The sequence below is a fragment of the Pseudochaenichthys georgianus genome, chromosome 12, assembly GCF_902827115.2.
Source record: "Pseudochaenichthys georgianus chromosome 12, fPseGeo1.2, whole genome shotgun sequence".
NCBI lineage: Eukaryota > Metazoa > Chordata > Actinopteri > Perciformes > Channichthyidae > Pseudochaenichthys > Pseudochaenichthys georgianus.
In genome coordinates, this window is record NC_047514.1 from 7241368 (window position 1) to 7385546 (window position 144179).

At 40.7% G+C, this 144179-nt stretch overlaps 1 protein-coding gene across 2 annotated transcripts; it reads left to right on the plus strand.

The window, feature by feature from the left end:
- Positions 1-840: 840 nt before the first annotated feature.
- On the plus strand, positions 841-114730 carry LOC117456644 (leucine-rich repeat transmembrane neuronal protein 4). 2 transcript variants are annotated; one of them, XM_034096580.2, is made up of 3 exons: positions 841-1503; positions 9859-11420; positions 108876-114730. In XM_034096580.2, the coding sequence occupies exons 1-3, from the start codon at positions 1500-1502 to the stop codon at positions 109197-109199; spliced, it is 1890 nt and encodes a 629-aa protein (XP_033952471.1). In that variant the 5' UTR covers positions 841-1499; the 3' UTR covers positions 109200-114730. The 2 variants fall into 2 exon arrangements, with proteins under 2 accessions (XP_033952471.1, XP_071061067.1); XM_071204966.1 differs by lacking the exon at positions 108876-114730 and adding an exon at positions 74408-74632.
- Positions 114731-144179: the final 29449 nt, after the last annotated feature.

Genomic DNA, 144179 nt, shown 5'->3' on the forward strand with positions numbered 1-144179 from the left:
TATAAAACATAGCCTGAAACTGCGTTTTACCACCTAAAAAAAAAAACCTTAGGATTGTGCACACATTTTAAAATGTAACACTCAAACTGGCCCTGTCACAAATAGATGAACACCCACACACACAACTAAACACTTGACCACAATTATATAACCTTTTTTTTTAATCTAGGTCTAACATCTAACCTTTAACTGAGTCTTAAAATAAATCGAATTGTCTTAAAATCTGAAGATCTCACACTCAAAATGGCACTCAAAAATATAAAAACACACACGCAGACGCGCGCGCGCACACACACACACACACACACACACACACACACACACACACACACACACACACACACACACACACACACACACACACACACACACACACACACACACACACACACACACACACACACACACACACACACACACACACACACACACACACTACAGGAAATAAAAGGTTATATTGAGTAAATGATAATGTATTCATTATCATCACCAAATTCAAATGTTCATTAACAAAAACGGTGATTAAAATGTCTTCACAAAACATTTTGTATGTGTCCTAGCAAAAGATTGAATTGGTTACGAACTCAAATCTTGCTTTTAGTAATTGTTTTCATTTCCAATGATGAGAGGATCCATTTCCGTGTCAACCCAATTTATTATTATATCTTTTTTATAAACCATGCTATACCCAAACATTCAACTCACGAAGCACCCTTGGACAAGTTCACGGGTCGCACTCTCACCAGAAGAGGGCATTCGGATTCTGCCTGACAAAGTTGCCTTGACATGCAGACGTGATTTACAACAGCGTCATGCTGCATCTGAAACCGGGCAGCAGCGAAAACGAAAGCAGGATTTGGAAAGAAAGCTTGATATTTGGATGATTCTTAATAATTTCGCGAGGCTTGTTGACAGCGTTCCGCAGAGACTTGGATAACCGAACGCCACTTTCCTCTGTGCGCCATCCGCGGATCACACTGAGCATTCTTATGAGAAAAAAGACACCGGGAGAGGAATCTAGGGGCTGCATTTGGAGAATTACGTCCCTTTTTTGTGCATCGTGCCACTGTACTTGTCAAGTTGTGTGATCGGATTCTTCTAAGACTGGCATGAATTCCCTGGATTTGGCTTGGTTATTGTCTGCGCTTACTGCGGTACTCTTTTTGGCTGTAACTTGAAAAAAAAAAAGCTTCCCTCGCTTCGAAGACATGGATAAGGAGTTCTGAAACGGGATTGTTAACCCTTTTAATCTGGAGTTGGAGGTAAATAACATTGGACCAGCTTCGACTGCACGGTTATACATGCAGCACTAAACCGGATAGCACATCCAGGTCCGGGAGAGTAAAGGACAGGTGCGCTTTGGAGTCGGCGGCTGCGCGGAGAGACCGGGCTAGTGGATTAGGACGGTACCTGTCTGTGGAGAGCGCGTCATGCGGACTCGGGTGTCGCGCAGTAGAAGCCATTAAAACCTGTAGGCTGGAGCTGACAGATAAGCGGATATGGGTAAGTTATATTTGTCTTTTTTATCAAGTAGCGTGATTCCAAATTATTCTCCAGTTGTCCTCCTTTCTAACAAAAAAACCCAAGATGCATCGTATCTCTGGAGCAGAATGGGTTGTTCTCATCAGAATTTGTCGTCTTTTCAAAATGTATTCTTGTAATATCATAAGGTGTTTTTCATTGAAGTGCTTCGGGGGGCTTGGGAGATGTGGGTGAAGCTTGTGCTTGTATAGCGTGTCAGTCGCAGAGCTGCAATCTGTTTTTCCTCCATTTCCTGGCCATCGAGCCTAAGGATACTTATTTTTTGAATTTTTTGCACCTCTGTGCGCTTACAAATCTGCTTCTAAAATCACCAGTAAAAGCAAAAAAACCCGTTTTCCAAATGAGGTCCATCCCTTGTTGTCAGAGTGTCTTGCTCATTGGCATGGACTGAAATGCTAATCACAGTAAATGTTGGAAGCCAGTCAACTTTATAAAGCGTGGCCCTGCATAATCATTGATTTGTGCTTCATCTGGGCATGTTTCCATTGTCCAGTATCAGCCTCAGTTCTAACGCCTTTTCCAAACAACTCTTGTGGGGCTGATTTAAGGCACCGAGTCATACATGGTTCTGGTTCTCATTCAAGAAAGCGTTCGTATTCTGCACCTGCTTTTTAAAAAAGGGACTCTCCTAATTGAAAACTGTCAATATATCAGTACACTGTGTGTGTGTGTGTGTGTGTGTGTGTGTGTGTGTGTGTGTGTGTGTGTGTGTGTGTGTGTGTGTGTGTGTGTGTGTGTGTGTGTGTGTGTGTGTGTGTGTGTAGACAATGCCCCACTCCTTCAGTAATGCATCATGGCTTTTCTCTCATGCACGTGTTTTCCCCATCTTATTCTCAGTTATATATAAGGATAATTAACCATTTAGCCTCGGTCTGCTTCCCTTATGCACGTTGTCACACTCGTAACCACCCTCCTCAACCCTTCTCTAACTCTGTCCCTTCCTTGGTAATGACTGGCTATCCGTTTCCCCCCCAATTTGACAATTATTTGGGCTCCATCTTCTGCATGCTCCTGGTCTAATTGTATTGTCCGGGGTAGCCTAATCTCCCCAGTCATTCTTAACCGGTATACAGATGGCCAAGTTCACTGGTGGTGCTGTGCCATTAATTGCGAGGCTGCATGATGCATCGACCCACGGTGGGTTACTGCACCGCATCAATATAAGCTACAACAGCACAGAAAGTCATACAGTACATGCCCGTAGGAGCCCAGACGCAATTTATGTGCACTGCAAAGCAACCTATGGTTAATCATAGGAGTCTAGTTTATGGGCCTGTTTCCAAATTGAATATCGGAGCGTGTGAGGAAAAGCCCTGCATACTGGAGTTGCAGCGAGTTTGACACACACACACACACACACACACACACACACACACACACACACACACACACACACACACACACACACACACACACACACACACACACACACACACACACACACACACACACACACACACACACACACACACACACACACACACACACACACACACACACACACACACACACACACACACACACACACACTTGCCTGAAAAACTGCAGCTTTTGTCAACCACATAGCATCATGCTGCTGCCCACACTTATTCAGTGAGTATGTGGCCCTGTAGTCTCAGTTATCCAGCTGACTGTGATGCTCTTCATTAACAGCATGCGACGCACTTATGTTTCATGGGCCATATCATTAGAGATCTGCTTTGCAGGAAGAGAACAGTAGGGCAGGGAGTGTAATAAGGCAGCCAGAGCTTCAAGATCAATTCAAACTGCTAAATTACATTTCACACTCTACCTCAGCAATATGAAATAAAATAGATGCAATGCTACTGGCTTCTCTGAGAGTTCACAGCGGGCACCAGATGACCTTTTGCTGGCCCCAATGCATCCAGCAAGGGGATCAGAAAGCCCCACTGAGGGCAATATCAGGGTATTTGTTATTTACATTTGGTTATTTTTACAGAAAAAATCAATAGCTTGAAGCACTTGGGATCCAGCATTCAATATGTACAATACACATGTTAATACTGCTCAAGTTGGTTTAAGCTGGAATGATTGAGCTACAAATAGGGTACACCATACCATGATTCAACAGTAACACTTGATATTGTTTCTAATATGATAAAACATTGAGCAAAATAAGCCAATTTATAGGTCTATAAATAGTCGTTTGTTGTACATCGGAGTACAAATAGGATTGAATGGTCTTAATTGACATAAGACCTTTCTTTGATGCTTGATACTCCTTAGTTCACATCCTCAAGTTATCAAGGAACAATTTCTAGCGGATGTGAGATGTGAGACTCCATTGCTAAGGAAGGGTTAAGGCTGATTGGTCATGCGTGTGTGCAGAGTATTCATGACAATCCTCCCTGCCGTTTCTATTCTGTAGTCTTCCTAATCAGTTCTGCAAATACAACACGAGCACACCCGGACACAATGTTTTCCAAACACGGTTGAAAGAGGTCTCACTTGGCAGGCCTCGCTATCATCTCAAAGATAATTGGAGACTAATAGGGTAGCTTAGGCTGGTCTGGGGACCTCCTTCCCTATGTTTCCGGCTGCTGTCCAGCCTCTATGTGCAGTCAAGGCTGAGGCTGGGAGCAGTTTTGTCAATGACAGGCAGCATATAGCAATGAGCCACTTGTGTGCACCCCAAAGTGCACCAGTTAGCGAGTCCATTTGCCAAGTTATTAAGCTACATTTGGTTTTATTTTAGGTCAGCAGTAAAGTGCACTCACTCCCTCTATGTGTTAGGGTTGAGAGGCAGAAACAGCTATCTTCCCTTTCTGAGGACAGCAGGTCTGTCTGCTACATAACAAAGCATTACCTGCATGCCTTTAGACAAACTTCAGCTTAGACTTATCCATTCATTTTGGATTTGGACAGGTAACTGTGTTGGGTGACAAGGAAACATGAGTACGTGCGGGACTATATCATATGGAACACTAAACAGAAAGCAAGAAAAATGCTATACTAAAAGTTGTAGCGCAAGAAAGGCGGTTGGAGGGCGAAAATGGAAATCAACGAGGACAGTGAGGAGGTGGTTTTGAACACATGCATAAAGAATAGACTATATAATAATGGCAATGGTGGCAGGGTCCAAGAACATGTATAACTAGCAGATTTCATAAAGGAATTGCACATGTAGATTCAGCATGAGAAGGGTAATGGTGAAAGATGCATCAGGTAAGAGGTAATAGAGAACCCAAACCAGTGAGTGACAACTCAGAGGGTGACTTGTGCTCCTTTGTGAATAAGATTAGAGGAATAGTAAGGGAAGGAGATGGCTTACAGAGTCATTAGCGCACGGAGCGCTCATTACAACCCATACAGTGTCAAGAAGGGGGAGAGAGGTGCCTTGTGAGGCAGGCTCAATCTGAAAGAGATGGCGGCGTCACTTCTAATAAAGCCTATTATGCACGTGGGAAATAAAATCAATAGGGGCTGTTTCTACAGCCTCCCGGGGTGCGAGTCAAACGCAACATTTAAAAAGCATGCATTTGTGTTTAACAGCCCACACGTTCTGTTCCCAGTCTATTACAATTTGCTTTGAATGTACACGGAACATTACACATGGGCGTTGTTCTATATCGGTATTCTCTTCCCACTTCTATTTGTTTTCTTATCGTAACACTTTGATGAACAGTGTTGTTGGCAATTTAGTAACTTTCGGAAACTTGTGAGAAACATGACGAATTGGCTGCTCTAAAAAATACAGCACCTTGTGATCTTTCTAGTTGAAACATTTAGCAAAAGTGGAGACAAGTGATTGATCTGAATAGCCAGCACAAATGATCTGTAATGTTCCACGGTTCCCATCCATCTGTAAGTATTGATGAAAGATTCATCGGAAAACAAACATTACGCGTGTCTCTCGCTCTCTCTTACAGTCACAGTCTTAGACACGCACGCACGCACGCACGCACGCACGCACGCACGCACGCACACGCACACACACACACACACACACACACACACACACACACACACACACACACACACACACACACACACACACACACACACACACACACACACACACACACACACACACACACACACACACACACACACACACACACACACACACACACACACACACACACACCCATATGGGATCAGCAGATGCTTGGCGAAAAGGGAAATGGCTATGTTGGTTAGCATATGCTCTATTATGCCTCTCAGCCACTCTTTGTCAGGAAATTATTTCTGACTAATCCTGCAAAGATTACAGAAAAAACTACCAAATTAAAGTATGCTCATTGCCTCAACTGTCATTGAAGCACACATTTCCCATGTTTTGCTCTTCCTGAATGTACCACATGTACCACATGTACATATAACGCATTACTTTTAGGTGAATTAATCACCGCTAATTAAAAGATTTACTACTTCCACCTATCATCTTAATCTTATCTCACTGTCATAATGGTCCATACTCGATGATACTGCCTTTGGAAACATACATAAGTAGTGACCCCCCCCTCCCCCCCTCAAAGGGGAAATCAATGTATCTTAATGACACATCATTAGAGGCTCTGTAAAGGGGAACGATTTTAATGGAAACAACGCTGTGTCACCTCAGAACAAGGAGCGATATCACAGGAAGCTGCTGACCACAGTTCTTCGCTTCTCAAGCAGTATTTGGAACAGATCATCCACTATCAACTACTAGCACATAGCCGTGTATTCATACTCCGGACAAATGTTGGCAGTCAGGTTGCTATTTCTTTGGCAGAGATGAGTTATGTAATTCCATAGGGTCCATGCTGATTGTATTATTTGAACCCGCGGAAAGAAGGATCGATGATTCATGCTGAACTCGTACAGCTTCGGTTTAGTTATACATGAAATGGCTGGAGTCTGCATTAAAATTCCTCCAGGATTGTATACACAAACAGCGGCTCTTGAATGTTAATTTTCTCTGTACAGGCTGCCATAAAGATGTGCTTGAGCAAAATTATAAATTGCTTTGATTCAACGCTGGTTGTCAGTTTGTATTCATTGTAACCTTACAGCGTAAATGACATCAATCGAAACAGCTAAAACCATGTCGTTTGTGGTATTTGTCCATACAATGTAGACTATGCTTTAGGCTTGAGTAAAACATATTTTTATTAAAATAGAAATTTGAATTATCTCATTAAATGACCAAATAAAGTTGACAATATATCGAAATACATTTTTTGTATTACCAGCTGGTAATATCTCACTTGTAATACCCTTGAATCTTATTTGTATACTTATTTTTCATTCCCAACATTGCAGTGATTTGTTCACGTCATGTTGCATTATTTATAATATTTTCATCTTATTTGATGTTAGATGTTACATTTACCAAGCTGTCCTCTGGATTCTAGTTTTCAAAAGCATGACATACATGCTGCCTGTTCTAGAAATATTGAAATATATTATAATCCTGCTTCATTTTACCTCTTGATCTATATACGAAGTAGTTCCCATGGGTTTTGGGCCGTGGGGGGTTGTGAGTCATCATTCACAGATACAAGATGTTTTCACAAGTTCTGACATCTTTACGTCAATCAGGATATTTCCTGAAGTGTGAGGGATTGAGCTGATGACTCACAAAAACAATAGGTTTACATTTACCCAGAACATCTGCATGCAATTTCTTTCATTAAAGAGGTCAACTTAAGAGAAGTAAACTCATCTAACGTAAAACTAAACATCAACATAATTGAACTGAATGGACTAAACTGACTTTAAACAAAGTCACCAAACAACTGAACCGACATAATAACATGTTTACTGATGGAACATACCAAACAAGAAAACAACAACAAAAAACACTGCCAACTAAATTACAAATAAATACAAATACAACAAGCACTCTTAGTTTGAATTAATGCATGAAAACTTTATTACAGACTCAGGGTCCAGATAAAAGAGTTGTTTATGGTGCTTTTGTTTTGTTTGATGACCCATTTATACTGATTAAGTCCTATGAAATAAACTAGAATGTCCCCAATTGGTACATCCTGAATGGCCACTTCCTGTATTTAAGAGCTCCTAGAGGGCACATGTTTTGCCAAAGCCTGCCAATATGTCCCTTCTGCAGCAGCAACACAAAGCAGCACCATCTGCACTGGTAACTCAAATAAATAGGAATTAGAAGAACATGAGGTTAACTTACAAACTAATATTTAACTATAGAGAAGTAAATACACAAGTTGTGCAATGATCTAGCATGTAGCAGCACATATTTCTGATTGACTTGACTTCCGATGTTTGGTGACATTTATTTCAAGTTTTTTTAATTGATTTTGGCAAAGGGGTTAGTACCATTTAAAAGTAGATCCACATACATTAATCAATACAGTGAGTCCAAGCTTTTTGTTTCTGCTGCAGAAGGGGTGTAACGCTATCCGTATTCGTCACGGTTCGGCAATCGGCACATGCAGTCACACGACGAATACGCCTTTTTTATGAAGGCAAAAAGTCTGTCACTCAGGGCAGTATCCATTACAGTATATATAATCCAGGGTGCGGTTTTGCGCCTAAAAGCTGTTTGCCTGCCGCCCTTAAACAACAAATGAAGAACAAGATGAAAACACAACAAAACGAACAAAATACAAGAAGAAGAGAAGTTAGTATGGTGAGTTCAGATAACACACAAGAGCTAGAACCCACCTGCTTCTTTTAAATCAGCTGTGTGGGAACATTTCGGGTTCCCTGTGGACTACAATAACGATGGAGTGCGAGTGGTGGATTGGGAGATGGTGTGTCGGCGTTGTTCGACAGTGGTGCGGTATGCTAATGGTAACACACGCCAAACATGCTAAATCATATCAGAAGGCATCACCCAGATTTGCCAATCAACGGAGCCCGGCGAAAGACAGCAGCTGTTCAACAGCTGATCCCCGCTGTTTTTTAAGAAGCCAATAGACATGAAAGCCGAGAGCCCAAAATAAATAACGGAAGCTATTGTCATATTTCAACGGCTATGCGCCCTTGAAACACTTTCTTATTATTTATTTTGTAATATTTTCAAGACATTCTTTTTAGTTTCACAGCTTGATGACAACTTTTTGTTTGACATCAGCCATTATAGATAATATGGCCAGGGTTCGAGTTATAAACTGAGCTCTATGGGGGTCTTTAAAACTAACGCTTGCGCACACGCACACACACAGCAGCAGCCCTCTACTTGCTACAAACTTAAATATGAAAAGGTTCAACTACGCACACACACCTTCTCGGCTCGCGCGTTGCACGCTCACAGGCATAGATTGCCTAATAATGTATTGCGCACCTTGGCGGTCATTCAAGAGATGCGTAGTTTTTTTAGAAAACATGTTTTTCTTTTACCCTATTTACCTCGTTAACATAAAGAATACTCATTACATTGACACATGCATTATTTGTGATTAAAATAATGGTTGTTGGTAATGTATTAGCGACCCCCACAGATGTAGGATGTCACTGCGTCCGTGGGAGCTCAGACCCTCCTTAAGGGAGCTCAGCTCCCATTGGCTCCCACATAACTTGACCCCTGAATATGGCCATCTGAGTGTGTGGTACTGTTTGTGGTTTGTTTTTAACTGTGTAATACAGTTGATTATTCAATAATTATTATAATTTGTATACTGAAACTTGCACTACTGTTACAAAATAAATAACAACAAACCTGGATTTATGCATTTGGGGCTTTTTTAGCTTTTTCTTGTTGTACCGAACCCGTACCGAACCGTGATCCCCAAACCGAGGTACATACAGTACCGAACCGTGAATTATGTGAACCGTAACCGTTAGACCCCTAAGCAGCAATATTGTTTCTTGATAATAAAACATCCCATCTAATTGAAGAAGAAAATACAATGTCTGACTTTAAGCTATTGTTTATATATTGATCTTGTGTTTTCTATAACATTGTGATTTTTAACATAATGGAGGTCGAGGCTCCAAATAAGGCCAGCTGGTTTTTTGTCTCTTCCTGCACTGCTTATCATTTGTTATTTGTTATGTTTCTGTATTTTAAAATTGTGCAAACCGATAAATTACAAAAACAAAATGTTTACCTCAGGATACTTATTCAGAAGTTAGCAGCAAAAACTGACAAGATTGCTGAGCCTTGTCTTTTTATTGGGCAACAAGTCATGTCTGAGTGGGTTTAAATATATCCTGATTTTATTTCAGGTATTGGACACATTTTTTTTCAAATACTGAACAATGGAAAACTACTCGGTGTGTGGCAAGCATTTGTCTACCAGTGGGAAACTATAAAGGTTTTTGTTGTTGTTCAAATCACATGTGCTGAACTTGTTTCTCCTCTCCCCCTTTCTCTCATTTCTACAGGCTCTGCTCTGCGGCTTCGCTGGCTAGTGGTCCAACTCCTGATGCAGGTGTGGCTGGCGGCAAATCCATCTTTGAGCGAGCGCCAATGCCCCAAGAGCTGTCGCTGTGATGGGAAAATTGTCTACTGTGAGTCAAGCGCCTTTCGAGATGTCCCCAAGAACCTCTCTGGAGGCTGTGAAGGCCTGTCTTTACGGTACAACAGCCTCGTCAGTCTTCGAGCAGGCCAGTTTGTAGGCCTCAACCACCTCATCTGGCTCTACTTGGACCACAATTACATTGCCACTGTGGATGTAATGGCCTTTCAGGGGGTCCGCAGGCTCAAGGAGCTGATCCTGAGTTCCAACAAGATCACGTCCCTCCACAACACCACATTCCACCCTGTCCCTAATTTGCGAAATCTGGACCTGTCGTATAACAAACTGCAAGCCTTGCAGCCTGGGCAGTTCCAGGGCCTACGGAAGCTTCTCAGCCTACACATACGGTCAAATTCCCTTAAAACCGTCCCAATGCGTCTTTTCCAAGATTGCAGAAATCTTGAGTTTCTGGATCTGGGATACAACCGCCTGCGCAGTATCACCCGGAATGCATTTTCAGGCCTAGTGAAGCTCACTGAGCTGCATCTGGAGCATAATCAGTTCTCAAAGATCAATTTCTCACACTTCCCTCGCCTCTACAATCTGCGGGCGCTTTACCTGCAGTGGAATCGCATTCGCTCAATGAGCCAGGGCCTGACCTGGACTTGGGCCTCCATCCAGAAACTGGATCTGTCTGGAAATGATTTGATGGAAGTTGATGCTGTGGTTTACCAATGCCTACCCAACCTCCAGACCCTCAATCTGGACTCCAACAAGCTGACCAACATCTCCCAGGAGGTGGCTGATGCCTGGATCTCTCTGACAACGATTAGCCTAGCTGGGAATGTATGGGACTGTAGCCCTGCGATCTGTCCTCTGGTGTCATGGCTGAGGAATTTCAAAGGTGCAAAGGAGACCACGATGATCTGCGCCTCCCCCAAGAAAGCCCAGGGTGAGAAAGTGATGGACGCTGTCGAAGCTTTTGGTGTTTGTCAATCGAACCAACCGGCAACGCTCACTGTGAGTATTCCTCCATCCCCGTCCAGCATCCCTGTGCAGATTGAACGCCGCCCAGCTATTCTGGCTGTTCCCACTAGTCCTGGAAAGATAGGAGAGGGGTCTATCAGAGGCCCCACATTGTCAGCTGTTAACCCCCCTGTGGCACCTCCGCCAGAACAAGACATGGAACCTGTGTCCTTCCATAAGATTGTGGCTGGAAGCGTCGCCCTTTTTCTATCGGTTGCCATGATCCTGTTGGTTATCTACGTGTCTTGGAAGCGCTATCCTAGTAGCGTCAAGCAGCTGCAGGAGCATTCCGCAGCAGCCCGCAAACGTCGCAAGAAAGCCAGAGAGACGGAGCGTACCCTGAGCTCTCCACTGCAGGAGTACTATGTGGACTACAAGCCCACCAATTCTGAGGCCATGGACGTGCTCGTGAACGGGACCGGACCCTGCACCTACACCATCTCAGGCTCCCGAGAATGCGAGGTATGACGCACACCACCGCCACTCCTCCTAAAGCAAACTATGTGCACAGCTCGGCGACCCGAGGTAATTATTTACTCTCTGCTTTGATAGATGATAAATCCGCCACTTGATTACTTAGCCTCACGCAGCAGGTTTGGTGAACACTGTGTACCCACAGATTATCTAGGCGAGTGATTTTAGCATTACTTTGTGTATAGCGGAACGTCTCTCGCTTTCAGACGGGTGTTTGTATATTCGCTTAAACCTTAATCTCTGTTGAGCTGCAAATGTTTGTTTTGCTGCAAAATTGTAAAGACATACAGATAAATGAGACAGATTACGGTTTCTATTTTGCATAATCTTGAGCCTAAACTATGCTGTTTGTGATAAGACCTTTGTGCCTTTTTTGCTTGGGTATAACAGGCTCTGTGTGTTTGCTCTACTGCTGTGCAGTGTTTGGGTCGTACTGTGAAGGGGAAAAAGCTGAATTGTGGGAAGATAATTTTTTGGACACTTGATGTGAATACTAAAAGAGACTTGTCACTGTATAGAGTTTCCCCTGAGCTGATGACTTTGCACATTTCTTGACATAGCAATGACTCAAAATAGTCGGGGAAACACTCATACCCCCCCCAACTGTGCATCCTTTCTGATGTTATTTTCCTTTTCACACTGACTTGCTCACCAGCGTAATTGATCGGTCACACACAAACTGAAATGCATACTTTCACCGGTCATCCACAATGCATTTCACATAGGAATAGAAAAAAGCACATTTTGTGATATAAGAACATCTTCACACACTCTGAAAGAAGAAGTGTTGGATAGTCCTGAAAGGAGTGGGAATCCTTTGAAATGTTTTGTACACTGACAAGTGCATTTCTTCAAAACAGTATTTACAGACTACAGCAATGTGGGAATACGACTTTTTGCTTTCAGCTACACTCTTGTGTACCTGATAGGGGTGTTATCATGTTATGTATACAGCCAAACCTGGAGCACAGCTTAATATTAAGCAAACAATGTGCGCATAATATATAAGGCTAGACATGATCGGCTATGCTAATATAGTATATTCCACACAAGAACATCACAAATACATTGACTTTTAAATGTTGTAAAAATAAGCTTTTCAGAGATATTATTTGTTTAGGGCTGGTTTGTATTTTTCATAAGCTTGATGTTGTTGAGGCCACCCCCTCTAATTCAAATCATAAGCTATTTATTAGCAAGCATGTAAGAGAAAGCTGCTTACAGAACTATATAGGAAAAATACTTGATGTGGAAATAAATATTACCTTAATAAAGAACATATAATACTGTTAGTTCACAATATCAAACATTACAAAAATAAATATCGATTGAGTTGTTATAGCATTTTACAGATGGATGTGTATTATTGGAAATTAATTGTAAAAAATATGTTTGACAACACAATTTAAGGTGGCTTTAAAAACATAATATCATAATGTTACCATGGTGAAGCAGTGCTTAAAGTTATATCATATTTGAGAAACAATGGAAGGCTATTGCACTTTGGATCAGGAGGAATTGGCAGCCACTGGGAGGAGGGGATTCTGTCAAATTAGGTGACTGCAAATATATTTAAAAGATGCATTGGTTGACTTTCAGTATGTCGCATTACAAGGGATAACATGGCTGATATACTTTGCCGATGCCACTTGGTTCAGGACTATGTTCACTCTCATATTGCATTGCATATGATCTTTGAAAGGTTCCCCCTCCCCTTTACTTCCACTCTAAAATATCAGACACAGAATACCTCCCAGCCTCCCCATTAGTGCGAGCCAGAAGCAGACCTGCCGTTTACCATGGAAATTCCTGCATCTATCATTAGCCTTTTATCTTGACTTGATTGAACTTGGCAATTTAGCTGACTCTTTTATCTGCGAGCCAACTAAAGTGGGAATTAACCCATACTAATAGGGGCAAGGACCAAACAAGAATTACGTGAAACACCTAGGAAAGAAACATATTTTTAATTCACATGACAGCATTTGAAGGAATTTTCAACAAAGAAGCAGGAGCCGGAGGAAAAGCACATTTTGTTCTTCATTATTTCACTGCAAAACGGGAATATATCAAGTAATTATAGGTTGGTGATGAAAGTGTATTGAAGTGAAACACTCTGAAAAAAAGTAAATAAATAAATAGAGTATATTGCAAGCACTGTAGGGCTCCCAACAGAAAGTTTACAATTACACAGCTCTGATTCTTATCAACATGTATTTCATCATGCAGTCTTCAGTTAAAATACTCTGTTGCTCCACCTCCTTATATAAGCTATACCTGAGGGAGGGAAGCTGGCACATACTGCACAGGCAATGTAAATCAGGCTATAGCTGAATGAATTTGTAGTCTTCACAAGGTGAGATGTATTCATAACAGGCCTTAATTATCAATAAAAGAACATGTGAACAAATCTAATCAAAGCATTCATTATTACTGTGAAAAAAAGAAGGTAAATAATCAATTGGATAGGGAACAGTACGATGTTTTAAAGTATCCTTGATGAATGTAACATAATAGTCATAATTATTAAGTTAAATGTATTTATTTGTTTAGCTTTTTAACTTAACAACATGTCTAAGATAGATCTTCTTCCGGACAGAATCAAGTTAACATTCGTATGCATTAGTGGCTGTACATTGGCACCTTGGTTAGCTTCCATACAATAAATGTGTTCTAGAAATGAACTTAACGCCACTATAGGGGATATGTATTGTCATTGTTATGGCATGTTTGCCTATGATCTCTTACAGTGCAACCTGTATATTCATATCATGACACCCTGTTCCCTCACTGAACTCTCCTCCATTTTGTTTCTCGAGGTATCCTTGACAATGCTTCCCCTCCAGCTCCAGCCTTATCCCGTTCTCTGTCTCATCTTAAAACATTATAGAGCCGAGACAGGGACCATCAGTCAGCGAGTCAGAAAAGTCCGGAGTTCATCTGAGGATGTGCTCCGATCATGTTTCTACATTTTGTTGCTCTCGCGTGTACATAAATCACTCTTTTGCAGAACGCCGCGGCACCTGCTACGCTCTCTCCCAGGCCTCGAGGCCATTGCGGCTCAGGTCTGTTCATCTCCTCCGAGTGGGAATTGCTTATTCCTCCTCTGTCACTCATACCACTTTCTGTCATTTGGGATTCTGTACCATCGCTATAACTCAGCACAGACCTCTTCACATGAGTGTCCTTTATCAGCCACGAGGACCACCTGACATAGATGTGAGAGTTTGGCAGCCTTTTACAGGAATTGCCTAGAGCATTTCACAATACAAGTATATTTTTACCTACGTCATTTCAACCGTCCCACAGAGAGGATTATTTCTATGATTTCTATCTTCCTTTGATATTTCCCATTCTAGCTGTGCAATTTATATCGGCAGTGACCTGATCTTGAGTGTCCCTTGTTCATGTATCAGAGCATCACCCTCCGTCCTTTCACCAATGTATTTCCTAACCTATAATGCAACCTGGCAGCAACACACATTCACACAATTCTGTGTCTATTTTTTCTTCTTAAAATTCACACAATTCTGTGTCTATTTTTTCTTTCCCTTTGTACAATTTATATCTGTCCTGTAACCTTATCACAGTCTTTTGGCCTCTACCCTTTGTCCATCCAGATCCACTCATTCTGTATCCTGCCCTTTGGCTATCTGAAAGTGGCTTAAATCTTCTACTTTGATAATGATTTTGATCATAAGCCCAACCATCTATCTAGTAGTTCAACCCATTAATCACTTCCACATCTTATCCAACTTGTCCTTAGAAGTCCTAGAACTCAATTCTACCAGGAATGACCTTTTGACTCTTGCTGACCTTTTTCTAATCAACACTTTCTTTAATGCCACACTGCATATAGCTGTACTTGATTTAATGGTTTATTTTTTTTACAAATCGCTGACCGCTGATGAGTGAAACCTAGAAAAATATGGCAGCCTTTTTTCTCATGAATGTGCTGACCTTTAACCGGTTTTCTGTAAAGGTCTTCGCACCATGCTGAGGTTGCTCTCATTTCTGCCACTATAGTAACACAGCATCGAGGGAAATTATTCAATTCTCTGCACCTCCCTGCTGATTTTAATACGATAATCCTTAAAAGCTGATGAGGGGACCTTCCAACCCTGTATTTCACACTACCAGTTATTTATTTGTTTGCCTCATTCTGGTATTTTCTACTGAACGTTATTAGCAGAGACACTATTCACAAGCACACGTATTTGCTTAGTTGATATCAGGAAACAAACGGGTCATTTGTATTTGTTTTTTTGTGAAGGCATTCTTCATTTCTGGCATGGACCTCTGCTTTCAGCCTCTCTCGCTGTTTTACACACACTGTGAACTCTCTCATTTTTGTTTCAGCAGGTTGTCAAATATTTATTATAGGAAGAAGCTTTGTGTGGGGTTTGTTGTATTCCTTTTATTGCAGGCTTTGCTTCAGATAAAACGCTACTTCTGTCTCAGTCAGAGGCTGTGATGTAAGAGGCTGAAATGAGAAAAAGTACACACATTTTTGTTCAAAGTTTAGGTGTCAAAATACGTTGGAGCTAATTGCTCGGTTGTCTCTGTTCAGAATTAGCATGTTCTCCAAGTGTGAGGGAGCGTCCCTCTCTCCCTCTTTCCGCAGTCCAAGGTCACGGTGTCAGATTGTTAATTGCTTGGGGGAAAAAAACACAACATAAACACTGGGATGCTAGCCAAGGGCAAGTTAGCTCTCTTTAATTCAGAGGGGAGGCTGAACTTCTCGATGCTAGTATCTTCACTCGACAATTAGCCATGTGGGAGACTTCAAACATCCACTGCGTGGCAAGAGAACATCTCTCTCATCCGCTAATCCTGTCTGTTTCACACTCTGGTTCCACGCTGCTGCTTTGTTGCACCCCGTTTGATCCATGCTTAATGAGGGTGTTAGATCACCAATACAGCATTTACATTACCTGGAAAAGAGGCAATACTTTCCTTTTCCTTTTCTCCCAGCTTTAACAATGCAACCCAAGTGCATCATTAATGCTAAGCTTCCTGATTCACGGCCCCTGTTATCTGTGCTGCCCGTTTGTGATACTCATCTTAAAATCTGTTTCCATTTGTATGCGACATACTAGCTTTGTACCTTCCTTTTTTTTTATTATGTTCTTCCCTTGGTGGTTTGTTTGCTTTACAAGCCATTTTTCAAAGCTGAATTGTTTCATCAAAGGCCTTTTGCCACTTGAACTGCTCCTTCTATAGTAAGTTTGTCTTCTCTTGAGCCCGTACATGGATGGGAAAATTAGAATTACATATTGTCACTGCATGTGAGAGGACAGAAATCACCCAAACAAATCCTGCTTTTATGAATTGGGTATCATAAAAAAGCTGTTATTACTGAAACGGAACAAATGCTGAAAGGGTAATATCACATTATAGCCCCATGTTGCTTGCCCCACAATGATCACTGTTTGGCTGTCCCAAAATCACATTAAAAGAACATTGTTTTTCTGTATGCTTATTCTTTAACTTCTGTCCAATGTTAGTTTGATACACTTTTAAATTAAGACGTACAAATGACACAAACTTGGCCATTTTCATTTTGTTTAAAGTGATTTCGTTGTTAGGGTAGATTAGCAGCTCAATCAAATAAAGTGCAAACAGGTGTGCATCGTTATGTCCTCTGAGCAGGGAGGGGTGGGGCTGGGTCAACATGTAGGTTTATAGGTAAGATAGTTGTGCAGTATTTGATTTCCTATAGTATTTGGTGTTATCATCGATATGGGTGCCTATTTATCAAACTGTGTGATTGAGGTGCTTGCTTGGTTTAGCGCCCCCCTATACTTACCTAGCAGTTGGTTTGTTCCAGTTAGGTGAGGATAGAATGCCATATACTGAATTTAAGAGCAGCATTATTTAGTTTGGTTTTCTTTTTATTTAGCTTTTTGACAATTCCCAGGTTTCTGTCTTGCACTTTTTTCCTTAACCTATTTTTAAGATAATCCCACACATTTTTTTGCGCTTCTTCTCCCTCTTCGTCCTGGTTCTTTGACCGCCTTTCTAAAGTTGTCCCCTGCCAAACTACCTCAGACGGCCCTCTTTACATGAGGTGGCAGCACTAAATGCAGCATGTAATATAACACTCAGTCCTGTTAGAGAAACTCTGAAACGAGCACATAGCAAACCTCTCCATCCTTAAACACGGGAAACAACCTGTCAGTGCAGTGTGACCTTTTCAATCTTTTCTATCATGACTCATCCCTTTTAATGATCTCTCCACTTTTATGTTTTCTGTATCTTAGAAGAAGATACAGTTTCATTACAATGTTTTTTCTGGACAGCAGTGGCTTCCTCCGTGGTGTCCTCCCATGAACTCCATTCTTGTTCAGTGTTTTACGTATCGTAGATTCGTCAACAGAGATGTTAGCATGTGCCAGAGATTTCTTTAAGTCTCTAGCTGACACTCTAGGATTCTTCTTCACCTCATTGAGCATTCTGCGCTGTGCTCTTGCAGTCATCTTTACAGGACGGCCACTCCTAGGGAGAGTAGCAACAGTGCTGAACTTTCTCCATTCAGACAACTTGTCTTACCGTGGACTGATGAATATCAAGGCTTTCAGAGATACTTTTGTAACCCTTTCCAGCTTTATGCAAGTCAACAATTCTTAATCGTAGGTCTTCTGAGAGCTCTTCTGTGCGAGGCATGGTTCACATCTGGCAATGCTTCTTAAGAATAGCAAATTCAAAACTGGTGTGTATTTTTTATAGGGCAGGGCAGCTTCAACCAACACCTCCAATCTCGTCTCATTGATTGGACTCCAGGTTGGCTGACTCCTGACTCCAATTAGCTCTTGAAGAAGTCTTTAGCCTAGGGGCTCACATACTTTTTCCACCCTGCACTGTGAATGTTTACATGGCGTGTTCAATAAAAACATGAAAACATATAATTGTTTGTGTGGTATTAGTTTAAGCAGACTGTGTGTGTCTATTGTTGTGACTTAGATGAAGATCAGAACACATTTTATGATCAACTTATGCAGAAATCCAGGTCATTCCAAAGGGTTCACTTTTTCTTGCAACTGTAGCTGTTATAATATGCTGGGAACAAAATTGGATTAAATAATTAGGTAAGACAAAAAATGACCTGAGCTGGTAGAGTATCCAATTTGAGTCAGATAATTGTATTTTCCAAGACAATTTTTTTAGTGTTTTAAATTGGTTTTGTTGGTGTTATAATACTTGTGGATCCAGCCTCATGAAACAACCCTTTTTAATCATTAACTGATACTTTTCGAGTGAGGTTGGTCAGGACTTATCACCTTGCACATGAGTCACAACTCTAAATTAGTCATGTATGCGCACAGCTAAATACCTGCCGCAGTGCATTATTACAGGACTAAAGGGGTGGCAAAGGAAACAAAAGTATGCAGCACATTTTATTAAACTGCAAGAGCTTGTTACATGTGAAGACAAAATATAGACATACAAATTAGAATAAAGGAAGAATAGAAAATATAAATGTTAGAATAAAAGGCAGATACTGAATTACTGAAGCATACTCCCCAATGAACAGAAAGTAATGAAAGTAGAGGACGTTTTTTTACAAATCTTGAATAAAACATTTCAGCTGAAGTTTCACTCTTACAATCTTCCATTTAATGAATTGACAATGCTTCAAGCTTAATTAGCCTGTCATCCTTGCACTAGTGTCGGAAGAAAACATATTTAAGCTTTCAAAGTCAATTGTGTTATTCCATGTAATAGGTTACATGGGGCCCGGTGTCATGAACCCCCTCAGAATTAAAGATCTTTCCAGGAACCACACTCTCAATGCAGCACTTCCAGGAAGAGTTGTTATCCGGTTCTTTAGCTCGTCCTAATTAACCACACTGTAATTAAGAGGAACACTCTTTAAAAGGAAAGGGTAGAGGCCTTGTCTGCGCAGTTCTCTGTGGGTGGACAGAGTATTAAAGACCACAGATCTGCGTCTCCAAGGGACTAGTTTTATCCGGACAACTTCTTTCTTTGAATAGTTCTCAGCTGAAGAACAAAGTACATCCTATTTCCACTGAAATTCATGTCTCTCACAATAGTGCTTTCATATATATCTACTGGTCACTGAGAGAAAAAGGAAACGTAGACATGAATAGTTGAAGTCAAATGCGACTTCTCTTTTAGAAAACGGAGTACATTAGTGTTTCTTTTGACCGACCATGCACATTAAAGGTCACCTATTATGCAAAATCCACTTGTTCATGTCTCTTCTATATCAACATGTGTCCCCTCTGTGTAAAGAGACTCTGAAAGTTTCAGGAACAAAGATTCTCTCTCTTTTTGTCCTGATCCATTTATATAAAAACTAGGGCCGGGACTTTAACGCGTTAATTAAGATGAATTAATTACACAAAAATTAACGGGTTAAAAAAATTAACGCATTTTAATCGCACTTATTTTTGCACAGCGGAACGTTTCTCACTGGATGAGTTTCAGGCGTACCGATTATACTGGAGCACCAACTAACGTTCATGACTTCAGCATGGGACTTCAAACAACAACAAACCACGGTGAACAATAGTCAAACATGAACGAACAAGCTGATGAGACCGCTTTGGTCGGCCCTGTGGATGGGAAATTTTGTTTTAAAAAACGGACGGATGGAAGCGTCGACAAGAGCACGGTTGTGTGCAAATTATGCAAAAAAGGATTTGCATATCACCGCAGCACATCAAGCCTAAAGTATCACCTAAATGCAAAGCATGTAGCAGCTAGCGTGGACGTTAGCCCGACTCCGAGTGCAAGGGTTAACCCTAACCCTAACCACACCCTGACCCAACCCACACTTAACCAGATGACTGGTTTCAGGGCCAGGATAAGTAAGTCCACGTCTGAGAAAATAACCAACTCCCTGGCTCACTGGATTGCACTCGACTGTAGACCACTTGGAGTCAAATCCATGTGAAAATTGCTTCTCACTGTTCTCAGGTCAAATATGTATATTTGATTAAAAATGCGATTAATTTCGATTAATTAATTACAAAGCCTCTAATTAATTAGATTAATTTTTTTTAATCGAGTCCCGGCTCTAATAAAAACCTGTCTGAAAATGAGCTGATCAGATTTTGGCCACTTTATGATGTCATAACGATTTGTTTGTCTTGTGTAACCATTAGCCAATCACCAACCAAGGTAACCCTTGGTTACCTTGGTTGGTGATTGGCTAATGCCCCCCCCCCCCCCCCCCTTATCACCTGAATCTCCTCATAGAGCACCATTGTGTTCTTTTTAACCAAATATCTCCCAGAGGGGCGTGGGGAGTGGCTCCCTATTTTCATCTAAAGTAACAGACAGAGAATCAGTACTTTTGAAACAGGGCTGAAACAGAAGGGATTATGGGTAATGCTGCAATGATCTGTTTGGTGTTTGGAGCCAAACACTTCAGAGACATGTTCTGTATATATCTGAGACCTATACTCTATTGATGAAAAACAGTATAATAGGGGACCTTTAAAGCTCAGAGATGACCTTGAACAATGGAAGGAGCCATTGGCATAATTGCAAAAATTCTAATAAAAAATGAATGACATTCTTTTTTAATTGCACAAAACACAATCCTTGTCATTACTCTAGGTAACTGTATTGGGTCAAAGACAAGGCCACGCATTCCCGAGAGCTGAGAAGATGTATGTGATTTATTGCTACTGACTCGAGACATCTAGTTTGGCAGATTCAACAGAATGGAAAGATAGACAGGCTCGGGGGTCGAAGTGGAGTTAGACAGGTAGGCAAGCGGACCTGGCAGAGAAGCACGATCAACAGGATGGAGAAGTGGACAGGCGGACCAGTTAGAAAGCCAGAGAAGTCGGGCAGTCATCCACACTCGACAGCTAGATTGACAGGCGTCCGTCCACAAAGACACCCAGGCCTTTGTCCACAGACAGCTGTCCACCCTCTGATCAGCGATCGCTCAAAGCTTTTTTTTGAAGTAAGATGATAAAGTCCGATGCAAGGACCAGCAGATTGGCATGTTTTGCTCGGATCAAAACTGCTATGCAACCGGGTGTATGTGTGTTCTCAGAATGAAGGGGCACTTAGGATCAACATTGTGTCAAACTTGTTTGATTAATTATGGAACTTGGGTTGATCATGTACAGTACAGTTTGGAAAAAAATGATAAAAGTACAGTAAAACCAGTAGCAATAGATACATTTTTAAATCTGTTTCTTGATTTTAGTGATGAAACAATACTTTTGTTAATTGAGAATAGTTGATAGATAGACATGTAATCAAAAACTATTAATACAAAGTTTGATGAATTTATCTCCTTCAAGTTCCTAAACTACTAAAATCATGGTACATGCATTATTTAAATTTAAAAGGCATGCACAGTAGGCAGCGAAGGCCACTTCTGACATTTCCACAAGTCTCCTCAGTCCATCAAGAATCATTCTACGAGAGCAAAAGCAATCAGACATCACATTTCCGATGCTGCCTTGATGTTCTGCCAGTCTTCTATCCTGTATGGATGAACAACTCAGATGAAGGGGTGTGGGTGATTGAGATATATTGATGTTGAAAATCAAATGAAATGTACTATTGCCTTTTCAAGTTTGATCTTTCTCCAGCGTGTAGGTGTCGAAGCAGGCTGGCTCTGCATGTGCTTCATCCACTCAAGCCTGCATACGAATTAGCCTTCATCTCCCGAGGCCATTATCTGAGCTTTTTCGTTATGTTGAGTCTCCGTTTCCTTTTTTAGGCCATTTTTTCTTTCTCTGCTGTGTCAACTGCTGTGTCAAGCACATATTATTTTTAGTTAATTACCTGTCTCTGTCAACCTCCAGCATCCCACTCTGTGGCATCGCTGCATAAGCCTGGCTTCAGGTTGTCTTCCACTGAAGGAAAATGTACACCTCGCATGATTGATGACTATTCTCCTGCAGCTTCAGTATTCCAGTCTTGTAGGAGAAAGATGCAAAACACATGATATAAACACTTGTTCTCAGAATAGGTCCCTACTAATTGTCTTCAATTTCTTTAGCATTTTGTGTTTTTTTTAAAGATTGTTTTGGGCCATCTGCGAAGAGACAAATAGGCCGCTAGCCCAATAGAGTGATGTAGGAATGAGTTAGCATTTAAGCTCTTCAGTGCTGCCTCCTCTCAAAGTCAACATTTGTTTTTGGTTAGATTCCTAAACTTTACGGTTTATACAAGCTTACAAGGTCAATGACATAAAATACTTATTCTCTAATGTATGTAAGTGGTTGGATCAGACTGCTAAACGTCATCAAGTCAATCATTAGCCACCCTTTAGCTTAGTGGTGCGACATTAAGTAACGCTACTGTGTTGTCGTCTGATTATAGCACCACATTAGCTAATTATGTCTTGCTTTCAGCATTATAAAAGACTTGGTGATTATCCTGCTGTATCATAAACTTTGTCTGCAATATTCCAAAATCCAATAGGAAAATCCCAATGCTTTTAGTTGAGGGAGCCCTTGGTTGTTACACACAAATATATCATGTCATACAAACTTTGTCATCCCAAGACAAAAGAGTAAAACAAAAGGCTGACTGTACAATTATGGTTTCTCATGGGAAATAATTGTCATATATTTGGTGGCCATAAGTCTCCCTAAAATAAAACGGCCCCTCATATCGATTGATTTAGCAAGGTAATAAAATCTCTGTATTGACAGAACTGACAATGAATATGTTTGGGATTGATTGTGCAATGAAGCTAGTGAGGCTACTTAATGACCAGGTCCCCTCTCTGTAATCATCTACTGTCTCATGGAATGTGAAAAAAACATCAAGGATATTGATCATACCATCATAAAATTAGGTAGAGTGCAAAACCCACCTGAGCCTTGTGCCTGTTGTAAATCAGAACGTGCTACTTACCAACATCCTTGGTCAGATAATAGCATTCATTCTGAATGATAATTGCAAATTTCTTGGCAAGGTTGGCATTTTAATTATGTTTCAAATGACACAGAGATTGAAACCAGCCCTCCATTAGCAGGTGGTGTAATATTTGTGTTGCCACTTAGGTATGGCCCCCCCAAAAATGTCAACAATACATCGTACAACAGAGCGGAGGCAGCTTTGTTCTACTTATTAAATAAAACAAGTGATTGTTACTTAAGTTTTAACCATTCAAAACTGGAGCTTGAAGTTCATAAGTATAGAGATTGTCTTGACAACACCGACATTGGAATCAGAAATGGACTAAAAAGTAACTTGTCTGTTGGCAACTGTTATCAATACATCAAATCATAAATACTTGTGAGTGTTTATATTTTATTAAAAGTTGGTATGAGCACATTAGAAATAAGTGAAACTAACCATACTTGGTTCTGTAGCTCGCTCCTCATGTCTGCTTCAAACTCCCTGCTTGAGGCTACATTAGCTGCTATTAGCATAATACCACTGCCTGGGTGCATTATGGGTAATATAGGCAGCCATTGTTGACAAGGAGGAAAATGGTTGGAATAAGAAGTTGGTTTGGCTGAATCGATTCTGATGCATTTTTTACATTTTTGTGTGCTAGTTGTGTGCTGTACATACAAAACAAATAAAACGCTCATATTCCAAGATAGTTATTGAACTCCATGCTGCCCTGCTGATACACACTGACTGACTCATACAGTAACATTGTGCTCTAAAAAGGCAGTTACTTGTTGGTATTTGGATGTAGGAAACCCTAAACCGACTGTTCTAATTCAACCTGTCTCTCCTCAATGTAACTCAGTGGGTGAACCAATAAAAAAAAAAACGTGTCCAGTGTCTCGTATGTCATTCATTCATCTTATCTCATAGGCAGCCTTTTCTTACGCTGCTATTTTGCCACTGAAGCAGTCTGTCTTTGGATGTATAGGGTCACTAACATCAGCGTTCAAACATTCATCAGGGATGTGATTTACTGGGTGCTTTCACCAAGTGGGAGGATATTCTCTTTGTATAATTTGGACATTGTAAATGGGACATAATCCACATTGCATCACAATCAATGCAAACAGAACATTTGATTCTCTTCCTCCAATCTCCTCCAACTATATTATGATTGATTATATCGTGAACTTCTTCACATAGGATTTGACAATGCACCTTCTGTACTATGATATAACAGAGTCCTCTTGAGTGTAAACAAAGAGTCAAACGTTGTACAGTGTGCTTTCTTCAGAGCGGACAGGCATTACAGTAAGAGTTCACCATTGCTAATGAAATTCTGCGCATAAACCACAAATTAAACCGTTTGTTCCCACTCTTTTTAATCAAGGTGTTGGAGGATATTTTTCTCCTTTAATTGTCTCATAATAAGGGCCATTGCAGGGATGTAATCAACATCGGGGCTAACCAGATTTGGGTTAATAAATTGATGTTTGATTGACATTGAAGAACGAGGGGGAAAACGGTAAAGGCAGAAAAACATCTACTCCCTTATCCTTGAGGATCGTGACACTTTTTCTTGTGTAGAAGTTGCGGGAAAGAAAGGATAAAAAAAGAAAGAAACATCGGAGCAGAAAAAAGGACAGAGAAGAGAGGATTGGGAATGTGGACCTGGAGTGATGTGGGATTTGAGGAGAGAGAGAAATGGATAGTTGGGGAGGGGCTGAGCACACGCAGTCACTCTATATGACCTGAGAGGCACAGCGGGTTTGATTTAGTGCCAATCAGAGTTATTAATGTCTGTGCAGTGCATCATAATTTATTAGGATTATCATAAACTTGTGCTGGGAGAAGGAGAGGGAGCACTTGTGCCTTCCTCTCAGAATGAATTACTCGCCGCAAGCTGGAGTGTCAATCAGGCCAGAAATGGCGACACCAGCTTTTTTCCCCCCACTTTGTTTTTCTCACCAACCTTTCCATGCAGCCCATCAAAGCCAGGACCCAACATACATATTCATAACGTCATATTCCGTTCTCAATTGGGCCAAATATGTTAGGTGAAGGAGAGGTAAAGGCAGGTTTGAATCTCATTCTGAATGGAAAGGGGATTTAGTCCCAACCCCAGATCACATCAAACGCAAGGTAGGGGACTTCTTTAGAGGGAATTATTTAGTTTGTGGTCATTAGATGAACCAAAAAGTATTGAGGCACTTCAAATGTTCCTCCTCTATCAAAAATATTTGTAAAGATTTGAATACAAATTGAAACATCTCACAAGTACAGACAAGGGTTGGGTGATTTGTAAAAATTCTTCAATTGGCCATTATCAACCCAGTAACTCTCAATTGCTGATATATTCATCCAATTCTAATTTCTTTTTTTACATGATTATCTCAATCTTTGAAAAAAAAAATAACACCATCAGAACCGTTTTGGTTAGTCGTCCTGATCAACTAATCCCTAATTTGCCCAACCATACAGACCAAAATCAACGTTTGTTCCTTTTGGAAGATGACTCTTAATACACACCATTTCGAGTAGAACTTACTGGTTACTGGTAATTTAATTGATATCACTTGTACAACTTCACCCCTCCTTCATATCATGGCAATATTATATTCGTGAGGTTTCTACTCACTCTTGTGGCAGCTGAGCTCCCGGCTTAATTTGAACACCGGGTAAAGGGGACACTTGTCTCTCTGTTTTTGTTTGGACTGAAATGAAGACGCTGATCTCACATCATCTGCTAAGCTGTTTCGTTCCATTTTGAGCACGCCAAAGAAGGAAAGAACCGCTTAAAGCATGGCCTTGAATATGGTGATGAGGTTATTGTATCAGTGCCAAGCTGAGAACACTTCACTTGTTTTCGCCTCTTCGGCATGATGGACTGTTGTCAAATTAATTAACTTATGGTCACACATGTGTGAGTGGGAAGACAAACAAAGGTGATGATGTAACATGGGGAGGCAGTGTGTTTCTTTTTTCTCAAAAGTGTAAAACAGTGAGTATTCATTAATTTAGAGTTGCACCACATGCAAAAGCCCAAAAGACTAATAATTGCCTTGCTGTCGTTTTCTTGTACTTGTATGGACTTCAGTGGAATCATTCAAGATACATTATTTGAACTAAACGTGACACCACACTGTTTAATAGTTCAGTCACCCATTTCTAGAAAAGACTTATTATTAATTATTTATTGGAAAGAAGGCTCAACCATTGTCAGAACTAAGCAAAATCTAGCGGTGTGCCTTTGCAACCTGAGTAAGTAGCATCTGCATCACAAAGTAAAGGCTGTATATATACATATTTCATAAATTAAAGCATCAATAACAAAACGTGACTTGCAGTACATTTCATGGCACACAGAAGCAATCACAAGGTTATGTCTGTCCTGTTGTTTACTGTAACTTGCAGTGAGGCTTTAAACCCAACGGTGGCCTGCAGTGATAGTGAAAACAGACTTTCTGTTGAACAATAGATGGGGAGGCATCTGGGGATGGGGATTGGGTTTGGGGCCTGTACTGGCATGGATCACAGTGGGAGTATGAGCGGCAGGCAGAGTGGAAGCCTAATTAATCCAGCCTTCCTTAATTAGTCTCCCCCCCCCCCCATGACGCACTTCCCATCTTCCAACTCTCATTTTCCCTCCTCCTGAAATGCCCTGTCGTCTCCCCCCCCCATCTATATATCTCTGTCTTTTTCTTCCTTTCTATCCTGTTCCGTTTGGTTTTCCGTCTATCCAGGCATGACCGATCGGTGACAATATGTTCCGAGGTGATAAACGAGCTCATGATGCTGCAGCTCAGGCAAAGCTATGGTTGTCGGTGCCGTTGCTTGTGCTGCCACCAAAGGACGAGACAAAAGCCCAGCTGTAGGGAGCAGAGGCTGCCTGCCTGCACCACATTGTCTTCACAGGTATTTGCTGTGTCTCACAATGCAGGTGGTCACCGGCATTGCGTGCAGTAATCTGCAAACCCTGGCACACGAAAACACACGGATGCATCCCTCTATATCCCTCTATAGGAACAACAGGCCACGGCAGTAGCTGTAACCGGGGCCAAGGCTGCTATTCTCAAAGATGCTGACTTTAATGACTCTGCATGGCGCCTTGGCCAAGCCCACTCACTCTGTGCCCGGAATAATGAGGCAGTTATTCCACCAGTGGCCATGACCATCCAAAATGATGGCACTGTGAATACTGATCAGGACTAACTGTTGACATTCTCCAGCACCATGCTGACTTTATAATGAGCTGCATGATTAACTCATCAGGTTTGCTTGTGTTTCTTCCGGGAAAGGTATATCCTCCACTTCAAACGTAGAGATTAGTATTGTAGAGAAGCAACATTCCCGTCATTTATAGATAACAGACTAGACATTTCTTCAAATATGTGCCCATAATCATTTATTTCCCATTATGTTCCCATTATCAATTCTATAAGCTGCATTAATCAAATACATATACATATTAGCATTAGCAAGACCATCAAGGATTCCAACTCTGCATCCGTACTCCTCTTTTAGTTTGCAGTTTTGGCTAAACATCAAATGGATTGTTTTGCTTCCATGTGCTCTCATCAACCCTGTTTCGAAAAAAACAAGTTCTGAATACCCCATTGTACAATACGTATGCAGAACAAAAGGCAAGACTTACAGAATTAGCAACTATATGTTTAAAAAAGTAGAACATGCAGTGAATAGATAGCTTGGAATTCTTTTTTCTGCTGAATGTGTTAATGGGAAACTGCTTGCTCGCACAATTGCCAGAAAACATACTTGCAGGGTAAAACACGACTAATAATATATTCCCTAATATATGACATAGCTAATTTACTTGTTTCTCCCTGGTTCCAGTGTTAATGCTAAGCTAAGCTAATTAATTTTCAGTTCAAGCATGTGTGGTATTAATCTTCTCGTCTTACTCCTAGGGTACTTTTTAACCACATGAATACACGTACCACTGGCTTTCCACTCATTTTTCTTACCTGGATTACTTTTCATTGAAACAATCATGAGACTTATCATCGAAAGATGCATCAAAATGTTAATGAAGTACATTTCGATGGGGTTTGATAGTGCACATGCATTTTAAAAGTCAGTTCCTTTAATGCATCAGAGGAAAATCTGATGGAATAGAAAGTGAAAATTACCTAAAACAGACCTCAATACTGTCAATGGACCATAATATGATAACAATCTTAAAATAATCAGTTTCTCTTTTTTCCCTGTAAAGATGGCATATTTTTGTATCGAGGTCATCTAGCATCCCTACTGCTTTTCCAGAGCACTTGCCAGTTTTTTCTTTCATTCCATCTCTGTCTGTTTCATTGTCACCTTCTTATGTATATTTTTTTTCCTTTCACTTCTGCCCTTGTATTTCCATGGGAGTAGGACACAGTCTGAAATAGAGATCAGAAGAGGGTTGAGGTGAAGTTGTCTTTTACGCTACAGGAGCTACAAATTCCTTTTCCTCAATACTCCCCTGTAATAATGTTTCAAATGTCAAACCTTGGTCGTGATTGCCTTCCCCATATTAGATGTGGCATTTTGCCGTGAACTCTGTTGGAGGTGAGATAAAAATCCTTTCAGATTACTTCCTGGTGTTTCTTTAGGTTTCAGGATGGAATCTCAAAGGTTTACGATTGAGACTTGAACATTTACAGCAGTATACCATAGCTTTGTGTAACTTAAAGCACATCAGCTCATGGAAACCCACGGATAGAGGAATGAAGAAGCATGGCTAAAACAGAAGCTAGAGTTGTTAGCTTTCTGTAGATCATGTGTAACAGCTTTGTGAGTTTTTCTCCAACTCCTTTCCTCCGCCTGTAATCCCAGGTTACTCCATGGCTGTGTGTGTCTGAGATCTTGGAGCTTTCAAGGTTCTGCACCCTAACTGGTGTATAAAGTGACTCACCACCACACTGCAGTCTGCACACTAAACAATCACATTCCCTGAGCACTGAGAATAAATCTGCTCCAGTTTACAGTTTTCCACATTTCTTGTATATTTGATGCCATGATTCACCGGCTTTGCATTTCCTCTCTGAGAACTTGTTTTGGTGCAAAGACAATTTTTTTTGCCCTGTTAAGTGTGGCCCATTTTCTTTTTAGTGTGGGTTTTGGTCTTTATTTTCTATAGCTGTCTCTTTCCCAGGGCCTCTTCAGCACATTTGCATGGCCTACTTTCTGTATGGGGTTTGGATTAATACCCACAAGTAGACACTTGAGCAGTAAACACTTCCCCTGCCATGACTAGCAGTGGGCTTCCCTGAATGAACTGATCTACTTAAGGCTTGATCTGTATAATGCCTGTTTTACCATCCGGGTGCATACTCCCCATCAGCGTGAACACACAACACCTCTGCAAGGTCAAAATAAATCCACTCTTCTTAAGGAGAGACATTTCATACAATAATTATATTAACACAGCAGAGATATATACTCTGTACCCTATAATTATTGCGCGATGATTCCTTTGATTACGAGAGTAATCTAATACAGTCATATATAATAATAATTTTAAACACATTTTTACTTTTATACGTCAAGTACAATTTGCTGATAAGACAAAGACATTCTAGTAATTTGACATCGGAACTTTCACTTTATTAAAAGCTCTGAATACTTCTTCCACCGCAAAATACTCTACAGGGGAAAGGAAAACCTCTCGGAGGCACCTGCTGTTGATTAAGGTTATTGATCCTTTGCAACAGATTTTCAGAGGACAACACACACAAATGTTGTCGTAGAGTTTTTCCGTGTGCCTCGGAAACAGTCGCTCCCACAGAGTGTGGTGCGTTTACATCCACTTGTCACAGTCTCTTTCAATTTGAGTTTCAGATATGCAACAGCTGAATCTAGTCAAGAACCGACAGCTGTGTCTTCTTTACTTAAGAGGGAATCTGTTTGCCTGCTGCAAATCCGTGAATTGCATTGGCCTGTGCTCATTATGAAATTGACTAACACTCATATGAAAAAAGCAGCAACAAATTGTAAATAAACTGAAGACAAAACAACAGAAATATTAGTCAGCTAATAAATCAGCCCTAATGAAATGATTAGCAATTTCTCACTTTGATTTCTCCCATTGCAAGTAACTTTACCTGTTTTAAAGTTTACAGTATGTACACATTGTAGGCATTGTAGACACTCATTTGCAGTGTTGGAAGAAGTAATCAGATCTTTTACTATTATGATTTTTGCAGTTTTCCCTTTCCTGTAGTGTATTCTATAGATTTGAGTACGTGTAAATGGTCTGCAAAGATCTAAAATCCGAACTTCCTTATTACCTATTGGCTAGCGCTTCAACATATTGTACTTGAAAGGCTAAGGGGCGGAACATCTCTAAATAATTGAACAATAACAACATAATTGGCCAATCAACCAATCAGAGCAGACTGGGCTCTGGTTTCAGACAGAGGGTGAAGAGAGGTGCTGCAGCACAGGCAGTATGAGAAAAATAAAGAGCTTTTTGAACATTGAACATGTCACAGTAGAGGCACAAAATACAACAATGAAAACTGATGAAAATTAGCATAATAGGTGCCCTTTAACACCGTTTAGTACAACTACTATGGTTTTAAAATACTCCATTAAAAGTAAAAGTCCTTATTTCAAAATGTTACTTAAGTAAAAGTATAATCAAAATGCACTTGAGGTACAACAAGTAAAAGTACTTGCAGATTAGATATTTGTACAGTTTTATATTTTTATGCTGATTATATCATCCTTTTTTTTTTACATCCAAGAGCATTTTAATCAATGTGGACCAACACATTTCTTACGACGAGTAGACAGTATTTAGTAACTTGTAGTGTTGGAATATATGTCGTTGAGTAAAAAGTAAAAATACTTAGGTACAATACTTGAATAAATGAACTTAGTTACTTTCCACCACTGCTCATTTGTTTATTTAATACATACTGTGTATCTATGAAAAACAAACAAATCAATGATAGGCTTCACTTGTCAACCTCAATGCTTGTATACCTCCAGGGTATTTCAGTATTTTTCCCGGGGAAGAAAATAGATCCATATTGAAGTGTCAAAGGCAAAACTTCATAGCAAATGATCAGCGGCATGACATATTTGCATGCATCTCTTCAGTATTTGGGAGGAAAAATAAACCAAATCTCAGAAAGCTAATCCCCCACTGCATTTGCAATGCTTTCTGGGACACCAGAACCCCAGGAGGAAGCCGCCTGTGTTGCACTATAAACAACTTCTCTGAGTTTGTGTTGGGGGATTCTTTGAGTGAACAGGAGACAGGCATGGAGGTTTGCCATTTCCCTAAGATTGGAGCAGCAAGTAAAAGATGGGGGGAAATGGATGAGAGATAGAGAAGGGAGGGAAGGGGGGCGATGGAGAGCAGGGTTCATATATAATGGCTGACTGGTAGAGAATGAGAATTGGCTGTTTTTCATTTCACCTGTCGTTGTAAAAAAGGAAGCACCTGTCACAATGAGGGTAATGTCACCGGGAGGGACGACGTTTCCATGACAACAGGGGAATTTCCTCGCCACTGTCTTTCTTGTGTTGCACATGGGATAAGGTCTTTAAGCAGGGGCGTGATTCCTCTACACGGAACACAAATGAACGCTTGTTCCCTCCGTGCTGTGACACCAGCGTTGCATCTGCCTCCTCTCCTCATTGTCACATGGACTCGTCGCATCTCTTTTCCTCCTCTTAATTCTACTCGTATCAAGCTGCGCCTTTTGATCATCACTCCGCTTGTTCTACATCAAACACCGGCAGTGAGCGTACATTTACAGTCTGTAGTGCTGGGGCACCGCTCATGTGTCACATCTGTGTTTAACATCTCGGCAAAATAATGACTTTGTCGTTTACGGATTCTTACGATTTGCAAGGAAAAGAAGGAACTGGAGATTGCCGATTTGTCCGACTGAATGAGGTTAAGATCCCATGTTGCTGTCTATAAAGATAACAACAACCCATTGGGTTTAGGGACGTCTCCCGTGCAATCCATGAAATCCCCAGGATGAAATGTATCAGCGCTGTGATCCGGGATAAGGCGGTGCTGCATACTGATACACAGCAGTGAGCCACTTCATCCGAATGGGTTATTAAGTGAAGCAGAAAAAAAACATCTTAAACCTCAGCTCAGTTATCATTATAGTGTGTAAAAAGGTAAAAAGGTAGTGCTGCTCTAAAGAGAATAATCAATCAGAAATAGTTATATAACACCTTCCAAGGAATTTCTGATTTTTTGAAAAGGTTACTGTACAAAACATGGCTTTTAGACATTTTCAACAAACTAATCAGGTGCATACAAAAATACTAGGGCCGGGACTTTAACGCGTTAATTAAGATTAATTAATTACACAAAAATGAACGCGTTAAAAAAATTAATGCATTTTAATCGCACTTATTTTTGCACAGCGGAACGTTTCTCACTGGATGAGTTTCAGGCGTACCGATTATACTGGAGCACCAACTAACGTTCATGACTTCAGCATGGGACTTCAAACAACAACAAACCACGGTGAACAATAGTCAAACATGAACGAACAAGCTGATGAGACCGCTTTAGTCGGCCCCGTGGATGGGACATTTTGTTTTAAAAAACGGACGGATGGAAGCGTCGATAAGAGCACGGTTGTGTGCAAATTATGCAAAAAAGAATTTGCATATCACCGCAGCACATCAAGCCTAAAGTATCACCTAAATGCAAAGCATGTAGCAGCTAGCGTGGACGTTAGCCCGACTCTGAGTGCAAGGAACCACACCCTGACCCAACCCACACTCAACCAGATGACTGGTTTCAGGGCCAGGATAAGTAAGTCGACGTCTGAGAAATAACCAACTCCCTGGCTCACTGGATTGCGGGCTCGACATTAGGGACTGCCCGATGGCCCGGGGCCATCTAGTATTGAGCTCGGGCAATGAAGCCTCACCTGCTGGTTGCCCGATCGGGCAATCTATTATGCCAGTATCATGCAGCTCGCGGATCCAGTAATGAGTGACCCGACAGTAAAACTAAACATATCTATAACTAGTTTAGGTAGTTTGAGAGGTAATTAAAATAGCTACGTGTGATATTCTAACCTGCAGTGTGTGTTTTGTTCCGCTCACTGCTGCATGTGATGCAGAGCTGCGTGTCGAGTATCGACTCGTCAGCAGCAGCTGATCTCTCTCTCCCGTTAGATTAGACTTCACTCGCGTTTATGTCCATATCGATCAGATCCAGCTAGTTCTAGCTAATGATATGACTACCTGCTTATTAAAAGACAACTACACAATAAGTGTCGCTATGCAACTGGATGAGGCCACAAAGTATAGCGCAGCATTATGCATTTGTTTACATGCCCACCGGGAACCCCGAGGCATTACCAACAGATCAACGCACAATCAACCCATAGGCTACAGGACATCTCTTTCTCCACATTAAGTCTTAGACATTAGAGTTGACTATTCTTGTCTGTCACATAAGTGGCGCAACTGAAGCGGTATTGCTCTAAAGGGAAATTATTTTGACCGAAGATATTTAGATTTGCCGGCTAACGGGAACTCTGACGTGTGCTTCGCGGATGCGCTCGGCTCCTCTCGACTGCTGCTCGGGTCTGCTCGGTCAGCTTCCGGATGAGGAGGCATTCGTTCGACCAACTTACAGTAGTTAACATTACAAACATTTTTAACAGGGGCCATAATAGTGTAAATAATGTTTGTTTTGGCAGTTATAACTGAATGTAATGTTTTCTACTTTTTTCCATCTGGGAAGGCATTTGCCTTCATCAGATGGAAAGTGTTTTGACCAACAACTTAAGTATTTCTTATAGCTATGCAGGGCATGCAAGCGAGCAAACACAAACAAGAACAAACAAACAAGTGAAATGAAGAATAAAATTGAAATTGTACAATATAATATTGTGGTGGTTCATCTTATAATTCAGTCTAGAGAATGCACCAGACAGCATCTAAGACCTGCAAAAATCAAAATGTTCTAGGGGGACAGAGGCCCCCCAAACCCTTCGTGCCATTTCGTCCGCGTGCATTTTTCAGGGCAATCTCTATTGGGCTCAGGGCCATCTGTAAATTAGCTTAGATGGCCCACAGGGCCATCTCCCAAAATCCTTAATGTCATGCACTTGGACTGTAGACCACTTTGAGTAAAATCCATGTGAAAATTGCTTCTCACTGTTCTCAGGTCAAATATGTATATTTGATTAAAAATGCGATTCATTTCGATTAATTAATTACAAAGCCTCTAATTAATTCGATTATTTTTTTTAATCGAGTCCCGGCTCTAAAAAATACATAAATGAATAAAACAGCAGAAAAGAGATTATGATATAAAATGAATAATACAACTATGTAAATGCATCAAAGGGACATGGTTTTATTATAAATCATATCCCTTTATTATAGGTAAACTCTTTCTTGCATACTTATTTTCATTGTATTTTGGCTATACAAACCAATACTCAGCTGCTAGTGATGGTGCCACTGATTCAGATGCGATCTCCCATAAGGTTTTGCGAGGTTTGTATTGTTGAGGCCTTGATGGCTTGCGCACATTCAGACCTGTTGTTGAAATAAGAAATGAGTTCCGGCCAAATCAGAGGGACACTTTTCCATTGTCAAGCAGTTGGACTATGATGGGGCCAATCTGTACCATGCAGAGAGGGACAGTCCCCTGTAGGCTCATGATTTGAATGCACTACGTGTAATGTATGTTCCACCATCTCATTCTGGGTGCTGCATGTGGGCTTTTTGTTCTTAGAGCACACATTATGGCATTGAGTCACTCTCCAAGGACCAAGAGTACTTGCACTGTTTGCAAGATGTATTTACTTTGGGAAACGGTTATAATCAAGGTCCATTTCACCTTCAATGACGCAGATTATTACGTCTTATATCACTATATTTCATCTTGGTTTCAAAATCCTTTCTCGGATATATTTATTTTCAATAGTAAATAGCATTTCTATTTGTCAGTGAGACACTCGAATAAAGTGAAATTGAATGGTATAAATCTAGTGATTAATGGCATCTACCTACGTCTCAAGGTGCAAGACGGAACAAACAGAGAAGTGCAGCTGCTATTCTACATATTGATTCCCATCCGAGCCACACATTAATAATCATCTGTGATCCGAATCTTGACCACAGAGCTTCATTAACATTCTGACAAAGCAACATTTAATAATTATGCAAATCCAAGGCTATTTCTAAGTGTCCCTAAAATCCCACAAATGTGATTTATTCATATCCAGGGAAAGAGTTCTGCTGGGGAAATTGTATTTTCATTTAAAGACTGGCTTTCTTTGCCAAGATATTCTAGATCCTTGAGTTTTTCTAAAGTCTAGGCGGAAATAAGGCCAGTACAATATTTGATTGTTGTAGCTTTTTTTTTTCTTTTGCCACTTTGTTGATCAATTTATCTTTCAATCAATACACGCATGGATTTCTATTAGAACGAATGTTACTTCATTGGTTACCTGCAATTGGAATTAATTTTGTTACATGCAGTGATTTTGAACTAAAACTATGTAAATATTGCCTGCGAGGATGCCTTGAGATATGAGGCAAATCAAATTAAAACGTATTTTTGTTTACACTTAGCAATCCATACATCCCGCATTTTCTTATGTAAGGGTAAGCATTGCTGTTAAATGCTATGATACTAACATGTGTTAAGTAGTTTACTAAAATAACTAGTAACATTTGAGAAAAATATTGATGGGATTGGATCAAACTTTATTTTTAAAGGACTTTTCATACACAAAAGGTAACATGGAGTGCTACACAAACCACCAAACAATAAAATAAAGAAACAACCCCCCCTTTCCCATGTAATACATAGAACACAGGATAAATCATAAAAAACACATTCATTAATTCCAACAGGAGTAAATAAATGATCAAAATAATAAATATTTTTTAAGCAGCTGTTATGCTTTTATCACCTACACATAAACAATGTTGATTACAAGCTGAAATAGGTTGAGCAACAGATGCAAATGGACTAACATTGCCCGAACACTTCCATTAGGAGAAACGCGCTGAACTCTAACAAATGAAAAAACATCTTCACCGACTTGACAACACATACGAAACAAGCTCATTGTTTACTTAAAGCGTTTCACTAATGAAAAACTGATTGGGCCACAAAACAAACAGTAAGGGAAAAAACACATAATTTCCCTAACTGCTGCAGTATATTGGGGCAGCTGGTAACCTTTAACTGTGTAAATATGTACTGTACAATTTGAAGATGTACCATTTTTAATAATCGGCACAACCAAATAAATTGAGAAACGCATGAGCCCTGTTAAGATATCGCCTCCTCGTCTTCACTTAGACCAGCCATGTTCGATTCCATCAGTCTGGAGGTCGGGTTGTCAGATGGAAGAGGTCAGAGTTGAAACAAAGTTCTTAATGACTCCCTGCAGAGACAACATTAAGGATGTGCTCTCTCACTCCTACGTGATGCAAATACATTGGAAGTGTGCATTGATTTTCCCATCATGTTAGGACTATTCAGCAGCACCAAATCCCTTTTCCAGTCTCTCCCAATTAGCTTTCGGCCCGGGGAGCACTGTCGATCCCCATCTGCCCATCTGCCTGTCAGTGGCCTCATTCCACTGAAGGAGAGAGATAGGGAAACGGGAAAACAGGGGAAGGAAATGAGCGAAAGAGCAAGCAAGCAATGGATAATTCCGTGTTTGGCGGCTACGGGCGAGAAGCCTTGGCGGATCCGTCCAAAGCCAAAGCCAGTAGGGGTGGCTTGGAAACGGAAGGACTCCCTGAGAGAGATACTGTTGTTTGGATGATAGAGTGAGGAACGTTGCCCACTCACGCTCTCCTCAGCCATTTATCAATGAAAACACAGGACTTATTCACCATACAGCCTCTGCCAAGGCGGGATGTCGATTTAAAATGTTTCTCTGAGTTTTATATGTCTCCGTTTCTGCCTATCGTCTCATCTCCCCTTGGGATGGAGCTATCACAGCGCTGCCCCGAAGGTTAGGGAAACTGCTCCAGATAATGGCCTGTCTAAGAGGACTTCAGCTGAGTCTTTCTCTATCCCAAAAGGCCTTGGCGCTTGAAGTTGGCAGAGCCAGATGGACTCTCGCTATGATTGCTGCCTCATCATACTCCTCTGGCGTCTTCTGCTCCTCCCCCCTTGAAACACAAGATAGTTCTCTCCTGAACCGGCTTGAGTGACAGAATATATCCTCCATTCACCCTGAATGCAATGTAGCTTCGTATCTTCCACTGCCAAAAATGTGGCCATATGCCAGAATTGTCAATTTAGGGAGCTGGAATGAGAAATCCGCGTAAATGAGTAAAAAAATAGTCCTGTCTGTCGAATTTAATTTGACATCCAGTTCTCTCACCGCAGGGGTCTTTTGCTTTGCCCACCTCCCACAGCTGAATAACGCCTAATTGTATTTGGGTGGGAAAGCTGTTATATTCCATTGGCAGTGAGTGGTTTCAACTTTTGGAATAGGCTCCTTACTCATGACGGAGACTTGGACCACAAACGTAAACACAAACCTCCGTGCCGTTTTGTCAGCTTTAAGGTCGTCTATCTCTCCTCTCATTGGTGTTCCGCTCTAGCGTTTGTCCTGATGTGTGTAAATACTGATTCCACAGAGTAGCAGCTGGATATTATGCTTTGTGGAGCATCTCGGAGCTGCCCACTAGTGGGAAGAAAGAGAATAATCACACCACCTATTGGTAAGCACATCAACCAGTGCGCAGAAGGCAATACAACACCTGACTTAATGAAATAAGAAATGCATGTACACGCGTTGATGTTGAATCATGATTGGACACTGTCCACACAACACGCATTGAAAAACACTCATATAAATGCGTGCTCACACTGCGGGGCATGTAGACAGACATTGTGGAAATGTAGCTGTCCGCCCCTGCCCACAAGTAGATAAAGTTGCCATTGGCACCCGTGCTGCAGGCGGATACATTTCCCCCCACATCCCTTTATGGGTTGTGCTTTTTATTTTCCTGCTGGGGTTTTATCTGGGGGCAGCAGTAGCTGAATCTGCATATCCTGGCCCTGGCACAGCCGGGACTTCGCCCACAGTGCATTAGTCCTCACATGAGGAATGACTTTTTTGATGAAACGGCCTACCGTTCTCCGGCCTGATGGAACACCACTATGGGTTTACACCACAGTGATCTAATCTACAGCTGGGCCCAGACGCCGGCTGATATACTAGTGAGAGAGCAGAGAGACAGAGAGAGATTGAAGGGGCTGAAAGGAAGAGCTGTGGCGTTAGAGCGGGGGATTGAACCAGAATGAACAGGATATACTCTGTGAGCAGAAACAGCGTGAAAGGATCCTCCATTAGAGAGTCCATATTTGCCGTGCGTGCGGGTTTGTGTGTGTATGTGTGTATCTCACCCATCATGCCAGCAGATAAACAACGCCTTGCATGACTGCAGGCGCACTGGTGGGCCAGTATGGTGTGTTTGAGGGGGTAGAATGAGAGGGTAGAATGAGAGAACAAACATCAATAACACCAGCACCGGCAGCAGCAGCGGTAGACTTAGACTTGTCGAGGAAACCCACAGCGGCGACCCTAAAGGAGCAGAGGCTGCATTAAGGAACGTGGGTATGACTCATTGGTGGACTATAATCACCACAGATGGCCATTAGCAAGGTGTGAGGTGAACAACGTAGGCCGCGGGCCCCCCGGCGCCACTGAGGTATACACCGCTCAGTTATGACAGGCTCAAACTTGATGTGTATCTAATGAGCCCCCTGGTAAATTGTGCTTGTTTGTGGAGCGTCTAGCCCTTTTCACCCGCTGGAAAAAAAAAGGAACAAGACGATGGCTGGAGGCAGATTCCACATTGCTAAGATCATTTACTAACCTAACGAAGCCCGGACTACATTTTTAAACGTATCCTCTGGATTCCAACCGATTACAAATAGGGTTCTAAAACGGTAGTTCTCATTTAAAATGTGTGTTTGGAACAGGGTATGAGTGGGATAAGCACTTCTACATGGTACAAAGTAATCATTCACTCAGATTTCTATTTGCCTCACATGTTTTGGGGCGTTGTTGAAACAATTTGAATATATCTTTTAGTGTTTTTGTTGGCATGTCATGATACCAATGACATACAATTTCACATACTTTCCCAAGTCTTTTATATCTGCCTATAAACCCATACGAATGTATCTATTTCAAACATTGAGTCGTTTTTTTTATCAAGCATTTGCTGGATGTTTTTGCATATTTTAAATGCCTCCCTTATCAAACGTACTTGCAATCAGTCCTCCTCCCCTCATATCATCCACTGTGTCAGGATAGTCTCAATTTGCCACTCCTGCTCACTCACATTCTCTGTGGAGCTCTTATACCCCAGTTGCATTGTGTGTAACTGTATGGGAGTTGTTAAGCTCTTCTCCTGGGGAGTGGGTCCTCAAATGCTATCTAGGAGTCTGGGGAGAGTTTACCACTCGTCCCACGTCCCTCCCTTCTCCTCCTCTCGCTCTGTCTTCAATATTTCTTTCTAAGCTCATTTAGATTTCCTGCCACGTTCCTTCGAGGCTAAGCCGAACAAACCCCTGCATATTTTCCTCAAAATTGCTAATGGAAGTAGTGCTGGGAACTGGGGTTTGATTTTAAAAAAGGGAAGAGGGAGGAAAGTAAAATAGATTTACAGTTACTGTAGAGTAAAAGTAGAAAGTGGCATACTGATATGTGGTTATTTATGTACAAAGTACGTTAAGGTGGCTTTGTGTTTCCAGTACCTGCAATTTTCTCGCCCATGTAGACTAGAAACAACATACATGTGAGTCTAACCCTAACCTTAACCCTACACCTTGGTTATGTTGCCTCAATCCAGTTGTGCAGTGATAATGTCATTTTTGTATTGGATTTTCCCATTTTGAATCTGGTTTTATATTTACGTTTCGGCAACACTCTACAAGAGCAATTACCAAACAAATTGGTATGCAGCCTCATGGTGTCCACCAACACTCTGCCTGCCATATCCTGGCAGTCATCTATTATTAATAGGGAACATTCTACTAAGTCTCGGACAGCAATAACTTTTTAAGAAAGGGCGAAGCTACAAGTCGATAAGCAAGAGCATGGACACCATACATGTCATGTATTTTTACTGCCCTATTCCTTTTTTTCCAGATTTTTACATTTTAGTTTGACACATTGTTAGGTTTCTCTTTTTGATTTTGTTTTGTTTGTCTACCCTCCCTCCCAAATGTAATGCGTCTTTGGGTTCAAGAAAAGCACTATATAAATAACATTTATTATTATTATTATTATTATTACCTTCTACTCACATTATTATACAACATTGTATTTGTTAATATTGTTTTTGAAAAGCAAAAACCCCAAGCTATTTACAGATTGTGCGTGAGCTTCAGAATATTTAAGTTCGCCAAATTGAGCACTAATGGTAACAAACATAGCACGCTAAAATCCTTACACCGCAGGGGACTAAATATAAAGAGCACAGCAGCAGGAAATAAGCATAATCAACATAATGTTTAGATTTCTGTGCAATGTATTTACAAAGACCATGCTTAAATTGAATGTAGTAAACATATATTATATACTCGTTTCAACAACAAGGTTTGAGAAGATTTCGGTATGCTTACTCAATCACAACACGAGGAGGAAACTTAGTGTGTTAATAATACGGGAAGGTGGCAAAGTGATGATTATTATGTACTGTCTACGTACTCTAGAGCAAATTACCTTACCAAACAGTATTGCTGCTTGTTAGAGCTATTCGGTTACCAACAAAAGAGGATGGTGTTAAACATGGCAGCCCTGAGGGAGAATGTGTTTTTCACACAGGTCCTGTTGGAAAAGAACAAGCGTGTCCATTCTAATGTATTGTGCCTAATCCTATTCATCTTATGCTAAAATTGCATCTATAAGCACTGGTATTTTTCACAGTACTTGAACGAGTGTTTCATAACTTTTTTTCCATTACGGCCCGTCCACACTACAGCTTAAAAAAAAGCTTGGAGATCGGCGTGTCAAAAGCTCGACCAACAATCTGAATCTGAATCAACATGAATCTCCCGCCCCTGACACACAAGCAGCGGTTTGATTGGCTAGAACTTATACCGGCATATGATTTGATTCGCTGACGCTTCCACCGAAAGCTGCAGAAGCTTCAAAAGTTGAACATTGCTCAACTTTTGCAGCCTGAAATGCCAGGAATGCAGTTCAGCGAAAAGTGACGTCACCCCATTCAAAGTGAAGGGGCAGACGCGTTGGAAACCGTTTTTGAAGCTGTCGAAGCTGTAATGTGGACGGGCCATTAGTGTCTTACATGACTAAACTGAAGGTTGCTCCTTATACATGATCAAACACTTTTCATCCGTCGCATCCTTTTCTCCTAAAGTTCGAAACTTCTTCAAAGAAAAGCTTCGCCAAGCAAGACTGTATCCAACTCTTCTTCACACTTTGAATTATTCCCATCCTATCCATTCTGTTAGTCAGAACAACAGTCTGATCCCTGAGACACTGCTAATAGTTTCTGGGCGTCCTTTGTTGGTCTTTTATTGGTGCATCAGCTGGTGATGGAGCAGCTTTGCTTGACCTCAGCAGGTATCTGTCTCTCAACTCCTCCTCTCAGAAGGAGCTGGACACCAGGCGGGACAAAACTGCAGATAGCCAGGGCTTGAAGAAAATTGATCGCATAAAACAACACAGGCTGACTGTAAATGAGCATGGGAGCAGTCAGCGGGGAGTAATGTGGGCACAGAATGACGGTCGACTGGGTAAGGCGAGGAGCCAACAAGCCTGAGACCAGACGCTCCGATTCAACATATCCAATCGTTCACACTGCCTTGAGCCGCAGTAGGGGTGATTATGGGATTTTCTTTGCTCCTCATTGACTCTTGTTGACTGACAGCCATCTACATTGATTGACACTGAGGGAACTAGCAGCCTGCTGAGAGGGGGGGGGGGGGCTGGCTAATGGACTGTCTTCCAGCTAAATGATGGCTGGCTTGGAAACCTGCAAAAATGTTTCTTTGGAATTGATGAAACCTGCTGGAATGCCTCGCTTCTCACCTCGTCTTTTTCATAACTGTGGATGTGATCGCTGCAAGTCACCACCACCCTATGTGTGTGTGTGTGTGTGTGTGTGTGTGTGTGTGTGTGTGTGTGTGTGTGTGTGTGTGGTGTGTGTGGGTGTGGTGCTGTGTGTGTGTGTGTGTGTGTGTGTGTGTGTGTGTGTGTGTGTGTGTGTGTGTGTGTGGTGTTCTTTGCCATTATACCATACTGTCTCCATGCTCCAATGGCAGACATTTGAATTAGATGGAGCTGAAGGGGTCTACTAAATAAAGCATTTTCAGAGGTTGAATCATTGAACAAATAGACATGTATACCTGCAGCAAAACAGCAGCTGATGGTCTTTTTGAACACAGCAGATCATTCATGATTACATATGTGTTCCAGGTTATTTGCTCCAGCCTACAACATTGACTACAACGGGACTAGGAGACTCTTTTGTTTACAAGATGATGATGTTGATTAGTAAATAATGGATAATGCACATAGAGCGTATGCATGCAATGGAAGTCAAACCTCTCGGAACCCAGCAATAACATGACATAGTTTTTGCAAAGTCTGCTATAGTTTGCAACATTAGTGGTTTCAGATGGAAAATCTATTGCGTTGGATTTATTGAACATGATACAGATTGGATCACCATTTTAACCATCAACTATAAAAGAACGCAATACAAAACTTAATGAAAAACGTGTTTTCATACTGTATGTTCTTTTGTTTGCTGCTCTCCTCTCCATGTTTGTTAAATAGATAGAAGTTGTATGCAAATGAAAGAAGAAATGTGTTTTCTGATCGGACTTTAGGACTGCCTCCTTTCTGTTCTTTGTGCAGAACTCTAAATCAAACTTTCGTTGACAGCGAAGCAACGACACCCTTCCGATCCATTTCAAATATCCTCTGCAGTAATGCTGATAAACAATATCTGATCCAAAGCTAATATCCATTTTAATTTGCAGTAGATACACAATGTCTGCACTGAGGTCATCCTATTGATTTAATGTAAGCCGCCTCAATGGGAACAATTGCATTAATTGAACCCATACAGAGAGGGGCAGCATTTGAAATTGATTCTGCAAAAAGACACAGTCACTGGAATCTTTCTGTACTCCCCAACTATGGAATCTTTAAGACCCATTAATATGTTTGATTTAATTTCGGCTGCGGGAGATTTATCGTTAAGGTGAAGGCTTGATGATCCATAAAAACGTCCTAGTCAACTCTTATGCAAGCAACTCGTCATTGTAACTACCGGGTTTGGAGGCACGGGGATCTTTGCTAATGCACTCAGAATGCTTTTCCGTGAACATTTACGGCTTGGAATTTGGATGGGCCATCCAATTTTCTGCTTCACTACATGTCAGTAGATTGGTGTAACTTGCATGTATCGAAGGCCATGCCTTGGTGGTAACAAATGGAGACTTCAGAGTCAGGAAAGAGAATAGAAAACTGGTAGGTAGCTGAGTTAGGGTTTGGTTTAGGGAATAGATAGATGGATAGATGGATTGATAAAGGCCATTTCTAACAGTTTGAAAGAATCATGTATGTGTGTGTGGTGTTGCTCCACAGCTCCAGCTCAGGCCTCGACAAGCTGTCCACATCTCACTGTAATTTAGAGACCTTACCCCAGAGAGCTGGTCTGAGTTATAACATTTCTCTCTGCCCACTCTTCCTCCTTTCCTGCTCACTCCCTCCACCCATCTTCCTACTCCTCCATCTTCTTTTTCCAATGTGATTCAGCTTTACTCCTTGTCACAACATGTATTAAAGAGCAAGTTTGGGTTATTGCAACTTGGATCTCTTTCATAGTTATTGCGGTGGATTATACGGACTCTTTTGGCATTTAAAGGGGCCCAATTATGCTCATTTTCTGGTTTAATAATTATATTTAGTGTCTCACACTAAAGAAAAAGGGAAAACCCAAAAAATTATAATAGGGCACTTTTTACTCAGATATTTGTTAAAGGAAGTCAAACTTGGTGAGAAATCCAAGTGGTCCAAAGAAGGTGCATGGACATGGTAATCATATAACAGCCAGAACAAAACTTTTTGATAAATTGTTCATATTTAATTCTGTCACTGCACCAGCCCATTTTATTCAACATTCAGGTCATTTGAATGCTATTTTCCATCAGCATGTATTCGTCCCCTTTTTGGGGCACCTCCTTAAGCCAACAGCTTCTGCCCCACTATCATATTTGAAATGTTTACAAGTCACCCCTGACCTCTATTTTTGCTTTAGTTTTTTTGGAAACTAAGCTATTTTTGGCCGTGACAAAAGCTGGTTGGGTGCCATGCTCTAACACAAATCTCACGAGAAAAACAGCATTATTTCCCTGCTTGTTAAACTTATAAAGTCTCTGCTTCATTTTGGCAGCTTAATACATGTATTTCTTAAGCATGCAATTGTGAATAGAATTTTGCATAATCTTGCCATTATATTACACAGATGGTATCTAATTTTGACAAGCTGATTGGAATGGAAAGTTATTTCCGTTGTGAGGAATACTTCAGAGGTTAGTTATTGTATAAGCTTTTTCCCATTTTCTTCACAACTAAATCCATCCTCAGTGGTCTGAACCTTCTTTATAAAAGCATATGTATCCAATCAGCCCTAGTCCTTGATCAGGTGTCCCACAAGACTGGTTCGAAGTTGGTTTTCTTTTACACATGACTGAGGAACAATTTCGGCAAATGAAAATGGACATCCCCTTGGACGCTCCAAAAGCAGTTTATAAAAACTCTCATTTCGTCACAGCAAATTACGATGTCATTTTGTTCCCACTTTGAAAACAGATGCTTTTCGATGGGTTTAGAATGAATTCAAACAAATGCTTAAGTGTTCAAAGTGGGAAAGATAAGAAGTCAGCGTGCCTCATCACTCATGCAATTTCCATCTGACGATGAGAAATTAAAACCGACAATTTAAGATGCTAATTTAACGGCTTAGCACATGATTTCCTTTTCACGGTAAAGCTTTCGCTCCTGCCGTAAAGCTGTTGGCTGGCTTCGCGTTTCCTTACAAGCCAAGGTACGGAGATAAACAGTCCTCTTCCCCCCACCGAGGGAAAACGACAACCTTCATCATGTTTAGTTTTAGTTTTCACTTAATCCGCGCTTTAATACCGAAGTAAACAAATAAAAGCACATCTAAGTAAATGAACTGTTGGAGTTGTTCTGTAATAGCTCGTAAATCTTTCAGAGTTTGTAATATGCTCCTCTCTCCTCTGGGCTCCGCGAGTGAGAGCGCCGTGCATGAAGACTCCCACTCTACATGTGCTCCACTGAGAGATTTGCGGGGGGGGGGCGAAAGATTGGATTGTTTGTTTGGGGAAATTGCGCTAATCCCTATGAGGAGCAACTCACACAATGAACATTTTATACGGGTAGCCGGGTAGGCTATACGGTACAGACATATCACGTGACAGCATTTGCATCTTGGAAAATGCAAAGTCATACTAGGACGAGTTGAGTGCCGAGATAATCTCACATCCACAGCAGATCGTGTTTGTGAAAAGCATTTTAAATTAGGCATTAGATACCTCATAACACAATATGACCACGTGGTTCCTTGTATCTAGGCAACAAGAAAAACCACATAACAGGTTCCCTTCCTTCCTTTCTTTCTATTTATCTCCTGCGCTCCAGGGAACCTAGCGTCTTACTTTTAAAAGTCACATTTAGAATATTTGTGTCCTTGAATTTACGCCACACTTTCCCCTTTTTAAGCGCAACAAAAACGTTGTGCCGGTGGTGTTCCCGGTGCGTCAGCCGCTGAACGGTTACTGTGTTTTATGGCTCTCCTTGAGGAGTGATGAAATGTTTACCAGTGGGTGAGGAGAAAACACGGCAGAGAGGAGGGGGGGGGGGTGATGCGTGGGAGGACTGGCCACCGGAGGGATGTGGAGGGCGGGGGAGGATGAGATATCGGTGGAGTTATATGTCATCTGGGCTCAACCCCCACTTAGATCAATCAAACATGGGAGAAGTTCTCTTTGTGTGTGTGGCATTTACATGTGCGTTTCTACAGCAACACGCATCCTCTTTGTTTTTCATTTCTATTAGTCTTTCAATTTGCAATCATTTTCGGGTATCGGAGTTACATAACCTTCATTTACACAGTGATGTCTTGCGTTCAATACTGATGCTTTGAAATCCAGTTGCCACAGAAACAGTGCTGGACTTTTGACGCTGTAGAGAAAAAAAAAAAGACAGCTTTGACAAACAATCGTTTATTTTAAAGGCACCAGATTGACATTAATTGTTTCTCGAACTGACTATTTTCTCAGTTGCTTATTAGCTATAAATGATTACCTGATATGACATGACATAGTTATCCTCTCATTAAAGGGGCCCTATTTTGCTCATTTTCAGGTTCAATTTGTATTTTGTGTCTCTACTGGGACATGTTTTATGCTAAAAGGTGCTTTATTTTTCTCATACTTCCTGTGCCGCAGCACCTCTTTTCACCCTCTGTCTGAAACAAGTGATCAACCAGCTCCATTTAGCGATGTCCCGCCCCTAAGCCTATCAGCCACAATGTGTTGGAGCAATAGCCAATAGAAGTGCAAGTGTTGCATAGTGTCATTATTTTAGGATTATAGCATTTGCAGACTATTTCCAAGCAGAAAAACGTCCATAGCAGACTTCAGGAAAGGGTCAACTCTTAAAAGCAAGGTAGGGCCTCTTTAAATAGAAATAAGCATTTCCTTTACTGTAATTATTTTTGACTATTTTTCTCTTATATTTATCAAGTTTTCTTCCCCAGTCTCTATCTTTTGGACATTCTGGAATGTAAAAACAAATGAATGCAGGATTACATTGTATGTGAGTCTCTTGTGCATAATGTATTTTTGACTCTTTGTGAAATGTCCTTCCTTTACTTTGTCACAGAAGCTTTTAATAGTTCAATTTGATGCATTGGTGGAGCTGTTACGCTGAGAGATTAAAGGGTTCATTTGTTTTTTTTCCCTGCCGTATTCCCCTGGTGTGCATAGCATAATATTAAGTGACAATACACAGTATCTGTTGCAATAAAATGACAGCATACGCACACAAAGAGCTATTTCAGGTAATAGCTGCTGCTGTAAATACAGCTTTCAATGCTAGTTTCAAGCAGAACAGAGTCTTATCTAGAACAGATGAAAGGAGACTGCACAGATGTTATCTCCAAATGTACTTTGCACGTTTTGGCAAACTAACCCCTTCACCTTTTTAAGTGACAAAGCCTGAAGAGTGTGAAACAAGTGTGCAGGTGTAGCAGTGGGAACACATTCCACTCCATGCTTTAATTTATTGCTCCTGCAGCAAAATAACTGCACCTGCTGAAGTCCCAAAGTATCTGTGCTTTTAGCTTTTTCCACTGGTTTCAACGTTGACATTATGGTGGCTGCAGAAAAATGCTGCTGCACAACTTGAAAAATGTTTTAGAAAGAAAAAAACAACCTCTGCAATAGGGCGTTGGAAATAGCTTGGCATTCATTTGGGAGACAAATAATAGTGTGTTATAATTTAGCTTCTTGTTTTCACAATACTTTGGTGGAGATTGTATAGGGGGATAAGACCAACATCTCAATTCCACAATATCATGTTTTCTGGGGATTCTTAAAATTGCCAGTGTTGTTTTACCCTTATTTCAATATCATGAGTTAAGACGAGACAAGACATTTTACAAATGAAAACTGCTGAATGTTTTGCTCATGTTACCAACTTTGATATTAAATCAACAGTTATCTGATACATATGATTAAGCTAACCCTCTATCTATAGAAATATAGAATGTATTAATATTAGGGCTGTCAAACAATTACAATTTTTAATCAGATTAATCACAGCTTAAAAATTAATTAATCATGATTAATCACCATTCGAACTATGTCCAAAATATGCCATTTATTTATGTATATTGTTGTGGGAATGGAAAGATAAATGAAAGCAGGCGGATATATCCATTTAACATACAGTAGCCTATGTATGTTTATTATAACATTTTTCTGCATGTCAAAATGAAAGACAACCCACACACCTATCAATCATCAAACCGTGGGGTCTTAATTCATTACGTGTTGATTTCTATCAACGGGGGAGTACTTCAGGAAAGTCGACAGAGGGGGGGGGGGGAGGCGGCGGCTAGTGGAGTACTTCGTGACCACAGAGTGTGAACGTTGTGATCAGCTGTTTTAGCGCAGTTCTCCAGTGATGGGGGGAGTCTCCCTCCGCAGCCGGTTGGCGTAGTGTTGGCACAGTTCCGTTGTACAGACCGACGTTAACAGCAGCCCTGTCTGTGCACAGTACGGAGACCGACTCTGTCGCCTTCTGGAAAAGCTTCACAAGTACGTCGGTACGCAAATGCGCTTTGTGACACAAGTGACGGTACGCATTTCAGATTACGCACATAACCTGCGTACCAGTTATGTGCACCCCTGTACCAGAGCCATATTATTACTATTGTATGGCTCTGCCCAGCGCCATATAGATAGAATTTATATTAGATAGAATTCGATTACATAGCTCTGGCTCTGCCCTGTACTACAGCAAGAGTATTCTCCGTCGGGACTTCCTGCAACAACACCACGCCGTTATCAAAGATGTTCTATTGAGAAGACGATCACTACGTGACAAAAGTTTTCAAAACCGTGGCTACTGAAATCAATCTTACTAACTGCTGTCTGTGCAATTTACTCCGCGCGAGTTGGCAGACTTTATTTTGCTTACTTTAACATCATTTTTCATGGTGGGGCTAAGCCATTTCTTGGTATGGGTGTAGCCTACCCCAGTCATACCCTGGCGCTGCCACTGGTGGCACGTATGGGGTGGGCCATTCTGCACATGCCTTAAATGCGTTAAATATTTTAACGCAATTAATTCAAAAAATTAATTACCGCCGTTAACGCGATAATTTTGACAGCACTAATTAATATATACCTGAGGCAATCTTATGTCCATTTGATAATATATATATTGGCATATTGCCAAGTCCAAGTGCCACATGACCAGATTACTACAATATACTTTACCGTACTATTCCTTTGGGATTTTTCTTTTCGAGGAAGCCTACATAACCCTGATACATGACATCAAATAAAGCAGTCATGGCAGAAACGATTGCCAATTTACACACAGTTTTAAGAAAAATATTGCGATTGCGATTCGCGATATTTGTTTTTAAGCGACCCAAGGGAAGTTTATTGTAAAATGCGGCCATATCTCCGGCTAGGCCCCTGCGAGATGGAGTTCATAACTTTATGAGCTGTTCATGAGCACTCATGAAACATTCATGAACAACTCATTATATGTTCACTTGTCATGTTCATGAACCAAAATTCTTGAAATGCTCATGAACCATTTTAAAGAGCAGTTCATGACATTTTTATGAACATTGTTCATTCATATAAAGTTCCTGTTTTGCTCATGACAGACTTTTGATGAAAATGATCTATGTTAACTTGTGTGAATTAGATATGATGTTGGAGATGTTTAGGAGAGTGTGTCAGAAGGTTTTGAGCATGTTTGACATAGTAACGGTATTTTAAAAATATTAAACTGTCTGCAACAATAGATACCATTTTCGCGGGCTTCAGCCGCGCCTGGGTAAAGGTGACCTGAGCGAAGGCTCGCAGGCAGGTTAGCTGCTGCGCACGGGTAATATGTTTTGTTTACCTGAGTGCAGTCTTGCAGGCACATTGCCTTGTTTGTTGTTTATTAACATTGACAGTGTATTTTTGTGATCTCCATAATATGTTATATTTGGTAAAGATAGATATATTGATAGAAAGTATTATTTGATAGCGTTATGTGTTTATAGATAACAACCTGTCCTTCACTGCAAACATAGCTGCTACAACCCGCTGCTGCAGATACACGCTTTACAACATCAGGAGGATGCGTCCCCAGCTGACCCAGAAAGCGACGCAGGTTCTGGTCCAGGCTCTCATCATCTCACGCCTAAACTACTGCAACTCCCTCCTGGCTGGTCTACCTGCATGTGCCATCCGACCTCTGCAGCTCATCCAGAATGCAGCGGCTCGTCTGGTCTTCAACCTTCCTAAATGTTCTCACACCACGCCGCTCCGCCGCTCCCTCCACTGGCTTCCGGTAACTGCTAGAATCTACTTCAAGACACTGGTGCTTGCGTACCATGCTGCTAATGGATCTGGCCCTTCCTACATCCAGGACATGGTTAAACCGTACACCCCAGCAAGTGCACTCCGCTCTGCATCAACCAAACGGCTCGCTGCACCCTCGCTGCGAAGGGGACCCAAGTTCCCATCAGAAAAAACATGTGGGTTTGCTATCCTGGCTCCAAAATGGTGGAATGAGCTCCCCATTGACATCAGGACAGCAGAAAGCTTACACACCTTCCGGCGCAGACTGAAAACTCATCTCTTTCGACTCCACTTCGAGCAATAGAACTATTAACAAAGCACTTATGGACTGGCTTACCTAAAGCCAGTTGAGTAGCACTTGAAATGTTTTTGCTCTATGAAACCTGATGTACTTATATGATTCTGTTTTCTTCAAGTTTGTATTTTGTTGGTCGAATGTACTTATTGTAAGTCGCTTTGGATAAAAGCGTCAGCTAAATGCAATGTAATGTAATAATTTATATTGACTATGTTGAATTTCTCCTTGAGATACAGTAATTGACTGTGACAGACAGATAACTTAAATGGAGAAATGTGATGTTTGTAAAGTTCAGCTATTTGAATGTAACTGTGTACTTTGAATTTTGAATAAGAAGCATTCCAGACGATCAACCGAATCCTGTGTATAATTATTGCTGTTGCACTTTTCTGTTTTCTACAGAAATAATTTATTGTTGCTGTGGTACCCAAGCTTTTGGGACCCGTAACAACATTTTTTGTGCAGCTGAGTGTCAAGAACTGCTTCAAATAGTGATAGGATTGATTGTAGCGCTCCACCTGTATACATGTATGTTTGTTTGTTTGTTAATTTGAGTAAAGTTCCATTGTGATTGACATAATTGTTGTTTTCTATGGTTGCCAATTGACCCACAGTCAATGGTTCATGAACAGTTCATGTACATGAACAGTTCATAGTCAGCCATTGCATTATATTCAGTGACTGGGTATGAACTGTTCATGAATGGTTCATGAAGTTGTTATGAACAGTTCTTGATATGTCCATGAACAATTCTTGAAATGTTCTTGGTTGAAAACTGAATATCCCTACACACTCACTGAAAACTCCATTTCATGAATTGTTCATGAACCTGCCTAAAACCATATTCCATGAATTGTTCATGAACCATTCCAGCACAGGAGTTTCATGAGTAGTTCATGAACTGCCCTAGTGCCATTTAATGTTCATGACACTTTCATGAACAGTTCATCAACTTTGTTATGAGCTGTTTATGAGCTGTTTATGAGCTGTTCATGAATATGGTTCACTGATATTTCATGAACTTTTCATGACAAGTTCATGAACAGTTCACTATCATCTCACTGGGGGGAAGGTCGCATCAACATGCTCCTGTCTCTAGCACCCCCGCAGCCCGAGCTACGAGTAAAATAACTAAACTTACATGAAACTTCCGTTGGGTTGCTTTAAAGTCAAGCTTCAGTTTAAGATTCACCCTTTTAGATGTAAAACATGTGATGGAGCATTACTAACCTGACTCAGATGCTTTGTTTCACCAAACCATCTAGGAAAGCTCCATTGGAAGCCATTTGGAAAAGGGCAGGCACTTTCAAAAATACTTGGATCAATCTGTCTATCACCTTCTATCATGGGCCACTTCTGATTGGTTAACAATGGCTGGTACATGTTGAGCACAGCACTTCTGATTGGTGTGGATGACTGACACACAAGAAAAAAGAAAAAAAGAAAAACAATGTAAAAAAAAAGAAAGAAAATGTAAAAAAGAAAAAATGTTAAAAGAAATTGCAGGCTATGCGATTTGATAATCGCATCATTTAAAATCGCGATTTCGATTTAAAATCGATTAATCGTTCAGCCCTATTGTATATTCCTCATTTTCCACTAGCTCACAATTTTTTATATAATACGATGACTAATGGATATGTTACTATGAGAACATGTGCCCAAGATGTGTACGAGTTGTACTCTCCATCCTCAGAAAAGCAGTAAGCTAGACCGCCGGGGAAGATGGCTACCGAGGGAGATGCGACACTGACTGTGTCTGATAGTTCCACATGATAGATGTGGCTCACAGGTGACAACTCATGCTGACAACCCCAATGACAACGCCATGCTTTATAGAGGCCGACAGACTGCTACCTGCAGCTTGTTTTCCTCCGCAGTATGAAAATCCCTTGTGCCACATGCCAGCGATTCCATAGATTGGTACTATTGAGAAGTGCTACCATGTAGAGGGAGAGAGGGGTGGTTTCTAAAAATGTCTCATACCCAGACAGCTCCTGCCCACTGTTTGATTCAAGTCTTTGTTGGTAGAGCATTGTTCCTGGTGGGCATAGTTGCAGGGAAGAATAACACAGCCAGTTGTTAATTATACATTTGCTGCACTGCACATAAGCACTGCTGGGCTTGGAATGAGTGTGTTAAAGTGTGTGTTTTTGTTTTGTGTGATAAAAACCACAGCACATTTTACATTTTGTTTGGGAAATATAAAATGTAATTAACTTCTTGGTACACATACAAAGACTACTTTTCTCCAGGTTTTCCCGTCAATTATCGTAAGCATTAGCACCAGAACGTTAGATATCGCTTGCAACCACAAAAACAGCTGAGCCATAAACAAAGAAATACAAGAAAACACACATTTTAAACACATTTAGTTGAGGAAATCTCAAAAATATGATTAAACTTTATCGTCAGCTCTATTTAAAACATCAACAGGGACAACTGTTTTTAAGAGACATTTAGCGGGGATCATCCACCCCCCACTGAGCGTGATACCTCTGGGTTCTGCTCAGTATTAATCCAGATCCAGATCCAGAACTGTAAAAGACAAGATACAAGAAAAGAGCCATTTAACATAGCATTCAATCCAAATATGTTCAAAAGACTGGTAAATAAAAGGCAATTTCCTTTCAGGTATTGCCTTTTGAAGATCTTGTAGATCTATTCCATTATTTTATGTTTTTCCAACAAACAAAGAAAAACCTGCAGTGAAGAAACAAAATGTAAAAACCTTGTCCCCTTTTCATTTGACTTAATCTTTGTTTTGTGTGAACCATAAATGAATTAGAGGGCGTCATAAGAACTGAGTAAGGAATAAAGGCTAAGTCATCCATTTTAAGTATCTATTAAGATGGAAATTATACTTCCAAGCTAATTGTTTTTTGCTTCTCTTTCTTACTTTTTGTGTGCAAGAAATCAAGGAGTATGTGTCCCTTTTCTTTTTAATTTCCCTCCCTAATAAATTCACCGCTTTCATCCCCTGTCCTAATATAACGGCAAATATAAATTCATTGAATTTCAACATGTTCATTAAGCTCTGAAGGTAAGCTCTCTGTGAGAGGATGTGGTGCTTCAGGTACTTGTCTTCCTCTGCATAAGTGAATGACAAATAGAGAGGGAGTTTTAGAAGTGAATGCGGAAAAAGGCTTCCCTTTTAAAGAATTTGAACGTAATATAATGCACATACACACATTGTGAAACACAAGAGAGACTTATTTAGATGACAACACATTATGTTGCAAGTCCTAGATTTGGACATGGTGATACAAAAGAGGTCTTGGCAGCTGTTGAGGATTCATGCACAGAACAGACGGGTTAGTAACTCTGACTTTCTCGAAGAGACAGTCTTAGGGAAATAGTCACAGGGCCCTTGGGGACAACTGAATACCACACTGGAAAAACATTTCTCTGTAAGATATGGTTAATGAAACAATGTGGGTACAATGTATTTTGCAGTGTAGTGTACTTTCACCCATGTTTGTTTTTAGAGCTGCACAATTCATGTGTAAATATTTGATGAAAGCACAATTAGTCAAGTCAACCCTACAATTGTCACAAAAGCAATAGAGCTATTTGGTGAAAAATGTAATATTTATAGAAACCAAATATCCCTGAATCCTACCATCCAATGCAGCTCTCTCTTTAATGATAATTGCAACTCTGATACTAATAAATAGGGTTAGATAAGATGACAATCTTATTGATTAGGTAATATCATAGATGGGTAATTTTCAACTTCAAGGTTGCGTACCAACTAAGGTTTTGAATACAATTGATTCTGTCTGTTTTTGTACTTGTATTATTGGATGATCTATAATTGTCCTTTTAATTCTTACGGTACAGAGCAATGAAGTCTAATTTAAATTGAATGCTTTCATCTGTGTACGTCTCAGGAGCTCAGATAACCTTTTTTTCAATTTCCCAAATCCACAATATGTATAAGTGTAATTGGTTTACATGTTAACGTTTGAGCAGTAAATATAATGTTCACTGCCACTGAAGCAAGTAATAGGCAGATTAGGCACAGCATTGGGAGTGATGCAATGCTAAAGAAGCTGTTACATTATTTAACTTGTTTATTAAAGCTTACTCTCTCAGACCTGCATATGTTTCCAACTTGGCAATACAGTTACTGGATGGGAAAAATAATGCATCTTGCAACACACAGCTATATTAAGGTCTTGTTTTTGTTCAGTAATCACCCTGAAATCTGTAGGAATTGGCATCATCAAAATCAGTTTTATTTCAACGTATTTGGTTCTAAGAGCAGTCATTGACTCCAAGCAACTACTGTACACTTCTCTACTGTCTGTACGCAAAGTGTAAGTACACTTAAACGTAAGTTATACTTGAAATGGTTTGAGTGGAAAAGTGCTTTGAGTACTCATCAATAACAACATCCTGATGGATTCCTATTAGATGTAATACTCGTGATATAAATTAAGTATGCATAACATATAATGTATCTAAGGCATTAATTCCCTCCTGCCTGCGTTTGACCTTGTATCTTTCTGAGGGAGAGACAATGACAAAGAGCCAGATAGTGGGGGACTGACAGAAAACAACAGAGTTCATCAGGTCTTGGCCTACAGTTTAGTGAGCGTGGAGGAGGGGGGGGGGGGGAGTGTGTAAGTGTGAAGGTTGAGTGCGTTTGAATGTGTGTGTTGGGGGGTTTCAGGGTGATGAGAAAACCCAAGGACAGCCGTCTGTGCCTTCCTTAACTCTGTTAGGCCAGACTGGCATTTTAATAAGGCTTTCTGAATACCACTGCTTCATCCCCGGGGGAAGCCAAACACACACACACACATGCACACGCACACACACACACACACACACACACACACACACACACACACACACACACACACACACACACACACACACACACACACACACACACACACACACACACACACACACACACACACACACACACACACACACACACACACACACACACACACACACACACACACACACACACTCACACTCTTCGGCCACAGGCACACAAAGTGTACAGAGGGCGGTACAAATCATGCAAAGAAGTGTATGCTAGTGTACACAGAGCGACGATGGGTATATAAAACACCTATATATTAGAAAGATATAAAGGCTCCACTGGTGTTCTAGATATTAAATTACGCCCAAAAGTAAATCTATAAATGATGAATTAAGTGGCTGGCAGAGATAGCCACCGGAGGAAACTCTTGTAATGCCATTACTGTCCATACAAGAGCAGCGAGGGTGGGCCGTGTGAAAACAAGAGAGCTTTGAAAGTCTCACATGTCAAGCACAAAGCACACTTACAATGATGAGGGGAAGGGAAATGGGGGATTGCATCAGTGGTGTCGGTGAAACCCAGCACATAGGGCCAATCAGATGTGTCGCATCCAGAGGTGGGAGTAGGCAAAGGAGTGCGGTGTAATGCAGCAGATGGATGAACGGGTCGCACATTAGGTTCACACATACTCTGCCTGCTACTGATATCGATTTGGAGTCTGGAGACCCTGGCTTGCTTTGATATACTCATTTTAATGCTGCTGTCGCAACATCCGGAAGGCTAACTTATTTAATGCAGTCCTGTATGAAATCTCGGCTCTAGTCGACCCTTTTGTTTCTTCCTGCTTTGATCAAAAACAGGAAATGCTATCAGCCACTTGGACATTTCTATACAATTTCCTATTTTTAGCAAACACAACTTGCAGAACCAAACTAATATGTTGACCTTTTAAGCTGACAAGTGTGTAATGTGATTGCTTGCGCGCTGCTCAGTTCCCATTTTTCATGAGACTCCTTTTCACACAGCGGGGAGAGCAGCTTGTGACGGGGATCAGAGTGGTTGTGATAGCACTGGCTCTTTTTAATAAAGCAAGGAAGAGATGAAGCAAACCAATGTCCTGATTGATGATAATCCACCCTGATTGGCTTTGCCCTGCTCCTTATGTTGTTGTTTGTACCCCTACTTTTTTCTACACCATACTTTATATATTTGCCACTACAACTGTGAATATACATTCTGTCAGAAAATAGTGAAATGCTTGGATTAGGGATGTCCAAAGAACTCATACTTTGGTACCAAGTCGATGCCAAAACTCGGATAGTAGGCTTAGTAGTAGTAGTAGATAGTAGTAGTCCGGTCGGGACTTACAGTTTACCTATGTTCTGTGAATACTAGAACAATGTGTTTCTTAACTTACTTTTTACATATCTTGGGGCAGCTACAACAGCTAGATTGTGAACAACAAATGAAGGATTTGGCAATTTGAATTCAAAATGGCAGAATGTCTGATAGTTAGCGTTAGCTATTAGCTAAAAGTGGCTAGTAGCCTACCTTGCTTAAAAACTGAGCTAGCAGCTAATGTTCATACAGGGGCTCATTCAGTTAAATTATGATGTGTTGAAACTGTGTTTAAAAAAAAAAGTACTAGGTGAATGTTAAATATACCGTTATCAAAACATGTTCAAATGTCATTTGGTTAATTCGTTTTTGGCAAGGCCCTAAAAGTTATTTGCAAAAAGCTGTATGCGAACGGTAATATAGGACTGTATTTTTGAGAGAATCTTGGAGTTGTCCCTGTTTTTGTAAAGACTGCTACATTTCTGATACATTTCCCTCCTAGCTTGGATAGTTACGTTTCTCTGTCGAGGCCTCTTATTTAAATCATTCCTATACATTCGGAGCTGGTGTATGTTTGTTTCCACCTAGAGTGTGTGAATTGTCATGCATGGAAGCAAGCAGGGACATGCATGACACATTGTGAATTACTATGCATTACTTCAATTCAATTATTGCCATCCCCTTAAGTTAGAAGAAAATATTGGTTTTGCTCTCCACGTCTTGATTTATTCATTTTAATTTCCCACCAAGATCCAAGAAAGGGCAGCGGTGTCCTTGTCAATTTCTTTTTTTAACATGCATGCAATTAATGCTTCCATAGGGTCTTTACACACACCTATACATAACCCCAACATGTAGGCTCTAGCTCGTCCCTTTACATTATCGGAATTGCCCAATGGGCATTGACAGCGGGGGTTTAATGAATTAAAGTGGACATAGCTGACTCAATTCAATCGATAACTGGTCCCCTGTGGAGCCCTTTGCTCTGTGCGCCAGCAACAGCAGAGAAGGGGGAGATAGAAAGACAGAGATAGAGTGACAATGAGAACGAGAGAGAGGAAAAAAGCCTAGATGGAGAAGAAAAAGAGGAGGGACTAACCCTCGAGAGAAATGATGTGAAGGGAGAGGAGCAGGGATGGAGCGGAATACAAAAAGGAATGGATGCGATGAATGAGGTCTGGCTGATGAAAGGGTTAAGTGTTTTGCAGTTCCTCACTCTAATGGTTCTTGAGGATTTGCCTCAAGAGGGCTAGTTTGTACTATATCCCCCGAAGATCCTGATGCACACTTGATTCCTGTTTTGTTCATTCAAACAGCGGCTGATTTGTAAGTTTATGTGCTATCGTACAGCACATATAGCTCATGTGGCCTCATTCAGTCCGATGCTCATAGAAGCAACATTTGTCTTGCTCTTCATGGTAGCGCTAAAATCCATAATTGTTGTGGCCTTTTGAGCAATAAACCAGTTTTACTGGTGCTTTATTCCAAGATGCGGTCTAGCAGAAGGGACACGGTATTTTGTCTTGCACAAGAAAGAGATTAAAGACAACTGCTGGCTTTGAAAAGCATTGTATTAGATAAACGCATAACTTTGGTACAAGGCTCAGTTATTGCTCTATATTATGACAACATTGGTAATTGTCACGCAAAGTGATTAAGGAGAACAAACTAGTTTGAAGCTCATGGAGGTAGTTTGGATGCAGATAATATTGTATTGCCAACAATATAAAAAACATACACCTCAGACATATTGTTTCCTATTGCAAATTGTACATTTATTAGACAACTTTTAAATACAAACCAACAAACATTATGTGACATAAGCATTCATTTAGGATTGTGATTGTTTCAATATGTCCTCTAGTGCTGGTTAAGTCGTCTTGTTTGTTTGAGACAACTGTCCACCAGAACACAATGGCTGCAGCTAAAGAGGTTAGTCCTGATGCTGAAAGGTAGATTCTAGAACGGTGGTCTACAGAGACACATGGTCAAGGTTAGGATAGCCTATTGTTCAGGGGATAGAAAGCATATGAACAATTATAAAAAGTGTCCCTTGGGACCATATCTACTAGCAATTGCATCAGTTAGATCAGAACTGGAGCATTGAAAGAAGAAAAAAAGGACGGCATTGAAGACTTTTATTATGGTCCGAACATATTCTGTTCTGTCCTCCCATCTGGCTTTGTCAATAGTTTGATTGACAAATGGTAATTCAATCACCTGCCAAGTATTTGTTTAAGTTCTTTACCAAAACAGAAATCAATGATGGCTTCTCTAATGGCTCTGTTTCAAAGGCCTTTAAAGGGGATCTGCAGACAATTAATGATTGGTGGAGCTTTAACGAAAGGGATAGCAGAATCTTCGAAAATAAGAAAAGGTAGGAAAAAAAACACAAATATTGTTTTTCACAGTGAATGTTGAGTTGTTGGAATATCCAGGTTCAAAGAGTGGAGAGTTACAGTTGTTGTGACTGAAATCATCCAAAGTAATTTTTCACATTTTGAACACAGAATATGGATTCCAACTTCGCCAATCTTACGTCAGAGTAAACACATTTCCGTTCAGTCAGAAATGATTGCCTCTGTCTTTGCTTGTTCAGAGCATCTCTTTTCCTTTCAATCACAGCTTTTTTCTTTTTTTCTCATATTCTATTATTTCCTCTCTTAGCTTACCCCCGTCCCGTGCTCCTCCTTTTTGTATTTCTCTGCCTTAACAGGGAACGGTTTTGCCTGTCAGGTCACACTTGTGACTGACTGCGTGATGGATGGTATTCTGGTTAGAGCTCTGCTCTGTTTAAGGCACACAGCGGGACCAGAATCACACCGCCACCTCTCACTCCACCTGTTACGCACCGCACCTGCTCACGTCATCCTGTATTACTTAGAATGTATCTTACCTTCTAGCTTCTCCATTTTCAAAGCAACCTTGCTCCGGTTCTCCATCCATGTTGGCGTTTCACTCTCGTTTTGCACTATTTGTCTTTCTGCCCTGTACCTGTCTGCTGCAGACAGTCCATCATTGTCTTTTACTTTGCACTGTGTATTTTTTTTGCATATACTTTAAATACACTGTCTCCTGCAGTTTGCTTCAGTGTTAAGCTAAGGTTTTTCTAAATCGCATAAAACTTCTGATCAAAATTTCTCTCTGCACTTTTGTCTTTCAAACCAGACGCTGTAATCTAATGAAACCTTTTTTTTTACAAATGTTTTCCATTAGGGCTTTCTGTTCTAGCATATTTTTGTTCCCAATTATTCCCTTGAAGAAGCCCATCCGGCTAATCATACTGTGCAGATGGACAAAGTGTTGAAATGTAGTTATGCTAACAAGGAGAGGGGCAGTGCAGCCTTTGCTCCAGTAATGGGTCCTTGACTGATTGACAGGCCTATTGTCTGCTCCTCCTGAGTGACAAGACTGCAGTCGCCGCTGCAACGTAGGGAATGAGAGTGGAATTACAATACCAGCCATGTCACCTCCTCGGGGGACAGGAGAAAGGAAAATACAATCACGGTCCCCATCAAACACACACATGCGCACACACACATGCTGCACTGAAGAAAAACACACATGCACGAACATTACGGCGGATTGAACTTGATCTAATGTAATCCATCCAAATGTAGCTTTTATTCTTATAAGGAAGACTTACAATCCAATAGACTTCAATCCATTATGTCTTATTGTTTCCAATATACTTTTTGCTTGGATACATTTGGGCTTAACTTGTGTTATCTTAGAGGAAGTGACACTATGAATGCAATAGAAGGCCAATTAATGTCATCTTCCTGTAGGGTAGTTTGAGTAAGTGTGCTTTTCTTGGAAATACGACTGTGAAAACACCCTTAATATTTTAGGGTGTCCCAGGGATTTGTTTAAAGAAACTGTGAACAAAACAGTCTCTCTTTCTGTGTGTGTGCTGCACATGCAGTGCCTAAAAATGAAAAGAGGCAGAGGAGAAAAACAAAGAGTGAGAGCTGGCAGAGAAGATGAGGTATCTAGTTGCACCACACGAGGAAATGCAAATCCGCTGATTTCTCTCCTGTCAGTCAAGTCTAAGTAATATAATCCTCGTAAACACGGTGGAGAAAAAAAAAAGAAGAAGATACTGATGATGACCGAAGCACGACCACTGAGTGAACCCGTAAGATTAGCTTTGCAGCGTCTTTTATTTTCCACGTCACGTTGCCAGTTCACCATGAGCACAACCCCCTATAGAGCCTTAACCAAGTCTGGTTGAAACCATGCTTGGATAGATTAAAGTCTAAGTGGGGACACTTCCTTATTAAAAGCTTTATTATTGCTGCTTTTACATGCAGCGTGGAGGAGTGTGTTGGTCCTGCCTTTACTGTCCTTCCCCTGATGCTCTCCTTTTACTGCTTGTGGAAGTTTATGAGTTTATAAAGGCTCATGACGCATCATCACGCTTTTCAAAATTCAGACATGGAAAAACTCAGCCCTTCCTCACGCCCTTGCGTCTTCTTCCCCATCCCAGCACACTCATTTAACCTTGTTAAACCAGGCCTCTCAGGGGCTGTTACATGCCACGGCAATTTCTAACAGGGGATAATTTTGTCGCCCGTTAAAGGGGGAAAAAAGGGTCCGCATCGGGCGTTTATAATTTACAGACACCCTGCTCAACATCTTAAGAGGGGAGGAATGGCTATTGTAGCGTCGTTACTTGAAGTAGTTGGCCTTGGGGGCGGAGATAGAGACAAGAGGCAGGCTGGTTAGTGCTCTGAAGAAACGGAGGGGCCTTTTTTTGACGTGACGGGCCAACAAGGGGTGAAGGGTTTAGGGCCAGTAAGAGCAAAAAGGAGAACCCCGCTGCAGGCTGAAAGACAGGCTGAAAGACAGGCCCATGTCTATGGGTGTAAAGCAGCAGCTGGACGGGTGCACCGCCGCCATAATGAACTCTATTGAAGGTGAGCAGGAACCAGGTGGTGAGGCTTTCAGGGGTGGACAAAAGGCAATCAGCCTTGTGCCCCTTTTGTTTGCGTGCGAGTATGATGCACACAGTCCTGTACAAGTGGAAAGGGGGGGGCTGGGATGGTCAGAGAATGGAATTGTGTATGGCATTGAGAATTGCTTTCAGGGGAGCTTGAGTGTGCCGCTGTGGTTGGACTTGTATTATAGCCTCTGCAGACATCTATTGGAAAATCCCCTTCAGAATTGGTTGTGGTTAGGATAAAGCCCAGGTGTCGAGCATCAGCACGCTCAATAATTCTCCACTCTAAATTGATACTTTTGAGTTTGTTGCATCTCATGCTGTTTTCTGAAATTGTCCTTTTTTTTGTTGAGGTATAGCTTTCCAGTCCCACGGTTAATGATACTTGTGTTTTATTCGTTGCGACCGCAGCCATCTGTACCGTTGAGTTCCGCAACGGGCTCATGAGTGCACCTGTTTGAATGAGTAATGGCTGACGCAACATTGTGCTGTTAAGGAGCATCATATGGGGAAAGGAATGATGATTGTCTCCTTCATACGTGGGGAGGTTTCTCGGAAGCCACAACATGAGGCCCTGCGCCGTAGATAAACCACCAGATGCTTCAGAGCCGTAGATTCGCCAATGAATCTTCTTAACTGCGGCTCAACCCGGTGGATGACAGAACAAGTATATGGTCAAATCACTGTTTGTGACAGCACCCCACAATCTCCGCTCTCTTAACAACCCCCATTGATGGTTTTCCTTTACTCGTCCCAACCCCTCAATTTCTTCGCTCTCCCCTTACTGTTTCTGCTCCTGTCGCCATATTTCAAAGCGCACTGTCGTTGTTTTTTGTATGTCGCTAATGCATTTGGTATAAATGGCTAATTAAAACGGCTACATCGCTTTGGTACAACATCTGTTCCTCTCTTAATAAGCAGGGCTGTCTTAAAGCGATGGCGTTAAGTGTCATTAAGCGCTGATCAAACGATGCAGCCTGGTCAGTGGTGGTAAGCGCTGCTGATGAGCATGCCTTGAATTCAAATAAATCCAATAGTGAACATCACAGTAATTATTTGGTGTCTAAGCTGCACATGTTCTGTTCTGTCTTTTGAATGCTTGTTGTTGCCTCCTTTTGTAAAAATCATTTTGTAACTGTTAGTTCTTTGGATTGGGGTCTTGTGAACATCTGTATGAGCCCTTTAGTAGGTCATCCAAGAAAAGCAAAGAAAAATGTTCTAGAGGCTCTATTATGCTTTTTGGGGTTTTCCCTTTTCTCTAGTTTGTTATATATATTTGTTGTGCATATAACTGGTCTGCAAAGTCTAAATATCCCACAATTGGAACCACAATCTTAGTTCTCAAGGTATTTTCCACCCGGAACCCTTCATCATTCTGTAACCAGCCCCAAAAATGTTGAAATAAAATCCCTAATATTTAAAAAGCCTTTACCCATCAATGTGTGCTTGTTGTAACAGTGGTTGTATGATGTGATCCAGGCTGAATCTAATTAGTGTTCAAATCTGCCCTGAGTGTTGCTTTTTTGATGAGGATCTTCTAACTGTTTACCAAATTAAAACTTAAAAATGAAGCTTCTCGTCGTGTTACTGCTGTGTCGTGTTGACTTACCCGTTATCAGCGAGTGGAACAACAAGTGCTTCCCTATCTAGGGCAACCATTTACATAGAGACGAGAAAAAAAAGAGACATGGAGAAAAGGAGAGGAACAAAGAGGGAGAGAACTAAAGAAGTATTCATTTAAACATCGGAGAGCATCAGGAAAATAACCTCAAAAGGAAAGTGCATTTTAAGCATGGTGCAGGATACTTCAGAGAGACTGATGACGTGTTTCCTAACTAGGCCAGACAAAATAACTCATGACATCTGACTGACCTTAATGGTGGTGATTTAATGTAGATGACCTCTTCGGCAAACACCTCGATTGTAACAGATATGGAAGCAATTTACTTTCCAATCCTCTCAAATGTAAAATATCAGCCCTATCCTTTATTCAGACAGTGTGACACATCAGAGAAAATGCAATAATCCAGGGGCGTCATTACAGAAACATGTCCCGACGGCTTGTTCTATCTTAACTCAAGTTTCAATGATTGGAAAAATGCTATCTCCCTTTTACCAAAGCCATTTCTAAACACATTGCTATGTCCTTTCAGTAATGATTCTTGCAACTTATTTCTGTTCTTAAACCTTTATTATAACTGTAACCTTTATTTTTCAGTCGGCACCCATCATGTCATGCCTGTAGCTTTTATTAAGAAAGTACTGGTATTCTATTCAAGAAATACAATAACCCAATTGCCCATATAGTCCTGACAATACTACTGCTGCAATTTCTGGATATTGGAATGTAGGACAGTGTCTTTGCCTTCCTTATTTACGATAACTAACCTAAGAAATCCTTATGTTCAAATAGTTCTGTAAAAGTTTTTGGTAGTACCAAAAAATCATAAATGTTATGTTTAATGAGAACAATACGATTATAGACATCAGCGGTTTGTGTACTGAGGCTTCTGCTCTCTAAAATGTGTCTGTTTTCTTCTAATTGTACTAATATAATTAGACATGTTACTTCTGTATCACCTTTCACACAAGATATGCACAAAACGTGTTTACAATAATGTAAAAAATACATAGAAATAGGGATAGAATGCCAAAGATAATGAAACGTATGATTGAACATAATACACTTGTTAACACTTATTATTATGTAAGTTTAAAAATAAACACTTCAAAGTACATTTATATGCAGCATGCACAATTACATATGCAGTAGCTCCATTATTTTCTATACAGTTTATTTATGTTTATGTTAAACTGTTTGAGACTCAACTTAAACTTGACAACTTGTGCATAATTCCAAGGTAGTATATTAATCAGGAGGCGAACTCTGTCGGTTTCAAGCAGCAGTATATATATATATATATATATATATATATATATCACATATATTACTATCTTTTATTTAATCAAATATAAGATCTAAAGATTATCTCGAGAGCAATTTAACTTACTTTGTAAAACCATAAAAAAAACAAAGTGAATTGTGTCAAGGTTTACAGAATGCATGAAGTTTATTGCCCTTGCAATGGTCTTTTTATTAAAACTTAATGGATTTGGCTGGCTAGTGCAACTCTCCAAGGCCTTTGTGTATCTCTACTTGCTTTGCTCTTGCGCCTGTCCACCACCCTTTCTGAAACCTCTCTGATTTGCTGTATTCCTGTTCTTTAGTCTCTTTCCGTGCGTCCCTCTATGCAAGTGCTCTGTCGTTTGTCCCTATAATGTCTAGAAGGCAGCATTCCCAGGCTTAGTGTGTAAGGCATTGGTGTGCATTGCTGAACTAATGGCTTTTTAAGATGTCAAAGGGAAATGTAGCGCACAGAAAACCCCTTGCCCTGTGTGGGTTTTCATCTAAAATGGGTTACTGTGAACTGTTCGCCCTGGCGACTGCCATCCATTCTTCAAGCAGCCTCTATCTCTCTCGCAAAGAATGGTTAACAGCAGAAGGCGGCGATGGCAATTCCAGTGGATGCATTTTAAATCGGCTAATGTTCACACCGCCTCGTGAACTTAAAAGCATGCGTATACAAAGTGAAGCTCCCGTACCTAGCTGATTGTGTTTTTGCAGCGGCCGTTTGACTCCTGGATGTGGCTCTCTCATGTGTGTAAAGAGTGACTAGATAGGATGGATCTGATCACATTATTTCTAACCCGGCTTGTAAAAACAGTATTCAGTCTGCTCTCAGGTGAGCAAAGACATATCACCTGCACAACAGAACCGAAGATACCCTCTGCTTATACAGAGCTTCTCTGGCAATCTTTTACCCGGCAAATAAAGGTCTGTGTGAGTTTTATCAGTGCTGCAATGCTGCCTGTGAAGGCTTCCTCTCAGGAAATGGAGGAGGAAGTGAGGGGTTGTGCACCGTCGGTTATCAGATATACAGTAGTTGCTCTGGGATATTACTTGCTGATAGATTCGGAATAAGACATCTGCCAGAATGCTTAGAGAGTCACTTCTCGCATAGGTGCCTCGCCGGAGAGCAGGCGCTTTTTCCCCAGATTGGAAAATGCTAGAAGTTTCAATTGTTCTTATCCGGTTCTTATCAGTGCAACGTAGAGGAATTGCATACAGTCGCAACCCTTCCTCCCTAATTCGGCAAGCCGTGTGGGTTAACAGGATGTGTAACCAACACAAGAGGACAACTCTACGATATCCACAACACTTGCACCGACACATCTGACAGGTGCTAAAATGAGACATAAGGGTCTGTAAAAACCCGAGACATGGAGAGCTAGGGAGCTGCAGATTCTGAGAGAAAAACAGACTATGCTGTCTCATGCCATAACCCCCGACAGCATCACTATACCATTTGTCTTCACGGATGCAACAATCTTTAATTATTTCCAGGGGAGGCTTGAATGATTTGAATTACAGTCGATGAGCTACAGGCCCTTTTCTTCATCTACCGTTAATGATTTAACTAAGTGCCTCTCATGTGCTTTATCTGCATATGAATTCTGTTTTTCAAGCCCAGCATATTCCCACTGATAGCTATATGACTCTCTGGCTTATGTTTAATTATCATTATCATTACGGTGTAGGGTAATTGTATCACTACCGTTGCTGTAATTGGCTTTACTAGTGGTCCAACGGCTTTACCGTGTGTTTTGTTTAAAGAAATGTCCTTCAGTCGACAATATGTTAATGCAATTCCTTTTTGAAAATCAAACCTGGGAGCTTTGAAGCCCCACTTCTCGCTCCACTTCGTGTTCTTTGTGTTGTTTGTTTGCCTTGTTCGTTGGTGAAATCTTACCTGAAGCCTTTTCCCTTCCTCTCCTATTTCCCCAGACATCGCCGCTGTAAATAGATTTACCTTTCCCCATAGCAAAGTCCTTCCTGCATACATTTTCCCTCTCCGATCAAGCCTTTCATCCTTGACTATCTGCCTCTTTCTTCTTAACTTAAGACTAAACTAAGGGGACATAGTGATTCAAGGTGTCAAGTTAATAACGGCCCCCCTTCGTCTCAATGTCGCCATTATGTTTGGTTCCATTTATATTTCCACGCCATTAAGCGTGCCGTATTGCTTTATCTGTGTCTAGTCAAATCTGTATTTCATTAGAAAGAAACATAAACACACCAAAAAAGAATGTGTTATGCATGAAATGAAAAAGATATCCTGTTCGTAGATGAATTAGCTGCCATTATCAAAGCCTTACTAAGCTGACGGTGTTACCTTTCTATTCATTATATTTAAATCTCCCCGCCATATGACAGCAAACAATGTAGGAGTGGTTTCCAAAATCCCCCAGTAATCCATCTTGTCGGTGATTACTGCAAGAACTGGCTCCTAACTGCTTGTGACAGCCAACATGAAGCACTGAGACAGATGTCATAAGTTATTGTCGTTGGCAGTCAAGAGGCATTATGCAACTTTAATGATGACTTTCATCAAGCTTCACAAAGCATCGTCGCTTACAAACGAGGAAGCCGTGTCGCTCGCTGTGCGATGCCTTAACAAGCCCCAAATTTGCCCATTCCAAGAGACTGAGTTGCGACTAGAAGAGCATCTCTCCCGAAAGACTCACTGGAGCATGGCCTGGAGCCACCTTGAACTATACCACTGCTCCTCAAACAACTCAAATGGAGGTCATTTTTGCAGAGTGACGTTCCTGTAAGCACAATGGATGTACTCAGACTGCAGCAATTGCCCCAAGGAGTCCGAGCACATAACTGAAGCCTGGGTTATTACATTACAATCTCTGCCTTTTTTTCTCTCCTTTCTTCTTCATTTCTCTTTCTATCAAACAACTTTGCTTCAAAAACCATTTGCAGCGATGGCGGCAGAACCCACAGATAGTGACTCCTACTTGCCACCCTGAGCTTGTTAATATTCAGACAGCGTACCTCCTGTTCCGGCTCCACTCTGTCCAAGACTCTTGCTCAGCACCTATGTTTCGACCCCATTTCCGACACCTAAATCATTCTCCGTGGGACTACTGTTTCCCACTGTCTCTCATTACCCTCTGTTACCCCGACCACATTACTTCCAAACCCAATCATCTACAAATGTTTCCTTTTTCTTCATGCATGGATACCATCCGGCCACAGAGACATAATCCTCTGCCCAAGTCATCAGGTTGCTAATGCTAATAATGCTAGTCACTCCTGCCAAGCCACTCCAGAGAAAAAGAAAAGACCAGGGCAGCGGCGTAGTGTGGTCTTGGTAGGAAGAAACAACGAGGTAGGCAACACATTCTCTTTGAGGATGATTCTGCTTTTGAACTTAGTGCAACAGTATCATTTGCCAAAGACCACCAACGTGTAATGTGCAACCCTAATCAATGGGAATAGTAAATGCGGAACTGGCATACACAAACACAAAGTCTGAATAATTCCATTAGAAAACAGTCAATGTTAATTTGGGTTGTATTTAGGGCCCCCTCTCCCAGAGACATACTGGCCTGATTGATAGTCAAATTGCAGGAGATTGTGTTTACTTTTTTAATCCTATCTTGTTTGAGATTCTTCCTATGTATCATGTTCTCTGTTTCATCCGCCCGCCAGCCCCCACCCCCCACTCGTCTCATGAATAAACCAACAGAATGGCCGGAGGTTGATTCCTGGGTACAGGAAACACAATTATTGTAAACTCTAGGTACACCTCGCTAAAGGAGGATGGGAGATGAATTTCATCACGATGGGTGTTTATGTGGATCTGTGTCTGTACGTATGTTTTTTAAAGCCCCATTTAGAATATCATTTGTCTATCATTGCCTACAAAACTGTCTCCTTTCGACTAATTTCAATATCCCAAAATCGTTTTTCTCGTGAGAAGCATTTTTAATCAAAGCACTTTCAATTGTGTCTTTACTGGAAAATGTTAGCTTTCTCCATGGCTCGTGGTGTAATGTTTTATCTGCGAGAGTGGAGGCATGGCATCACTGTGTCATCATGATCCTTAAAAGCTTTAGCCTTAAGGCAGCTCATGATACTTGCTGTGTTCGTTTTTTTGTATGTATTGCAGACAGGAATGGTGCCTTGCAGTGCAATATTTCATGTAGTATATGAAACTTGAGAGCAGGATTCTTGTTTGTCACTCAGTGAGCCCTATTTGCTGCAATTGAATTGCATGCGTCACTAAATAATGCCTTTTGTAAGTACCCCTCCCAACCTAAAAATCCTGTAAGATCCTGATTGCACCAAGTTCTAAGGTTAGTCGGTTTAACTCAGGTGATTGTAATATGCTGCGGTTTGCCTGGTTTTTCAGGACACTGCTTGTTTTTGAAAATCCATCCATCTTACTTCTGAGTGGTCTACATTTGTTCAACCGCATTCCATTTCCTGGATCCCTACGGTTATCCTTTCATGGGAGAAAAAGGGAATAAAGAATATAGCGTCCTTTACTTTTTCTATGACTGTTCCTCTACCAAAGGACCCATGCATTTTGCAAGTGCCCACGACAGCAGTTTTGTTTTCTTTATTGCCCTCTCAGGAGTCCTGGCTGACGTAAAACACAGCCTGCTCCATCCAATGGCAGCACACTGACCCTGGCAGCCATGTGCACAATCGGAGAGTTCTGGCAGCGCCTGCAGTAATGACTTAATATTAGTCCTCCCACGGCAGAGCAGATGAGAGCACAGGTGTGCAGATTGTCCCCTGTCACACAACACCGAGGGGCCCACACACGCCATCCTCCATTACTTATCCTCACATCGGGCCATTAATATACACAGTGGCATTAAGCTATATATACCTTATTTCAGTGTTTGCTTAGTCGCCATACCTCCTTTTCCTGGCTGTTTTTCATGTGGGGGATGTACAGCCTCTTAAAGCACACTTAACCATGTTGAAAATATAGGTGGTCTCACATATAATGACATGTACTGTAATGAACGTGTCTCACTGTCCTCAGATTAGCCATACACGACATGATATCACATGGATTTAGAATATTCAATGTGTTTCATATTTGACATTTTTGTTGCAAGAAGTTAGGCATTCTGGCCGTCGCCATCTTATTTCTTTTTAGGAACCAGCTGTGTAACGAGATGGATGGAGCTAACCAAAATGTCACAATCAACTTTCATTAACTGCATACATATTGCAAATGGTTGAACCTTCGTAGACAAAACCCTAACCCTAATAAATCAAGTGAGAAGTATAGGGTCATCCTTTCCAAGACTTCTATACAATCTGACTTCTTTTTGCAGTGGAGTTGCAACCTGCTGGCTATTATAAAGAAGGCAGGTTTAAGGCACTTCTGCATTGTCCTCCCTTCCCACACCCATAGGTAGCCGCTTGCTTAAACTACAGAAAAAGATTGCAAGATAATCTTCAGAATCATCAACAAGAACAGGCTTTGTTGATTTTCAGTGGGGAATCAGGCCCACAATCTTCTTCATTCTTCTGTAGTGTGTACGCTGCATGAGGCATGGTAACACCCTCAGGAGAAGGTATCTACCTAGCTTTCTTTATCTTTTATTTTCCTCTTCCTCTCACTGTCTCTCTCTCACTCACACACCCGCGCTCTACAAACACATTATGTTGCACAAACACAGCATGGAAGACGAGAGGGGGAATGACTAGTGATGACAATGAGTTTTGGTTTGAATCTCATCCAAAAGCTGCCCCAGCTGCCTCCAAAACAAGACAGTACGAACCCAGCTGCTATCATAACAGATCATGCACGGCTCTGTCAACAGGTCAGGGTGCTTCACTGCACTTTGTTCCTCCTCACTAAGTGTAGCTTTTTGTGCTTCAAGACCAAGCTAAATTTAATTTCACTTCTGCTCTGCGCTCGGATACTCAACCCTGAAACCAGAGTCAACATAAATGCTGTTACATGTGTGTGGCCAGCTCTAATTGGAGGCAAGAGATGACACAAACAAATATATCACACGGATAATAGTCACCATATCTCTTTGGTGTGTTATCAAAACCAGTAAAAAAAAAATAGCCTAATCTATCATAAAACAACCAAACCCTAACGAGCTGATCTGACTAGCTGCCAAAGGGTACAAGCCAGTGGCACCCTAGATCATATGAGTCAAAAATGACATATGAATATATATCGGTCATAACATTGATGTGTCATTTGGGCCATTTAACAGCTGAGGGTATCATCACCCTGTGAATTAAAATAATTCAGTGCATATTCATAATAGTTTTCCGTTTGCACTGCAGCTCCTGGAGTCTCAGCTGACAATTTGAAGAGAGCACATCAAGGCAGTTTGACTCGCTGCTGGACACCAAAACACTTGCTGTGTTTCAAACGGAAAAACTGACTCTTAAAGTGCACTTCTGGCTTCACTGCTGAAAAACATCTTTCTATGGATGAGCTGAAGTAGGAACGGAAAATAAGACTGCCTTAAAGACATGGGAAAAGCAATGGTAATATAAAATAGTGTGACATCGTTTTATGCTTTGCTGGGGAAAATAGTCACAGGGATGGAGACTCTAAACATGCATTACATTAACTTAACCTCATCATCAAAAGTAGTGTAACCTGGTTTCTTTCCATTAGTTTTGATGACCTCAATATCAATTGCAATGCAAATAAATATCAGAGAAAATGAATATGAATAAGATGTTTTTTACTTGAGACACTATTATGCAAAAAAGTGCTTTTTTTGTCTCATCCCGCCCCTTAGCCACGTATAATGTGGTGGAGGGCTAGTCAATAAAAGCATGAGTTTAACATAGTAATGTCACGAAAAGTTCCAATGTAGGCGTTTTAAGCAGGTGGGAGTATGTGGGAGGGAACTTTGGGATACAGTAGCTTGTGCACGCAGTTTACATGCAAATACTTCCCTTTTTAAGGAGTAAATGAAAACCAAAAAAGCATTAATATTTATATGTATGGACGTTTTTCTATGTCGGTTGCTTAATCTTGTTACATGTAATCTGTTACTCCTCAACAATAGTTTCAGGATTTCAAAGCGTAATTAATAATAACTACAAACTTACATCATATTGTCTCATCAAAAATGTCTGCATGATCAGCTTAAAATTAGCTATAATATTTGTTTTCCAGTTCTTTGCTGCTGTTTTTGATTTTCTCTTTTTAAAAAGGATATATTTTTAGGACGTGTTTAAAGTAATTTGCACTGTCAAGTTGATTTTCAAAGCAGAACATTTAGCCCATACCAGGCAGTGACTCAGCCAAGGAGACAAATACGTTCCGAACATGATCAAAGATGTACAGTTCTTAGAAACATTTATTTTTGACGATGGTGAGTTTTTGTAAAAAAAAAAGACAAAATCCGCAACAGAAACATGGTTTATCATTACGGGCAAAATTAACTCTGGCATATGTTATAAATGCTTACTGTGATGTCGCAAAGGCATGATGGCAATAATTAAATAAATACAAAAGCTATTATGAAGCACAACTGTTAATCCGTTTATCATAAAGTGAATGAAACAGCTATTATACAAACATTATAAATTGTCATGTCACCACATCGTTTCACATCTTGAACACAGCTGATGACGGGGGGCAATCCTCTCTGCATTGGACATCAATTCTCACAACATGAAATACAAACTGTTTATATTTAATATAGTACATTTTGTATCAAGCATATATTTCAGAAAGGTTTGTCTTTCATCACTCAGGATTAGTCAACCAGAATGTTGACTTTTTTTGTGATTTAAGGGTAATGTGGATATTCTAAATGCATTAGACACAGGAAAATAATACATAGATGCAAAATAAAGTTTTACTCTGACACAAAACTATATTCTATAGTCTGAGCAGGCGTGTTAAAACATCTATGAAATGGTGTTCATTAGTTAATAAGGCTGTATGAAAGGTCTGGCATGAGTAACATATTTAAATGAACAAACCATTTCCATATTTTCAGTGTCTTTGTCAGTGAAAGATAGGCCATGTTTCAACGTTTAATATATGACTGAAAAGAGGTTGAGTTCCTATCCCCTCATCTGTACAAGTAGTGATATCTAACATTAGCTATTCATTTGGTTAACCTTACGACATTGAGCTACCTCGCAGCTTAAAAATCCATGATTCATATCATTTGTAGCGGAGCTGAGTGGGTTGTGGGTGTAGAATTAGAGATAAACTTAAAGGGGACCTATCATGCAAAATGCACCTTTGTACGTCTTTTATACATGAATATGTGTCCTCGGTGTTCCAGGGAACTCACCAAGTGTCAGAAAACACAACCCTCTCTATTTTCCTCCTTCGCCAAATCTCTAAAAAAGGGGCTGCAACGGATCTGAAAAAAACGGATCCACATTCCAATACTTTTCTACGTCACAAAGAAGTGCTCCGCTTATTGGTCAACTCTCCACCTATCAGGGGAATGAGCCACGGCCACGTGCATTGCCAAACCTCTCATTCGCATATAGGCTATCGGCAGGCTAAATCAACCCACATCTGTGTTTTTGCCTGCTCTTGCCAGGATGTCTAAGCCAGTTAAATGTTGTGCTGTTGTTGGCTGCAAGACTCGGGACAGGGGACTGCATGCAATGCCATCAGTGGAAAAATAAATGAATCTGTGGCTAGACTTCATTTACAAGGGACATGTGCCAGAAGACCACGGAAGATTTCTGTTTGTGTGTTCCAAACATTTTACCACGGACATGTTTATTAACTTCTCTCAAGTCCAACACGGATATGCCTCCAAACTAATGCTAAACCCGGGATCAATACCAACCATCCGGGACCAGGCCAGTGAGGACACATCCAATTTTGAAGCTGTAAGTTTTTATTTAGCGGTGTTTTTCCTGATAAAGCTATCTCTAGCTTGTAGCATGTAGCATGTAGCTTCGCCGCATCAATGTCGCCTCAAACCCAAATAGTAATCGGTTAGGTGTTTATATATTTTTGTAGCATTTTATTTTGTACGCTCCGCAGTCTTTGCTTTGTCATTTGAATTATCAGGCATTTGCTAACATGTTCAGACATACTGCCGTAATGGCGATCTGTGTGAAGGCTGTAAAGCCACGCCCTAGGCGATAACACAAGTATTTATTCTCCTATTTATTAGTATTTTGTATCCTCTACAATCATATTGAGTAAGTTATAATAACAAACGTAATCTTCTGTAGGCAAGTGCCGTTTTTTCCAGCGTTATATGTAAACGCTTTTGTGATTGTAGTCTGTAAGAACGATCAGATATCATCGATCTGTAAGCTAAGCTACGCTACGCTAATGAGACATGCCGTGTTTTGCAGCGTTATATGTAAAAGCTTTTGTGTGTTTACTTGTTTGCGCACATGAATATAAATGGGGGTGTGTTAGGATACAACACTGTGTATGTATGCGAGGGGGGACACACACCACGAGTAAAACTGAGCTAAAGCCCCGTTGGTCTGTTGTTGTTGACAAGGCCTTACCTCTAGCAACAGGCTAATTAGTGGCTAGCACTCATTACAGTCAGTCTACTGAGCTCAGCCCCTCTCCAACACATCACCTGCATTGAGTCAGAAACACAGCATGCACGTTACAGTTCAAAACTAACTCAGATTGGAAAAGGCTAAGCAAAGAGCTTTGCTAAATAGAGAGCTTTGCTAAGAAGTTTCAGTTTTTTACATGCATATACTAATCTAAACCACATTTTTTGTTGTGCTTTTTTTACCATTGCACAGCCCTACGTGGCCAACTTGATGGACCTCATCTTCGACCAAGTCTTTGTGGACCCTGCACCATTATGAGCGACCTGACAGGGAGGAGGTCATCGCCGGGTATGCTACACGGTTCAATTTGGCTGCTGTCTGAACCCAACATCGACATTTCACGGATCAGGAAACTCCCTGCGTATCCTGAGGACAACGCAGGCCAGAATCACCACTCTGATCCTGCGTCCAAGGAAGCCCCAGCACCAGCTCACAAAGCTTCTGTAAAAATATTTAGTGTCATTTATACAAAATACAAGTAGGCTACATTTAGTTTTTTTGTATGGGTTTTTTTAACGGTTGATTTTGACAATAAAGTTCCAAGTTGATATCAAAATGTGTCGTGATTATTCATGTTTGGATGGGTAAAGAATATTCTGATTTCAAAAGCATAAGGTTGTGTGTGTGGACCTTTTTGTCGTACACATGGGTGTGTTATGCCATTGCTGTGTAGTATATAATAGTACAATGACGTCGTGGCGCAATTTGCACAAAGAAGTCAATAACTGAGCTTTTAAAAACACATGAAACTACACACATTGCTGACAACTGAGGTGTTGTTGGAGTTATACTTTTTATCATCCTAAGTTATTCAACTTTCCAACGGTTGTTGCAGGATGTTGGAAGAAAAGGACTGTAAACTATTAAACGCAATGAGGCCATTGTATATATGCTGAAAATATGAATGTCTCCCTTTATAAATATATATATATATCGCTGTTTTTGCGTTACAAACTGTACACATTGCATTCTTGCTAATTAGCCAAAATATGAACGGAATAAGGAGCAAGCATCGTAACAGAGTAAAATAAATAGGGACAACAGCTTGTCAGCTAACCATTCAGAAACGTCCTGCTGCAACCGAGATTTTTGCACCTCCACCAAAACCTCCGCTGCTTTAGGGTCAGTTTCTGGATCAAATTGATAGTATGCTTGAACACATGCATTGCTCTGAGATGACATGTTTATTCGACACTCGTAATCACAGCAAGCATGGTAACGTGACTCTCGCCGGCTCATGCCTGCTCTTCTGCAGGGGGGCGTGGTCAGCTGCTGCTCAGAATTTTCAAAGACGGGCTTGGAATAAAGCGAAAATGAGCGAAACGAGGCATATCTAAAAAATGATCTGTTTGGTATTTTGAAAAATAAAATGTATAAATATACCTTATATAGGTATGGTCATACACTATATCATTTAAATATAGCATGATAGGTCTCCTTTAAAATATGAAAGGGCTTTGCATGGAGTTATTTTTAACGGAAAGTCAGAGATAGTAATACAAGATCAATACAACTGAGGAACTTTTTGATGAGTTTGAAACCTCTGTTGCCTTCTATGGAGATAATTGGAGAAATTACATTTCAAAATGACTAGCAATTAAAAGACATCCTTGTATTAACTCATTACACCTGCACTGAACTCTTAGAAAAGCTGGTTGCATTTCCAATGTTACAGTTATTATGGCGATGTATTGCCCGTTGGTAAGTCTTTCATACCTACAGTATAGTAAGACTATGAAAGAGCAGAGTACATGGGTAATGCATTTAGAGTCATGGTATGCATTGGGTAAAACCCTACAGAAGTTACAGCAGTATAATCCTTGAAAAAGCTTGGAAAACAAAGTGCTGTACAGATTTTGCTTGCTAATTATAGAACTTTAACAAATGGAGAACAAACAGGAGATCTAGGGCAGGCTGATTTTATTCAAACATGCAGGTCGAGTCCAATTCTCAAGACTATTTGTAGATCCTCTGGTCTATGTTACCTACACATTAATACAATACCATAATTATAGAATTAACTAATGATGACCATACCTTCTTTGGTGTTTCCAGGAAAGGTCATGAAAGGATACCATTTCACTTAGTATTCATTACCATATTTATGGTAATGAATGGAAAGGGCCTGTTGTTGGAATACTTCTCTGGAGCCACTCTTTAGTCTTTAGTAGTAGTTGTTGTTTGATAAGCTATTACACTTATTTTATACATACAAATACCACAAGAGGAACACTAAATTGACATTAAACCCGTTCAAACTTAATATATTTGTAATCAAACATCATCACAGACAGGCCTGGATGAATACTATTGGGAGTATGGTCATGGTCCAGTGCTTATCCGTACTCCCTTCAGCAAGGGTACTGGGACCCTGCTAATTTAGAATTTTGATTGACAGCAAGTTCAAGTTTGTCGAACAGATATTTCCCTAGGGCAGTGTCTACCCATCAGAAAATGTCCCAGTGAAATAACATTGATATGCTTTTAATAAGTAGCAGCAAGAGCGTTTTTGTATGTTGTTAGTTGCAAAAGGTTCACATCGACATCACATTTGTGTCCTCTTCTTAATGGTATTGTTTAGGTCCACAGTGAGACTGACACTAAAGGGCCCATGTCATGCTTTTCCGGTTATTACCCATCCCCTTGTGTGTTATGAAGGTTTTTATGCATATAAACGGTCTGCAGAGTAAAAAACCCTCAAAGTACACCCTGTAGCGAGTACAACTCTAACACAGAAAGACCTGTCTATGCTGCCCCAAAACGCCTCGTTGGAGATTTCTCTTTTTCCATTTGTTTCTTCCGGGAACCGCATGACGTCAAAATGGACCAATCCGCGGAGCTCCTCACACACCAGGAGGGGTGGGGACCTTCAGCGTACATTTTCAACTAACAGGGTTGGTAATAGACGAGTTGAGATCGCGGAGAAATGCTCTCTGCAGACCCATTCTAACAGCGTTTATAAACCTTTTTCTTACTCAATATCAAGCCACACTTATTGTTTTTACTTCGGCTGTGAGTGTTTGTGTGTGCTCAGGATGAGTTTTGCGTTGTCCCGCTGTATCGCCGACCCGGAAACCACACCAGTAAGCCATCTCACTGAGCAGCGAGCCTCGCAACGTCCCGACCAATCAGAGCACACTGGGCTCACAGGGAGCGGGGGGCCGGAGCTCCAACAAGCCGTTTAGGACAGAGAGTGAATACCAGTGAATATACATACTTTACAGAGATGCTGTATGAGAAACCAATGTGAGTTTGGAAAATTGCACAATATAAATCTATTTTAGTAGACCTCAACAACGGAATTATGATCAGTAGAAATGGCCATGACATGGGCCCTTTAAAGCGCTACATTATTGTAAATTAAAATGTAACCACAGAAGTTGTCTTGCCGAAACCATATAGCAACAGGATATTTTGATATTGCCTTAATGCTGCTGTCTATACGAAATATTGGCGACCTCGATCATTTGTTCAAATGCTTTTAACTGGTTTCCTGACCGCAGGAGACCACAGTTTAGGTGCAATTCGTTTTGTATCTCTCTTTAGCAGTTTAAAAACGTTTCTAAACTTCTGTGGTGGGAGATCACATAATATTCATTCTTTATGAGTCATATGGGTGGTTTTGTAAAGAACTGACAAACTACCAAGAGCATTTTATCGTGTACGTTGAAAAATAGTTGTAAACCTAAAACTTTCTCACACTCTCTCACACACGAAACACATTCACATACTTTGAATGTACCCACACACCTTATCGTTTCTTCAAGGAAAGCTATTGGGACAGTGTGTCTTCTCAGGGTGTAATAAGATTGACTAATTTGGCACTCCCGCTTCATCAAGCTAATTGCCCTTTCTTGCGACTACGCCCTGGAGGGATTTGTAAGAACCCACGGGACATCAAAGACAAGCATCGTCTGCTCATCCCTACATCCCCTGCCTCTTCAACATCCCTTCTTATAAAAACACTGGTCTGGCTTAATTAACTTGGCCCCGTCCTGAGTAGCTCTTCCTTATAACTGAACCAAAGCTGATTGTGAGTGTCATGAAGCAAGACTGCAAGGCCCACGCAGACAACCTTCCATGACAGCTCCCCTTCCCCTGAGTCCTTATTGTTCTCCCAACAGCACCATTGGCTAAGAATTAAACACGAGGATGATTAAAGGGATTTGGTGATGCGCTGTGTCATGTTCCTGTAATCTCCCAGATGATGTATTAGGGGTCTACCCTGTCATACTCCCCTAATCTTGCCCCAATGACATCGGCATGAGAGTCCAAGTTGCCTTGACACCCACACCGCCCTCCCAGACGTCTCTGCTTGCCCCTGAGGAGCGGCATTGGCAATTTGACCCGGTCAGTGTGATTTTCTGAATTCAATGGCATTGCATGAGCGGCTTATAGCCACTGAATGCCTGTCACTTATCTCTCTGCATTCCTAAACTATTCCCATAATAGAGCAGATGTTCAATATTCTCATTTTTTCTTCTCATATTCGATGCATACTTAACTTTTCATAGAGATCAGAATAAAAAGAGTGGAGGTGATACTTAGAGTGAGATAATTACTATTCTGAATACTTCCAAACGAATAGGATTGTCACACGTTCCATCTGTCATAATGCACATTCTTACCTGACACCAATGATATGGCAGGATTGTCTCTTGGGATTTTGAATATGATAAAGTGAACGGATATTGAAATTAATAAGGTGAGAGACAGATGTGAGACTTGGCCTTTGCCTTTTAAGTGGCTGTCATCGTCTTTTTGAAAGGCAGAAGAAAAAGAGTGAGAGTGAGAGAAATAGAAAAGGGACGGAGGGGATCGCTTTCCACTGCCGCCACCCCTAACAATAGCCCTGTCATCTCCCTCCACAGAGCAGATGCCCAGGTTCCCGGTGGCATCTCCAGAGAGAATGTCAGGGGAGAAATAAATCTCCAAGCCAATTTATGAGAGGAAGGTGAACTTTTTACTAGCTTTCCATGGTAAAGGCAAGAAGGGAAAATCACTGACAGCTCTGAGTGGAGATTTTCTTTCTTCTTCTCCTCGTTGACATGGCATTTTTATTCATTGGACCTCTAGAAAGCACTCTTGTGCAACGTGAGGGTGAAAGGGAGTCAAAAACAGTCCATGTGAAACTCCCCAGACGGCAGAATGGTAAAAGAAAGTGAGAAAGGTTTTTTTTTTTTTGTTACAAGAGTGCTTGAAACCCAGCCTATCAGTTTTCTCCTTTTTTTTTCTTGCTGCAAAAATCCATTATAGGCTAGCTGTAAATATTCATGTGAGGGGCTGAATGAGCACATTGCGTTTCCTATTTGTCGTACAAACATGTGACCCCTGTACGCAGCCGTTTTATTTTCCATTACACACATCTGCTGTACATGTTTTGTGACATTTAACTCGAGCAAGCAACATTATCACATCCAATGGCAAACTAAGGCACATTTGCTGTAATGGTCTCTTAGTAAGAAAGAGACTCAATATCTCCTGAAAAACTGAGAAATATTTACATGAAGCCAATAGGTTTTATGGTAAAACACACATTGGTTTCTGTAGGACTAACTGTCTTATTCATGTCTGCGCTGTAAAAACACACAATGTAAAGTGCGTGGGATTCAGCACACGTGTAACACACTGATACATCATTCCATGCTAAACACAGCAGTTAATAACCTTGAAAAGAAGTGAGGAGTGAATCAAGAATCCTGCATGTGTTATTTACATGATAAAAGACGAGAAGGTTACAGACATGAATTATGGATTTACAGAGCAGCGCCACCTCAGAAAAGCCTGGTGGTGGAGCCATCTTGTTTTTCTTCTATAGAAAATACATGACCGAAAATAAATTGCCATGTTTATGTTAGTAAACAGTTTGAGACCATTTTAGATTAGCATGTTAGCAGTAGCTAATCATCACAAGTTTCAGCCGAGGATAAAGTCAATTTTAACGTTTGCTTAGTTATAAACAAAAATATTTGCAAACATTAACATTTAAACTGATGAAAGCATTCAATTACAATTTAAAGGACTAATTTTCTGAAAATTCCATTAAAAAAAACACACACATGTTGGTGTTCTCTAAGAGTATATCAATGCTAAGTCTGGTTTTGATTGTACCATGTGATAATAGCAATTCATTCTTGATCTCGTCAACTTTGCTTAATAATATAATTAGATAAGCAGATCTTATTCCATATTTTGGCCTTCAACCCAGTCACATATTAGGCTAATTGATTCAGTGAGATCATCTGATTTAAGCGTTTTTAAATGCCAAGTTCCATAAATATAAGTGAACAAGTATGTAAAATATGGACTTTAGAGATGCTCTTGCATTTGTTCATAAGTAGAAGAAAATCAGGATTGGGAAATTCGGAAGAAATCCCAAACTTTTCATGAATCAATGGGACCAGTGTGTGTGCTGGATTAAGTGTGTGTCACTGTGTTTCCTGTGGTGTAAGCTAGGCCGACAGCCTTGTAGTGTACCGGAGGGGTTCACACCACGGAAGTCAGCAGCAACTTTCACTTTTTCAGTGTCAACGAGATTTTGCACTTAAGAGCATATCTCTGTAATGGTGTTAGCCAGGTCTCCCTCCAAAGAAAACGTTGATCGCAAGGGACATTCTGCTTTAATAAAGGTTAAATAAATAAACTCTCACACCAGGCAGCACCGTGAAGATATGTTTGACAAGTTGTTACATATAGCAAGAAATGCTAATTAAAATAAAATGCATCCTCATCTCCCTCGGTGATGACTCAGTGGCAGTCAAAGCTGCGAAAAGAATAAACAGTGATATGGTGGGGTGTTTTTTTTTTCCCATCATGATTTCAATTAAACTAAATAGGAGCATTCTTGGCCTTCATGCACAGGAGAGAAGTCGAGAATAATTCAGAAAAATCATTAATCTCTGTGACACATTTAGAGTTCAAGAGGAAAGCTGGTGCGGAGGAGGTCTTATTCTCATCCACCCTGTTCCGTCTGTCCTGCTTGGTGAAGCCTCCTGGCCCCGAGGGGGTCTGCCTGCTATAGTGTGGCACACGCTTGGTGCAGGGATCTGCAGTGCCGTCTGGTTGCCGGGCAGAGATCAAGTCTATTTCTGTTCCGTTGCGGCGCATTTTGGGGTGGCTCCTCCTCAGCAGGAATGTCAGAGATACCTATAAGAGGGTGCAGGAATATATCAGAGCTGCCAAGGCACTACCATAAAAGTCCATTCCCTTTCTGTTTTAATGAGCCCGGCCCAACAAATGACACGTCACCTGCACTGTCTCGGCACGAGGAAAGCTCATCAGTATGTGCATAAAACACAAGATAGCAGGGAGATGTACAAATGGTATGCTGTCCCCCCCATCCAAGGTGATGTTAGTATGTGCATTTCATTGCCTCCTCTGCTAATATGTAATATAAAGTCCTTGAACATAATGGACCTACTTCTTATAACTTGTTTCACCTTAGGAGATTGTCTGTGTGGGTGTAGGTTTTTGCTTTAAGTTAAACATCCTGGCATTATATTTAAAGTCAGCCAGGTGTTGTTTGGATGCCTTATTAATGCCTTAATTGCTTATACTGTGTGCCTGGACAACTGGCTTATTCTTGTTTGCTTTTCTCTTATATTTTAACAATGCTGCAACCGTCATTATCTATTCAACATTGGAGAAGCATTATTGATCAGCAACATCTAAAATAGGGTAGCAAATGTGCTGCCTATCCATGTTGAATGCTGATTTTTTCAACAGATCCTTAGAACATAACAACAAAATGTAATTCGACCAATGGATTGTATCAATTGTAGGTAGCTTCAACTGCTCGGTTTAGGTTTGATAACATCCTGTTCATGATAAAAACAAACCTGCCTTTGACTGTTCGTAGGAGATGAGATGCAAACATTTTTTTTTCCTGGTCAAGTCAGACACAATGTGCTGGCAATAATTGCAGTGTGTGTTCCAATGCATCCACATGATGTTTGGTGTGTTGGAGGTCAGTTTTTATCCACACTGAATTTACTTTGTGAACAAAGTACATGTCCTTATAGATTTCATGTTACAACTTCAAGGGGCCTTCACGCAAAACAGAACACATTAGAAGCATGATGCTCTCATTATATGCTTTGGTATTAGGATTCACCTTAATGTGAACTGAGGCCCCTGGTCCGAATGTTCCCAGCATTCAATTGGCGCTGTCAGTGGTTATCTGTTTTATAATAGTGATTGGTCAGAAGGGCCATGCTACACCAAGTTTTATTGATTCACACGATACAAGAAGACGACAATATAAAAGAAGCAAAGGCAGAAGTCAGGTTACGTAGTATGAAGGTAAATTCCATCATGGGTGGGGGCTGGAGCGATAGGCAGGACGCTCAACCAGTAGATGGGTTATCGTCCTGTGTGAAACCTCTTCACAATGTAAGTTTAACCAAGCCTAACCCTAATCAAAAATGTTTTACCTAAAGCTAACCAAGTACTTTTCTTGTCTAAATCAAAACCTAAAGAACTTTTGTTAAAACATTTTTTAATTTAAACAACGTAATGGGTGGAGTTTAACCTGTCTGAAATATTAATATTGTTGCGAGCCCCAGTGAGATGATAGTGAACTGTTCATGAACTTGTCATGAAAAGTTCGTGAAATATCAGTGAACCATATTCATGAACAGCTCATAAACAGCTCATAACAAAGTTGATGAACTGTTCATGAAAGTGTAATGAACATTAAATGGCACTAGGGCAGTTCATGAACTACTCATGAAACTCCTGTGCTGGAATGGTTCATGACCAATTCATGGAATATGGTTTTAGGCAGGTTCATGAACAATTCATGAAATGGAGTTTTCAGTGAGTGTGTAGGGATATTCAGTTTTCAACCAAGAACATTTCAAGAATTGTTCATGAACATATCAAGAACTGTTCATAATAACTTCATGAACCATTCATGAACAGTTCATACCCAGTCACTGAATATAATTCAATGGCTGGCTATGAACTGTTCATGAACCATTGACTGTGGGTCAATTGGCAACCATAGAAAACAACAATTATGTCAATCACAATGGAACTTTACTCAAATTAACAAACAAACAAACATACATGTATACAGGTGGAGCACTATAATTAATCCTATCACTATTTGAAGCAGTTCTTGACACTCAGCTGCACAACATTTTTTGTTACGGGTCCCAAAAGCTTGGGTACCACAGCAACAATAAATTATTTCTGGAGAAAACAGAAAAGTGCAGCAGCAATAATTATACACAGGATCCGGTTGATCGTCTGGAATGCTTCTTATTCAAAATTCAAAGTACACAGTTACATTCAAATAGCTGAACTTTACAAACATCACATTTCTCCATTTAAGTTATCTGTCTGTCACAGTCAATTACTGTATCTCAAGGAGAAATTCAACATAGTCAATATAAATTATTACATCACATTGCATTTTGCTGACGCTTTTATCCAAAGCGACTTACAATAAGTGCGTTCGACCAACAAAATACAAACTTGAAGAAAACAGAATCATAAAGTACATCAGGCTTCATAGAGCCAAAACATTTCAAGTGCTACTCAACTGGCTTTAGGTAAGCCAGTCCATAAGTGCTTTGTTAATAGTTCTATTGCTCGAAATGGAGTCGAAAGAGATGAGTTTTCAGTCTGGAAGATGTGTAAGCTTTCTGCTGTCCTGATGTCAATGGGGAGCTCATTCCACCATCTTGGAGCCAGGATAGCAAACCCACGTGTTTCTGCTGATGGGAACTTGGGTCCCCTTCGCAGTGAGGGTGCAGCGAGCCGTTTGGTTGATGCAGAGCGGAGTGCACGTGCTGGGGTGTACGGTTTAACCATGTCCTGGATGTAGGAAGGGCCAGATCCATTCGCAGCATGGTACGCAAGTACCAGTGTCTTGAAGTGGATTCTAGCAGTTACCGGAAGCCAGTGGAGGGAGCGGAGAAGCGGCGTGGTGTGAGAACATTTAGGAAGGTTGAAGACCAGACGAGCCGCTGCATTCTGGATGAGCTGCAGAGGTCGGATGGCACATGCAGGTAGACCAGCCAGGAGGAAGTTGCAGTAGTTTAGGCGTGAAATGATGAGAGCCTGGACCAGAACCTGCGTCGCTTTCTGGGTCAGCTGGGGACGCATCCTCCTGATGTTGTAAAGCGTGTATCTGCAGCAGCAGGTTGTAGCAGCTATGTTTGCAGTGAAGGACAGGTTGTTATCTATAAACACATAACGCTATCAAATAATACTTTCTATCAATATATCTATCTTTACCAAATATAACATATTATGGAGATCACAAAAATACACTGTCAATGTTAATAAACAAAAAACAAGGCAATGTGCCTGCAAGACTGCACTCAGGTAAACAAAACATATTACCCGTGAGCAGCAGCTAACCTGCCTGCGAGCCTTCGCTCAGGTCACATGTACCCAGGCGCGGCTGAAGCCCGCGAAAATGGCATCTATTGTTGCCGACAGTTTAGTATTTTTAAAATACCGTTACTATGTCAAACATGCTCAAAACCTTCTGACACACTCTCCTAAACATCTCCAACATCATATCTAATTCACACAAGTTAACATCGATCATTTTCATTATGTACTGACCTGTAGAAAACAGAAAAGTGGAGCAGCAATAATTATACACAGGATCCGGTTGATCGTCTGGATTGCTTCTGAGGAGGGGGCGGAAGTGTCCCCCCTAAGGTAACCCAGATGTCATCGCTCACCTGCCAAAGGTTCCACCTTGGCGCTACTTACTCGTACTGCTTCTCAAACAGTACAGATAAACCATAAAATGATATGAATGTCACCAAAATAAATACAGATAATGTTCAGTTTCAAATTCACTATTGTTTTGTTTTAAGATTAAAAGTTTTAAAAAAGAAAGAAATGTTCAAATAGTAGATGAATATTCAAGAGGTCTTTAAAAACATCACACTGATCATCAAAAGTTCATAAAATGCTCATGAATATTCCAAAATATTCTGAACTTGCCACAATCATCCTAAATTCATGAAATGCTCATAGTCATGAAAAGTTCATGAAATACTCATGCAAACTTTTTGGGGTTTTAATTATAATGTTGTGATTGGCTGGATCATGAAAAGTTCATAAATTGCTCATAAAAGTCTGTCATGAGCAAAACAGGAACTTTATATGAATGAACAATGTTCAGAAAAATGTCATGAACTGCTCTTTAAAATGGTTCATGAGCATTTTAAGAATTTTGGTTCATGAACATGACAAGTGAACATATAATGAGTTGTTCATGAATGTTTCATGAGTGCTCATGAACAGCTCATAAAGTCATGAACTCCATCTCGCAGGGGCGTACCTCTGATAAAGCACATTTATTCAGCTGATAACATTCCAAATGGGTGACTAAAACAGCATTAGACCTTAAATACGTAGACGGGCATGTCCAGTTACTTTTCACCAAAAAGTGTTTGTGTTTCATCGTATGGGTTAATCTGTTGGATCCTTCATAACAGGTCATATACCAGGCTTTTTCTCTCAGCAGCCATTTTTTTTCCTTCTACAGTATGTTTGCACAATGCTGCAAACATGGGAACGACAGTCAATATCCATTGATCACTGGAGGAACAATATAGTTAGAGGCAGCACATTTGTTGTGTACAGGCTTGTTCATTTCTGCTATAATGAGCTCACTTTCTGAATAATGCTAAAGACTCAATATTACATCCCACCTTAGAGTCCAATTTGTTCGTATTCATTGTGAGTTGGTGCACGCAGGCCATGTTGGGACATTGGTATTGGTAATGCCATTGCTTTTCAGCCAATGTTTTTCTGTGTGTATTACATCCATGTATGGATGAATGTGACGTGATTTACCATTTTGTAGCCTCTGTGTGCGTATACATGTGTAACTGTGCTTGTCCACTGTGGGACCCAGCTCTCCTCTGGACATGCCAGCGGACGGCTCGGTGATGGGATACGCTGCCGCTGGACGCCATCCTTCTGAGATAATGTCATAATGGGGGGGACAGCTGGCAGCTTCGTTTCCTGTCGCCGCACATTTTCTACTACATCAATAATGAGTGCCTCAGCCCAGCCATGAGCGCTACGGCTCAGTAGACGCATGACTGTATTCTCATGTGTCCTCTTGTCCTCTCTCCTTTCTCCCTCCGTCTGTATTTCCTCCCACTCCTTTTACCTTTCAGAATCAATCTTTGTCCTACCTCCTTCACTCCCCCCTATCTCCATTCTCATTTATGTTTGCTCCTCTGCATATCAATATTTTCCTCCCACACAAATATGCTTGTCCTCATTTTACACGTTATATGGAGCATACACTTGTCTTTGCCACTCAAAACATGGGTAGAGTTCTGATATTAGAATGTTTTTGACTGCCTTTTTTTGTTGTAAACCCTGATATTTCAGTGCATATAAAATCCCATTAACTGACAGAAGAAGTGTACAGCCAGATTTACCAGCAAATTCTTTGGTGGAACACCACAAAAACTACTTTTTAAAGTGGCCTTATTATGCTTTTGGGGTTTGCTCCTTCCTGTTGTGTGTTATTTAGATGTAGTGTAAGTACAAGTGTAAGTGTAAATGTAACCTATAAAGGTTAAAATCCCAAAGTTCCTCTCCTCAGCCTGGGAACCAAAGGGTCGCCGGGTCACGTCCCCTTGAGCAAGGCACCAATGCACCCAAACTGTCACTCTGCCACCTCTCCTATCCTGCATGTGGTCCTATGTGTAACAACACATGCATTGCTACAATGCTGCGTAAACACAGGCTCTAATGGAAGTAACAGGGAAGTAAAGGTGGGAAGCATGGAGGGAAAGTGACTGCTGACATGTTAGAGTATTAGGGGACCAATGGGTGGCATGATAGTGAGGCACTTAAAAGTAGCTCAGGATTTCATGAAGACACATCAAAGCCCGGTGATATGTCATGCTAGCTCTCTGTCAAACAGTAGGAACTAAACGAAGCAGAACATCCATATGCAGTATCAGGGAACAAGCATAACCACCTGGAAGTAGTTGAACTGCAATGCTATGTGACATATGCCCTAGTTCTTTTTTTAGCCTAATATTACTGTGCCTTGCAAAGTAGCATCACATCATCAAGCAACAAGCCAATAACAGTTGGCTGTCATAATGTCAACCCTGCATGTAATCCTCGTCCAGAAAAACAGCTGTTTGTGACCTTTCAGATTAAACCCCTGTAATTAAAAATCAACTCTGACACACAGACACATGGACATGGTGTCAGTCAGATTTCCCAGTTTGCACCGATCAATAAGCGGAGAAGCCTCCCCCACTTCATAACTGATTGTAATGCATTGAATGGCTAGAAATACAGGCACTCCAATCTAATGTCATTTGTTTAGTGTCAGTTGCAATATCCACATTTTACTTTGGCACTGTTGATGCACTGCAAAGCCAAAAGAGACACTGTACAGCTTACTTGAATTGAATACATCTCAACTGACGACACAACTTAAGGCATGCATAATGATAATATGTTATGATCACAATCTGTAAAGCATTATCCATGTCATAGTCAATTATTGTTGTTTAATGGAATGTATGCACATACTTTTTCCTTCTTTCCAACTACACTGAACAAAAATATAAACGCAACACTTTTGTTTTTGCTCCCATTTTTCATGAGATGAACTCAAACATCTAAAACATTTTCTATATACACAAAATAACCATTTCTCTCAAATATTGTTCACAAATCTGAAAAGATCTGTGATAGTGAGCACTTCTCCTTTGCCGAGATAATCCATCCCACCTCACAGGTGTGGCATATCAAGATGCTGATTAGACAGCATGATTATTGCACAGGTGTGCCTTAGGCTGGCCACAATAAAAGGCCACTCTGAAACGTGCATTTTTGCTTTATTGGGGGGGTCTGGGGGGGTCCGAAAACCAGTCAGTATCTGGTGTGAGGGTTAGGGTTAGGGTTAGGGTAATGTTGTGAATCGAGTGGCCTGTGTTCGTCGTCCATAACATATGCCTGCCCTTACCATAACCCCACCACCACCATGGGCCACTCGATTCACAACATTACCCTAACCCTCACACCAGATACTGACTGGTATGGCCTTTTATTGTGGCCATTCTAAGGCACACCTAGAATGCAATAATAATAATTTTTGTTCAGTGTAAATCAGCATTGTTGTTGTTTTTGGTGATGATTGTCTCCATGTATGGCAGTTGGCTCAACCACTTTGGACTAAATATTTAAACAATTATATAATACATTGTCCTTAACATTTGTACACACATTCATGGTCCCCATTGAATGAACATGTGTGAATTTGATGAGCACCAGTTGTTTTCCGCCAGTGCTAATAGCGGGTTGATTTGTTTGGTTGTGAGTAAAATGTCTACATTTTGGATTTCCATCAAGTTTTCCTTTGTTTTAACGATTCATCAGCTCTTTATTTTCTTGGAATTGGTGATGATGTTCGTATTAACTGGGATTCATTCCTATTTTATGGCCGTTTCTCATTCTCCTTCTAGTCTTTAAATGTTTTATTCTTGATAGGTCTCTTGTGAGGCACTTTGGTTTTAAAAAGCACTTTATTTAAATAAAGCTATTTGTAATTAGCCAGTCCATTATCACCAATATGCTTGGTTATAGGACTGAGTAATGACATGGAAGAACCTTTTTTATTTGTTTCAACTAATAAATACAAGTAAAAGGAAGAAGATGAAAACACTCTCTAATGAACTTCTTCTAAACACAACAGTGTCAGAAGGACATGGAACTAGCATGCAGCCCTTCTGCTGTAATTAAGCTAACTACTCTTTAAACAGCACACAGTAGGCAGTGAGTGATATATCAAACTGTTGATTGTTCTGTTCCATTATGAACTTGCTAGTATTCTGCCAGTGGCTGTGCTGTTAGCTTTGCTGCTGTTGCAGATTGCAGGGGGGACTTTGAAAATGTTAACGTACAGTGCAGAGCAGAAGGAGAGGGAGCCAGCCAAAACCTGCTGGAACAAATGGTGGAATTATCTAGAGTCAAACATCTGGTGAGTGAGAGTATTGTTAGGCTGCCAATATATTTGACTGATGGGTTTTTTCTTCATTGAATATTGGATAGCGGAGCAGTCATGTGGTTCACTGCTGATATGATGGAGGCCCTTCCCTAACCACAGCCAGAACAATGTTTAAAAACCTCCAGTTTAAAAAATGTTTTTCCTATTTTACTTTTGTTACTGGTTTCGTTGCCAATTACTCAGTTGAAGTCGACATCATGGCATCCATTCTTACATATTTCACTGTGAAAATGCTGTTTCATATAGGCATGTTTGATGGAATCTCAGAATGTGTGACATTTTATTTATTTACTTTGGTTTTGAGGCTAATTAAAACCAACAGCTACAATAAAGTATGCTGTCCCTCTCCTTCATATTTATTAAAATATCATTAAGAGCTTATTTTTCTTTGCGGATTAAACAGCAAGTCTCTTTTGATTTAGCATTCTACCGCTGAATGCATTGTTCCCCATCTAAACTTCTTCTCTGAGCTAAACACCAAATAATTCTGCTAATATGAAGGCCTGATGTCTCATATTAAATTCAGAAAACCCTAGCTGTCGAAATATGCCGCAGAGAAATTTGAACATTTACACGACTCCCTATGAATAAACAGTGTAATAATGGCAGCTACTGCAGGGTGCCACATTCTGTTATTTCAAACAGCATTTCACAGCGACAAACGAGACAAGTCAGGCAGTAAGAAGGCAGAAAAAAACTAACCCCAACCTCATTTTTGCATATTCTTTCTCAACACTGGACATGGACATATTGCTCGTCATTTACTTTTTAAGAACATGCAATTGTCAGCCTGACTGCCATTAAAGTACATTTCCCAAAAAGCGTTTGGTTTAGAAAAAATAAATCCATTGTTCCCAAAACGACAAGCATTAATTGAGTTGAGTTTGCATCAGACACTTGCAAGAACTTTTTGATGCGTGTCTTGGTGGAATCGCCATGGAAACTGTCGTCTTAATGCCCTGGACATGACCACGTAATCAGACCACTTAGCAAGCAAGTCAGAGGAAGGTGATTCTTGGCTCCTTCGTCTCCCTGTAATTCGGTTACCACTGGGCTGTCATTTAGCTCGGGCCGACTGACAGGGCTTTAAAAGTAAGGAGGGAACTGCAATTACTTCGGGAGGAATCCAGTAAAAAGGCAAGAGCCATCAAGATGCGTTTATGTCTGCTCCAACACACACAAAGTAGTGGCGTTAAACAACAGCGAGCCTGAAGAAAGTGTCCTCAATCTTTTGATTCACCTTTTTTGTTCTCTGTATAGCACAATGTGTGGAATTTTGAGGCTTTTAGAAGTGATAACACTCGGGTAGCCTCATCAGCAGACTGCATGTCATGGACATCACTGTGCCAAAACATCAAATGCAGCCGGTATCAGGCATTTGATAAGGAGCTGATTCAAATACAGAGATATGTCTACCCGTAGGCAGACTCTGACACATCCTGTCCGGTTGATGATATTTTCTGTAACAGATTTGTCTTTGGAGCTTTCACATCACAGGATGGACCTTTCAAACGTATTCGTGTTTCACTTCCATCTGTATTTTATTTATATCAGTTTAATCCATGGTGACAAGCAAGCAACAACTGCATGATACTCTTGACACCTAATAAACACATTTATGTAAACAAATAAAACCTACCTATTTGTGTAAAAATAACTAGAACATCCAAACATCATACACATAATGAGCAGAACTTAAGAGTCCTACAGTAGATGTGTTTGATGTCTAATTAGGACAAAATGGCGGTAAAGCAATGAGACCAAAGGTATGGCATATGTACTATTGTCTAGCTATTTGGGATTGGTAGGAGCAGTTAAGTATAAAAGCTGTTTCCTAATATACATCTTAATAAGCAGCACCCTAGCTTGTTACTTTTTCTAGAATTTGTCAAATATGTGTTCCCCCATCAAATTCAAAATATTATTAAGCCTAAAAAAACAAACAAGTTTCAACAATCATATAGAATGAGATTTGATCCACCTTTGGTCTTGCATCGACCGTAAAATGACTTGTTCCGATCATTTTATATATTACACTAATAGGCTTTAGTGCTAATGCTACCACTACTTGGCACAAAACACATATATAACATTAGCAGTATGAAACCCATAATGTAATGTCCTCATACAGTTTATGATGGTTAAAGTTACAATTCAAACACGCACTCATTTTCATTAGATTGTGCCATTTTTATCAATATGAAAATTAATCAGGTTTATATTGTTTTACATATAGAAACTACTAATTATTTGATCATAATCTACACTACACCTTAGTTTTTTGTATATTTTATTCATATGTGTTATGTTAAGTGCTTCCTGTTTTATTTTTTTCTAACCTCTCCTCTAATTGTATATCACTTTACTTCCTGTCTTTGTTTGTTTTCCCGCCCTTTTTGTGATTGTCTCCCCGGCCCGATTAGTTTAATCTGTTCCTTGATAGCCCTTCAACCACCACACCTCCATTTCACCTGTTCCCACTCACTACTTATACCACTTTGTTCCTGTTTGAAATGCTCAAAAAAAATTGTTAAAGCATACTGCAATTACTCAACCATAAATGTAAGTAAGAAACAAATATACATATTTAATCACAGATATGCATCTTTTGTTTGTGAAAAACAAACAATCAATCAATCTTAGAGAAAATTGCTTCTGAATTATAATTACATTTCTGAGTCTCTTTTTTCTTTTCTTTTCTGCTTTTGAGCTAGACCGCTTTATCAAGTCACTCAAGTGAGGATATACGCAATTACCCAATTCCTACCAGATACAACAAATAAATCAAATATGTATTTAGTTTATTTTCACATATCAACATAATTACAACAGGCCGGTTATTTAATGAAGAGAAGACTGATGAAAAGAAATACAAGCAAAACTGGTGATAATAAACCGGCATTTTAATCAGATTCCACAAATAGCAATACAGACCCAATCTGTTGTGTAATTACCCACACAAAGAGTTGTACAGTGTAAAATTGCTCTAAAATAGAAACTAGGACAGAAACCACAACACGCATTAAACTAAAAAACAAATTATCCTCAAATCACCTCAAACTGCTGCAATAACAAAAACAATACAAAAATAAAAACATTTCATTGGGAACTCATTTGACAAGGACAGCTAAAACAACTATATTGAAAGTCTGACAAGGTCTCAATGGGGTATAAAGCTAAGTATTAGTATTCTAGTACAGTATCATGCCCTAAGACCGTTATGAGCTGTATCAATGCATTTCTGTATTTGTGCATAAACATAAGAATGTGTCTGTGGGGTCCTTGCTGAAAGATAACTGACTCAACCAAAGCCAAAAGATAATCCCTAAGGTCTTTATTCCAGAGCTCTCACATTTCTGCACCTCTGACCATTCATGTTCGATTATAAATGCTGTTCTCACAGATTCTCTATGTGCTAAAATATGAGGGATGTTAAATGTAGTAGCAAGGCCAGAGCAGGCCAGTTACTCTACATCTGGCAGGTTTATATTCTATTGAAGTACATGCCAGGGTACAAATTCAACTTGCCTGTGTATGCTTGGTTTGTATGTGTTTTAGTTGGAGGTTCTGCCAATCATTGAGATGTCATTTTGTGACAGAAGAAGAAATGCAAAACATTTCCAGAAAACACAAGGTACGATAAAAGAATAGACAGTGAAGCTATGTCAGGATTGTGTTTTCAATTGGGTTGACTGAACGATTGATTGCTTTTTGCTTTTTTCGCAAATGTGACAGTCAGTTGTGCCATGTGGACTCTGGAGTGTTAGTTTAGGCCGACACTTGGCTTGGCCGGGAGCGTTGTGGTAAAATACCTACAAGCGACAGCTCAATTGTGTCATTGTTTCAACGCACACAGTATATTTAAAGTCTTGACTCCTGACAAAGTGTTTTTTAGTCACTATTATCTGATGTTTCCTCACAAAATGTCTGTTGTGTCTGCAGTCTGCTAGCTCATTAGTCAGCTAGTCACTGGAGGAAAGGCATGTCGGTCTTGTGCCAACTTTGATTTGAGCGGAGACAATTAAATCATGAGAAAGATTTGCCTCCAGATGAAACAGCTGCAATGTTGTCAGCTTGAGACATTGAGTGACTTAAAAGTGTGAGAAAATGTGTTGCTTTTTATTTCAGTTGGGGGTGTGAGACTGAACCAATAAGCAGCTGCAGATCTTTACATTAAATCTTTACACAGTCTAGTGTCTGTAACTCAATACTTCTTGCAACTATTTCACTGTAAGTCAGTTCCCTTATTCGGAAAGTAACAGTAATTCGATTATACATTACCTCAACCAATATACGTAATAAATAAATGTTATCTTATAGGACAAATTAGCTAGGCAGGCTAGGCCATTTTGATTCCCATAACATGTCATATAATTTAGCTGATGCTTTCATCAAAAGTGACTCTGTGCAATCAACCACAAGGACACAGATTTATTTTTTTAACGAAAACATTTGCATTGGATATGCAAAATGTGCTTCAATGCATTTGCACACGCCCAACCTCACAAACACTTAAGCTCCATTTCACTCTCCTTTGGTTAAACTCTGGTCGCAAAAGGGTACGGACATGTCTGTGGACCAACACACAAAGCTATCTGTAGAGCTGATGTTCATAACTAAAGAATATTTCTAGTTTCAATTGGAAAAATGGGTGATTACCAAATACTCAGCATGTAATCTTTTTAATGTACCTGGTTAATTTCGTACAATCCGCATATAGTTCATTAAAACTGAACAATAGAAAGGACAAGGCTGCATGTACAGATGAGGAAAAGAGAAATAAAAGACGTTAGGAGAACAACCCTGTGACCGCCTGACACTGCATGAAAGCACATTGCTATAGGCTTGGACTGACTGCTGTTTAAAGTGCACTAGGCTGAGCTATTTTGCCGTTAAAAAAATTCTGTCAGTTTTGGATCCCCCCTGGACCACCCCCTATTCTGGTTGTGTAAACTCATATGTTAGCATAAATGCTCTGAAATCCTGTAGTGCCCCTGCCTAGAACTCCTCAGGTGGTAAAAGAGTAGTTTCATGGTTTTGGAACTGAGAGTTCATTCTTTAGGTACATTGACAACAATCCATTCATTCGGTTTTCACACACATATATAAATACATTTTAGTCATAAAGTTAAGGACCTTTTTCCTAAATGCATTTGGGGGAAAGCAGGGAATACATTACATTTATGTTTTCACATAAACTTGGTGTGAGCGTGCAAAGTGAGTGTTATTTCCATAGCCCAGTAATACCATTTTTTGTTTTGGTCTGTTTGGCAGCAGAAGTTGGTGGCATTGGCCAGTGCAGAACCCTTTCCATTTTACAGAGGATTTGAATAACAAGGCTGGTACACACTAAATATTGTTCACTTCCGTTAACATTATGAGATTATTTGCATGTATTCACTTATAAACATATGGTTACTCAATCATCATATTTCTCAACAAGATACAATGTGGAGCCTAAAAAATTGATTAATAGATATTGAAAATATTTTCCAATTAATTTGATAGTTGCCAACAAATAAATACATATTTTCAGCTCCAATACAAGTGATTGTTTGCTTTTGTAGTAATGACCAGTTGTTTCCTAAATGTGTAAATGTGTGTGTGTGTGTTAGCATGAAGTGCCATTACCCACTGTTTAGATGCATGTGTGTATACAGTAGGTGCATGCAGGGTTTGTGTCAATGGAAAGCGCAATATGTGTGTGTAACATGGCACACAAAGAGAGTGGGTGGGAGGATTGTGAAGGGGTGGGAGGATTGTGAAGGGGTAGCCGATTGGGTGCTGTGTTAATTTCACTAAAGGGAATTTGAACAACAGTTGCTCCATTACAATAGCAATCACCAAGAGCCACCTGGTGAAATATTTATCAGGGATTTGCGGATTTATGCGGTTGTAATTACCATTTGCTAAACAGGCATCTCACAAGGTTTTCTATGGTGCCATTCCTCCTGTCACTCAGATTGTGTTTGTCTCAGCTCTCCACGACATGTTCTGCTCTGTATTTGGTGCGCTTTACATGTATAAGAACATGGCAATCAAACACAGGTTGTTTAAAGAGGCCCTATTTAGCTTTTTGGGGTTTTCCATTTCCTGTAGTGTTACACTGCCTGACATGCCTTAATTTGACTTCTTTGTTTGGTTCTGTAATATAAATACATCACTATGTAACACTCACTCTTCTATTGATTAGTGGCCCAATACATTGTACGTGATATGCAAAGGAGTGGGACATGTCTGACAAATCTCTGAGCACTTGACAAATCACTACAGAGCTGGTCAGCTAACCAATCAGAGAGGACTGGGCTCTGGTTTCAGACAGAGGGTGACAAGAGGTGCTGCCTCACCGGCATGATGGCACCTTTCTCAACGTTAAAGCATGTAAAGAAGCAAAAAATCCCAATATGAACCTTAAAATTAGCATGATTTTCCCACGTTAATGTGTTTTGTTCCCATACTGTAGCCTTCTTAGCCTAAAAATATGTCTTTGCTGCTGTATATTTCCATCAGGTTACGGTGTTCTCCAGACTCTTTTTTGAAACCATCTATAAATGGGCAACAGGACTTCTATGTTCTATTTGTATTCTGAGTGATATCAACCAATCCCCTTGGAGGGGGCTTTGGTTGAATGCAGGTAAACAGAATAACAAAAAGAACAGTACGATTTGGCCGAAAGGCAATCTCAACACAAATTGGTCTACTGGCGATGTGGCCTCTAGGTTTTTAGATGAGGGATTTATATCTTGAGCATCTGAAAGCATCAGGTGTCTAATGATACCTTGATTCAGATAAATAAGAAGTGCCACAAAGACTTCAAGAGTAGCAGCACAGTTGGGATCTCATGTGACATCACATTTGTAGAATCAGAGTGTAAAGAGATATCATTACAATATAGAGCCAAGGACTAAAAAACATGCAAACTACTAGAAAGGAAGGGGGATTCACAATATACAACCACTAGATAACATAACAACATCAGAGCATCTGCTATGGATCAAGTAAGACATCAAACCCAAAGCAATCATAAAGTGGAGATGGAAAATATGTATGGACCGCAATAAAGTGTATTCAATTCTATTCTAATAAGATTATGCAATGAAGAAAACCATTTGTAGATAAATGGTCTTGGCTGGGAAATTACATGTCTTGCATCAAAGTAAATGAAGAGAGATGAATCAGGTACCAGATTGCTTTTCTTGTCAAACAATGGTAACATGATCAAAGAGGTTACTTAACAATACATTCTCTGACTTCCACATTAAAATGACATAGACTACATTTCCTAGCGCTTCAGACTTTAGTTCCATTGGCGCAACTTCTCATTAAAATTCAGACTTGATAGGTTGGAGCCTCAAAGGAGCTGTCTGGTCAAGGTTTCTCAGTGAAATAGGTTCTCCCTTTAGGGATTTGCTCTGCCATGGGTGTATGCAAAACCGTCCCCTTAGAGGCTGCCTGTAGCAACCAGGATTTTCCCGCGATTACTTAAGCCCTATGGCTAATTACCTTTCCAGTTGAAAACATACGCCTCCTCATTAATTCAACACTCTGCAATCTATCATAATTACTGCCAAATAAGTTGTTATCGCTTTAATTTAAATTAGTGGCTGTGATTCTGCCTTAAGAGATTTTCCATGCACGTGCGTGGGAAAAGTAAAGTGAAATAAATGAATAAAAACACTCAATGCAACCTTTTACCTGTTACAAGTGCATGTTTAATGCATGATTTTACATGAAGCCATACATATTCTACTTTATAAGCTATACTTCTAAATCATATTTTATTGTGAATGATTTGTAAATTAGTGGACCAGAAAGACCTAGATACATTTAAAAATGTGTGGCAAAAACCAATGTTGTCCTACTATAGTACCCTTCCTGTGAATATCGTTATTTAATACTCTAGCTGTCGCTTTGTCATTACAAATAGATGATATCCCTTACTTACAATCAGCAAAGTAGCTACTGTATCTGACGAGCTACAGTAATCAGAAGCCTGTCATCCTACGTACGCCTTATACTACATGAATATCATCAGAAATCAGTATAAACAGGCTTGAACATCATGTTTTTGTTGAAAACCAAGGAGTATTAATATATATCAGTGGCGAGCCGTGACTTTTATACCTAGGCCCTCTGACCCCCCTTCCCTGGAAAAAAAAAAAAAGAGTTATTACGTCTCAATGTAGACTTCAGCGGAATATCAAAACAGTGGGCCGGGGTGCAAAACGCATCAATGACAGCGACCCTCTACCACACAAAACAACACCATTTATATAAACACCGATCATGACAGGGCACCCACAGCCAAGTAGCAATTACAAATGAATTAAGTCCACACACGGCCCGCATTGAAAAAAGGCCTACCTTTGATGATAAATCACTGAAACACAAAGTCCATCCTCCTGTCCTTTTGGATGAAGCACTTGCGGGTCATTCAGCTGATCCTTTGCCACTCCAGTTTATCATTGTAACTCAATCTTGAAAATGACTCGGTTAATAATTTCGCAACGATGTCATCACTATCACTGAAGTGAGCCATCATGAACGAACTTATGCTCATCATAAATCTATCGATTAGATTTAATAAAAACATAAATAAAAGTAGGATAGACATGTGGATATTATCCGGCTGAACAAAACGTGCATTTACTGTATCTAACAGGTTCGTTTTTCCACAGACCTTATTTCGAGCTATTTTCCAAAATCCTATGGAGAAATCCCGTTGCTTTCTGTCGAGGGAATCCGAGCGAAGCTTACTTCCGGGTTTTAGGACGCGTCACTGCACCACTTGCATAGACTTCACAGCAGGCGGATCCTGTCATAAAGTCCACGAAAATAAAGCCCGCCCATTTAGAGGGAAGATATGATTGGTCAATCGTACTGTCATTTGACATTACTCTCTCATTGAGTTACGATAGCGGGCCCTCTGTGAATGTAGAGAGGGACCAACAAGCTCTCCCGTCTTCACAGAACTCGCAGAGACGGCATTTAACCCTTCACATTCCAACAGAAACTGAACAGGCAGATTCGAAGGATTTATTTCTTTGGAAATATTATTTTAAATACAATTAAATCAAGTTATTTTGGTAAAACTAATGAAAAATGTAACAAAAAAAAATATAAAAAATAAATGTTTTTTTTTTAATGTTTTCAAATATTATTTTTTAGAATATCTTAGGCCCTCACTTAGGGCTAGAGGGCCCCCGACGGCTCGCCACTGATATATATATATATATATATATATATATATATATATATATATCCGTGACTGAGGTTGCCACATGTAAAGCTAGTCACTGACAACGCCACCTCCTGCTAAGGGGCAGGAGGAACCCGTGGACCCTAAATGTAAGTTGTGGATTCATGTTAAAGCTTCCCTTAATCGGTTCAATTATGACAGAGGCATGAATTCCAAAAACATAACAGCTTTATTTAACAAGTGTTTGGAAACCGTTTAAAATATCGATTCATGTAAAGTATAATAGTATAGTATGGCAAATATAATTCAATACATATATAAGTTACCCTCCTCAGTTGGGCAGGCCCGGTCCGCTGGGTTGCAGTGCCTGCTGAGGGACAAAAACAAGAAAAAACAAGAAAAGCCACACACCAAAACCACAATCTCTATAAAATAATAACAGTGAGATATTTAACATACATAAAAGAAAGTGTCACACCGTGCAGTCCCTAAACTGAAGGCGGGCAGCGTTCCACCCGGGCCCAGGCCTACGCCGCAGAGGAGCGCAACCTACAACACAAATAATAAAATGATTATACTGCCATACACTGCACATGAAGAAAATGAACAAGAAAATACACAAGAAACACTATAGGACAGTGGCTGACCTGGTCCTTTTGAAAAGGAAACAACATAACATGTTAGTTGCCAGCCTCATTCACCAACTCAATATCAAATGAAAGAGTTAAAAACAAGGCATACTTCCACAGAGTAGATTTCCAACTCAACTTAATCCTGCCGGGGAAATGGTCGCTTAATATCCCGGGTAGCTGGGCCGGTTGTGTACATTAAGCTCTGTAAAACACATAAATAAGTTGCTTAAAACACAATTAAAAACGTCGGTTTAAAAACGCCATTTAAAAGCAAATTACTCATAACAGACCCGGTCTTGTGCCTGTCGGGAGAGTTTCCCTCCGTCAATGGTAAACTCTTGTCTTGCACTCGCCCTAATAAAACCAAACTAAATGAGCCACTTGCATAAGTTAATTTAAAACCACCTTAAAACTGTTATTCTTACCTTTGTGAGAGGGAGAAGACCAGTGACAAGCAGCCAAGAGAGACTTCATTTTTGAACTGACGGCAAACTTTTTATGGCTTCCTGTTTACCTGGTCACCGGTCATGTGACCGCATCAGGTGACACCGTCAGGTGACAATGACGTCAGATTCCCACATATATATATATCAAGGTGTTACAAAACAGTTAGGAGTATACATGCAATGCATCACCTCCTCACCTCTCCTCCTTTGCTTTCCATCTTTCTCTCTAATCAAATACATACCACCCAATCAATGTTGCTGCTGTATGCCTTCTCGCTACTGCAGGAGACCAATGAGTGGGAGAAAGGTACAATTTTTCCAAGTCATTATTAAAACCTTTAAATAAGAAACAAACCTGTAGCAAACTATTGTTCAAGAAAAAATGTTTTTAATGTTCTTGACCTTGTTTCAACTTTTTAAAAGAGTCAAACGAGGGTAAAAAAAGAAATTGGCTAAGAGCCAAAAGAGAAAGTGATTAACCGTGAAGGCCACATGCTGCCTTGCCTTGCATTGTTTGTTTGCATCAGTGCATATCTAGCTTTGTTAAAATGCCATCTGTGTCCGAATGCTGTTTAGGCTGCTCGTGGTGAGTCAGGACAAGAAGCAGATCGGGAGAAGGTCTGCATATCACTTCTGGCTGCTGCCCAGCTCCCTTTGACATGTCTTATTAGTCAGGTCTTTAAAAGCCCTGGCCAGCCTTCCCAGGCACACTCCTCCCCAATATTCCTGATTAAAGTGCGACTGACGCTCGTAGCGTAGAGCCAAGTTGGCCACACAGCGTTAATGTTGGGTCATGTTCATTACTCAGACACACTGCTGCTTGCTGCCGCGACTGAGAGAATCGCATAATGCAAGACATCGCCAGCTAAGGGATTTGGGAACTTTGAATTCATTTTTGTTTGACACAACCATCAATCTGCTTTCTTAGTGGGTGCAGGTTATTTAGTGTGCGAGTGTAGCTGGAAGCAGATTATTTGTTAAACTATGAAATAGCATCCAGGGTGCTTTGATTTTGAGCATTTTCCTATATAACATATACTTAAAATGACATGGATGGATTTAGCTAATAGTTAACTTAAAGATACCACCTAGATTTGATGCCAATGATAGCAACAAGTAAATACAGTTAATCGTGGTATTGCTACGTTTCGATTGAATCTATTCTGATTATGGTGTTATTATTAAATCAAAGGGATTTGCCCTGGGTATTTTATGGATTTGTATCCTAAAAGCATGCAGGAAATCTGAAGTGTTTTCCCTGAGTAATGCCTGCAGGTAATAACACCCAGGGCACCAACACCTTGCTGCCGCTTGGCAAGCTGATTGCTGTGAGTGCTCATGCAGAAAGAACAGTGAATCTACAAATATGATAATCAATTGGTAACCATTTGGTGATGGAAAATTATGAATAATTCCTAGTTGTAGGCACTGAACAGTTTGAATCTGCTGTCTGTTTAACCGAATGGTTAGAGTAAATAATTAACAATGATTTAAATCCTTAGTTGGAGCTGCATGTGAGCCGTAAACAAACCATTACAATAATAAGCATACACTGCAAGCTTTCTGTCTCATTTCCATTGTTCTACAGATTCTCAGCTCCCACCATCATCAGTTGTGGTAATTGTATGTTGTGCTGGATGTATGTGTGTGAAAGCAAACCGGGCTGAGGAACGTGTTGAGCATTGAGTAACATTTCACGGCCCATTTGCTGTGCTCTGCGGAAGCTCCTTTACTGTATATACCGTAGACTGGGAGGAGGTTGTAATGAGGCGACGGTGGGCACCCATCGATGCGTGAAGGGGGCCTCTATCGTCCTCTGTTTCTCACCAATTTCCTCTCTAGCTTTTCCATCCTTTTTTTTTTTTTAAAACAGCTTCCATTCTGTATGTAGTTCACAGAGTGTCCATCTATCTGTGTGTGTGTGTTGTGCCAGAGACCTGTAATCAAGAGTCACTGCACATAAAGGGACCTCCAGTCATTAAGGAAATAGTGGGAGGTTAACGGCTTGTTTAGAGAATCAATTAGTCTAAAATGTGGACATGTGGGCCCATTTTTACACACAGCTCTACGAGGGAATGTCAAGGTTGTACATTCTGCCTCCATAACCCTTTATGGCTCCATCACTAGTACTGTCCTGGGAGGCCTCTTTAATCCCAGTCAATTGAAGTTAGAGTTAAAGACACAGTAAAGCAGCTGTTAGAGCGTCATTAGCTTCTGTAATTTGGTGTATTTCTTTGTATAAATGGAATATGTTGGTTGATCGGATCCCAAGAGCACTTAATTCGATCTCTTGATAGTGGTCATTACTTAGCGATTGTTCGGGAAAATCACTGTGATTTTTCTTTTCAATTGTATATGACTGTGTTGTGTCAGGACATGGTGGCGGAGGAGGAAACAATTCCAGCAACTTCGACCGCAACAGCAGCACTTTTGGAAATGTGACACACACATAAACACACTTACACATGCAGCTGGGGAAGTATTCCTCTTGGGATGTGCTGTCTGAAAACCAACGGATGGTGTTTAGCTTCACACCCCCTCAGACACGTTCATGCACACTGCTCCGCTGAAATCCTGACTGGTGGGCTCCGTGTCATTGACGCCCGCCTAGCAACATCTGTGCCGGCTACCCTCGCATGCTAGAGCTGCGCAACACTCAAACAGCCATGCTCACACACCAGCACATGCAGTCACAGTTTGCAGATGGACACATGTTTATGGTGTAGTTGTTTCAACTGATGGGGGCTTTAGTGTAGCTTTATGACACGGTTCAAAACATTTATTGCGTTTGAACATATTAAATGCAATATAATTGTATAACACGTTTAAACAGAAGGCATACTCGTGATAATGTGGACCTAAAAAGTCCAAAATGGCCAGCTTGTTTGACACTAATGACCCTACAGACCAGAAAGACCCACATACAACCACTAATTCTACTATCAGTAACTCGTATACTAAAAGTTACTATATCTGTATTGTAAAATCCTCATAAAAATGATAATAATCTATACCATTATTTCTGATTAAACATTACATTACAATTATTATACAGCAAATGTTTTTCTAATTGGTTATTTCCCTAAACAATACACAAGTGAATTTGAGATAGTTCTGGCGAAGGAAATCATGTTGTAGTGGGTGTGAAAATTATGAAAAACATAAAACTCAAAGCTCTCTGGGAACTGAGATGCATTCTCAGTGGCAGTAAGTACTTTGTACAAGAACGCAGCACTTTGGGACATGGTTTTACTGAAACACATTCAACAGCATAAACACTGGATCAAATATGCATCACAGCATGCTTTAAATATAGATGGACCAACATGAATTACGGTAATATACAGTATCTCTAAACTTCTATAAAGAGTACTAGTAGGATGAAAATGAGAGAAATAATGAGATGTTGATTTCCAGTAACTTGGTTTTGGTTTGTTTGAATGATTCCCAAAAATGAAACAAAATGTAATAATGCAATATTGATAAACAATCATGATGAATACAATGTTACAGAAGAATAATATTGGATAGCGACAACAATGATTAACAATTGATTTAAAAATGATTTCTGCTATCATTTGGGGAATACTGTGCGACATCCAGAGAGGCACACAAAAAGAACGCAACGTGATATAATAAGTAGTAATTCCCATCATAATCCCTGGGTTTGCCGACATAAAGGACTGCACATTAATGAGAAGAACAGTAACTGGCTAAGCAGCATTCTAGTAGGAGTCTGTTGCACCTCCTCTTCACTGCGTCATGCTTCTGTGTGCCACAATATGGTGACTTGAGAGGATCAAAGTGTTTGGCATGAAGAGCGGCAGACTTTTGAACCGCAATGCTCTTAAAGCTCAGGGAGGCATTTGCATTCTCTCCCTGTGGCAGAGTTACTGCCTCCTTAGCTGCTCATAAAAGCGTGAATGCAAAAAGAAAACAGAACTTCTGAGGCACACTGGAATGCTGTAAAAAAAAAAACTGGCATTTATAGGATTTTTTAAAAGACTCCTCTAGCAAATTAGAGCTGTTGTGAGGATGTAATGTAGAAATATCCACGGATGGAGGAAGGGAATGTTTTGTGATTCTCTGATCAGGTTTTTACAGCCTCTGGTTATCAGCTACAGTTGGTGTTTGTTCACACACAGAGGTTTCACTAAATATAAAAAAATGGGACAACAAAGATATCTGAATTATAACTATTTGAATTGCATCTTTTTTTTATTTTATCGGCAACTATCATGGAATTACAACCCTAAAAGTCCCTCAGCTAAAACCCATTTTAAGGCTTTTGGTTGGACTTATTTCCTTGGGCAGGTTATTCTCAAAGCTTTGGGGACAAAATGGCCCGAAGGTCACTCAAGTGTGTTCAGGCATAAGGAGATAAAGATCCTGGATGAGGCAGGGTGCCAGTCATTGTCAGCTGAAGCACAATCGGGTACCTGTGGCAGAGATCCAAAAAAGGGAGAATAATTCATCCAGTGGTGCAGCATGGGGAGTTGAGAGTTTATTTGTCTTCTTGCAAATGTATTCTGACAGGTAGAAGCTGCAGTATACAACATAACATATTGAATGCAGTTGCACCTGTATGCAACATATATTCAGCTAAGGCTCTCACATACATGATAGGCAACATCATCTCTGTGTGTGTGATCCTTTCTGTCCTATAGCGATATCAAACCTAGAGGGAAAGCATTGTAGATTGTTTCCAAAGTTCAGACAATTTCAACTCTGACCTTGTTTGCTGGTGACCTTTCGATGCACACTAGCGTGACTGCTGTGTACGGCATAACCTTAGTGTATCCAGAGATGACGAAAGAGGGAAAGGTTCTGTGCCCCCAAACCCTTCTTGGTAGCTTATCTTTTCCTCGGGAGGAGTGTACAGTATGTGCTGGTGTCTTCTTTTGACTTGAAAACTGAAATACATAATTCATAAGAGTATTTCATTATACCTTTATTGCCTTCCAACTGTCCTTTACTGCTAACTGGTGCATAGTGATGATAATATACCACCATACCAACCATATGGACTGCTGTGCTCCATCTTGCAGTTCGGATTAGGGTTAGGGTTGGTCAGTGTTATTTCCCCCATTGTTTCTTCTTTTTATTTCTGTCTAGAAGCCTCAGACTGGTATTTATGCCTCAACCATGTTGTTTTTTTCAAACCATACCACCCTTTGGGGCTGTACTGTGCTCCAGCTTGGAGTTAGGGTTAGGGTAAGTCACCTTGACTTCAACCATTCGACCATTTGTTTTAAGACTACTGTCTGGAAGCCTTCAATAAGTACTGCACAATGAGAATGTATCTGGCAGAAAGAAGATGTTATGGGTGGTAAAAAGGTCAAACAAGTCTAGATAAGTATTTAAGTGAATAGTAATAGATAGATCACATACTGAAAGACCAATTGGCCCCATGATGTCTTCACTTTTCCGAAAGACAGCAGGCCCATTAGAAAGCCCCGGTATCATTCATTTCAGCCCAGATCACATACTTTAAGAACATTTGGAAGATACATTTAAATGTGTCGATGTTATATTTGCATCTGACCAGGTGTTATCAGTTTTCTTATGTGGCTGGCTCCAGAGTCAACAGACTATTCAGTGTGAGGAATTAATAATGTCCTAATGCTAGGAGGCACAAGAGAGGCTGATTGCATTTCTAATGAGCTTTCTGTACCTTGCAACTATACACGGCGGGCAGATGAATATCAATTTTTGTTCACGGTAACGGACAAAACGAGTGTTTCGCGTCAACGATTTTGCTCAATGAGCAACGTCGGATTGTCTTATATATATATATGCATCTTTCAAAATTGCATGTTGTCTGATAAATATTCATATTTCAACGTTGCATGCAGCACTGAATGTTAAAAGGTAGAGACACAATGTCAAACTGGTATAAAACTCTTGTAAAATGTTTTCTCTTTTACCACGAGGCCAGATTTAAGCCATGACAATTTCATGGAATGCATTGAAACGGTTCAGACTTAATATCGGTTAATTAATTTGTTGTACCTCGGCAGGGAGGTAAGAGCAGAGCTGATGTGGACTGGAGTCTGGAGATGAGGTGGTGGTGGTGGTGTTGGCTTCGGGGTTGGTGAAGGGTTTAAATGGGATGAGTAATCCACAGAGTGCCTATAATGTAATGAGTCAGCCGCGCTTAATGGAGTCCATTTGAGAAGGAGGGAGGTATGCAAAGAAAAAAGGTGGTGGCCTCAGAGGTGTGTGTTGTAGCTGAAAGAAAGGCTAGGTTGGAGGACTGAAAGATGAAAAATGGAACTCCTACGACATACATTTTTCCAAACTAGACAAAGATGACCTTAGTATTGTTTTATATGAAAACCACCTTAATTGTGGCTGAATTGTAATGCTGCACTGCACCATGGTAGCATTTTACCATGAAGCCCAAGGCTACAAACACCACTAGTTTTTAGAAGCCTGAAACAGAAATGGATATAGTGCATTCAGATTGGCTTTAGCTTAGCCTGGTGGTCTAGGATAATTCCTGAACTGCCAAACTGAGTTAGCCAAGAATGTTTCCATTTGACTTTGAAATCTCTGCTTGCTCACACACACAAACACACACTATTCACCCCCTTCTAGCCAGAATATATCTCCATAGCATTGACACAGTCTGCCCTCTTGTAAAAAAACCCTGGCATAAATTCTCTTCAATTTCCCTAAAGCAGGATTTATCACAGAATGCTGTTGTTTGATAAGTTCATTACATGTACAAGGCAAGCATACTGGTGATGTGGTTTTTCGGGGGTTACTTTGACCAATGTTTGACTTACTTCTAAATCCACTTGCTTGTACATGCTTTTTTTCTCTCAGACATAATTTAAAGCTTACATTGAATCACAATTATAATTTAATTTGTTCCCTGATTGCATTTGTTTGCCTTCCCTACAACTACTTTGTTCACCAAATTAAACTAAATATATCCTTACCAGTGGAAGCTACACTGCACCCAGTTGTGCTTTATTTCAAGATTCTGCATGTATAATTTCTGCTGTCAAACAGTTTTTTAGGGATTATTTATTCAAGGCAAATTAATATAAACCATTATATGTATGCTAAGCTTGTCACGATACCAGCATGTTACACTACAAAACATCTGGCACACTTTCAAAACCATGGCAGCAAAATCAATTAGGTTTACCTTTTATATTTATTGAATTAACAACCTATTTAATTACACCATGGTTTCTTACTTTTAAGCTTTTTCCAATATCATTTTTTAAAGGCTTTGTGGAAACACAAATACAATCCAGTTCCCCTTTTATTGGAGTGCCAGAAAAAGGAATCTTGGCCCTCAAAACCCTCTTCATGTCAAGACACCATCAGGGAAAAGTAGAAAAAACATGTATTTTGGCAAATAGGGCGCAGTGATTTTACTTTTCAGGAAATTAAGTTCTCTTGTGAATAACTTGTTTACCTGAAAATTTGAAAAACATCGCTGGTTAAGGTTCAAATGAAATTTCAGGGATGTTCATGAACGATGTCAGAGTTTTGACACTTGCTAGCTTCCAACACCTCCTCAAGAGTCGGGGGTTATATTATTCATGCCTTCCGTGTTGTTCTCATATCTGCTGCTCCTGCTGTTGCTGTGTGTTTCTTTTCGCCTGTGTGTACAGACCTGATGATCTGTCGCTCTTCCAGGCTGCATTGTTAAATCCAGGTCAGCTGCCATCTTACCCTGCTGTTTTCACGGCCTGTTAGAAATCTTGTTATTGGCCTCCTTTTTAAGGCGTATAAGCGTGTGATTTAAAGTCGGAGAGACGGAGTGTCACAAGAGTCTTATCTGTTTGTTTGGTTCTGTGTTAAGGTTGGTGGAGGGAAAGCAAGACCAGACGCATAGCCAGATGTGATGAGTGCCTCTAGCTGTGACACAAGTGACATGCCACTGGAGTGGGAGAACGGGTTTATTTGCTTAAGCTCTCATAGCAACAGTCGAACACACCCACTTGGTGGTCATGTATGCAGGGAGGTCTGTATGTCATTCATACATGAATAGCTAAACGTGCAAATGCATATATTTGTATTCTTCTGACAGTCACAGTGAGCTTTACAGTACAAGTCGTCAGTAGGAAGAGAAGGGTAAAATGGGGCCCACGTCCGTAAAAATCGGTTGTCGCAGATGCATCGCAGAACACATTTTGGAATGTAGCAAATGTTTTTTTTTGGGAAGTTACAGGCTCAGGTGGTCACCATGTGAAGATGATTATTACAGAGGGCCAGCCGTTTAGTGGCAAACAAACAGTGCTGTAGGCTTTGAGTCACACAGGCCCGTTGAAATGTTTTATGACAAATTAACTGCTTTGGAAAAGGGGAACATCGTTTGAAAGTATGGACTATTTATTTTGAAAGGGAAAACAGCTGTGACTGTTGTAGCTGCCAGGGCTAGTTATGGTAGTTGTCATTTTCTTTTTGAAGAAATCCACAATATAATCGTTGCTTGTTTGAAAAAAGTTAGTAAAACAAGATTCTTTCCCCTGGAAAAGAAGAAACTACAGTAGACCTATAGTTACATTTGTCAGTATAGAAACTGAACATTTTTATTTGGTCTAATTTGTATGTATTTCTGGATTAATGTAGGAAATTGTTTCTTGTAAAACATGTTGCAATTCAGCCCAACACCTTTTTAAGTGGTGTGAGCGAATCTTTTAAATGTAAAAAAAAACATGTAAAAAATAAGGAAAAAATAAGGAAAACATAGTTAACTAGTTGGATTGTGGTTGGTGCTTGTTTGCCTTTCAACTGTCCTTTACTGCGAACTTGCGCAGAGTGATGATCATATACCACCATATCATCCATATGGACTGTTGTGCTCCACCTTGTGGTTCAGGTTTGGGTTAGGGTTAGTCACTGTAACTTCACCCATTGTTGAGGATATAAGATAATTTTTCGACCCAAATGTTTAGTCTTGGAACACATTTTGCAGAACCATTACAAAATCCATTATTAGAGGCAGTAGCACAAGAACATAATCTAGTCTGGTCATAGCAGTGAACTTCCTATAGTCATTACGAAAACAGTGAGTTTGATCTAATTTGGTGGGTCAGCCGGGATTTGAATTCAAAGTGAAGAGATATCATCAATGGTTCTCAGCATATTGCATTATGTAGTTTAGCTATTGATTTTATACGGACTCAGTCTGTGCACAGTTCTTTCAGTCAACAATAACATGTTCAATGTCTACACTTGATACTCTTGTTCTTTTGTGGGACAAAGTTGATTGAGATGTAGTTTGTTTAACGTTCTTCTCTGTCTCCTTTTGTTTCCCCTTCTATTTCTACATTTCCTTCACTCTCCCTTCACTCCATCATATTCTCCTTCTCCTCTATGCTCTCCGTCTAAACAGGTCCCCCACCAGTTGGGCGCGCTGACCTTCTACCGCTATGAACAGCCTATCGTTGACTACTGCCAGGCCCATCAACCCCTGCGGCTCAACATGGGCTATGAGGGACCCCCACAGGGCCTGGAGGGCCTGGATGACCTGGGGCCGTGTGATAGGGGCACCATTCAGACAGTGGCGCTGCCTGCCGTGCCCACTGCCGCCAGCATAGGTGCTTCCGTGCCAGGGCCTCGTTCTCCTCCGCCAATCCTCAGACCTCCGACTGAAGGTCCAAGTGGCGTGTCTTATCCTACCATCGAACGCACCGGCACACTCAAATTCGGACGTTAGTGAGCCGGATCTGGTGGTTAGAAAGTGGGGCAAGGGCCTCTGACTCACCGTGACTTTGTAATGAAGGGGCAGGTGAGCTGGTTATTCAGTGGGGCCTTGTCCTCAGAACATGAGTATGTGAACTAGAGGACAACACTTTTCTAATTCCGCCTGAAGGGACTTGGAATCTGAAACACACAGTCTCACTAATATACAGCAGAGCGTGGAACATCCTTGCAGATCATTTTGTTTTCTTTTTTCCAAAGTACTCCATATAAAACACGTCTGAATCATGGGAGATAATCCAGCGTATGTCAAAAAGTATTACCTTGTTTCCAAATCTGGGTCTTGGCCATATCCCATCATGGGGCCCCTGTTCACAGCAGTCCACGTGTACTAAGTCTGGAATAAAAGGGAAAGTGCAATAAACATGAGTTCTCCATCCCAGAAAGTGGGAGCAGTAACATAAAACATAAACGAGATGGGAGCTGGACATCATGTGAAGAGGATGGGGCTTCTTACTGTGATTAGTTTTAAAATATTAACTCTGTATAGTTGTTAAAAAAAGGCAAATACAATAATCATTTATTTCACAAAGATGAGTCATTCTCTCAAGACAATGTTATAGAATTTGTATTTCTTTAAACTTGTTTTCTTATGTTTCTGTTGATGTAGGACTTCACGTTGATTTCTATTATGTGCATGTCAAACCAAAGAGTTTACTTACATTTCTTGTTAAATATATCAGAGCATTCTTAAAATGGTCTTCTAAACCAGCCCCTGCCAACTTACATTCACAATTTCAATCACATCCCGTGCTGTGTTCCAATGAAATGGGCTTTGCTTTACAGATTAGCAAAGTACCAACACAAGTGAGATAGTGAAGCTTACATTTTAGAGATATTTATCATAATAATGACCTGGTCCTCCCAACATTAATTTTATTGTAATTCATGATCTTGGAGACACAATGAACAGCAACAACCACACAAACACTTCTGGAGAGACATAATTTCATTTAATTTCAAACCTTTATTTATACAGATAAATCCCATTGAGATCATTGATCTCTTTTTCAAGGGAGACCTGCTCAAGTAGTTCCACATGAAACATAAAAACATAAATAGAACAACAAAAGGACATCATACAGCATCATTTACATAATTATCCACATGAACAGGTACCAATAGCTTCCGATTGACTAGCATCCAACCGAGCTTTAAAAACATTTAGTGGCACCAGATTGTTCAGTTTCCAATGGTAATAATGGTATGTTCCATAAGATTCAATGAACATCCATGGGATATTTTCACAGCAGGTCTTTGTATATGATTATATCCCAGCTGAACAATTCACTATTTGCTTTAAAGAGGTAACCATTGGGATTTGATGTGGTTAAACATTGGAATGCAAAGTATTGTACATATTCTAAGGTCCACTTTACTGACAGTCAAACCACTCTCACTGACCCAAACAGACAACTAAAACAAAGTCAATGTGCGACTGGACAATGTGGAGTGCAACATCTTGCAGGGTTCCGAAAAAAGCTAAGGCCTTGTGCTCCCATCAACCCTCCACTACAGAGAGCAGCAGTGGCTAGTGGGGGCATGTTGAACCAGCACGTTGACTTCTCGTTAACCTGCGTATGAACCCATGGACTGTACGCGTGCGGGGGTATTGCCTGACAGTTCCCTTTTTTTCCAGAAGGCTTGCCTGCAGTGTTGGACTTGATTGCACTTGCAGGCCTTTGGTCACCGTGCCAATCACTGCTACTCACTGACTTGTGAAGTTAATGAGGACTTCAGAAACGGCTGTGATGGCTCTGTCAAATATCATCTGCAGATTAATCGGAGCAGTGCAACCAGGGGCGATTCCTTCATGTCAGTGGTCGTTCCCAAGGGAGTTGTGGAAACTGTGCTTGGTCCTCCCATGGTGTGACTGATTGATCTACATTAAATTGCAAGGGGCAAATGTACCCACAGATAGTGGATGTATCCTCAAGATAATAGAGGTTTTTTGATCTTTTTGGCTTGGAACATAAAAGACTGGTGTTCAAAGATGATGTCAAGAAATTCTATAAGACTAATCAAAGGACAAAATCGAATAGAACTTATTTATCGTGTAAATAGTGAATCTTTAAAGATGTTGAAAAAAAAAAGTATGAACTTCACTTCTTCTGAAACACATACTGCTTGTGAACAGAAGAGGAGCCTTATTCACTTTCCGGCAGGAACCAAGATGACTCTGAGAAGAGGTTCCTACTGTACCGCTCTTGTTGTTTCAATGATAACTATTTTTATATCTGCTCCCGACACTATTGTACCATTAAACACTAATTATGTTACTGAGGCTATTTCTCAAATCCAATCATTTTACTGAATCACAGGAAGAAGGGAATTTCGGGAGCCCTGTTATTATGACATACCGCAAGCGTCAAACCTCACAGAGATCCACATTTTCTGTTCTGAATTCAGACATGGTTCCTCTTGCAGGAGGTGTCCTCACAATGTGTTGTTAGGTACATCCCAATCCAACCCTCTTGTTGTAGAATTACAACGGTATCTGCCATTTCACGGCAAGTGTGCTTTTCTTTTCACTAAGAGTTTAACTTGGGAAGGATGTTTCTTTTTGATGTGCCATAATTTTGTTAAATGTTTTACCAAAAACCAGCCCCAAAACAAGAAGTGAACGAAAACTTTTCACGTCTGAGAAGTGTTCAGTCCCCTCTGTGTACAGGACATTGCATAAAAAAAGCAGTTGATTCGCTCAGTATGGTTGCTTAATAGTGCTGGTGGAGTTTACTTTGTAATAGCAGGTGTGCCAATGTCTTTATAATGGGAGCTCTCTCGATTCTATCCATGTATTGTCTTGCCTTGCTCTATATCGCCCCTGCTAACTCCTTGGCCTGAATTTCATGTCTGCCTCCGGGTGACTCGGGTGAACCTGTTTAATGATGATCTATTTCTGTCCGCATGCTGATATTTTGGGAAACTATGCCCGGTTAGGGAAGAGCGCTGAACCAGAGACAAACAGTATGGGAGATATTTCCTGTCTGGAATGCCCTAGAACCAGCAGCACGTGTCACGGAGGACTTCACTGTTTGCTGACCCATTCCTGCCCCTTTCTCGCCTAAAGTAGAATTCCCTGGTACAATAAATGCCGGAAAAAGAGGCCTGAGTCGGGCCTTCACTCCCGGGACAGCCTTCCCTTTTTTTTTTTTTATTGGTCTCCTGCTAAAGCCCAGTGCCCCATATGTAGTAGTTACTTCAGCAGTGCTAATGGTTCAATTCAGTCTAAACACGATGATCAAAGCTACCTTCATGTATAATTAGGAAAGGCTATTAAAACCTTTGTCTATTCACAATTAAATCAACTACTAATAAGCAATTGATTAATCATGATTTCCGCCCAGATAAAATCGTATATGTTCAGCAGAATGTTCCAATCCGGCTGCCAGTAATTATTTCGTTCTTTGTCCATTTTCTTTTTCGCCATCAGAGAGCTGGAAGCACAGGCGCTGCATGCTAATGATGCATGTTTGAGCTGAACCCCAGGACTGTCTGCACTAGCCCCACCAACAAGCTTTATTTTCTCTTCTGCCTTGTTTGTTTATGGTTCCCCCCCCCCATCCTCCAGTCTTTGAGTTTGATCCCCATTGGAAACATTTGTCTTTTTTACCCGTCTCTTTTCTTTTTGCTTCTGGGGAGTTGAATAAAGTTCGAAAGGATTTGCAGAGAAAAGTTCCATATTTCACAGTTTATACGCAGTGGAAAAGCTAAATGCAAATCTCCAAGGAAAAAAGAGGGAGGGAGCGAGAGATGTTGTGCAATTTAGAGTACTAGCAACAAGTACAGGGAGAAATGCAAAGTGCAAGGACATATTACATTAGAATGAAGGCACTGTGACGTTTCTGAATGTCCCAGTCAGCATTATTTCCAACATGAGACGTGACACAAACTGCTTTAGCCAATCTCGGATACCAGTGTCATACACATAAGTATACATATGGCACACGGATAGAATAAGAACCCACAATCAAGTCAACTCTAATTGTCTAAGCTGTACGCAGATTATTTGCTTTGATATACGCAAATCCAATCGGTAAATCCCATTGCTTTTTGTCAAGGGACCTCTTGCGATGCTAGGGTATGGCCTACAAAAAAACGTCATCACTGCACCTCTGTATTTTGTTTTAAACTGCAGAAAAAACTAACATTTATACACATACACAAACAAAATAACCATGAAAAAGGGCAACAAACGCCTTGATAGATGATAATAACGTACTGCAGCTCTTGACGCTCCCATCCATTTCAGAACACCGAAGGCCATCTGCAACGCTTCAGTAGGTTCTATTCCATTACCTCATAAATAGATTTGAACAAATTAATTCCAAGCCAGACGTGGAGTTGCAGCTTTTCTTCCTTTTAACATACATCTGTGTCTTACCCACAGGCGGCATCGGGGCATACCCATACAACTCACAGTCATGACTCCACACAGTCAGTATGTAAACACGCAGATAGGGGGGCTAAGCAGGGAAAAATGAAAAAAAGTAAGCTTATTCTCCCATCTGCCACTTCTAGACTCCTAATTTAAGTTTCTGTGTGCCGTTAATTTGTGTGCCGACTGCAAAGTGGTAAGAATTAATAACTTTCTCATGCTGAAAGGTAGAAAACAGACTCCATGCATTGCAAGTTAGTTAGCTACCCCGCATGTACCCAAATGGCCTGCGAGTGTGTGTGTGTGTGTGTGTGTGTGTGTGTGTGTGTGTGTGTGTGTGTGTGTGTGTGTGTGTGTGTGTGTGTGTGTGTGTGTGTGTGTGTGTGTGTGTGTGTGTGTGTGTGTGTGTGTAAAGCAGCACCTTGTCCTCTACCTCCTCTGAACCAACGCCACCATTACTGATGTTCAGGCCAACACAATCCCCATTGATTGTTAGTGTTCCACGCTGTTTCACATTAGCAGGAAGTCTTTAACCTGTGACCCACATTGTCCTGACTCTGTTTTTCTGCAATTGCTCATGTCAGAGGGAACACAGAAAGTGAAGGCATGATTATTAACCTCTGTCAGGGATACACACTTTTCCATTTGTCTGACAAAGCCCTCTTTACGCCCCTAATTGTATTTAATGTGAGCACCGTAAAAAAGGAAGCTTTTTTATTTAAATGGCCTGCATTCTAGTCTTGCTGTTGGATTGAGAGTGCAGTGAGAGAGAAAAGCAGAGGGAAACTGATAGAAGCAATATCAGAATTATTCTTCGTAGGCTTGCAGGCTAAAAGCACTTTCCAGAATTTTTTTTTTTTAGCTGCCAAGCTTCCCATACAAACCAGGGGATCCCCGCTCCTTCTCATTCATTTCCTGCAGAGAACATTGGTTTCTGCAGGGTGTAAATATGCGCTGCATTGTTTTTATTTTTGGGTTTTCTTTTTTGGTAGTTGGTTTGTTGTTGAGGTTTTTTTTTTTCTTATTTGGATTATTGTTCTTTTTACTGTATTCAGACTTAACGCATTTTTGTGGAGACCTGGTCCAAGCGCAAAAATATGGCTCCTCTTTGAGTATATTATTGTCAGAAAATGTTTTGTAAAAATTTTGATGATGATATCAGAAATAAACATCTAAAGATGAGAGTTGTGATGTCTTGTTTTTTGAGAATATATTGCATCTTAGGCTGTACTACAAGGAAACAATACAAAAACCTAGTTATGGGCACTTCTGTGACAAGTCTCAATGTAACCTGTAGATGGTTCCTGTGCCCTGGAAGGAGTTGAGTGTAAGAAAATAAACAGAGAAATCCTTCATTCTATCATATTTTTGCACCTTGTCCTTATTTGTTCGCATTATTTTGCGTGGCTGGTTTAATCTGGTTTGCTACAGAGGTATGAAGCCAACATTTGATTCGCAGTGTGATTTTATTGCAATAAACCGATCAAAAAGGTGGCAAAATAATTACATTATGATGCCAATGTATGATAATGAGTTCTTGCCTTAGACATGCTGCTTTTAGGTCAGACCCACTTTCTTTAAGCTTGGCAACCTATCAGAAATGACTGTACCAGTACCAACATCCAGTAAGGGCATGGGAACACGATTTTCATGTCTCAAACTCAAGAAGAGTCCAGCAGTCTGGGGTTTCAAGTGGATCAATTATGTAGGCTTGCAGAAAATAACCGTTCATAACTCTGTGTGGACCTCTGTGTGTCTGAAAATAATTTGACCCTCCACAATTCATGGTATCATGCTGGAAATGTTACATATTGTAACAACTACCAGATACAAGCGGCTGAGAAAAAAATGATTCAATAGCATTAGATATTTAATGAAGACGACATTTAATAATAAATGTTGAGCTTGTATGATGAGGTAATTCCAGAAGAAAGACTAGTTGTTCTCCAGTGAGGATTCCGGCATTGTTTGTATGTCTCAAAAAAAAAAAAAAAAGTCCAAAGAAATTAAACAAAATAAACGTTGGTATACTTATTTGCATTTTTTTACATTGGAACATCGAAGTTTACTTTACAAGGTTAGCTGTTGGTGCTAAAGTAGCTGCTGATTTACCCTAAAAAATAATGGTAATATTAACTTGTCTCATTGGTTCATTCTGTAGTTGTTTCTGCACCCTTTGCAATATTTAACAACTTTTTTTTACAGAGAATCAGGCTCTGGCAGTTTGAGATACAGCTTAGTTTTAAACGTCTAATGGCACAGACAGATCTTATTTCGGGTCATCCTCGCTGTCTTCTCAATTACTATACTTTAAGGTTTCCTCTGCCACAATGCTGCCTGGGAAAATTGCTTTCAGTCACATGGCCAAAAATAAATAAACCCCATTCAGCTGGACTGTAACTGACAAGTTAAAGATATTTAAACACTCATCCAAACATCCAAACACATTCACAGTAATGATTGTAATCTGGACCTTTCACCGACCTTTTATCGACCGAAGGACTGCAATCACAGTGCCCAAAGTGAGAAAGAACAAAATCACACTCAGCGGGCTCTGACAGCCTGTGGTTAGCCTCTCTGGGGTTTCCTCAAAATAGCAACACGGTCCACAGAGAGCATCATAAGAAACAACAAACACACACCGCAATATGAGAGACTTGGGATATGTGATCACACTGTCACAATCATAAGGTGTGAGGACATTGTCAAAACCTGTAAAAAAAAAAATGCAACGTCAGTTTACCGAATGTATCCAAATTCACCCCAGAAATAAAACATGAAACATAGACATACATTTGATTATAATCTTGACATCACTGCTGGGTGTTGTAACACGCTTATTTTTTAGTAAAGGTAGAGATACCACAGTGTAGAAATATTAAAAGTCCTGCTTTCAGCATTTGAGCACCAAATAATAATTAGTAAGGTACCAGAAGTAAATGTACTTATTCTGCACATTGGCCCATTTCAGAGTAATATATTTTTCATTATTTAGTTATAATTATTAATGAAATCGAGTGTAATTCTACTTACGCCCTCCCCTTTCCTCCTTAATACTTGCTAAGTTTGATTTAATTTGATTTAAATGTTCTTGTAAATAAAAGTATTGCGTGTCTCTTGGGGTTTTGCACCTCAAAGTTATGTTGTGGGTCACAAACTGATCCCCAAATGTTGTATGTCTCCTTGTGGCTGTAACATGCTGCAGCTGGTAAAGGAGGAACTTTCCTCTTTTCTTTGTATCATACTCCTGGGAAGTGTGTACATATTTCTCCATTAGTGCACTTGAACCCTTAGTTTAATGGGAGACTCACTAAATCTTTTTTTCTGCTTTTTCTCAATAGTAAGGAGTTGTGTATGCTGTATGGCATAGTTGGATTTCTGCCAGTTGTTTGAAATCTGGGTTGAGTGGAAATAATTGAGTGTGCAGAATGTCCCTTGTAGCACTAGTGACAATATTTTATGACCAATCTGTGATCTGCAGTGTTTTAAGGTAACTTTCTAGTATTGGCTTAGCTTTTACTTCAGATGTGGATGTTCAAAAAAAAAAGTACCCAATGCCAAATATTGCCTCTAGTAGGAATAACAAATGGAGCCAAATCGAGTCAGTTACAGCCATTCCGTCGAGTCAAAGTGGTCAATTGGCTTAACATTTTATAACAACATCAATAAAGTTCCTGATACTTGGCCTCTCGTCAAAATGAAGGGCACAGTTCTTCAAAATAACAAGACAGGCACAGGCGAATGCGGAAACCTTAAAAAACAGTGGCCACACAACCTACATCTCAATGTAAGTGTTTATTTTTTAAACTTTAGGAAGAAAGCCCCTCACAGAAACACTCAAGAAATATACTTGACGAATGCAGCCCACTTGTTCCTAGTAAACCACTTGGTGTTCATTTGATAAACTTTCGGGAGACAGTGCTGTCAACCACGCACTCTGGAAGTAAACTTGATGAATGCAGTCGACTGGTTCTGAGTGAACCAAATACCCTCAACAAAGGAGTCTATTGCCAGTGTTGCAGGGACGGGAGATCTGTTTGCTTCAGCCACCTGTCACTTCAGATGCACACATCATGCCATCACTGCCTTGGAGGAACATGACAGGCCCGCTCACAGTCCAGCTCACAGCAGTTTCCAGGACATGAGGTCTTGCTATCTTTTACTTTTCTCCTCCAGTGATCACACACCCTCGAGGGGGTCACGTCAACACAATTGTCAAGAAATTACCAGTGCTTATTCATCACACGTTCAAACCAAGCGGCAAACTCTGGGGAACAGCCGGGAAGCCAATATGGAAGTGCCACACACTGCAGTTCATACATGGGCCGCTAGGGACTGGCTGCAGAAAGGAGCAATTTCCATAGACCCCCATGTTAAAATGCCCAACTTCACAGCAGAAAAAGACATGTTTCTACCCCTGGATGCAATAAATATTATTATCGATATAGTTAGATTCCACCTTCATGATTATGAATCTGTGAGTGAATTGTTTTCTAACACGACCCTTTTATTTATATTAGGTCTTAAAGTGTTTTCATAAATTAGGGCCTGGTCACGTTGATGGACACGTACATGCCTCACTGTCAGCTAACAGCAACTTGTCCACTCTGCTAGGCTACAACCATAGAGGCTACAACGTTAGTTAGTCATAGTACTGTACTTGACCCTTTAGCTTTAGCCGTGTTCGTGGTGATTGTGCCTTTTAGGGAATATTGTTACAAATACCAGACTATTAAAATGTCGTGCTGTGCGCTTGAATGTACTAACAGAACTTCCAAGAAGTCTAAAATGATAATATTATACATGTTAACCCCGTTCGCAGGTGTTTGCGTGCTTGGTAGCTTAGCTTGTTACTTATTAGCCAGCTAAGGACGTAACCCTTTATGCATACATATACATTTTAGTTTATGATTCAGCCTTGGGTAAGACTTTTATAGTCTATGGCTATGACGCCCATAATGCTAAACGGGAGCAAATGTTAATAGGGGACCCAATAGAGAACCACAGTGACGCGTCCTAAAACCCCGGATGTAAATTCCTTCCGGTTCCTTCGTCCACAACCAATGCAATTTCTCCATAGGATTTTGGAAAATAGCTGGAAATAAGGTCTGTGGTTGACACACATTTAAAAAACGGATCATGTTTTGTTCAGCCGGATAATATCCACATGTCTACCATACTTTTATAATTTTCGAATCATAAATCTAGTCGCCAGAAGCAAAATGCTAACGTTATGCTATAAACGAACTACAACAGGGTCGCTGCTCCAACGTCACGCCAACTTAAGATCCATATTAAAAACTACAGATTCTAAATTGTACAAGTTGAATCATTTGTTTTAACAGTTTTCAAGAGCGCAGGTACTTGCTTTCAAGCAGAACAGGGCAAACAAACTTAGCGGGAGTGTTTACGTTTTTGGTGTAATGATGTACAACGGCCTCGACAACTTCAGCCACATGTTAACAACCATCGTTTTTCAGACATGTACACTCTTCAAAAATCACCAGTGGGGTCACTGCTGATGTATTTAATGTCGTAGAACAAAACGTGATCTGTTTCTTCAATTTGTGTCAAACACAGACCTTATTTCGAGTTATTTTCCAAAATCCTATGGAGAAAATGCATTGCTTTTTGTCGAAGGAACCGGAAGTGGTAAAAATGCTTGAGTCCGTCTTTTCTCAACGTGTGAATGACAAGCATTAAGAATAACAAAATATAGCAAATTCTCTTGCAGATTGTCTCATTTGATTATGAATGTAACGTTTATATAGGGGAACTACACTGTTAGCAGTAACTTGGTATGCATGTATTTCATGTTAGCTTAGCTTCTTAGCCTGAGCTAGCTCTGTTTACTTCCAGTTTGGAGGCAGCATGTCCCGCCTCGGCTCCGCCTCTTTGCCCTTATTTGGAGCATGCGGGATTAGACTCTGATGTCACAGTCGAGCCGTTAGTGGCCGACTCCGCCTACTAAGGGCTTCACGGCAACTCTGCAGAATTCTATGGGTGACGTCACGGACACTATGTCCATTTATATATACAGTCTATGGTTCAAACCTGTAGCCAGGTAACACATTGGTTGTGATCCTTTTCGCAACTGCTAATGACATGAGATAATTATATACACGCCTCAGTTTAATACTCCATTCTGATTGGTCGATTTGGAAATATAGCAGTCAGCTCTTTTACGATAGTAGTCTATTGCTAAGGACGCTTTGATCAAGTCAAAAAATCTTGACATCTAACCCTAACCTCAGAAACCAGACAACACCATGGAATCCTCTGTGAATATATTTTGAAGAGGTTAAAAGAGTCCGAGAGAAATACCAACAAAATCGCCCTGAAATAGTTCCTTCTGGTGATTGTTCTACCGTCCAACCATCACTATAAATCCCATACTTTTAGAAAATGATATCATTGGTTAAAAGGAGAACACTCATAACTGGTTAAAGCTGAATGATCAACATTAACCCACCTTTTCCCTAGACAATATGGAAGTGCTCAAACCTGGTCAGTATACCAATACATCATGAAATGCTCTGAGCAGCATCATATCAAAATGAGCTAAATTCCTATGCTGTGGAAGGGTAGCAGATTTTTCTTATCTGAAAGGTTAAAAAGAAGGTCTGACATAGCTGAGGGTTAGCCTCTTTCAACTGATTACACACAGCACACCTCATCTCCGTCCGTGTGAAAAAAGCCTGTGGTTGATTGGCCGGATCAGGTGGCCCGGTAAGTGCGCGCCGTCTGATTCTCGGTGACCTTTAAAGCAGCGTGATAGTGTTGTCGGGCTGATAAATTGAGACTGGGAAATTCATGTTTGATACACTCTAAGGTTGTCTGTCAATGTTTCTCACAGCTGAAACTCTATTTCAGGTTTTCCCCAAACCAGGTAAAGATGCCGGCATCACTGTTGGCCACTGTAAGTAATGGAGCCTCCTAGGGCATTTGAACATGTCGTGTCCTCGCAGAGCCTACAGACTGTATCCTGCCACAGTCTGGAGAAAGCTTCGGTGAGTTTTGTCCATTTTTGTTGCCCTCGATAGAAAGCCAAAGTGAGCCCTTTTCCCTTTCCCCGGTGGCAATTTTTTCTTTCACGTACTGTACCGTGTCTTCCACTTGACCTGAAATGAGCAGTCAACATTTAAAAATAGAGTTTACATGTGGCTATATTTGCTCTCTTTTGTTTTTGCATTCATGCAGGTCTTTTCCTTCCAGCGTTTCAAAATAAAAAAAAACAATACTGAGTAACTACTTTTTTTTTTACCACAAAGCTCAAAAAACATAGAAAATGTTTCATCATTGACACCATTAACAACTATTTGAAAAACTAAAAACATAAGAGATTTAAATGTTTTATTGTCATTTTTACCAAAAGCTCCAAAACATGGAAGCAGTTTGAATTGTGTTGACAAGATTGTTTTAATTAAAATCACTGAGCCAACTTTTTAATTTGACAAAGCTGTGTCAAAGAATACAGAGTGTTGTAATCAAGATGAAAACATTTGTTGTTATATATTCATGCTCAAATGTGTACATAATCACAGTTCTCATTCATAACACTCCGTTCGATGTCTCACTATGGGATGCGCCTCATCGCGGAGCAAACAGAAGCATCAATCTCATTACGCCAATCCTGATTGGCTGGTGATCTTGACGTCAATGTCAGGGAATCACCCCCTATAAGTAGCTTGCGCCACGACGCATGCGTCATTCAAACACCTCTTCTCGCTTCAGAGCACATCTCTATAGTAGCCGTTCAAGCTTAACAGTCCACAGACTGAACCCAAATATAACCATTTCGGTCGACGGGCGCTCGCCGGCTACTCCTTCTGCTTTGCAGGAAGACGGTAATTTTAACGCCAGTTAGTATTGAAATCGACCTCGCCTTTCTCTTCCCCGGAAAGTAAGGTAGGTCTGATTTTTTCAAGCTAGCAACACACCTGTTGCTAGCTAGCTTCCCCTTACTACCGTCACCACGGTAGCGAGGACGCTTTTCTTTTTCTCTCTCACGGAGGAGAAAATGATTAGAAGTATATTGACACACCAGTCAATATTCTTTGAGAACAAAGGACCCACACCGACCCTTTTTCTCCGGATTAAGGACGGGTTGGTAACACTTTTCTCTCAACGACGTACCTGTTACGAGCGGGTCCTCTCCACGCCACGAGGCGAACAAGATGGACGCCTCTCCCCCTCACACCAGAGGGGTCAGGGACTCGGAGGCTCGGTCATGCGGCTGCGGGTTGAAGATAGCAGGCACAGAATCACACCAGGTCTGCTCGTCCTGCCTCGGGCTGGAACATGCCCGGGAGGCTATCGACAACCCCGGCTCGTGCGGGCATTCGCAGTGCCGGCTGGGGTCGTGAAGGCACCACCGTCACGTGCATGCGCAGTGCCGGCTGGAGCTGTAAAGGCACCACCGTCACGCGCATGCGCAGTGCCGGCTGGGGTCGTGAAGGCACCACCGTAACGCACATGCGCAGTGCCGGCTGGAGCCGTAGGGGCACCACCGCCACACGCATGCGCTGTGTCGGTGGGGATTGTTGAAATGGGGCACCACAGTGCTCAGACACTGGAGGGCCCCATAACACAACAAATAGAGACTCAGAGGGGAAGAGACGTGACATCTCAGCTGGCTCTAAGGAGCATACAGCAGGAGATGCTCACGACATCTGCTTGGGTTTCTCAAGACAGTTACACGGAGCTACAGATTCCAAGTCACCGTCACCCCCCCTTCTCGGGCTATCTGTATTCACAAGCCCGGAGAGAGTCAACCCATATTCTGGAGAGAGAGGTTCTCTCTCTCCTAGAAAGGAGGGTTTTATCTATAATGCCCGCGGAGCAGAGTCAGATTACGCAGACAAATGTCCTCGTAAAGCACCTGCTCAACATGGGTCTCATAATAAAACGAAACCCTGCGCGCCACGGCGTGCGGAGAGTATTGGTTAATATGAAATGCGTAGTGGCACTACGCCACTGGCCGCACCTGACTTTTCTAGTACGGGGCGCGCCTACGGGTGCTGTCCTTTCACGGAAGGTGGTCACCACGGACGCATGTCTGACAGGCTGATAGGGTATTTACGAAGGTCGCCCGGTGAGGGGTCTCTGGAGCAGAGACCTTGAGCGGGCGCACGTAAATCACCCGGAGCTTTTTCACCCTAAAACGCGTTCTGCCTTCTCTCAGAGGACACCATGTCCTCGTGAGGACAGACAACACGACCACAGTATCGTGTATGAACCGCCAAGGGAGGTTGCGTTGTCTCCAGTCACACACACTGGCACACAAACTGATCCCTTGGAGCGGCAGACGTCTCCTCTCTCTGAGAGCGACGCATGTACCAGGAGTGATGTACCTCAGCACAGAACTACTGTCCGGAGGTGCACCACTCTATGCAGACTGGACTCAACATCCAAGGATCGTGAGTTCGCTGTGGGTGCGTTACGGCGGAGCCGCGTTAAATCTGTTTGCATAAAGAGAAAATGCTCAATGACAGCTGTTCTCTTTAATGCACGATTTAAACGCACCGTTAGGCATGGACGCACTCGTACACGACCTCCGGGTCTTCTGAACGCGTTCCCACCCCTGGAAGGAGCTGACATGAAACATCTGTCACTCAAGACAGTGCTGTTACTGGCCCTGGCATTCGCCAAGCGGGTCAGTGATATTCATGCGCTGTCTGTACATCCCTCATGCACTCAGTTCGCCCCAGGGCAAACGAGAGTGTTATTGAAGCCCAACCCTGCCTTTACACCAAAGGTGGTTGGTTCGTGTACCCCAATTGACATTGAGGCATTTCTTCCATCGCTGGTTTCCTCTGGGGAACAGCAGCAGGATCTGTTGTGTCCAGTCCGTGCTTTACGCACATATATGGACAGATCAAAGGAGCTTCGTCTTAATGACCAACTCTTTGTGTCCTGGGCTAACCCTCACAAGGGCAAGCCTGTTACTAAGCAACGGCTCTCCCACTGGATTGTGGAGGCAATTGCTTTGGCCTATACGAGTCAGAGTTTGCAAGCACCTTCGGGTCTGCGGGCTCACTTGACTCGGGGCCTGGCTACATCCTGGGCTTTGTTCAAGGGTGTTTCCATCCAAGACATCTGTGCAGCGGCGAGCTGGTCCTCGCCGCTCACTTTTGTCCGCTTTTACAGGCTAGATGTCTCCGCTCCAAGCGTGGCCCGAGCAGTGCTGGGCACCTTGTTGAGTCGGGACTCTCTGTTAAGTTCTGGTTGGTTGGTGATTTTCGAGATAAGCTCGTCTGGCAATACGGGAGCTACAATTTCCCATAGTGAGACATCGAACGGAGTGTTATGAATGAGAACTATAGGTTACTTATGTAACCCCAGTTGTCAGAGTAACATGAAGTGAGATGTCCCACCAGACGGCCCTCCTTGCTATGGTGAAGCGAGAAGAGGTGCTTATTTTGAATGACGCATGCGTCGTGGCGCAAGCTACTTATAGGGGGTGATTCCCTGACGTTGACGTCAAAATCACCAGCCAATCAGGATTGGCGTAATGAGATTGATGCTTCTGTTTGCTCCGCGATGAGGCGCATCCCATAGTGAGACATCTCACTTCATGTCACTCTGAGTGCTGGGGTTACGTAAGTAACCTATAGTTTTTACCCAAGTGGGGACTTTAAGTGTTTTAAGATAACATCTTTGTTATACCTTTTAAGGGCAAAGCACAGAGAAGAGGGCAATCACCAACGGTTAGATACCAGCAGGGAAGCTTTGAGTGGGGGTTTTCCACCACCACAAATCACTGTTGAAGGCTTCAGTGGAGGGAGAGTCTTTTGCAGGGCCAATCCTCACTGCAGGGCCTCAGACGTATACAGATTTGAAGATGCTCATTCAAGGTCACCAAGGCTTCTCCACAAAATCTAAAAGCTTTAACCAGACAGATGTTTCCTTCCACCAGAAAGAAGCAGGGTGTAATATAAATCAGAGACATGATTCAACCCCCTGGGGAAGGGCTTAAGTTTAATCGGCAGCCTTTTCCCAATGCTATGGTGTCACATAATGACAGGGAGGACAGTTTGGGAGACTTACTAGATGGTATTGGTATTGCATGAATGGAATTTGCAAAGGGTGTGCAGATCTCAAGGTCAGCATTGTACTTGAAAGCCTGACTGCAAAGAAATGTCATGATATGGATCACTGTGCAAATAGTGCCTGGTGCTTGAAAAGTGTCCGCCCTTAAATATTAAATGATGGAGTCACAACATCGGCTGAACACATCGGACATGCTTGGACAATATAACTTGTAATATTGGCAAAATTGTGTCTGTATGAAGGGATGGGGGATGGTTTCTTAACCAAAACTGGGTCCAAAATGCATTGTCCATAACAAAACATCCATTATATGTTCAATTGAAATGTGTTTTTCTACTACTTTTGTGTCGTTAAATTGAAACTAAAATACTAAACTAGGAGAAACTAATCATACGTTGGAGTTGTCTAAATATAGAAACATGATCATCTTTCCTTGGTGATGAGTTTAATAAAAGGAACATTTTCAACAACAATTTGAAACTCATCACCCAATAACAAAAAAATTATAATTGCTTTTCTAGGGGTTTTCAACTAATTTCGCAGAAATGTTCAGCACTTTGTATTCTCCTAGCCAATGGAATCATTCCTTCAAAGAAAAATAAGCGTTTTTATTAATTCTTTAAAGGGGAAAGGAAACACCAATTACAGTTATAATATTCCGGTAGTTTATTCATTTTACAATGGATATTGATCGTAATATTTATTGTATATGATATTACTCGCCAAAAGAAAATTAATTATCCGCCTGCCGGGTGGGGAATTCCGGGACCAGGCCGCCGCCATTAGGGGAGTCCCAAATGGTGACGTCACTGGCTGTGTTTTCGCTCCACCAGAAGTCAACACAACGTAGCAGATATGGCAGCGATGGAGGAATTTTGCAATGAGATCGACGTATTGAACGATGAATTTGACTATTCGTCGGGAGATGACATTGATGTGGAAGCATCTACAGTTAGGCTACCAGGCATCCCATGGCCTATGCTTATGAACCGATTCGGTCGAATAGAGTGGCATACGATCCGGAATAAAAAAATTAAAAAAACACAATGCTAACAGTGAGCCTCTTAATTAGCCCCGAGCGAAAATGCTAACCTATTACTGCACCGAAAATCACTCCTAGCTCCCTTATTACTTATCCTAGCCGCACATCCAACACATCGTTTATGATCGAAAGGAGACACAGAATCTAACGGTGCCCACCTCAACACTGAAAGATACAGACTCGCGAGGTTATCCACAAAAACGTACATCAAAACAAGTGGCGCTAGGTACTAACATACGCCAGGCTAACGGCTTACCTTCCTCATTGTCTGGTCTAAACTGGTCTTCAATGGCATTACAACGATAAAAACGATGATGTAGTTAATCCATAGGTTAATATCCAATGGGGCTGTGTCCCCTTTGAAATGTTCTGATAATCTATAAGCAATACAACTGCAATTCCGTTATCTGCTGTCCGCTCTGTGCTCCGTGCGCTCTGGGTCCTGCAATACCATCCATTGATAGCAATACTAGCCTTTTTAGGGCTGTTTTCGACAGATGAGCGTGTGTATGCCAGTTTAATTAGTTGAGCTATAGAACACCCCCAATTCTCTATTGTGCGTCATAATAATAGCTACCATTTAGTTTGGACGCGATTGCGTTAATTAATAAGGTCACACTGTGTCAGTAAATACATGTGTGAGCTAGTAATCTGGTAGTGCTGCAATATTTACCTCTCTCTCGGCAGCTGAAGCAACTCGTTTGGTGGCTCAAACTTCACGTTTGTTGACACTGTCATTGTCTTGCGCGGCCGACGTGCTGGGACGGTCGGTGTTCCCGACTGCATACGTTGAGAAATCGAATATTGTGGGAACAGATCCTGGCTTCAAATCCAATGTTTTGTATTGAACCAGGCATCCAGACTGGACTTTGAGCAGCTTCTCATCCTTTAGTGGCAGCCTATGGAAATGTACTTCTTCCTTCTTTGTATAAAATCCATTTGTGCAGCCTGGGGCAATACAATAAACTCCTGACGATGACCGTTTTCTTGTAATGTAAACTACTGGTGCATTGCACGCCATGTTGTTTGTTATTGAGCTTTGGCCCAGGAAGCCAGTCAGTGACGTCACTGGAAAAGTCCCGGAGCAATGGAAGCGCCCATGGTCATTAGGCACGTATTTCAAAAAGTAAATTCGCGTATCTCGATCGTTTACATTGGAAATAGACTAGATAAATACATTTCCTAATGGTAATATTGTCGCATGGAAAGCAGTTTGAAAAGTGTTTCCATTTCCCTTTAATCAAGCCTTAGCATGGCTGAATAATACATCTTCTTTCACCTTTGCCATTTTATACTCAACACAAATGACAACCAAAACTCTGCATGATGTCTAGTGAGCTCGAAAAAAAGACGAGGTTTCGGTCATACTGTTTTGTTGCAGTATGTCATTTATAATAATATTACAGCTAGCCTAAACAACAATTGTTGTCACTTTAATGTGGTTTAAAGACAGATAGTTTGTGTTGGCAAGATAATTGAGATACACAACTGCTTCAATTCACTCGCTTAAACAACTTGGACATTTCGCCTGAGGTTTTAATGTCTCATGGGGTTTTAACGTGTCTTGCTTTCTTTATTCTTTTTTTCTGCAAACCGTCTTTAAATCCCTAGTGTAGAGGTTCCATTATGTCCCATGGGATGTAATCACTCCACAGAACTGGACTTATCTTTCTTGTCTTCAGTCACTGTTGTCTAAATTGGTACTTCTTCTTGTTGCAGAGCCTCCCAAGGTAGAATAAACACAAACAACTCTTGCATTATTTGAAAATCTTCAGAAGGAAGGCAGCACTAGGTTGGGCCTTAAGGGTTGAAATGGACACACAGGGAAGCTGGGCAGTTCAGAGAATCGTGACACTTCTATACGGTGTATTGAAGCTAAAACAAGAACATTGTTAGGGATTATACTAAAGATCCATATCAGCAGGGATTGTTTTATACATTATATTACATTACATTGCATTTAGCTGACGCTTTTATCCAAAGCTTTATTAATATATAAGTGCTTTGTTAATAGTTCTATCTCTCGAAGTGGAGTCGAAATAGATGAGTTTTCAGTCTGCGCCGGAAGGTGTGTAAGCTATCTGCTGTCCTGATGTCAATGGGGAGCTCATTCCACCATTTTGGAGCCAGGATAGCAAACCCACGTGTTTTTGCTGATGGGAACATGGGTCCCCCTTGCAATGCGGGTGCAGCGAGCTGTTTGGCTGATGCAGAGCGGAGTGCACGTGCTAGGGTGTACGGTTTAACCATGTCCTGGATGTAGGAAGGGCCAGATCCATTCGCAGCATGGTACGCAAGTACCATTGTCTTGAAGTGGATTCTAGCAGTTACCGGAAGCCAGTGAAGGGAGCAGAGGAGTGGCGTAGTGTGGGAGAATTTAGGAAGGTTGAAGACCAGACGAGCCGCTGCATTCTGGATGAGCTGCAGAGGTCGGATGGCACATGCAGGTAGACCAGCCAGGAGGGAGTTGCAGTAGTCTAGGCGTGAGATGACGAGAGCCTGGACCAGAACCTGTGTTGCTTTCTGGGTCAGCTGGGGACGTATCCTCCTGATGTTGTAAAGCGTGTATCTGCAGCAGCGGGTTGTAGCAGCGATGTTTGCAGTGAAGGACAGTTTGTTATCTAGGATCACACCCACATTCCTTGCAGTCTGAGTCGGGGAAACTCAGAGAGATGTCAGCTAGACAAGCAGAGATGCGTGCGACGACCTGGGTCTCTGAGCGGGGAAAGGACAGAATTAATTGGGTGTCGTCAGCGTAGCAGTGGTATGAAAAACCATGCGAGTTTGTGTACAAAGAGAAGAGGAGCGGACCAAGAACAGAGCCCTGAGGGACCCCTGTAGTTAATTGTCAAGGGTCGGACTCCGACCCACTCCAAGTAACCCTGTAGGTGCGGTCTTTGAGGAAGATCTGATGGTTCACCGTGTCGAATGCAGCAGACAGGTCCAACAGGATGATGACAGAGGAGAGGGAGGCTGCTTTAGCCGTGTGCAGTTCATCAGTGACAGCAAGGAGGGCAGTTTCTGTGGAGTGACCTGCCTTGAAACCAGACTGGTGCAGATCCAGAAGGTTGTTCTGATGGAGATAACAGGAGAGTTGTTTAAAGACAGCGCGTTCAAGTGTTTTAGACAGGAACGGGAGGAGAGAGACAGGCCTGTAGTTTATAACATCAGATGAATATACATACAGAAAAACATACGAAGGGCTGGGCCCCTCAGTCGAGGTGAGGTATATTTCCTCTTAAGTTAAGTTATAAATTTGCAAAATCAATCAAATGTAGGTCAATTATTCTTTATACTTGAATGTGCTTTAAGAAGAAAAAAAAACGCTTTCCATAGAGTTTTATTTATTTATTTTGCAGCTCCTTCCTTAAAACAGAGGCCTCAGATTGCTTATTATATGGGGGAATATGAAGGGTATAATTCAAGCTATTTCTGCATATATGTTTTTTTTTATCATTTAAAATTTGTTAGACAAAGTTCTCAACTTTAATTGACTGAATTGATCTGAAAAGTGGGCTTATTAACACATGAATACTGTGTAATATATGTTTACATACTGTATATATTTCAGAAGTGCAATATAGAACAATCACAAGTTTCATGTGTGGGCCATATTCTATTATTGTTTTAGAATTTGCTGAGGGCCGATTCAAAATGGACCATGGGCCGCATTTGGCCCCGGGCCGCAGTTTGGACACCCCTGTATTAGAGGATTGGTTGATGTATTTTACTATAATATAATAAGCTGTTTTCTACTTTTGTTTCAGAAACTACCAACAACATTGATGTCATTTGACATGTCGTACCACACAGCCAATGTGTCATGTCATTATATCGTGAGATACCATGTCCATTTTGTACCATTTTCTTGATAAATTCATAAAAACACCACTTTAGTCCCTCACACATAATCTGTCAACTTTGTTATCTTTCTATACATCTAAAAAAAAACACACATTGTTATAAAAACACAACCAAAATATATTTAAGGAAATAATTACTACATTGTGAGATAACATTTGTAAAAATAATTGTGTGGCTAAGGGTGGAGCTGTGTCAAGTCTGATAAATTGCCTCAAGTGATGTAATTTGAGTCAGCGCTACAAGTTTGGCAACAAAGTGGCTTGAAGCTACATAAGCTAATGGAGAACATGCCTGAATCTCCAACTGAACTGTTAACAGATGTGTTGCATTGTGGGTAGTGTAGCATCAGGTTAATTCAAAGAAGAATACTAAATGGAATAAAAAAAGGCATTGGTGACACGGTCCACACTCAGTCTACTCTAGAACATTAAAAGTACATACAAGAAAAGGAGAAGATTCACTTTTCATTTATCCAATTTGTTCAGCACATTCATCCATCCAGCTTCAATTTACATTATTAACTAAACCATCTGAGTAGATGGAAATAGTGAATCAAATTGGTACTTTTTGGTACAAAGCTGTACGAGTGTTGTTGTTGTATATCAATCAATCAATCAATCAATCAATCAATGTTTATTTATATAGCCCAATATCACAAATGTTACATTTGTCTCAGTGGTCTTCACAGTGTGTACAGAATATCAGTATGACAATACGACACCCTCTGTCCTTAGACCCTCACATCGTACAAGGAAAAACTTCCAAAGAAAACCCAGTTTAAAGGGAAAAATGGGAGAAACCTCAGGGAGAGCAACAGAGGAGGGATCCCTCTCCCAGGACGGACAGACGTGCAATAGATGCCGTGCGTAAATTGAAAAGATAATACATTTGCAACATAGGTAGTCCAAATGTTTGGAAATGCATGTGTGTATAATAGGAAGATGAATCCACGAGGATATCCATCCAGGACCGATGATCCAGGACCACAGCCACGACTCAAGATCCAGCGCTCGCGATCCAGGACACAGGACCGCAGGATCATCCATGACTCCGGATCCCAGCGTATATAGACACCAAAAAGAAAGACATTTGGGGAAGCTGGGTTAATCGGAACATGAGTGTACACGGGTATAGACAGAGAGAAGGAAGAAGTAAGATGTCCCCCGACAAACTAAGCCTATATCAGCAAAACTAGGGGCTGAATCTAATCAGCCCTAACTATAAGCTTTATCAAAAAGGAAGGTCTTAAGCGCACTCTTAAAAACGGATAGGGTGTCTGCCGCCCGAACACAAACTGGAAGCTGATTCCACAAATGTGGAGCTTGATAAGAAAAGGCTCTGGCTCCCATTGTACTTTTAAAGATTCTAGGAACAACCAACAACCCTGCATTCTTGGAACGCAATGCCCTAGTAGGACAGTAGGGTATAATGAGTTCTTTAAGGTAAGATGGCGCCTGCCCATTAAGGGCTTTGTAGGCGAGAAGAATAATTTTAAATTCTATCCTGTGTTCTATAGGGAGCCAGTGTAAGGCAGCCAGAACAGGAGTAATGTGGTCCCTTTTCCTAACTCTGGTTAGTACACGAGCCGCAGCATTTTGAATCAGCTGAAGCAACTTGATTGACTTCTTGGTACTCCCTGATAATAAAGAGTTACAATAATCCAGCCTAGAAGTAACAAATGCATGGACTAGTTTCTCTGCATCGTTTTGAGGCAAGATATGCCTGATTTTTGCAATGTTACGTAGATGGAAGTAGGCGGTCCTTGAAATTGATTTTATGTGGGCGTTAAAGGATAAATCCTGATCAAATATAACACCAAGATTCCTTACAGTCTCACTGGAGGCCAAACTAATGCCATCCATAGTTAGTATGTCTTTAGATAATTTGTTTCGTAGATTCTTCGGGCCAAGTACAATAACTTCAGTTTTGGTCGTGTTTAACATCAAAAAGTTTAAGGTCATCCACGTTTTTAAGTCCTTAAGGCAGTCTTGAATTGTATTTAGATGATTAATTTCATCAGGCTTGATTGATAAATATCTCTTGTCTTCTGAAAAGCACTTTGAATTAAATCTATTCAAAAGTTGCCTTAAGGGTGCTTCACTCGCATTACAAATAATAAAATGATAAAGGTTAAAGACACAGGAGAGGAGAGGAATGAACATAATCAACATTTGATACACTTAGATGTAGCTTTTTGATAATGGTATGACCTAAGTATCACACACAATTCTCCAAGACCTCAAGATGGGGTTGAATATTTGAAAGCTACAACTCAGAGTTTAGTGGAGATCTCACATTGGGAATATAATGAGAGACCTCTGGTGTTTGTATTCAGATCTCATTTTTGATATTTTTAAGAGCCTTTTTCTGCAATATGTGCTTTTCCCTGAACTACATCGTACTATGATGATCCTAGGGACCCCAATGGGTCTTTCAAGTTTAGCAAAGGGCTTTGATGACTGTCACAGTCTGTCTCAAAAAACAAATCCTTTATTCCCCATGCTCATTATTTGCCATTTTCCATCCAGTACCAGATGCCCTCAGTCTTTCTGTCCTTCAACATCCTTCTGTTCCCTTCTTACCTCATCTGTTCTGTAATAGCCATACCTTCCCCTCCTAACTTCATACCACCTTACCAGTTGCCTCAAGCATTGTATTTCTCCTCAACTTGAACTAACCCCCAACTCTGCCTTTAACTTGGACCTTGAAATGCTTACCTGCCTACATGTAAGCCTCATTCAACTCTGAATTCAAAAGAAGTAATTGAACTGCACCAGTTATATCGCTTTCATCTACATTTGGGTCTTTGTTCTCTGTATCCATTGCATATAGCCTGGCTTTGAATGGGCCTGAAAGTGTGTTGAGACTGAGAGTTGAACTATTATCGTTAACAAACTGTAAAAGCCATACTGAAAGATAAGGTGGCTTCCAATCCTCTGATCAGTGAAAGCAGCAAAATGAAATTGTGACACATATATTGTGTCAAAATATGACATCTTCTTTGTACTTCAGATCTTTCCTGGCAGAGGTTCTAAGGGAAACATTTTAAAGGAACGTCTTACCATAACAATCGCTTAGAGATGTGTCGAAAATGTCCGGCCCCTTGGCATATCACATACCATGTGTTGGGATAGTCAAAAGAAGCATGAGTCTTAGATAGTGAGGGTACTTTGTCACGGGAATAAACAAAGGATTCCAAACCAAAGATGAAAACTCATGTACTGACTATTTTGTCTTTATAGCCAGGTTGTGATTTTACGCAATCTCTTACAAAATAACTTTCAAGCTTATATTTTCCAATTATAGTTCTTTTAAATAGTATTGCTGGTGACCATTGTTATCCATGAATGTGCTTGAAGAGGGCGTATATTGAACACACTCAATCTCACGCTTCCTTCAACAATGCCCATTAAGTATGTAGGCCAATATAAAAAGGGAACATCCCAACAGTAAGAACACAATGAGAATCCAAGACATAACATGTTAAGCAAGTTAAAGTGTAGAGATAAAGTAAAAACATGAATAAAATGTAAAACTAAGTAATATAACTCTGGTAGACAGGGATTGGAAATGATTATACTGCTTGTTTATATGAAAAAAAGTAAATGTGGGCAATCTGCTAAATGATCATTTATCAATGTATATTAACAGTGATGTTTGTTAAAACAGTAAGGAAAGAATTAAAAAGGAAAGTAACAGAAATATGAGTGTCACTAGGGTTTAAGCCCAAGAGTTCATAAATCCTTTGTTCATGGTTTGTCATGACTGGATGCTGTAAATAATTTAGACTTAATGCTAAATTAAATGGAAAAATATGCCTTGGCTTTTTGTCAAAAGAATTAGGGAAATGCAAACGTCCAGGTTGCCTAACAAAAATGCTTAATTCAAGTCGCATTTTGTGAAAAAAGACTAGGAAAATAATAGCCATGTGCAATGTAATGTGTATCTTCAGAATTCTAATCATATATTCATCTTTTTTAACAATAATAGTTAGAGTTTGGAATCCTGTTCTGCAGATTACAGACTTTCATAGGGTTTCAAAGCAGTTCTGCTGCTGCATGATGTTACTATGATTTCAACAAAACACTAGGACCTTCATTCGCCTTCCCCGAACTACATGCAACAAATCCTCAAATTCAAGAGAGAAAATACATTGTGTGTCCATGCCCTCTGTCACAAATCACTGTTGAACAGTTAATCAGGTTAATGATGTGACAATGCTTTGGTTTGGTTAAGAGAACTTTTGAAAGAACATCCATAACATTAATCTGGCTGCAATTTACAAATTATTTATCTAATATATCATATTGCAATCACTTGTATAGACTCTTATTGCACCATTTGACAATTCTTTTTGTATCTACTTGCATAATTGTTTCTGTTTTTCTGTTTTATTGTGTTGCACTGTTGGAGGAACCTGTGACCTAATATTTTCATCGACATAACTACACTGTAGCTAAGCACGCATGACTAATACAATAATTGAACTTTAACCTTGTACCTTGAGAAAGAAATAAGTAAGCTTTTGAGGTTAGGGGACATTGTTTAGGGTTAAGGTGACGGATACCGTATGTATGAAGTTAGGGTTAGGGTTTGAATAATCCACACGTGTTATAACGGGGAGCTTGCTGAAACAACTGTTGTTATCCTTCTTGGGAGGACAGTCTTATTCTGTTACCATTATAATTACCCATAACCCTTAGGGTGTATCCACAAAAGCTGCTCCATTCTCTTGTGTTTGCTGCATCATGATGCCAGAATAATTACCAAAACTCCACTCTTCTGCATAAACACAACCTGAGCTGTGGCTCTTTGCCCTCCCACGTACAAGCGGAATCATTTTACAGCCACAAAATTAACAAATATAAGTGCAATACAGTGCTGTTGCGACGGAAAAACTAATGATGTTACAGGAGCCAAGTATATTTATTTGTTGATAGTGTTCTCCGTCCTGGAGGAATAATATTTGCAGCAATAATATGAACTGTAGCACTATGTGAGCAATTCAGAAGCACAATGTGATAAATACTGAATATTGAATAGCAGCAAAACCCCCAACTAAACAGGAAATCCTTATTTATGCTCTACTTACTGTATGTTTCATTTCTAGCACAGACACTATCACACAATCTTATTTTCCTCCACGGGGCAATAGACATGTTGGGTAAAAGCCAAGTAAGAAGATGAATGTATCTCAGACAGCTCCGCAGACCTGAAACACAGAGCTCCAACACTCTGAGCAGCAGTGATAATGAACACGCACAATGCGCAAAAGACTCATTTTCGTCCGTACGTGTAGTCAAATCCTCAGGGTCAATCTAATTTACTCGGAGCTTTTTCATTTCCTCCCCCACTTTTATTAATTTGTTTGTTTCCTCTGTGTTGGAAAACAGGATTATCAAACAGCGTTTAGCCAGGGTAATACCGGACATCTTGTTCTCTGTAACAAGCCAAGTAGTGCAGTGCAGAGCTGGATAACAGGCCGCATATTTAACTGAGTTATAGGCTAAATTTGTCAAGGCACATTGGGCTCTGCAGGGCAGGGATTGTGCTGGCGGGGGTCTAATAGCCGGATGGCAGGAAGTGGTACAACAATTCCCTGACCTCCAGACTCTTGCGGAGCTTAGAAAGAGTAGTCGTCTTCACTCGTACTGGGGAAACTTGCTCGATACCAGAAATGTATTTAGTACATGTCTCTAGGCTGGAAGGAAGTGGTGCATTTAAATCATTAATATATATTTTTAATCTTACTCTTTCATTGAGGATTGCAAGTATGTCACTAGATCGTTTGAAGCCGTTCTGATTTCCTCTACTATTTAAGTCTTAGCAAGAAAATAGATCAGATTTCATTGATGTGTAAATCCTTTATGCTTGACAGCCATTGTGAGGAAGCATTTTCATTGACATGGTTAAGAAGTCAACAATAAAAGTCCAAGTGAAAGCAGTAGAGTGCATCTGATCTCTCCTCCCCGGCTCCAGACAGCAGTCTCTAACCCATTTGTGGTCATTGTCAAGACACAAAATAATTCAAATCCCCTATCGTCCTGAATCTGTCTTTACCAACAAAGCTCCAGAGTGCTCTTCTCTCTTTCTTTCTCCATCAAAAAAAGAAACAATGTATGAGCTCAATGTAGAAAATAGATATTAACTTCAATTGGAAAACACACAGAAGAACTTTGTCTTTGAAAGTTTGTGGCGTGTTATTTTTGGGTAAAGCTCTTGTTTGCATCAAGGCCGTTAACTTCTAAAGAACCGAATCACGCCTCCGGAGAGTAACAAGTAGAAGTCAGCTCTCATCACTTCACCATTTAAGCAGTTGCAAAGCTCAAATTGAACACCGTTATCAAACAGAGAGAAGTCTTTTTTTTTGGAAAGCCTGACTTGTAAAGAGTTCTGCACCTGTGAAGTCTTTAAAAATGCATGCAAGTTTAGCACTCAAGAAGACAAGGCAAATAATATCTTAATATATCACACTCCCGAGAGATTCAATTGATTAATAAGACTATGGTGTGCTTGTTGTGAACTGCAAATATTGCAAATGTAATACCTTTAACAATGAAAGTGAATGTACTGAAAGCTCCTAGAGAGAGCAGACGTTCTCTATACACAGACTTTCTGTGGTATCGTGTTTTTCGCAACACTTACTGAAGCAGTATCTGCGCTCAATGAGAAACACTTGAACCCAGTAGTACAATAGATCCAAATCCATAACATCCTCTCCTGAATGGCACAGCAGCAATATAAAAACACGCTTTATTGAATTCTCCTCTGGTGGCGTAACCCGCTGTTCCGTAGTTCTCTTGATTTTCATTATTGTACAATCCCCCTGCTGTCTGTGATTGATTAGTCTGTTTGAAGTTATCCACTCATTAACAATACAATGGTATTATTCTGCTGTGTTGGCCCCACACCAAGCTCCCACTCCATACCATCAAATACATAAGAATCAGCTTATACATACAACATAATGCAATAATGATGAACATATCGGTGCTACAATCCCCGATATGAGGGTTATGGTTTCGTAAGAAACGTCATTGTTCATACCAGATATGAACGCTAAAGGGGCAGTCCACCCATTTTACAAATCAAGTTAATTACACAGAGTGCGATTCAGCTGGCAAATACTTTCAAAAGTTTAACCTAAGGATATCCCAAGATTCGTTACGATCTATTTCTCATTCCAGTTAATACAACCGCTATAAGATGCTCTAAGCATTAACCATAATCAACGGACATGAAGAAAGCATGAATATTATTGTCCACGTCCAAACACTGCACAGTTATTACTGGATCTCAACCGTTGGTCAGCTCTTGATTACAGAAATATTTTGATCAGACTGATGCATCTGAAATTGCCAACATAAATATCTAGGCTTGGGGAGTGGTGTATTAAAGAGGGCATATTATTCAAATTTTCATAGCTGTATTTTATGCTTCTAGTGTGACATGCTTTATTTTTCTTATACTGCCTGTGCTGGAGTGCCTCTTTGCACCCTCTGTCTGAAACCACAGGCGAGTCTGCTCTGATTTGTTGTTGTTATTATCTTTATTACTTATTTCATTTGTCAACCCCCTCGTACTACTGTAACTTTTCGGCAGATCCTTCTTATGTGTTCATTATTTTACAATGAACTAAAATCAACAAGCATATATTATTTTAATTCACTAAATAAAATATATGACATTAACATTGAGACATCATTATGTAACGCTTGCGCTCTTATGAGCTACTGCTCAGAGCAGACTGGACTCTGGTTTCAGACAGAGGGTGAAAAGAGGTGTTGCAGCAGAGGCAGTATGAGAAAAATAAAGAGCTTTTTGAACATTAAAGCATGTACAATTGTCACAGTAAAGTCACAAAATGGGCCTCTTTCAATACAATCAACAGATATACAGAACATTAATTTAAGACAGCATATAAACATTTATATGCAACTGTTTGAAAACACTTTTTTACAAGGGAAGACAGTTGTATGCAAAGTTGATAAGTGCCTCATTCCAATATTAGTACAAGTGTCTCCCTCATAAGAATTAAGAAAAAAAGAGGGGGAAACTGACTGCTGTGAAGAAAAACATGATGTATTCCGAGCACAGGATACCTGACGCCGCTTAATTACAGGATCAGTGTCTTAATTAGTGTCTGTAATCAGCCGGCAGAATGACTGTCCTTTTGCTCATTACCTAAAGCGATAGTGTTACTTTTTCCCGGCGCACGGTAGTGACTTACCATCGCTTGGGTAAACAGCAGTCTTAAGTTTAAAAGAGCACTTGTGAAGAAATGAGGATTGGTACGAAATTAATGAAAGGTGCTGTTCTTATGTTAACGATTGTGTGCAAAATACAACTGCAAAATGGGATACATTTAAGTGGGCCAGGTCATTAGATCAAATCCATTTCCAATGCAATTCAACCTCTCCGTATGTTGAATAATGACTGGATTATTCTCAAATTCAAGCGCTTGTTGTGGTGATCAACCTCCGTATCAGCGCAAACAGAGAGCACCCTCGTAGGATATATCATTTAATATAATTAGTTTTTCTTGTTGCCAAGGCAGCTGCACCAATATGGTTTTCTGTTGCAACAGTCCTCACTCCCCCTACTAAACAGCCTTGAGGTTATTCTTCTCCGGCTGCAATGGATTATCAATGATAATCCAATGGTAGATAATTCATTTTGAATGACAGTTTTCTGAAAAGATTTTGATCATTTCTATTGCATTTATATAGCCAGAATAAACTTGTAGTGAGGTGAAACTTAACCCAGTTTTCAAGCCATAAGGTAGGCCACGCAAACATGTTTTTCATGCATTTTTGTTCCAGTGAGGAGACTGGAGCAATTATCTTTGACTAGAACTGTCACACATTTCAGGTGTACAATACCGATGGGAACACTTAACAGGAAGTATTAGCATTACAAAACACTTGGCTGAAAATCCCGAACACCTAGCTTTGATTTTATTTTGTGCCGCTCTGTGTGGCACGCAGAGGGAGAAGAACACCTGTTCCTACACTTGCTCCTGCAGACAAGTAGAAGCCCCAGAGACATAGCTGAGGTCCAACATTGGGTTGTAAATCTTGTTTTTTCCTGTGCTGTTTCTGGAATGCCCATGGATTTAGCTAATTAGCGGGAGCCAGGTGTTAATTAGCCGAGGCGAGAGGGGATCGGCTTGGTTCCGATCCATACTGCGGTGTCTCACGGAGCTCCGGCTCTTTGATCGCCCCTGCAGGGCTGAACGCGCCACTGTGCTTGTCATTTCCAATTAGGATGTTAAACAGATATTCCAAAGATAACCCCCCCCATTGCCCTCTTTTACCTTCCCTACCTCATCCCAGTCAGATGAGTAAACGACAAGGATGACAAATCGGTGGAGTGAATATGTTCTTTCTGTCAAGCGTTCTCCTCTCAGCTGTCTGATGGTGAGGATGTACGCCAAGCAACACCTGCTAGGGAGGACACATGGAGAATACAAAGGAAGCAACAGTTTACAGTCGTTTTGGATGAAAGCAAATTGGTTTCTTACCACGGCGGTTATTATTATGGCGATTAGAGGACACAATTGAGAGCTAACAGTTTTACTTGAGCTTTTAAACAAGCAACACTCAGACTGAATAATCTGCTCACACAATAAATACACAAGTTGTCGAGGGCCATCATCAAGTCTGAATGTGTAACCAGCAGAATTGAGGCGTAATTTAGGCCAATCAATCTGGACAGACTGGACAGGACAGACTCCAGTACAGTGTGAGAAAAAGTTTTTAGAGAGTACTTGTCCATGGACAAATGAGTTTGGCAATTTACTTGTCCGAATACATTTTTCACTTGTCCAGAATGGACAAAAATTGGGGCCACTGGAATCTTTTTCTTCGTCATGGTATTTTACATTTTCCCACGGTTTTTATGACACCGCTAACGTAAGTGAGCGGTAAGATTTTACTGCATCACACATAGGGTTGGGTATCGTTTCGATTTTAACAATTCCGGTTCTGCTTTTCGATTCCGGTTATTTTTGGTTCTCGATTCCGGTTCTTTGAGAGGGTCAAAATAAGTCCCATGACAAACTGGGAGAAAAATATATTTATGAAAACATTAAGTCAAATCTGTATTCCTATTTACAAATCACTTCATACTGTTTAATTTCTTACGGTTATTGAATACAATTATATAAAAATAATCTCTGCATTGTTTAGTAATTGACCCAGTGTCCTCTGATGTTACACTGCAACCTGCCTGTGAGACAGAGTCCAACCACACATGTCCAACACATAGGACATAATAATAATAATAATAATAATAATAATAATGACACATTAGATGTATAGCCTATAGGCCTAGCACTTTTCTACAACTCAAAGACGCTTGCACGCTTACACATGTCCTGCAATACACATGCTGCAGCTGCCCAGCTGCTCACTGTTTGTAAAAGTAAATAAATAGTATTTTCATTTCAATAATGTACTTTCTATACCCTGCTTCATAAACAATACTGACATCCCTGTGCTCCTCCGAGTCTGGGGGTCCGGGGATGTGAGGACAGCGCGAGGACACAGACAGGGAGGCTGCTTCACTTCATAAAGGAAATGGTGGTCAATATTAACAACACAGGAGCTAAAACGCTTAATAACCTTAATTACGTGTTAGAGAAAGAACATAAGAAAGTTTGACAAAGATGCGGCTGTTAAACGGGCAGCGGATCCGCTGTGTGTAGAAAGAGAGAGAGAGAGAGAGAGAGAGAGAGAGAGACGCTGAGCTGCACCGTGTAGCGATCAGCTGATACGGAGCATAGAGAGAGCTGCAGTCCGCGGGGCTCGGCCTCGCCTCCTGTCCTCACAACTCTTATTAATCCCGGGACCGGACAATTGTTATTTGTTCCTACTCGGAACCGAGTTTTGCTTCCCAACCCGGCCACTGTGCTACACTTCCCACCCCGCTCCGCCCCGCCCCCGTCTAACTGTACAGAAAGCGGCGAGATGCATTTCCTTAGGAATCTACAAGCAGAACCGAAACTAACACTTCTAAACGAACAATGGCGGACACGTACAATTTGCGAATGAGTTCTGCCTTTTGTAAACTGAATGTATCAATAATTTGTCAATAAATCAGGCCGAAAAGCGTCACTTGTCCGCCGGACAAGTCAATTGAAAGATCTACTTGTCCGATATTGTAAATAGCACTTACTGTAGGCTATGTGCAGAACTCGGCTGCCAGGGTGCTCACTCACACCAAGCCCTGGCAGCACATCACCCCCACCCTGATCCACCTCCACTGGCTCCCAGTCAAGCACCGTATCACCTATAAACTCCTTGTTCTGACTTACAAATCCCTCCATGCCCTCGCCCCCCAATACCTGTCTGACCTTCTCCGCTACCACACTCCAGGTTGCGGACTTTTGGTGACAGAGCCTTCAGTGTGGCATCCCCCACCCTCTGGAACTCTCTCCCCCCTGAAATCCGCAGCGCCCCAACCCTGGACATGTTCAAAAAAGCCCTCAAAACGCACCTTTTTACCAAGGCTTTCCCCACTGTATAGTTAGTTTAATAGGTTTATTTTTCCGCTACTTCCCCCCCTCCACCCCCTTAACCTGTCTGCCTTTTTTCCCCTACTCCCCCCCCCCCTACCCGACTTGTAAAGCGACCTTGGGTTTCCTGAAAGGCGCTATAAAAATATTATATATTATTAATCACCGTATGATGCTAATTAAGAGGGTGTTTGTTGGTAGGGGCCCTCTGAGGCTCACATATGTGCACCACCAGAGATTAAATACAGACTGTGCAGCCTTAGGGGCCACATTATGATACTGCCAACATACATTGCAAGATTATCTGTTGCTTTCCAAGTACACAACACAAGACAACCAATGGGCAGCCATGAACTGTCTCCATTCAAATTGATTTTGCACATGTTGTTTTTGAACATTAAAGCATTTAAACATTCACAGTCACAATAGAGGCACAAAATACAAATATGAAACCTGAAAATAAGCATAATAGGTCCCCTTTCATTGTTTCATTGTTTGGGAACCTAATTTGCAGGCTTTGATATTTAAATGTCAAAGGTTAGCATCACTATTATTGCATCACGGCAGAGAACAGTAACATTAGCAGAGCCTTTTTCCTTATTCAAAATTAAGTGAAACATTGTGTCGCAAGCGGAATTTTATAAATACTTCCTAAAGAAAAGATGCGCTTTTTGAAATGTCAGTAGAGCATGACTCAGCTGATTTGCTCCTTTGTGTTAAACAGTCTCATTTGGTGTTTCAAAGAAATGCAAAGGACACTGTAAATCTTTTTTGGTTCATCATACAACATGAAAATGGCTTTGACCTTAAATACAACACACAGCGCACACTTAATAGTGATATCCTAACGAAAACATTGCTCCATAGCATCAGTATAAGTCTAATACTCAAGATACCTCTTCAATATGCAGAAGGCTTCAAGATATGTTTGTGAACGGGATCGGAAGAGCTGTCTGTACGTATTTTGTAAATTCTCCCAGACTGCAACTCCCAGGCGTGTGAACATGTTGGCTGAGAGAAAGTTAATGTAATGTGAGTGTAAATATAAATAACGTGTGTGTTTGGTCATGTCACATCATGTCGTTAATGTCATACTTGCTCATTTTATGGCTCAATGTTTTTTTCATGGACATTTGTCATGCTTAAGGCAATCATACGAGTCTGCCAAGGCCTTATCATGTCTTGACATTTTATTCAGATTTATGAAAGAGACGGCACAGTGTGAATATGCATAGAAAATGGATTAAGGCAACATCATTTGTTTTACTGGTGTCTAATTTGCATCTCTGCAGTGCCTCAAATATCTTGCAGCATTTGCCGCACTGAATGGTGTAAACACCTTTGTTTTGTATGATGAAAGGCATGTTGGTGTGTGTGGTGGGGGGGGGGGGGGGAATAATACGGAATAATAAAGAGTATGAATACATTTGCATATGAAAAACTGTTCACTTATGGTGAGTGCTTGATGCCTAGAGTCTATGAGTAATGAGTCTGGTGGATGTGCATGTGCAGGAATGGGTTTCTCTCCTCAGTGGGATCCAATTGATGGGCTTACATAGAATTAGCCTGGCTCTAGATCCATAGGATTTGGCTGTACAGACACACATGATGGGTCATTTAACATGCTGCTGCAATGTCGTGGCATAATTGTTTCCCTTTGTAAATATGAACCTGAGTGTACTCGCTTTAAACTGCAAATGTGAGGAAATGGACGATTCATTGGATTGGGTAGCACACATATCCCGTGTTTGCACAGGGAATGGGATGGATGGGAATTGCTGGCTACAGTACAATGTACAATTTCAGCCTTTAAGACACTGACATTATGTGTGAGGGAGGGGAGAGGGGGAAAAGAAACAGGGAAGGCACAGACAATCCAACAGAGATTGAAGGGCATGTCACTCAACAGCCAAAGTCACGCAGGTGTGTGCAGAAGGAGATAGAGAGGAGGGAGAGGCAGAGCAAGAGACAAGGGAGTGTGAGAAAAATGCTAGAGGGGTGACAAAAATAAAAGTAATTGAGTGATACTCCTTTCTGATTTTGGAGTAAGGGAGCTTCAAGGGGAAATATGGGGGGAATTAGTTTTGAAGAACATATTTTAATTGAGAGTTAAAAAGTGAGAAAATGAAAGAGAATGGTAAGGAATCTTGGAATGTGGTGAATGGGTCAGGGTCATAGACTGTATAAGGTCAGGGTATAGAAAAACTAAAGAATAACATATTTTATTTAAAAGAAAACTAATAACACTGCAACTATGGCAATTGTTGAACAAACTCAAATCATGATGACTGAAACTATGACTGAAAGAAAAAAAATGGTTTAAAGCAAATACAAAACATTCACATTATGAAAAATGGTAGCATTTTATTGATTTCCTTAAAGATCATCAACATCATATACATTAAGCTTTATAAACATCACATTTGCTTTTTCAAAGAGATTGTATAAACATGTAATATCCCTTTTTCTAGAATAAAGTTGTATTGCCATAAATCAGAAGGAAAACATTAACATCTTTAGACAGGAAAGGTCATGGGTGGCACAAAATGAAGACATCATGTGCTCCTAATAGGAAAAGCATATAAACAGCAAGACAACAAATAATCCACTGAAAGCACTGTTCTTTATTTGACTTATCCATACTTTTATATTTGCTGTGAGAAAAACAGCAGGCTATATGATTTGTGACAAGGAAATGGTGATGGTAGTGGGGAGACATGCCCCCAACGCCCACAGCATATGACACTAAAAGCTCTTTCCCTCTTATCATTAGATACATACAGTACATACAGCACATAGGATACATTGACCAGTTAGAGGTTCGCAGTGAAAGCCAACACAAAACTAAATGTAATGTAATAAGCTCTGACATTTTCAAATGGCCACCATGTCCCTGTTTTCTGTAAGGCCTGTCATTCAAACTGGTCTGGAGACCCTGAAGGCTTTTATCCATCAATGTCTTTGCAGAAGCAATTATGAGGAGGAGAAGCACTTCTGCTGTAAACCCAAATCATCCTCATGCATTGCCTCCCCAGTAAATGTTAGGTGGTAAGCAGGGTTGGGTTGTAACGGAATACATGTA

What these genes read in the sequence shown, in the direction of transcription:
- LOC117456644 (XM_034096580.2), top strand. An exon ending in CAGGCTCCCGAGAATGCGAG is followed by an intron (nt 11,421 to 108,875) that starts GTATGACGCACA and finishes CCGTCTAAACAG; the next exon opens with GTCCCCCACCAGTTGGGCGC.